General features: G+C 34.7%; 1 protein-coding gene across 1 annotated transcript; it reads right to left on the bottom strand.

The window, feature by feature from the left end:
- Positions 1–66,630: 66,630 nt before the first annotated feature.
- LOC144371429 (ankyrin repeat domain-containing protein 26-like) lies at positions 66,631–123,113 on the bottom strand. Its single transcript, XM_078033749.1, has 8 exons — positions 122,947–123,113; positions 114,309–114,446; positions 91,901–91,973; positions 87,140–87,236; positions 81,852–81,925; positions 80,338–80,431; positions 70,935–71,134; positions 66,631–67,539 (listed from the first exon to the last, which is right to left on the bottom strand). The coding sequence occupies exons 1-8, from the start codon at positions 123,111–123,113 to the stop codon at positions 66,631–66,633; spliced, it is 1,752 nt and encodes a 583-aa protein (XP_077889875.1).
- Between the last annotated feature and the right edge of the window lie 21,066 nt (positions 123,114–144,179).

The raw sequence follows: 144,179 nt of genomic DNA, 5'->3' as shown, positions 1-144,179 counted from the left end.
ATGGCATATTTCTCTGCTTTTCAGCAGATTATTGTCGGGGTTAATTTATTCCATTGTCATTACTTCCTATTTATTAGTGTGGAAAAAACAAAATTTGATCACATATAATGGCTCCAGAAGCAATTACATCCTATTTCCACATTTTATAAGATTTTCTCAAATCCAGTACTCTAGTCCTTTCAGCATTATTATGTCAAGTAGACAAATTATGTAGAACTTGCACTGCCAAGTAAGGCTACACTTTTCATTTGGTCATTAAAAAAGTAATTTAGGAGTCGAACTGAGGCAGGCAAAAAATTACAAATTGAAATTCCAAGTATCAGATGTCTAGAATTGGAGATACGGATTAGTGAAAAGAAAATCTTTTAATATAAAATAAAATTATAGAGAAAGAATGGTTGTTGAGGCAGAGTAAAAGATAAGTGCAACCCTCTTCTTTCCCCAACCCACCAATAGCCATTGGAAAAAGACTTAGGCTAGTAACAGGGAAGACGAGTGACATCCCCCAGGAAAACACTAGTGTATTTGGTTTTGTGGTGGCAGAAACTAAAGTACTATGAAATCTTGGTGTGAGAAAGACATGGAATTTCTTGCCTGTGTGTTGGTGCCATGAACTCATTAAATTATGTTGTACTTGTTGGGGAGGGGATGTAATTGGGACACTTTTGTGTTTTATACAAATATCTAAGTTACCCTAAGTGATTTGAACTATGGAGCAAAATGGTAATTTCAATGCAATAGTTGAAGAAAATAGTGCCAAAATATATTAGTTCCCTTTTCTTTCTCTTTATTTTTGTTTTATGGAGAGGAAAGTCAATGATAACATTATCTTTTTAAATTAAAAATTCATAATATTTAATCTAATATTTACAGAGCAGGTGCCATTCTAGACTACTTATACTTTTTTTCATTACTATGAAATATTTTCTAAATAAATATATTTTATAGTATTTCAATATGAGAAATTCAAGTATTGACTACTAGTCAGGCCCAAATCTATCAACATGAAACTAGAAAAGCAAGATTGAAACGCAGGATTGCACCATTCCATAGCACAGCCCTCTCCTCTCTCTGATACTACACTATTTTTATTTTGGCAATATGTTCTAAATAAACAACAAACTGATATGTGTCTCAGAGAAAGCAAAGATTTTCATAATCAAGTAAAAGTCAAAACCAATATATTTACATTGATTTTCTTAACTTCTCAATTTATGGATTTTTTGTATTGCCTGTGTGTGACACTTTCCATGGTGTTGAATGACTCACCACTTGGGTTGGATTTTCAAAAGAAAAAAAAAACATGACAAAAAAGGAGTGTAATGTCCAAAGTGATGTATTATCACATAGAATTAAGAAAGTGACATATGGAATAAGTAATAACATATGCCCCACAAATTTCATACCCACTGTCATTTTGAGTCATTATAAATTACTGAATAAAATTTAGTTTAACATACAAGTATAGGAAGAAAAAAGAACTGAGTGTTTTTATTATATCACCTATTTAAAAAGTCTTACAATTTATGTGTACAAGCAAGGTAACAACTTTTTCTATAGAATAGTAATTCTGTTATAATATAAAATACATGATGATTATTTAGCAACATTAATAATGTGAATAAATTTAAATTCATCAACTTAATATCCTACATTAATCATTATATTCATATGACACATATATAAGTTTGACTATAATCTACATATTTAAAGAGCTATACTATGATTTCATTTTTTTAAGCAGGGGTGAGTCATCCATGATAAATGGCTCATACCCTACTCAAGGCAGGCAACAGAACTAGGATTTCTCTTCCCAAATGTGGGTCATAAAAACTCTAGATTCTTAACCTTTTTATCTTAGAGCTGGTCATAAACAAATTCTCTGGCTTACATTTGGTTGGTAGAATGTCATAAGACCCTCCTCATTCTAGAAGTCATTCTGTCCCATAACTTCAGGGAAGAATGTTACATAGGAAGGATAAGAAGAATGTGTACTGGACTTTCTGGGTTTCCTCTTTCTTTTTTTTTCTTATATTAGTTCTTTATTTTTTTGTATTAGTTGCTCAAGACAATACAATGATCTTGACATATCATACATTTGATTCAAATAGGGTATGAATTCTCATTTTTCCACATGTACAGATTGCAGGATCACATTATATATGTTATACATATATGTTATACATCCATGTGTATACATACAGCAATCCTAGTGTCAGTTGTATTCTGCCCTCCCTAACCCCCCCTATTAGCAATAAGTCTTATTCTTGTGGTTCACTTACCTTTCTGCACAATTGTTTACACTTCATTCGTGTATATACAGTGAAGTTCCAATAAAAACTCAAAAGGACAGAGTTCAGAGAGCTTTTGGAAAGCCCAGTGCATGGATGTTCCTGGAGGGTTTTGCACTTGTAGAGGATACAGAAGCTCTCTGTTACCTCCTAGGTGCCTTGCCCCATGTGTCTCTTCATCTATACTTATAATACCTTTTGTAATAAACCAGTACACATTATTGTTTCTTTGAGTTCTTTGAGCTGCTCTGTCATATCAACTGAACCCAAGTAAATGACTATAGAAATTTTGATTTATACTTTACCTGTCAGGAGCACATGTGAAACAACCTGTGATTTGTGACTAGCATTAGATAGTGCAGGAAGTCTTGGAGACTTTGCACTCAACTGGTAGATTCTAACTCTATCTCCAGGTAGATTGAGTGTCAGAACTGAATTGGATTAGAGAACACCTAGCTACCTAGCTGGTGGGTTTTTGTTTTGTTTTTCCTGCAGAATTGCTTCCTTGATGGTGAGAAAATATCCCTACACTTTTTGAGGTCATAAAAATCTTCCAAGTAGATCATTGACATGGGATGTCAGAATAAAAAAAAAGAGACTTTTTTTCCAACAGAAGAACAAAGCTATCAAATAAATTTAAATATAGGCATAGATAAACTTGGCAAGTCCTCAAAAGATACAATTGAAATGGTTTTTGTCTGAAATGAAGAATTTTGCATTGTGAATTGTTTATTGATAATGTCTTTCTTGTAAAATTGACTTATTTTCCTCAATTAGCTAAAACTATGGGCCAGGCACAATCCTTTCCCTTTCAATTCTCAAACTACACAAAAAAGAATTAGAGATAATTTGCATTAAAGAATCTAATGCGATTTGACAATTTGCTTATATATTTCACATATAAAGGAAAGGGGGCAAATAAATTTGTTCTTTTGTGACTAAATTTACTTTCATAAATTTGACATTGTTTCATCAAAGACTGATAAACATGGTAGTTCTTAAAATGTTTTATTGAATGAAACTATCTGCACATAACACTTGAATGCTTAAGCACTTTGAAAGGGTTTTGCCATTCCCAATTATACTAACAAAAAAAATGTCATTTACCTCCTACTGCTGATCCTGTCATCACTGCCACAGCTAACTTATTCCCTGAAACCTAAAAACGCTGTGCTCCTTCTGTGACTCTGGATAAAATCCATCCATTCATCTTCCTAGCTTTTGTGATAACACTTAATCCTCCTCAATTTTTGTCAGCTTGCAGCTATATCACTCCAATCTGCTTCTGTTCTCACAGGTCTCTCTTTTCCTATTATCCTGTTACATAAAAGTTCTTCAAGCATATTGGTTAAGGGCAACATTAATTTCCTCATCTTTACTGCGTGTGATAAAAACATAATGGATTTTACCATCTTAGCCATTTTTTAAACTCACAGATTATATTCTTCAAATTATAATTTAAAATAAACAATTTACAAGGGTGAAAGGTTTATTTCATTTTTTATTTTACAGTCCCACACACTATTAAGAACCCCATTTTGTAATGCCATTTGAACATTCTTAAGCTAGATATGTACATAGTTGTTTTGCATTAAAATATGCTGGCATTTTAAATCTCTAATTTTCAGTTCAGATTGAATTAATTTAAATGATACTTAAGAAAAATCAAATAGTAATTTTTTAAAAATAACATATTAGCCATTTTAAGTGTGAAATAGAATAATATTAACAATTCATATTGTTGAAACAACCTGGGGTTCCCTTCAACAGATAAATTGATGAAGAAAGTATGGTGTATATATACACAATGGAATATTACTCAGCCTTAAGGAAAATGAACATATGGCATTTTTTTTTGTTAATTGATGGGACTAAAACTATCATGCTAAGTGATATAAATTAGTCTCAAAAAAATCAAAGGCCAAATGTTCTCTCTGAGATGTGGATGCTAATCCATACAAAGGGAGGGTAAGTATAGTATTTCACTTACTTGGACAAAAGGGAATGAAGGGAGGGTATAGAAAATGAAGTAGGATGAATTTTACATGATTCTCCTATGCTCATATGAACACAAGACCAGTGTACCCACACAAGAATAGAATAAAAATTGGAATGATTTGCACTCCATACATTTATAATATGTTAAAATACATCCTAGAGTCATGTGTAGGTAAAAAAAAGTTTAAAAAAGGAGAAATAATTTTATAATTTGATTCAAATTAGAATATTTTATACTGTCAGTGATGAGAAATAAAACAAAGTTTTCTGATGAAAAAAATCTGTATTTGTATATATTCCGTTCTCAGAATGTTTTTATAGTAATTTGTTTATTTTTGTTATTGCCTAGTAGTCTTAAGTTTCTACTTGAAAGACTCCCTGTAACAATTCCCATAAAGTATGTCTAGTAGTGATTTACTCACTCAGTATTTTTTTTCAAGAAAGATGTTATTTTTTCTTAAGTTTATAAAGAACATTATTGCTGGTGCTCTTTTTCTTTGTTGTCAAAATTGCTTTTAATTTGTTTGTGCATCTTTTTTATTTGAAAAATTAATACATAAACTCTTACCTAAATTTTTCTTCCAAAAAAAAGAAAATGTTGGCTCTGATCTACATATTGTGGGGTCGGGCTCCGAATTCCTTAATAGGACGTCCATAGCCCAAGAGTTATATACAAGAATAAACAAATGGGACTTACATAAACTAAAATTATTTTCTTAGCAAGAGAAACAATAAGAGAGGTAAACAGGGAACCTACATCCTGGGAACAAATTTTTACTCCTCACACTTCAGATAGAGCCCTAATATCCAGAATATACAAAGAACTCAAAAAATTAAACAGTAAGATAACAAACAACCCTATCAACAAATGCGCCAAGGACCTGAACAGACACTTCTCAGAGGAGGACATACAATCAATCAAATAAGTATATGAAAAAATGCTCACCATCTTTAGCAGTCAGAGAAATGCAAATCAAAACCACCCTAAGATATCATCTCACTCCAGTAAGATTGGCAGCCATTATGAAGCCAAGTAACAATAAGTGCTGGGGAGGATGTGGGGAAAAGGGTACACTTGTTCATTGCTGGTGGGACTGCAAATTGGTGCGGCCCATATGGAAAGCAGTATGGAGATTCCTAGGAAAGCTGAGAATGGAGCCACCATTTGACCCAGCTATCGCCCTTCTGGGTCTATTCTCTGAGGACCTTAAAAGAGCATACTATAGGGATACTGCCACATCAATGATCATAGCAGCACAATTCACAATAGCTAGACTGTGGAATCAACCTAGATGCCCTTCAATAGATGAATGGATTAAAAAATTATGGCATTTATACACAATGAAGTATTACATAGCACTACAAAATGACAAAATCATGGACTTTGCAGGGAAATAGATGGCATTAGAGCAGATAATGCTAAGTGAAGCTAGCCAATCCTTAAAAAACAAATGCTAAATGTCTTCTTTGATATAAAGAGAGCAACTAAGATCAGAACAGGGAAGAAGAGCATGAGGAAAAGACAGAGATGAGTGGGGTGGGAGAAAAGGAGAGAGAAGGGAAAGTGTATGGAAATGGAAGGAGACCTTCATTGTTACACAAAATTACATATAAGAGTTTGTGAAGGGGAAGGGAAAAAAAACAAGGGAGAGAATTAAACAACAGCGGATGGGGTAGAGAGGGAAAATGAGAGGGAAGGGGAGGGGGGATAGTAGGGGATAGGAAAGGTAGCAGAATACAACAGTCATTAATATGGTATTATGTAAAAATGTGGATGTGTAACTGATGCGATTCTGCAACTTGTATTTGGGGTAAAAATGGGAGTTCATAACTCACTTGAATCAAATGTATGGAAGATGATATGTCATGAGCTTTCTAATGTTTTGAACAACCAATAAAAAAAGTCATCATTCCCATGCTTCAACTAAGAGAAAAGAGTTAAAAACTGAAAATCAAAAAGCCTTCTTAAATACATCACAGAAATGAGATTCTATGACCAAGAGATGCTCTTAAAACTGGAAAGGTTGACAAATACAGAGAACCATAGCTTGCAAGGAACAGAAGATGCTAGAGCAGAAATGGAAGAATGGTTGAGACCCATCATTGCTTTGTGTGAGATAGCTTGAGAGCAACAAACTCCTGAGAATTCAGTCTCACTGTTCATGAAGAGTGGTAGCTCCAGGAGCTCTTCCAAAATTAATGGTAAAACTCTGAAAAAATTTTATGTTTCCAAAAGAGACAGAGAAATTCACTTGTGTGGAATATGTTCACGGTAAAGAAATCATTGTGAGAGATTTTCAGGGCATTTTTCTTTCTCTGCTTGCCCAAAGTAAAAACAATTTTGTCAGAGTTTGTGACAATGTAGTGGTAGGGAAATCACTCCAGCCCCTTCTATCTTTTCTCACATCAACAGGCAGGTGTGGGGGTGGGAGGGAGTTGAGAAACTTGAGAAGATTTCAAAGCACTGACAAGTGCCCACTGAACTAGGATTTATAAGTTTATTTCATGATTTTTCTCTACTCATGAATTGAGATAACTATGGTTAATATGCTACATATTGTGAGAAATAAATTGTTTGTGTCAACTTGCATAAGTGTGGTACTTAGTGTTTTAAATGTTGAAGTGAAGACATTTTTAAGATATGCTTAATATCAACAATCAGATTATTTTAATGAAGGATATAAGCCCCATTAATGTATGTGGTCACATCAAATCAGTTAGAAGCCTCAACAATGATAACTACTTTTCCTGGGAAAAGAATTATATCCCAATGCTGGAACACAGAAATACTGCATGAATTTCCAGTTTGGCAGAGATTGATGACATTCTGACTTGTGAGCTGTGACCAGTGGTTTTACTACATGTTTACAAACTCAGAAAGAGCACAATTTGAAAACTGGCAATAAAGAATTACAGGGAAGAGGTATGGGGATTCATATCTCTGAATCAATCAAAAAATAAGCATATTTGTGAGAAAAAATAACTGTGTACTGTTGTTTTATATCACAAATATTTGAGATTTTTAAAAATGTTCTTTTGCAGATGTATACCCTTACTCTTCCTCATTCTATGACTCTTCTGAAGTATTAACATTTTTTGGCCAGTGAGCTCTTCTCTCTGGTAAGAATAACAATGATGATTATAATCATGATGATAATAATAATATACCTTTTTTCAGTGGGTTTTGAGTTAGCTTTATTTTCTTTATGCAATAATCTTACATTGACAGTACAAATTAAAACAAAAAATAAAAAAATCAAAAAATAATTAGAAGACATTTTGTTTATTAGTTAAGAAATTTTAAAATTCTATTCAAGTCTCATTATTTAGTTATTTTAGATGTAAAAAAAATGAGTTTGCATAAAGATTATATTAATAGTATGCAAAGATAGAAGATACACAAACAATATTGTCGAAAATGTGGAACAAGAAAGTTGCAAAATATTTTACATTAAGCAGAGAGAAAAAATACTAATTTTATCTAAAAAGTTCTATCAAGGGAATAATATAATAACTTTTAATGTTAACAAGAATTTTATTTGAAGATTCATTCAATGCTAACATGTAATTTTAGTTTATTAAATCCCATGAAGTTAGGAGTTGTTTTTCTAATTCCTTAAAAAAATTAGAATGATGAAGGGAGTAAAATTGCAAAATAAATACTGATAACATGAATCATAATGTCTGTTTTTATATTAATTAATTCATAATCTATAGGACTATGTTTAGGACTATGTTGATAAGCAAATTGTGTTCTTTTAAATCTCTAGATGATATGTGATTTTAAGTGTAAAAATACATATTTCTCACATAGGAAAAAACCCTGTTTAAAGTTGTCTAAATAAGTACAGTAAAATCAGAAATATATTTCAAAATTTAGGAATATAAACATTTTTCCAATTACAAATTTCAAAGGCAGGTTAACATTTTTTATTTTTATTTAAATATAGTACAATATCTAACTTGCCTCTATTACTTTTAGTGTTGTCTTCTTCATATTTTGTTTAATAGATGCATTCCTGCTACAATGTATGTTTATATGTCTTATTTTAAAATTTATCTGGTATTTACAATATCTATATAAAATATTTAGTTTTAGATTTATTATTCTTTGATACACATGGTGGTGGGAATTGAACATGCTTTTCATGCTTAGTAAATGCTCTACAACCTAAGTCACATACCCCACCCTCAAGTCTATTCTGGAGAGGTATGATTTGGTTATATGATTGAAGCTATTACCAACAATTAGCTAGGGGATGTTCTTATATACTGATGCTAGTGTTAAATATTTTTTCAAGTATAAAAATGATTATTCAGCTAAATGAAAATTGATTAATTCAGAACACGACATTTATAAAGTTTAAATTTGTTTATACATATATTTAACATGTTAAAAATATGTTCTATACAAACTTACTACAAAATTTCTCTAGGAGACATATTATTGTTCAGCAAAAGGTTTTAGAGTAGAATTCAATGGTAACACTACAGAAGTCAGGATCAGAGTAACTGCTAAGTACTTTCTTTTGAATATGTGAACCTATACTAGCAGCAATTACCAGTTCCCAACTGGCAACTGGCCTTGTGCAGCTCTTAAAAAATTTGGGTTAAAACTAACTATACCATTTAGTCACACATTATTTACAGATTTGGCAAAAAGTACCTGTTCCCACATCTGCATATTCCTGAAAGTTTGGACATTGTCTTAGTTTACCTTGTATTTCTAAAACTTCTTTAGTTGTGAGGCAAATACAAAGTAATCAACAGATTTGTTTAAGAAAATTGATTCACTTGGTTGAATAGTGAGATAACATTTTTAAAAAATATTCTTAATTATTTTTAAAAATTAATTTTGATAGCATCCATTATCTTTCAGAGTTTGTATATATTATTTCGAGTTCTCCTGGTTTTTAAGGGTCTGGCTTGAAAAATCAGCTGAAATCATTTTTGTTTACTTCTAAATATGACCAGTCATTTTTTCTAGCTGCTTTTAAAATTCTGTTTTGTTTATTTTTTGTAGATTAGGCATTTGGCATATAAATATATATATTTACCTCTTAGATCATCTTGTCTATGAATTTTCTATATTCATTCCTTGATATTTCCTGTACTGTAGTATCAGTGGAGTCTATTGATAAATTATTCTGTTTTGTTTTGGATGTTTTTATCTCTTTTTTTTATTGTTTAAGTGTCTACCCATATCTACAAATGGACCTGAAGCAGCAGGGTTTTTACTCTACCAGCTTTTATCCTGTAGGTTTCCAGTGCCTCATAGATTAGGGGGCGTCAAATAACTGCAAAAACCTATGCATATAACACATAGGATTATATTAAGTACTTAGTTCCTATTATGACATCTACAATTTTGATTGACACCATAAACAGAAATTGTAGGGTAAACAATTTCTATCAGTAAAGATAGTAGTTAATCATGAATTTTGTCCATTGTAAACTCAAACAATTGGTATTACCTATGAGTTCCAGTGTTTTACCTGCTTCAAGAGAATTAGTGGTGGGGCCTGACATTTTACAAACTAACCAGTGGTAAGAGAAGTTAAAAATAGTGGTAAATAAGAGGAAAGAAGAAGAAGATATCAGAAAGACAAAGATTTGCAATTTCAAAATAGGGCTGATCTATAGACAACATAGGGTGCATTGTTTATGAGGAGGAAGAAAAGAAATAAAAGTAAAAGAAAAATAGAGGAAGAGTGAAAGGGAGAACAATGAGTCTGGCTTCTTGGTGTATCTTCTATTCATTTACAAATTTTTAAATTAGTACATTATACACATACACAACATTTAAACTCACCCTGCTTTATTCATAGATTTACAGAGAGAGTTTGGTTTGTTTCATTCTACTTTTCATCCCTCTGTCCTCCCTGCCTTACCTATAACCCCTTCCACAGATATCTTTGCTATTTGTGTTGGATTCTCCCCTTTTTCATTATGTGGTCAAGTATTCACATATGAGGGGAAACATTCGACCCTTGGCTTTCTGAGTGTGGCTTATTTAACTGAGAATTGTGTTCTCATTTCATCAATTTTCCACCTAGTGCCACCATTTAATTCTTAATGACTAAGTAAAACTTTATTGTGTATATACACCAGGTATTCTTTATTCATTAGTCTGTTGATGAGTATGTTAGCTGGTGCTGTAGTTAGGTTATTACGAATTGGGTTGCTATAAGCACTGATGTACCTGTGTTTCTATAGTATACTGATTTCAGACATTTGGATATTTACCAAGGAATGGGACAACCAGGTCAGATGGTGGTTGTATTCCAAATTTTGAAAGGGATATTCATACAGTTTTACAGGATGGCTGTACTAATTTGCAGTCCTATCAATACTGCATTAGTGTAAATTTTACCACATATTATTCTTTTTAAAAAATTCTTTTCAGCAAAGTGTATTTTGACATATTATACATACATGGACTATAACTATCCATTCTTGTGCTATATATACTGTGGAGTTACACAGGTTGTGTATTCATATAAGAACATAGGAAAGTTATGTTTGTTTCATTCTACTGTTTTTCCTATTCCGATTTCCTCCATTCCCTTTAACCTACTATGTCTAATCCAATAAGCTTTATTATTCCTTTCCACCTAAATGTTTTCTCTGATATGTGGATCCCCCACATTAATCTTGATAATTGATATTTTGAGAGCAGTGAGATAAAATCTCCATGTAGTTCTTTTTGAATCTAATAGTTTTACTGAAGTATAGGGAAAGAGTGAGGGCACAATAATAACAGACTTTGTCATCCTTGTAGTTTTGATTTGCATTTCCCTGATTCCTAGAGATGTTGAACATGTATATGTCACTTGTATTTCTTTTTTTAAGTATGTCTTGTTTAGATTTTGTGCCCAATTAGTAATTGGGGGTTTCATTTTTTAATTTTTTTTAAAATTCTGTACATTAATTTTCTGAGATTCAGATGAAAAATATTTTCTCATATTGATAGGCTCTCTGTTTATATTCTTGTTTCCTTTGTTGTGCAGAAGTTTTGAAATTTGATTTTGTTTCACTTATTTACTCTTAGTTTTATTTCTTGTGCTTTAGAAGTCTTGTTAAGGAAGTTGATAATTTTGTCAATAATTTGGAGTGTTGGGCCTACATTTTCTTTAAGCAACTGTAGGGTTTCTGGTTTAATTCCTAGGTCTTTGATCCCCTTGGATTTGGCTTTTTGCAAGGTGATACAGATAAAGTTTTATGTTTTTCTACATATGAATATCTAGTTTTTATAGAAACACTTGTAAAAAAAAAGTTTCTGTTTTTTCCAACATATATTTTTGGCCCCTTTGTTGCAAATCAGGCACTGTATCTTTGTGGATCTTTCTGTATTTTCTATTCCATTGGTCTTCAGGTATGTTTTGGTGCCAACATGAATCTGGATTTTTTTATAAAGCTCTGTGACATAATTGGATATCTGGTACTGTGAAGCTCTCAGCATCACTCTTCTGGTTCAGAATACATTTGACTATTCTATTTCACTTCTGGGTCAAAAAGAATTTGAGAAATGTGCTTTGTCTGTGTTTTGTGAAGGATCTTACTAATATTTTGATTGGAATTGTACTGAGTCTGTTCACTGGTTAAGGTATTATGATCATTTAGATAATATTAATTTTGTTTATTCAAGAACATTAGAAGTATTTTCACTTCTAAAGGTTGTCTTCAACTTGTTTCTATTTTCCATTTTATAATTTTCATTGTTGAAGATTTTTATCTCCTAGGTTAGATATTTTACCAAGTATTTATTTTTTCGGGTTTTGTGAATAAAATATTCTCCCCAATTGTTTTGAAGCAGGTTTGTTTTTGCAATATAGGAATGCAATTGATTTATGTATTATGTTCTTGTATCATCTCCTTTGGTAGATTTGTTATCAACCTTATAAATTTTCTGATGGAGCATTTTAAATCATCTAAGTAAAATGTTCATGTCATCAGTACACAGAGGCAACAGAACTTCTTCTTTCCTATGTGTATGCCATTAGATTTCTTCTCTTGCCTGTTTGCTCTGGCTAGGGATTCAAGGAGTGGTGAAAGTTTACTTCCTTGTTTTGTTTTTATTTTTAGAAAAAAAATTCAACTTTTTTAATTCAGTTTGATGTTGGCATTTGGTTTCTCACATACAGCTTTTACAATTTTAAAGAAATGTCCTTCTGTCACTAGTTCCTCTGGTGTTTTAAATATTAATGAGTGCTGAGTGTTGTGGACAGGCTTTTCCGAATCTATTGATTATCTCATGGGATTTTTGTAATTAAATATGTTTTTACAGTAACTTTTGTATATGTGTGTGTGTGCATATGTATATATACATATATATGTAATTAAAATTTTTTTGGTATTGGGAATTCAACCAAGTTATGATTTGCCAATTAGGTTCTTATGCCACTATCCACTTTTTAATCTTTTCCAAATTTTTGTTAATGCATTATAGTTTTACAGAGCAATGAGATTTATTGTTATACATTCACATATAAACCTATTATAAAAATAAGCAATATCATTCCACAGTGTTTCCCTTTCCTCTTTCTTTCCCTCCTCCAGGTCCTTTTACTCCTTTTTATTTCTTCTTCTTATATATATGTGACAGCAGAGTACATTTGGAGATATTATACATACACGGAATATACCTTATTCTAATTAGGTCTCATTTATGTGGTTGTACATGGTATGGAATTTCACAGGTCATGTATTCATATATAAACATAAGAAAGTTATGTCCCATTCATTCTAATATCTTTCCTATTCTCATACTCTTACCTTATCTTCATTCCCCTTTATACACTCCAATAAACTTCTTTTTTCCCTCCCCATTCCTTATTTCCATCCCCATTCCCTCCCCATTCCACATATAAAAGAAAATAGTTTGCCTTTGTTTCTTGGGACTGACAAATTTTGCTTACCTTGACAGTCCCTAGTTCCATCAATTTACTAGAAAATGCCTTAATTTGACTTTTCTTTAAGGCTGAGTAATTTTCCATTGTGTGTGTGTGTGTGTGTGTGTGTGTGTGTATAGATAGATAGATAGATATAGATATATATAGATATATAATAATATGCGGATATATATATATATATATCCACATATTATTTTGGATATTTGATTTTAAGAGAGACTAGGGTGAAGGGTCAGGAGCTTGAAAGAGAAAAGATATTGGTATGGTTCTGCAATTCCCAGGTGTCTTCATGGTGAATAAAATTGATGCTTCCACTCCAGGCCATCTGTTCAAGACTAGAACAGTGTATCTCAAATAGGGTGCATGACAGTCAATTGGAGAGCTCATTCAAACTCAGACTTCTGGGCCTCAATTCACAGTGTCTGACTCAGGTTCCAGGGGTGGGCCTGAGCTTCTGTATTTTTTATAAGCCCCCAGGGTTTGCTAATGTTCCTGGTCTAAATACTTTGAACTGATGGTCCTTGTCTAGAAATTTCAGGGGCAATGAAGGTGACATAAGGTCCTCTTTGGGTGCACCCTTCACCTTCTTTACCTGCCTCTTTTCCTAGTGGCCTACCTGTAGTGTCTACGTAGATTACACCTGAATATATTCATGATAAAATGGGGCATTTGGGATCCTCCATTCTCATGGGCCTTTCTCACTTGCAGACCTTTTCCCTGAAGACTGCAAGCCCTACCTCTGTATTTCAACAACTGTCTACATATTAGTTTTTAGAATCTCATCTTTTGGATTGTTGATTTCCATATGAATTTCAGAATATCATTAACTCCTAGAATTCCATACTGAGTTTTCATGATATTTTATCCAAATCTTTGTGGACACAGGATGTTGATGACCACGTGGAATTCCTCTATTTCCCTTTGATGACAGGAAGATACCAGTCTGGGTCTAATCCCTCTACTGAGTGTTAAGGGGGAGCCAAACATATGGACCCTACTCTGAAAAATAATACTTACTGGGTGTCTTAAAGAATCTGCAATATGTATACGGGGTAAAAATGCGAGTTCATAATCTGCTTGAATCAAATGTATGAAATATGATATGTCAAAAACTTTGTAATGTTTTGAACAACTAATAATAAAAAATAAAGAAAAAAAGAAAAAAAGATTAAAAAAACTAATGTAATTTAAAAAAAATAAAATTAAAAAGTAATCCACTGTTAAAAAAATCAAGTTAATGTAACACAGTTGTGGAGTCTAGGAGTCCAAACTGAATTATTATAAGGTATATGCTCTGAAAGCTCTAGGGGAAATTTTTCCTTGATTCTTCTAGCTTTCAGTGGTTGTGGGGAATACTTGGCATACCTTCACATTTGCACTCATTTCTCCTTTTTCGGTCACCATTATCACATGGTGTTCTCTCTGCACAAGTATACTTGTCCAAATTTTCCTCTTCTAAGGTGATGAGTCATCAGATTATAGCCCATTCTAATTGACTATGGCCTTATATAATATTTTCATGCACAAAAACATCAGTTTCAGATGATATATAATAAGCTGATGTGCTGGGAAGGATATGACAATTCAACCCAGAGCATGTACTGAGCACTTAATGTGTGCTATTTCCTGTATTTCTCATGGCAGCACTGTGAGGTACACACAGGCATCACTCACACTGAATAAACTAGGATATGAAACTCAGTAAAGTTGTGGTCCAGCTAGAAGCACATGGAACCCACAAGACTGTAGTCAAAGTGTAGCTGTAGCATGCCCTTGAAAGAATAATTATGTACCCCCTGCATCTCTGTAGACATGATACTGCTTCCCAGAAATGGTCCTAGAGTACTACAAAAGACTCCAAATCTTTTTAGTAGCTGCCTCTTTGAGAATCTTAGAGCAGGAATTGATGCATAAAATCAAATTGCTCAAATTTACTCATCATGTATCCCCAAAGTTACAATATTACTCTTCTAAATTTAGATTACTAGAATTTCATTGAACATCCTATACAGGGTTATAGTATGAAAGTTTTAAATTAATTTTCTTCACTATTTTTAGATATGTAAATGACAGAAGAGTGAATTCTGAAATACTATATATACATAGAATATACTATATAACTTATTCTAATAAGGATCCTATTCTTATGGTTGTATATGATATGCAGTTTCACTGTGTGTATATCCATAGATGGACATAGGAAAGTTATGTTTGATTCATTCTGTCTTTTCTATTCCCATTTCTCCACCTTCCTTTTATTCCTTTTTATCTAATTCAATCAACTTTTCTCACATCCTTGTCAACATGTTCTATTACTTGTACTCTTGATAATTGCCATTCCAACTGGAGTGAGATGGAATGACAGTGTAGTTTTAATTTGCATTTCTCTAATTTGTAGTGATGTTGAACATTTATTTTATTTATTTGTTGGCCATTTGCATTTCTTTTATGATGTGCCTGTTCATTTCCTTTGCCCATTTGGTGATTGGAATACTTGTTTGTACTGTGTTAAATTTTATGATTTCTTTATATATCCTGGAGATGAACACTAAACCTGATGTGCAGGTGCAAGAATTTTTCTCCCATTGTAAGTGTTCTTCACATGCTTGATTGTTTTCTTTTCTGTGAAGAAGATTTCTAGATGGGAAACTCATGTAACTCTTGAAGCAATTCAATGATAAGTGAAATATGGAAACCAAAATATAACTTGCATGCTTGTCATGCTCATTTAAAGAGCCATAATACATTCAAGAGATAAAGGCAGTGATAATCCTATTTAAAATCATGAATGTAGGTTCACCAAATGTAGGCCCTTTAACCAAATCCCAGTGTCAGTAAATCATAGAGTACAGATAGAAACCTAGATCTCCTCTGTTATTTGTGTTTTCCCTGAGGCAATCTGCAGTAACAGGCCCAACAATCTAATAAATTCAGTTTGTTAGAATAGACATAATAAGACATTCTTATTAAAACCTATCAGTCAAGATAATATGATGGTTTAACATTATGTTCTCTTTGCCAGTGTTAGATGTTGATGATTTAAAATATTGTTTAGCATTCATCACAGATTTTCTAAACACAGAAATGTGGGTGGATAAAGTAGGAGGAGAAGCTCTGCTAATGATCATATAAAACAACAAATTGATTCATTCAAAAGTTGACAGATGTTGCTGAATGGTGTTAGAACAATCAGTGAAAGAAGCGCAAAAACTCAGTGAGAAGTAAGCCTGTATTCTCATTTCAATTGATACATATATATATAAATGTATTAATACAAACTGCCATTTGTGTTGCTTGCTTTATTTCCCCTTGTATTTCTTTACTTCAGAAGAAAAGATTAAAAAAGAAAATGCATAAAAGTACACAGGAACAGATAAGAGAAGCAAAATCCTTAGACAACAGGCATATGGAAAAGTAAGTAAAAAGGGTCTTCTTTCCTGTACCTTATACCTAGGAATAATTTTATTGTGCTTCAGAGTAACAGATTTATAACTAGACAGGGTTCTTCTGTGAATTTCTCCACTGATTAACTTTCTAAATGATCACTAAATTTAATAGAGCTCAATCAGGGGGTACTTCAAGAGAACTTTAGGCACATGCAGTGCCTTCTAGATAAAAAACATAAGAGCTTAGGAGATAGTTAAAGCACCACTATGTGAATTGGCCAAGATCATTCATTTAGATCACATGGTGAAAACAAAGCTTGTGTCCTGGAGGCACCTGACCTTTGTACAACAGCTGGCAAATCGCTTCCTCATAAGAGTTGAAAGAATGTTGGGGGTTCATTTTGAAGTGTGAGGTTCCAGATTAGTTGTTATAATGATCTGTTGTTTCAAGAAGATAAAGATGGTCTGCTTCTGCACCCTGGAGGTGGTGCATCAAGAGTTATGTGGGCTCATGATTCTTTACACTCTTTACAAAACGTGTGAGCACTTTGTAAGCTTGTTGAAAACTTATGGAAGTAAATACCATGCCCTACTGTACCTTTTGATTACTAGCACCCTGCAGAGTTGCTACAGGTGTAAGCCCTTCATAATCAGTGTTTCTTAACAAACCACTATCTGTATAAAAAGGGTTACTCTGAAAATAGAATAATTTGTTGAAACAGGACCCTTTAGATATGATGTAACAGGCAGTTTTTTTTTAAAAAAAGGAATTTGGAGTCATCATCAGTGATAGAGAAGACTTGCAGACTCCAGGTGTTACCAGACCCAAGTCCAGGCACCTCATCAATGGAAAACCAGTAGTCAAAAGATGTGAATTAGTGGGAAAGAAATCAGGTTTACTGAAGGTCCAGCACACTGGGTAATTGTGGGGCTGTCATCTTCATAGTGCCCTCTTGGGGATCTCAGGGACACAAAGGGTTTTTATAAGGACAGAAAGATGGGACTGTGAAGTACTGTGAGGGAAAGTTTCTCTTAGCAGGATTTTTGTCATCCAGGGTGTGTCTTCTTTTCTTAATTTTGAATGGACCATCACAATGGAGCTTGAGTTTCTGGAGCTAGTACCTATACTTTCTTTAAATAGACAAATTTATTTCTGCATGTAAAAATTCACAGAAATTTACTTGCTTTGTGTTGATATATAACTAAAGACTAAGAAGAGGCATGAAACATTTGATTTTATCTGAGGATCACGAGATGTTCTGGGTTTTTAAAAGGTGGTTATTTAATTAGAGTGCCATGTGAGGGATAGATAAGGCTACTAGACTGCAGGTGGTCATTGTTTGTGGTGATGGTAAGATCATCTATGTCTCCCCTTCATTTCTCAGGCTGATTGCTCAGCTGGAACCTTCCATCAAATACTCACTCTCCCTTCTTCTTCCTTCCTTTCTTCTTCTGGGAGAGAGATGCTAGTCTACATAGTAGAAAAACAAAACAAAAAAATTACAATAAATATTCTCCTGAGTTTATGAAATGTATCATTTTGTTATCTTCCATTTGCAAATCACAGAAAATGCAATTAAAACAGGTTTAGACAAACAAGAAAGAATAATATTTTGTATTGCTGAAGTATTCAGGGGAAGAGTGGACTGCAGATCCAGTAGCATCTAGGGACTCATCAGGGTACAATTTCCCTTCACTTTCCTTTTTGCCTTCTGCCGTGTGTATCCCATGGTCAGACAGGCTCTTCCCTCATGGAAGCAGCTCTCACCAGCTCACGTCCCTCTGGGTTTAGAGCCAGAAGAACAGAACTTTCCTCAGGGAGTTATCCAGGCCTAGATGTGTTCTAATCTTATTCTGAGTGGAAGTGGAGGGGGCCTGGGTTTTCTGGACTCAGTCCTTCTTAGGCACTTATCTGCAGAAATGGCAGTGCACACAGTGGCAAGGTGACTAGCAAGTCCACTGCAGTACTAATGGACACGGGGGAGGCTGTCACTGCCAGCCTGGGAAGCAGCAGGTGAGAGGAGGAGGTGCTGTGTTCAACTGATGGCAGGTTTTTATATGTCTCCAGGAAACCATTTCAGGGCTTTAGACTGATAGCACTGGGGAGAACAGAAACTTGGTGAAGCCTCTTACAGACCTTCAGGTGGAGGAGCAGACCCAGCACAAAACCTACTCCTGCTGTGAACTTCACCTTCCATTAGATTTGTGCATGGCAGTGCCACTCTTCTAGGCCACTGAGCTTATTTTCTGTGGGCTCTGAGGTCACATGGCCATTCCCCTAAAAACTCCTCTGGTTGGAATTGTGTGGCTGACTCACTACCTTTCTCCTCCTCAATACCCATGATGCATTATGTATAGAGGATTTGCAAATGTGAAAATATGTGCAGACACCATGGAGAGCAGTGTGAAGGTTCTTTGGAAGAATAAAAATAGAACAATCATATGGCCCAGAAAGACCTCTTTTGTGTACATTTAAAAGAAATGAAATCAGCATGTGGAAGAGATGTCTGTACTCATGGGTTTGCTGCAACACCCTTCACAATAGGAAGGGACATAATCCATCTTAATTTCCTGTGGGTGAATGGATGGATGGATAAGCAAATTGGCAGGTGCCTGTGGAATATTATTCAACCCAAAAAGGAAGGAGATGCCAGGACTTTCAGTAACTTGAGTGATCCTAGAGGACACTGTGCTGAATTACATAAGCCAGGCACAGAGAAATCTGGCACAACCTCAGTTACATGGGCAATCTAAAAATGTAAACTTACAGAGGCTGAGAATAAAGGGTGGTCAACAGGGGTGAGGGTGAAAAATAGGTGTTGGTCAAAGCTACATGGGCACATGTATGCCAGTTGAGTGAGACCTAGAGATCTGCACCCTAAGTGCATGTAGTTAAGAAAGTGGTCTTTTGCCCTTTAAAACCTGTTCAGAGGACAGCTCTCTGGTTAAGTATTTTTGCATTACAAAGCAAAGCTCACAGGGGAGCATGAGGAAATGGCAGGAGGACTTGTGGCCCCAGGGTGTTCCAGGTGTGTGTAGTGGCCAGCCCACTGAGGTGCCATTAGATAGAAGGAATTTTTGTTTTTTATTGTGCCTGCTACTAAGAAAGGGGTCAGGAAGTGGCAGTGAAGGTGGCTTCTCCAGGGGCCAGGAGGCATCTCTTCCACCTGAGCTCCTAAGTAGACTCAGCTGCTCAGGCTGAACCCTTTCCACCTGCCCGCACCCTCCTCACTGCCTGCATCTGTGGGAGATGTGCTGCATGTGCACATAGATCTTTGGCCAAAAGGCCAGGACTGGAAATGTAGCCCTGCCCTGCTCTTCAGTCCACAATGGAATTTGAAGTAGGGTCCCAGGACTGGCTGTTGCCCTCTTCTTCTTCTCTGCTGTTCTGCTCTGTTATACTTGTTTTTTATCATAAGTAGATTAGTAACAAATCCCCTGGTTTTTGGGGGTTTGTGTATGTGTGTGTGTGTGTGTGTGTGTGTGTGTGTGTGTGTGTGTGTATGTGTGTGTGTATGATAGGATGGACATAGGCCTGAGCCTAAGCAACTCCATTTAAAAAAAAATCTGCAGTTTCACCAGGCACACCCACAGATCCCTCCAGTATGACCTCAATCAATTTCTTTCCCTTACCCTGATAAAAAGAGTGAAGCCCCTGGCAGGCTGTCCTCACCTGATAAGAGGGAAAGGCAAGAAGATCAGGGTGGAGACCCAAAAAACAGATGTTTCTGACGCCAGGGGTAATGATGTCACTGAGAAATCTGGTGGTAGCTGATAAGAATTGAAAGGGAAGTAAAAAAAATTAGTATAAGTGATAAAGCAAATGAACTGGGATTCAGCCAGCCAAAAACTGAAACCCCAGTGTCAATGGAGACCATCTGGATGTCTGGACTTTCCCCCTGTCTGGAGGTAACAAGTCTCTTTTCCCTTCCCAGTGAGTTCCTGCCAGACACAGCTAGTGGGGCGGGAGCAATATATCCCTGCTCAGAAATGACAACACCATCCCACAGCACAGCACCACTGGGGACTTGTGAAGCTATAATGAGGTACCTCTGCCCCTCAGTTGAGGGTGTTTTTAGTGGAAGTGCAGTGGGCAGTTTGAACTCCACCCAAATCTATCAGTGATGAGCTTGCATTGAGAAAGCCGGACTTCCTCCTTTATTGGGTGAAAATGGAATGTGCCTCTCACCTCCCAAAGGAGTGGTACCAATGCGACCAATAAAAATAGAGGAAGTTGGTGCCTGCATCTTCATGATGGAGTGTTAACCCTCTGTTTTTTTTGTAGAAGTTGCAAGGTTTCTATTCTAATTCCCAAGTTTTGGGTTCATTTAGACTTGACTTTTGTGCAGGGTTAGAGACAGGGGTCTAGTTTTATTCTTCTACATACGCACATCCAGTTTTCCCAGCACCATTTATTCATGTGGACACAGAGGAATGGGCATGAGGGCTCACTGAAAGTGGAGTCCTCAGAACATGAGGTCCAGAGATAGCCCAGCCTCTGGAATCACAGGCTGTACCTATAGCTTCAGGTGGGCACTATACAGTGAGCCAGGAAAGATGGAGAGAGCAAACCTGTCACTGAGGGGCTTTCATAGCTCCTTATCCTGAAGAGCAAATCATGTATGAATTTTTGCAGAAAACCCTTATGTGTATGGTCAATATTATTATGTGCTGAGGCATCACCAAGAATGAATGGGCATGTGAGAACAGAAAAGAATGGAGTCAGACTCCCTACATTACTTCATACACACACACACTCACACACACACACACACACACACACACACACACACACACACTCAAAATATATCACAGAACTCAATACAAAATTAAAATTACAGACTCCTAAAAAAATAGGAATACGTTATTTTGGCCTTACATTTAGAAGTGGTTACTAATTTAAGGCACTAGCTATGCAACGAAAGAAGTAATAAGTAAATTAAACTTTATTGAAAATTGTAGCTTTTGAGCATCAAAGAATGCACTAAAAATGAATTGACAACTCACAGAATGGAAGAAAATATTTGCAAATCATAGATTATAACTCTGAACTGATTGTTACCCCAAATATAGAAAGAACTGTTACAACTAAACAACAAAGAAAACCCAATAAAAAAGTATCCAAAGACTTGAATATGCACTTCTCTAAAGATCATTATGTTTGATAAGTAGTCATCATTTATCATTTATCATTAAGGAATTGCAAATCAAAGTCATAACAAGAGAACACTTTATGAGTAGAAGGATGGCTACAATCAATGACATGGACAATAGCATATGGTCTCAGGGACAAGGATACACTGTGACCTGGTGAAGAAATGTAAAAGATGTGCCTGATTTCTAGCACAGTCTGGAAACTCCTTCCATGTTAAACACAGACTTACTAAATGACCCAGCAATACCACTCCAATGTGTACATCCAAGAGAAACAAAGTTATATGAGTGTTCACAGCAGCTTTATTCAAATAGCCAAAAAGTACAAGTGACTAAGTCAACAAACAAAATAGTTTAATAAATAAGGCATATCCATCTAATGAAATGTTGTTCTGCAATAGAAAGGGATGGAGTACTGATGACATGCTATGACATGAATGAACCTTGAAAATATTATGCCAACTCAAAGACAGGGTCTCACTAAGTTGCATAAGGCACTGATTTTATCCTTGAGGAAGGAAGGGTCACTTGGCACTTTGTCCACCATGCTGACAGCCACACACCTCACCAGGCACAGTTAAAAACATGCTTACTGAAAAGTTCCTGGGAGAAGCCAGGTTTCACAGCATGCTTTGCATGGTCCTCTCCCAAGTTCCTTGATGCCACAATTCCTTTCAACACCTGTTTCTCTACTAAGTCCTCCAGACAGAAGGCAGCATCTTCTGGAATATTCCTTGTCATGCTATGCCATTACCCTGCCCAGACTTTTCCATTTATGCCTTCCTCCGGACCTCACCAGAGAGCCACTTTCAAGGTTGCTCAGGGCATAGAACACTACTCTCATGGAGCATGCCCTGCAGCCTCAGAAGATGCTCTCCTTAGAGGCATGGGATAATGGAAGAAAGGGGACTCAGGAAAAAGTGCATCATGTAATTTATATCAGAGAATTTTTCTATGGATACATAAAATATATTCATATTTTGAATAGAGGTTTACATGTTCCAAAGGAATTGTCATTTCTTATTTTCAGGAATCTGTCACTTTAAAACTCTAACAATAGGAGGCCACGTTTGTCATATTTTTCACCTTCATAAAGTTGTATGTTGAAAAAAAAAGTTGCATGTTGTCCTCTGACCCAATATTAATATAGCTAATGCCATAATGACTCATTCAACCAAAATTTTAGCCAAGGATTTATGAACAGCATGCCATCACCAACCAAGCCCTCCCAAATGAATCCTCAAATGGACACCTCACCAGGCTGGATATCCCAGGATGTGGAACCATCTAAAACACCTATTGAAATTAGGCCACCTGCCACCCTTACTGAGAACCCACCTGTCTGTTTTCCTTTAGACCCACAGCTCCCTCACTGGTACCCCTGAGTTGTTTATTTTCCATTTTACATGTTTGATTGTGGTTAAAATATACATGACATGAAATTTGCTATGTTAACCATTTTTAAAAATATTTTTTAGTTGTAGATAGACATAATACCTTTATTTTTTAATATATGGTGCTGAGGCTTGAACCCAAGACCTCAAATGTTTTAGTGAATGCTCTATAACTGAGTTACAAACCCAGCCCTCATTTTTTTTAACATACAGTCCTTTTACTCAATATGAATACTCTCTAATCCATAGCATATTTGAGGAATATTGATATCCCTGAGTGTATAAATTTAATTCATTCCAACAAAATTCTACCATACCCATTTCCTCTATTGTAGAAGACTAGATGCTCACCAAGTGCAAGGAAATATTTCAGGCCTTTGGTGAAACCACTATAGAATCAAAGAATCCCTGTAATGAATACAACATTAGAAAATAATTCAGGTCTAATTGTTATTGGTTATATATTTTTGGCTTGTATTTGTTTAATAATGGAGATATTCTCCTTTTCTTTTAGATTATTGTTAGTGGTTATTAAAATATAATCATGAGCTGGGATTGTGGCTCAGTGGCAGAATTCCTGCCTAGCATGTTTGAGGCACTGGGTTTGATTCTCTGTACTACATATAAATAAGTGAATAAAGTAAAGGTCTATCAACAACTAAAAAAGTTTATAAATAAAACATGTAATCATATACCTATTAGTATCATTCCCTTGTACTATATTTCTCCACATCAGTCATATCAAAAAGACTATTTTTTTAATTATGACAGTTCAAATATCAAGAAGAGGATTTTTCTTAGTTATGGGAATTTTGATTTTTATAATAACAGCCCAATTATTTAGGTAAAGTACATATAAGTATGTACTGTATATATTTTTGTGATGCTCCATGAATGTTTCCTGGAGGAGGTGGAGGAAGAAAAGGTCTTCTTCTCATGAACCGACTCCTTGAATCCACAGAAAACAATGGACCTCTGATTGGAGGGTAAGATGAGAAAGAAAAGCCAGAGACAGATGCTTGGTTTTCAGCAGGGAGAGATGAATCAGGTACATTGGAATCACCTAGATCAACTTTAGTATCATTTTTACTAGATTCCATTTCTAAATATGTAGGCTCATCCATTTTATCCAAAGGCAGCATAGTGGAACTCCTGAGTTCTGCTGATCCAGACGGTCTACCATATTTAGAATAACATCCATCTTGCCTTTGTAGAGGAAGATGTGGATCAGAATATGGTTGGCATGGTGAAGGGATCATTATCCTATGGGCCTGTTCCCATGGATGTTCCAGGGGCTGTATGTCAGAAGGTGCTCTCTGAGGATAAGTTGACTTATCACAGTTTGATTCTCTTCTTTCATTGCTAGTTGAATAGTCCAGAGGATTCTCTGGGCCCCTTGAGCCTCTTTATCCTCCTACAGGCACCAAAGTTGAAAGTATGAGTGTAGCCTTCTTTTCCAAATGAGAAGGTTTTATTTCACATGAAGGTTGACCCAATGGTGAGGGACCATTTGGAGAATCTTTTTGCCAAAGGCTGTATTTGAAGCATCAAGCACAGAAGGATCTTTTTCTACAAGCTTAAATTATAACTCTATTTCAGTTAATTTTTGTATATTGTGAGCATTTTTTCCTTAAATTATTGAGGTATCTTTTAGCACATCTAGCTGCCAATTCATTACCATGAGCTTTTTTCTCATAGTAAATAATGTGCCCCTGATAAAAACAAATGGTTCTCTCCAATTCTTCTTCAAGATCTTTTGATCGCTTTCTATTGGTCTCCAGCAGTTTAGTTGTATGGCTGATCTTGTCTTCCTCTTTGAAAAGTTTCTCTTATTGCTCTATCTGGTAATTTTTCTCTCATATTTTCTTTGGAGTTTCATTACATTTTCTTGATATAATTCCATCACGACTTTAAGTTTCTGCTGAAGATTCTGATTCTCACTTTCAAACTGTGTATTTTCTGTTTGCAAAGATGCTTGTTCTGTCTGAAGATTTCTAATATGTTCTATTAGGTCTTCCTTTGTTTCAATTACTTCATATAATAAAGTAAAAATTTTATTTCTTTCTCTTTCTGAGATTTTAAAAGAGGCCTTTAACTTCGCATTATAAACCAGTGTCTTCCAAGACCCTTTTGGCTGATCTTCTAAGTGACCACTAATTTCTGATTAACTCTTCAATTCCAATTCCAAGTAACCATCATCTGTTAGAACTTTTTCAAGCATGGGAGCCAAATCTTTTATCTGCAGTAAGTGTTTAGTCAGAGAATTAATGTGGTTTTATTTGTCTCCTATAATTTGTTCTGCATGTACTTTAGAGTGTTCAAATATAATTTTCAGTTTAGTAAGGCCATTCACTTTTTTTTCCATACTCAACTTCTTGTAAAAGCTCTTTATGACTTTCCTGAACTCATTCAAAGCCTCTTTTATTGCTACTGTAATTCTTTCTTTATTCATTTGAAATATTCTCAAGTTTGTTTTAGCTTCAGGTATTTGTGATTTAAGAGATTTTGATTCATCTTCTAAGGACTTAATCCTTTTTGATATATCCACCATCAATTTATCCTGTTGAGAATATTTAGTTTTCTCTTTTTTAGCTCATTTTCTAGAAAGAGTATTTCATCCTCAAGTTTAGATATGGACCTCTCCAGGATTTTATATATTGCCTCCAAGTTTTCTATTTTTACTGACTCCTTCACCAAAATGATATCCTTTAAAGGTGACTCTAAGCCTTCCTATGCTTTTTGAACAAGGCTAACATTTTCAAGTAATTGACATTTTTCTTGAATTAGTCCAAAAAGTTTTAGAGCAAGTTTTTTTTTTAATCTTCTCATGTAATGCCTGTTTCTCACAGACTGCTAACTTCTCCACAAAAACAAGAGAACAACAAAAAATCCAATAGCTGCACATATCACCAACTCCCATGGACAGCCATAAGGACTAGGGTGTGTTTCCATGTCTTTAGTCAAGGTAGACCACAGCCCTACTTCTTCCAGGAGCACCCCTAAGTATGGCTGAGAGATAGCTGTTGCCTCTCCATCGTGCTAAGGCTACTTTGGCCATTCCCTCCACAACCAAACAATCCCCAGCCACGCCAAAATAGGCTGTGAACACTCAGGCCTTTGGTCAGGAGAAAACCCGCACCAGGCAATGGAGCAGACCGTTTTGTACCAGTGAGTGGTGGGGAGAGGCTGTGGGCATGGGCATGGGTATCCCTGGTCATGGGATCTCAGGGGCTTAGCACACTTACACTGCCTGTCAGGGAAGTCTTGGTCCCTCCACTATGCTATAAATTCTGAACCAGTGAAGGTTCAAGACAGTCCAAATCAAGCCAGAGAGAAGTCCTCTCCAGGTCACCCACCCATTTATTTGGTTTAGGCAAGGCTAAGGCAGAGCTTATTATGTGCCATTCTATATAGTCATAATATCACCCAGTTTGATGTAACTAAAATTCTACAGCTCTGTAAATTTTTTAAAGAGTTAGTACACCATATATTTATATTTATACCACTTGCCCTTTTGTTTTAATTACTCATTCCTTTCCCTCCCTTCCTGTCCCCTCTCTTTATCCTTCCTTCCTTTCTTCTTTTTCCCTTTCCTTTCCTTTCAGTGTTGGGGGTTAAACTTCAGGGCCATGTACATGCTGGACAAGCTCTCTACCACTGAGCTACATCTTTAGCCTTGGTGACAATTTCTACAGAAGTCATCTGAATTATTCCATAGAAAAACTCTTGTGTTAGACATTTGAAAAATAACTTGAGAAGAGTTGCAAATATGGGAATAAATAAGTTTTGATAAGTTGTTTTAAAATAATATATGATATGAAATGTTTCTAAAAATAAATTGAGTTGGTTTTCATGTCATTTTTTGTAGACAACTATTTATTTAAGAGTCTTTGAAATCTTTTTTCAGATGTTCTTTTCACTTCTCACAGGATATAAATACTTCTAAGAAAGCTGTTCATTATAAACATATATCAAAGAGAAGGATAAGATAAGTGAGATCCTGCCTCAAACAAAACAAAATAAAATGTTGTGTGGGATTCTCACACAGACAGAAGACACCAGGGTATTCAACAGCAAACAGTGTTTATTTGTGTGCATCTAGCCTCAGTGGATTCTTATCTGAATGCTGAACATTTAGTGTAGAAAGTGATCTCATATATTCTAGTTAGTTTCCTTTTACATACTAGTCTTTGTCTTCATATGAGGTAATAGACATTCCTGATTGAACATTCTATTTCAATACTACAAAGTAGCAAGAATGTTCAAGATTGATTTCTGGAGGGCTCACAATGATACAGATGGCATCATGTTCTTTTTCTTTTCTTCTGAGATATCTTTACCATAAAATGTAGCTCAGTGGTAAAGCATCCCTGGTGTCTATTCCCAGTACCAAACCAAAGCAAACCAAATAAATGCATATGCACTTAATTTAGGGCAGAGAGTTTAGCATTATAATGAGTTATATTGAGCAAAGTTTACTCTAGGTCACTTAGAAGAGCAGCTGTGTATCTTTGACTGGTTTAAGGCCTTTTCTAAAGAGCAGATTCTGAAACAAAGAAACAACTTCAAGTGAAGTTAGCCATGAGCAACTCTCTGCCTGCAATCACAAGTGTTCCTAAGTTCCTGCATGTCAGCTGAACACTTTGTAGGCCATTTCCTAGTGGGGAGAAAAGTCTGAAGGGGGAGAAAACTTGAATTCTTGGGTGATTCCCTTCTTATTTAACTATTCTAATCAACTTTCTGTCAGTACCTCCAGTATCTAACATGCAGAGAGGTTGAATAGCCTCCAAATCTGGATCTTTGAGAACTGATCCTGGCCCTCACCTCACTCCACATTCCTTGGTTGTTTTCTGAAGCACCTCAATACCCGGGTTTTGGAGGATTTCACTTTATTCCACCTCTATGGCTTGCAGTTCACTAAAATTCTATACAATTGTATACCTGAAATTGGGAAGGAGTTTCTCCAGGCAGGAGATTCAGCCTTTCTAGCAGGCTCTCTTGACCTTGAACCTACATAAGGCAGTCCCTTTAGGGCTACCCAGTAGACCACATTTGGGCTATTACTTTTGGGGTTGAGTGTTAGCAATTGTTGTCAGAAAGACATATCTCCCTTGTTCCCAGGATCTCCCTCACTGAGGTAGTACTTACTATTTGATGGAGGATGAAGGCTATCTAGGTGCCCGCCACTCACTTTTCTCACCTCCTTTGCCAACTGGTATCAGAATCAGCTTTCTCTCACACAGCCCATTGCCCAAGGCCCCGATGACCCAGGAGGCTTTAGAGGCTAGTTCTGTAGGAGGGGTGAAGCCATTCTGCATTCTGCAAAGAGACACCTCTGTTCTTAGAGGCTGTAGTGATAGGAATCACCTGCATGTTTTCTTTTAGACCATCTTGACAGTGGGGTTGTGAGGGATGCAGTCAGGAATTCCTTTAAATCAGCTGTCAATTATGGCTAGAGATAGACCCAGGATCCTGTATTCTTGGGCTAGAGAAAAGAAAGCATATTGGTTCCTTCTATACAATTTCAGCACAACTTTTTATTTCTCTGGTTGTACCCGATGCAACAACACACTATATGTGCATTCATATATGTACCTAGGTTAATGATGTCCATCTTAGTCCACCATCTTTACTCTCCACATGCTCCCTTTCATCCCTCCCTCCCCTTTTCCCCATCATAGTTCCTCCATTCCCCCCCATTATGGATCAGCATTCAGTTATCAGAGAGAACACTCAGCCTTTGGTTTTTGTTGTTGTTTGGAATTGGCTTACTTCACTTAGCATAATATTCTCCAGCTCCATCCATTTACCTACAAATGCCATAATTTTATTCTCTTTTAAAGCTGAGTAATATTCCATTGTGTATACATACCACAGTTTCATTATCATTTCATCTATTGAAGGGCATCTATGATGCTTCCACAGCTTAGTCATTGTAAATTGAGCTGCTATAAACATTGGCAGCATTACTAAGCCATAATCCCAGCCCACATTAACCAGTTTTAAGTGCAAATAGAATTCAGAAGTGATCAGTACATTCACTATCACTACCATCCATTGCTAGACTTCATCTTCATAACAGAATCTCTGCACCCATGAAATATTGCCACCCCATTGCCCATCATCCAGTCCCCTGCTTTCTGTTTCTGTGGGTTTGATGTCTCTATATACATCATCTAAGCAGAATTACATAGTAAGTGTCCTTTTGTGATTGTGTGACTACACTTAACATAATGTGGGATGAATCATATTCCATTGTGTGGATGGACAACATGTTTATCCATTCCTCCATCAATGGATGCTTACATTACTTCCACTCTTCAGTTTTGGGGAACTCCTACTTAGCATTTCTGGAAGCTTGAGCAGTAGAGGAGGTGGGGAATCTACAGGAAATGAGCTGTGGTTGGGATCTCATGGGTCCATTAATTCCAACTTGATGTAATCTTTAGGCAAGAGGAGACATGAGCTGATCCAGGTGAGGGAACCTGCAATTAGCACAGATGCTACAGGTAAGGCCAGAACAACCTCTTGACTCTAAAGAAAGAGGAAATTATGAAACTCAAAGACAGACTTGACAAGAGAGCCTACACCTAAGGAAATATGAAGTTGTGCCACACAAAAAACACTAAAAAGAAATAAATGTGAGTGAAGGATGAGCAAAGCTCAGGTACACCCTTCTTCCCAACATCACAGGTTAAACTTGCCATCCTTTGTTGATCAGTTGGTAAGAAGAAGGCTTAGTGTCTACTAGGTTTGAGCACTCCAATTCCAAGATGAGTGTTACCTCCTCCATTTAACAGAAGGATACCATTTTACACAGTTTCCTTTTAAGGACTTAGAAGTTCCCTGAGTACAAGAGCTAAGTCTAATCTTTGCATGTTCCAAGGTGCCTCATGCATAGTAGCACTGGGCCTTTCTGCAGTGTCAGACTGAGGGCAGAGGTCAGGCCCAAGAAGCAAAATATAGGAATCCATCAGTTGAAAAAAGATACAAGTCACTGGGAATATTGGTCATCCATTATTCAGAGGTGGCAATAGCCTCTAACAAAACCCCAGGGGCATTTCCATATATCTTTTCAATATAAAGGCCAAACAAAGAAGGCACATTGCCAACAAGTTGGTGCATCCCCACAAGCAAAAGTTTATGCCCTTGATTACGAAGTTGCACCTCCTTTCTCCACAGAAAATCCTTAACTGGTCTTCTCCAGAATATTTACCATGGCTGATTTTAGGATCTCCAGCAAAAGAGTTCAATGTAGATAAACTCTCTATTTTTGTGTCACCTGTTTACTTGGCCACTGGCCAAGAAGATACCAGCACTTCAAGTGCTGGACACCTGCTTACTAGTTTTTCACAAACTTATCCAATACAGTAGTTTGTAGAAATGTGCAAACAAAGCCTCTGGCCTTGAGCTGGGCTTCACAGAGATGTCTGAATTTTTAAGATAAGAGAAATTACTAATTGGGCTCTATAGTAACAGCTGGCAGGGGGAGAAAAGAAAGGAGAGAAGAAGAATCTCTCCACTTTTCAGGTGTTGTCCTTGAAGGGTTAACTTGCCCAAAACACTGAGAGAAAAAGCTGCTTTTATCTGAAGTTCTGTAGACTGCGAACTACTAAGCCTCTCCCTTTACATGCTGGGTATAAAACTTTGAAACTACCTGAACTCAGGGTTTAGGGAAATGATTGATTATAGAAAAGCTGTGCCCTCTGAACCCGGCTGCAGCCAAATAAAACTGCTTCCTGATATCTTCAGGGCCTCGCTTCATCGGTTCCTACAACAATCCAGGCAGTCCTCTCTATTTTGCTCTTGCAAATGAGACTCTTGTAGATAACTATAATAAGTCATATGCTGGATTATCTCTCACTGACCTTAGAGTTATAGTTAATTCTACCTATAACCAGAGACTGCCCCACGGGAAATGCAAAAAACCCTTGCTACCAATGTACCCAACAATGCTTTTTGGAACATTCCCCTCTGATAATGATAACATCCCATAGAATTAATGTGTTACTGCCATACCTTCTCTGGGGAAGAACAACATCTATGTACCTGGGCAAGTGCAGCCCCCTGGAATGTAACTAATGTGCCCAAAAACCAAATGGGCTACTTCAGTAACTGCTATGCAGAACAAGCCATTACCAATGGGTATGCAGGAAATCAGTATGGCATGATGGATATCACACCAATATTGCTAGCTGCTAGACCCATCAAATGGACAGCAGCCAGCTGGATAAATGGGTCTATATTGAGTTCATACCCTGACCATGGATTTTGACAATTGCCTTGGTAAGGTTATGCATAGTCATAAAATAATTAGCATCCCAAGCACTTTTAATATACTATATATTGTATATACATGAATTTGTCTTTGTGCCAAATTATGCTTGTACCCACTATGCACAAGCTTGTGTTTCACCACTCTTTGCCAGGCTAATAATCAATGATACTGATGGCATAAATATCACTAAGACAGAGATTCCTTATGCAGTAAATATATCCTGCTGGCTAACAAATTGTCTAACCCATGCTATGAAAGCTAAGTGTCTATTTATTCTCAAAGAGTCCCCAGAAGTCTGGCTTCCAGTGAACCTGTCTGGAGAGTGGAAGAGTCCATGGGACATGGAGATGAAGAATCTTCTAAATGAGATACTACACTGGACAAGGTAGGCAATTAGACTTATCAACACTGGGATTATTGCCCTGATTGCCACCATTGCCGCCACAACCACTGCCACTGCTTCACAAACTCAGAGCATCTAGACTGCTCAGACTATAAACAATTTGTCTACTACCATGGCAGAAGCCTATGCCATTCAAAATGACTAAATATATTGTCTCAAGCCGCTATCTTAGTCATTCAGCAAGAACTAGACCTCTACCAGGAAAAGCTAGATATTCTGTTTATGTTGCAAAGGCTCACCTGTGACTCTAAATTTTAGAGTATTTGTGTCACCCAATATGCTGTATCTGAAAATGTAACCTTACATTTCTCCAATTTTTCTTAGTATATTAACGGTGTTTGGGATGCTAACTATTTTATGACTATGCATAACCTTACCAAGACAATTGTCAAAAATCAATGGACAAAGGTGTCTAATCTTGAAAACCTTTTTTTGCTTCCATGAATTGACTGAACATTGGAAAAACCTGATAGCCGAATTAACTAATCCTTATAAAGCTATTACCCTTTATTACAGTAGGCTGTTCATAATAGTGATAATATTTTCTCTTGTTGTGAGATGGTTATGTAACCATGTGAAGACAACACAACGAAAAACAGCAATGCTGGCTGAAATCTTTGCAGCACAGTAAGAGTGGGAAGATGTGGGGAAAAGTGCATGGATTACTGCATACATGGAATGTGTTAACAGAGTCTGAGTGGCAGGCCACTCCCCTTGTGCTAGGCATGTGAGCCACAGGCCACTCCCCTCGTGCTAGGCTTGGCTTGTGAGAGGCACAGCTCTGGGCCATACTTGCAGTTCCTGTGCTTGCTCCATGGCCCACTTATTGATTGGTTGCTGCAAGGAAAGTTAGCAGACATTGCATTGGTGGCTGCCTGTAATCTGCTTAGCTACTGCCTGAGTATAAATACATGGTAACTGTGCAATAAAAAGAGACCTGTTTTCTGTTTGGTCTCTGGAGATCTTGATTATTGACTCTGAAGCCACACTCTCCTCGACCCCGTTCTGTGGACCTCCTTGTTGGATGAGGCCACACATAACAAAGAGAGTTAAACATTATTTTCAAAATCACATACTAGTACATGGCTAGGATAAAACTTGCTTCTTGGTCTGTCATCAAAATAGAAAGAGCTACTTCTACTTGAAGCTATCTTGCTAAACTCTTGGTAGTCTCCCTAAAGATTAGGCAGTCTTTGAAAACAGACCTATACAGAGATTCTGACATAGTAAAAACAAAAATAAAAAATAACAAAAAATTCAAAAAAAAATTGCTGAGGGACCTGCCATTGTCCAGCATCGACTGTGGAAGCTTGAGGGCATGGAGAAACCACTTCAAAGATGGTTTCAGAGAACAACATCTGCTTTATTGTACAGCAAAAAAATACCTTTTATAGTGGATATGTGCCAATTTACATATAACCGTCATGATAGACCAAGAGTCTAGAAATTGACATGTAGGCTGAAATTGCACCTACAGAGATACTCCTTGTCAAAGAGGCAACAAAATTGGACTTGCCAATATTGTGACAGCATTTTGTCCCAAAACATGGCATTCTATGTTAGCATTTCCCTGCTGATCAATGAGCAAGACCCCCAGGTAGGTCCAAGATCAGGGCCTGAAAAAGTTCCCAACTCTAAATCTTGAACAATCTGAGTTGTTAAGACAATTTTTTGTTCAGCTTCAGGCATACAGTTAATAAGACTTTTGATAGCAAACAAGGTTAACAAGAGAAGTATACCTAATATGTCATATGTTAACAGACTGTAGGGATTAAACCATGAAACTAACTTTTGTCATTGGTCAAGCAAGTGTGTACCCCACCCTTAAAAGAAGGTGGAAACCATAGGCATCTTAATTTGAATAGAATTAGTTTTTACAATTTGGGCTGTCAGATTGAAGAGATTTTGTTGGAATTGATTGTCTCAAGTTCCATGAATATAATTTGACACAATACTATAATTTTATAGAGAATCATTTCAGGAAAATTGAGTCCAATAAATGTGCATAAAATACACATCACAAAGCAGTTTTTAAGTTTGATGTAGAGCTTTGATTTTTTTTATTTATATATGACAGCAGAAAGCATTATAATTCTTACTACACATATATAGCACAATTTTCCATATCTCTGGTTGTATTCAAAGTATATTCACACCAATTTTTGTCTTCATACATGTGCTTTGGATATTAATGATCATTACATTCCACCATCATTTATAGTCCCATGCCCCCTCCATTATCCTCCCAAACCTCTGCCTTATCTAAAGTCCAACTATTTCTCTCATGCTCCCTCTCCCTACACCACTATGAATAAGCCTCCTTATATCAAAGAAAACCTTCGGCATTTGGTTATTTTGGATTGACTAACTTCACTTAGCATTATCTTCTTTCACTCCATCCAATTACCTGCAAATGCTGATTTTATTCTCTTTTATTGCTGAGTAAAATGTCATTGTGTATATATGCCATTTTTTTTAATCCATTAATCTATTGAAGGGCATCTAGGTTGGTTCCACAATTTAGCTATTGTGAATTGTGCTGCTATAAACATTGATGTGGCTGTGTCCCTGTAGTATGCTGTGTTTAAGTCCTTTGGGTATATATCCAGGAGAATATAGCTGGGTCAAATGGTAGATCCCTTCCCAATTTTTCAAGAAATCTCCATACTGCTTTCCATACTAACTTCCAGATTGGCTACACCAATTTTAAGTCCCACTAGCAGTAAATAAGTGTACCTTTTCCCCCACATTAATGCCAACACTTAGTGTTGTTTGTCTTTATAATAGCTGCCATTCTTACTGGGGTGAGTTGAAATATTAGAGTGGTTTTGATTTGCATTTCTCTAATTGCTAGTGATGATGAACATTTTTATGTATTGATTGATTGATTGTACATAATCTTCTGAGAAGTGTCTTTCCAGGTCCTCCACCCATTTATTGATTGTGTTATTTGATTTTTTTGATGTTTAGCTTTTTGAGTTCCTTATTTACCCTAGAGGTGCTCTATCTGATATGAGAAGGGTAAAGACTTGCTCCCAAGATGTGGACTCTCTATTCATCTCACAGATTGTTTCTTTTGTTGAGAAGGAATTTTTTAATTTAAGTTCATTCCATCTATTGATTCTTGATTTTAATTCTTGTGCCACAGGAGTCTTATTAAGGAAGTTGAGGCCTGATTCCACATATGAAGATTAGGGCCTACATTTTCTTCTATTAGTTGCAGGATCTCTGGTTTTATTCCTAAGTTCTTGATCAATTTTGAGTTGAGTTTTGTGCATGGAGAGAGATAGGGGTTTAATTTTACTTTGTTGCATATAGATTTCCAGTTTTCCCAGCATCATTTGTTAAAAAGGCTATCTTTAATCCAATGCATCTTTTTGGCACCTTTGTCTAATATAAGATAATTGTAATTTTGTGGGTTAGACTCTGTGTCCTCTATTCTGTACCATTGATCTACCAGTCTGTTTTGGTGCAAATATCATGTTGTTTTTGTTACTATTGCTCTGTTGTATAGTTGAAGGTCTGGTATAGTGATGACACCTGCTTCACTTTTTCTGCTAAGGATTGATTTAGTTATTTTGGGTCTCTTATTCTTCCAGATGTATTTAATGATTGCTTTTTATATTTCTATGAGGAATACCATTGGAATTTTGACTGGAATTGCATTAAATATGTATATTGCTTTTGGAAGTATGGTCATTTTGATAATATTAATTCTGCCCATCCAAGAGCAAGATATAACTTTCAATTTTCTAAGATCTTCTTTGACTTCCTTCTGTAGGGTTCTGTAATTTTCATTACATAGATCTCTCACATTCTTTTAAGTTTATTCTCAAGTATTTTATGTTTTATAAGCCTAATGTAAATGAGGTAGTTTTTCTCATTTCAGATTTCGGAGGATTTATCACTGGCATAGAGAAATGCTTTTGATATAGGGGTGTTGATATATATATATATATATATATATATATATATATATATATATATACTACTTTGATGAATTTATTTGCTAGTTCTAGAAATTTACTGGTGCAAAATTTAGGGTCTTCTAAGTATATAATCATATCATCAGCAAATAGTGCCAATTGAATTTCTTTTTTTTCCTATTTGTATTCCTTCAATTTCTTTCATTTGTCTGATTGCTCTGACCAGTGTTTTAAGAACTGTGTTAAATAGAAGTGCTGAAAAAGGGCACCCCATCTTGTTCCAGTTTTTAGAGGGAATGCCTTCAATATTTTTCCATTTAGAATGACATTGGCCTGAGGCTTAGCATAGATAGTCTATGATTTTGAGATATATTTCTGTTACCCCAAATTGCTCTAGTGTTTTGAATGTAAAGGGGTACTGTATTTCGTCAAATGCCCTTTCTGCATCTATTGAGATGTTCATATGATTTTTATCTTTAAGCATATTGATATAATGAATTACATTTATTGATTGTATATGTTCAACCAACATTGCATATCTGGGATAAATCCCACTTGATCATGGTGCACAATCTTTTTGATTTTTTTTATTTGATTTGCCAGAATTTTATTGAGAATTTTTGCATCTATGTTCATTAGAGATAATGGTCTGAAGTTTTTTTTTTTTCTTTTTTTTTTTAATGTATCTTGGCCTACTTTTAAAATAAGGATGATATTGGCCTCATAAAATGAGTTTGAAAATTCTGCCTTTTTTTCTATTTCCTGAAATAAATCGAAGAGTATTGGTACTAGTTCTTCTTTAAAGGTCTTTAAGAACTTGGCTGTGTATCCATTCAGTCCTGGGCTTTTCTTGTTGGTAGACTTTTGATGACATCTGCTATTTTTTCACTCAAAACTGATATGTTTAAATGGTTTATATCATCCTGATTCAGTTTGGGAAAACTATATGACTCTAAAAATTTTTTGATGCCTTCAAAATTTTCTATTTTATTGGAATACAAGTTTTTAAAATAGTTTTTAATTATGTTCTGTATTTCCGTAGTGTTTGTTGTGATATTTTTATTTTCATCACATATGTTAGTGATTTGGGTATTCTCTCTTCTTCTCTTCATTAGCATGACTAAGGGTCTGCCAATTTTATTTAGTTTTTTCAAAGAACCAACTTTTTGTTTTGTCAATTTTTTCAATTATTTCTTTTTTTTCAATTTCATTGATTTCTGCTTTGATTTTAATTATTTTCTGCCTTCTGCTGCTTCTGGTGTTGATTTGATCTTGTTTTTCTAGGGCTTTGAGATGTAATGTTAACTCGTTTAATTGTTGACTTTTTTTTTCTTTTAAGGAATAAACTCCATGCAATGAGCTTTCCTCTTAGAATCACTTTCATAGTGCCACAGAAATTTAGATATATTGTGTCTGTGTTCTCAATTACCTCTAAATTTTTTTTGAATTTTCTCTTTGATGTCTTTGGCATCCCATTGTCTATTAAATACAATATTATTTTGTCTCCAGGTGGTGGAATGGATTTTTAATTTTATCATTGATTTCTAATTCCATTCCATTATGACTTGATAAAATGCAGGGTAGTATCTCTACTTTTTATATTTGCTAAGGGTTTTTTGTGGCACAGTATATGGTCTATTTTAGAAAAGGATCCATGTGCTGCTTAGAAGAAAGTATATTCTTTCATTGAAAGATAAATTATTCTATATGTGTCAATTAAGTCAATTTATTTATTATATTATTAAATTCTATCATTTCTTTGCTCAACTTCTGTTTGGAAGGTCTGTCTAGTGAAGAAAGAAGTGTGTCAAAGTCACCCAAAATTATTGTGTTATGGTCTATTTGACTCTTGAACTTGAGAAGAGTTTGTTTGATGAATGTAGAGGCTTCATTGTTTTGGGTATATATATATATATATTTTATAAATATATATATATATATATATATTTAAAATTGTTAAGTCTTGTTGTTGTATGGTTCCCTTGAGTAGAAGGTAGTGCCCTTCTTTATCCTTTTTCATTGACTTTGGTTTGAATTCTACTTTATTTGATATAAAGATGCAAACTTCTGCTTGCTTCCACAGTCCATGTGAGTGGTACAATTTTCCCCCACTCTTCACCTTTAGTCTGTGGATATCTTTTTCTATGAGATGAGTCTCTTGGAGGCAGCAGATTGTTAGTCTTCTTTTTCTTAATCCAATCTGCAAGTCCATGTCTTTTGATTGGTGAGTTTAGGCCATTAACATTTAGGATTATTATTGAGACATGATTTGTGTTCCCAGCCATTTTTTTAAATTTGTGATATTTAATGTGGCTTGGTTTATCCTCTGATTTTCATCATTGTTTTTATTTTCTTATCTTGGAATATTTTGCTGAGGATGTACCGTAGTTCAGGCTTTCTAACCGTAAATTCTTTTAACTTTTGTTTATCATGGATGGTTTTTATCTCATCATCAAATCTAAAGCTTAGTTTTGCTGGATATAAGATTTTTCATTGACATTCATTTTCTTTCAGAGCTTGGTATATGGTGATTCACGGTCTCCTGGTTTCGAGGGCTTGGGTTGAAAAATCTGCTGAGATATGAATTGGTCTCTCTCTATATGTGATCTGATTTCTCTCTTTTGTGACTTTAAAAATTATATTTTTATTTGGTATGCTGGGCATTTTTATTATAATGTGCCTTGGTGTAGATCGGTTGTAATTTTGTATATTTGGTGTCCTGAATCCTCTCGTATTTGGTTTTCCAATTCATTCTTCATGCTTGAAAAATTATCTGATATTATCTCATTGAAAAGATTGTGCATTTCTTTGATTTGAAACTCTGTGCCTTCCTCTATACCAATAACTCTTAAATTTGGTCTTTTGATGCTGTCCCATTATTTTTGGATGTTCTGCTCATGATGTCTAACTATCTTCACTGTGTGATCAAATTTATTCTCTAGATTTTATACTTTGTCTTCATTATCTGACACTCTTTTTTCTAGGTTATATAGTCTATTCATTATGCTCTCTGTTGAAATTTTTATTTGATTTATTGTATCATTCATTTCAAGGATTTCTGTTTTTTTTCTAGATTCTCTATCTCTCTCTTAAAGTAATTTTGTGCTACCTGTATTTTTTCTCTTATTGTTGAAGTGATCAATTTCTGCCTGTATTTGCTCCTTTAGGTAATTTACAAATTCACAGATCATTTTAATTATAACATTTTGAACTCCTTCTCTGACATTTCATCAACTTCACTTTCCATGGGTTCTGTTATTATACTGTCCTTTTTTGTTTGGGGCACTTTCCTCCATTAGTTTTTCAAGTTGTGTTTGTGCCTCCCTTTATTGCAGTGTGGATCTGAGGTATTACATTTTTTTACCTATATTCTTGTTGTACCTGTGCAGATTATCTGTATCTTGACTCGATGTTGAGCTTCCAGACTCTACTGGTGTCTCTCAATGAATGCTTCTGCATACTGAATCTGGGTCCTGCATAAGTTGGCATGGGTAAATGTGGGCAGCCAGTCTGAATGTTTCACATTCTCCTCCCTGGAGCAGAGAGGCTCTCACCATCACTACATTATGAAGTGACCTGAACATTGCCCCAGTCCTGGAGGTTGAGGATGCATCTTCAGAAGTAGGCATGTCACCCCATGGATTGAGCTATGCTCACTTGTTCTTTTGTGATATTACCCCTTTGCTCTGTTTGGGATAGAATGTTCCATGGAAATGCCTTTTGTGTGTCCATTTCTCTTGCTCTGGTTTTGGGTATGGCCTTCTTATATGTCAGCCAACCTGCTGACAGCAGGCTTCAGAAAAATAGACTCAATCCCTGAAACCAGATCCCTTGCCTCATTTAAATGGCTTCTCCTCAACAAAAAGGTTCAGTATGCACTTACTCTTTCTCTCTGCAGACACTTAAGGTCAGAGGAGACATCACAGGACCCCCCCCCTGCAAAAAGAAGGTGTTTCTGTCTCTTGTGTGGGTATTTCATGCAGCCCATTTGACCTGGAGTTACCCTTGGTGTTTTTATCATGAGAAACATGACAAGTGAATCTGGGCCACTGGGCTTGACCTCTCTTGGCAGTCAGGTGACTGTGGTGGTCTGGGCTGAAATTTGGCTCCCACAGTACTCTGCTGGTCAGAAGGGGTTGTCCTGCACCTGAGGCTATTCTCTGGTGGGTGTCTGATTGCTGTGAGCCTGGGACCACCAGGCCAGTGTTGATTTGTTCTTCTTGAAGTTTATTTTGTTTCAGGAGAACCAAGATGGCAGCATGCAATATTTTTTATTGATTTTTTTTGAATCTCAAAAGCAGTGCTTATTTGTTTTATTATGTTGTTATGAGCAAAATGTAAATAAAAATAAAGTGCTCTCTCTAACCATGCACTAAACTTAACTCAAAATTGAACAAGGACCCAGAAATTAAACCAGAGACTCTGTGTCTAATAAGAGAAAACGTAGATTCTGATCTTCTTCATTGGGATTAGGACACAACTTTCTTATAGCCCAGGAATTTAAACCAAGAATCAATAAATGGGATGGAATCAAACTAAAAACTTTCTTCTCAGCAAAAGAAATAATCTGTAAAGTGAACAGAAAGCCTACACCTTTTTACCCCTCACACATCAGATAGAGCACTAATCTCTTGGGCATATAAAGAAATCAAAATGCTAATCACCAAAAAAAAAATAATAACCCAATCAACACATGGAATAAAAACTGGAACAGGTACATATAAGAAGAGGATACACAATCAATCAACAAATATATAAAAAAATGTTCATCATCTCTACCAATTTGAGCAATGCAAATCAAATCCAGTCTAAGATAATATGTCACTTTAGTCAGATGGCAAGTATTATGAAGACAAACAACAATAAGTGTTGATGAGGATGTGGGGAAGGAAAAGTAATCATCCTTTCCTGGTAGGACTACAAATTGGTGCAGCCCATATGGCAAATAGTACGGAGATTTCTTGAGAAGTTGGAGTGAAACCACCATGTAATCCACCTCTCCCTATCCTCGGTCTATACCCAAAGGACTCAAAAAGAGCATACTTCAGGGACACAGCTACATCGATGTTTATAGCAGAACAATTCACAATAGCTAAAGTGTGGAGCCAACCTAGATGCCCTTCAGTGGATGAATGGATAAAAAAAAACATGGCATATATACACAATGGAATTTTACTTACCAATAAAAGTCAATAAAATCATGGCATTGGCAGGTATATGTATGGCATTGGAGAAGATAATGCTAAGTGAAGTTAGCCAATCCCCCATAAAACCAAATGGTTAATGTTTTCTCTGATATAAGGAGGCTGACTCATAATGGGGTAGGGAGGGGGAGCATGGGAGGAACAAATGAATTCTAAATATGACAGAGGGGTGGGAGGGAAGGGAAGGAGACAGGGAATTAGCAAGGATGATGGAATGTGATAGACATCATTATCCAAAATACATGTATGAAGACACAAATTGGTTTTCATCATACTTTATATAAGATCAGAGATATGAAAAATTGTGGTATATATGTGTAATAAAAATTTTTATGCATTCTGCTCTCATCTTTTATTTTAACTCAATTTAAACAAACAAACAAAACAACAACAACAAGAAAAAGAGCTCTGTCTGGGAAGGGAATGGAGAAGTTCTGGGGTACTTTGGAGAAACCTATTGGATAATCAATATCTGCAAACAGTTGAGAATTATTGCTAAAAATTTTAGGAAATGGTCCATCCCTTTCTACACCTATAAGGAAAGGAGCATGAGCCATGAAGGTCCACAAAGAAATAGTCTGTGTACTATTGATGATTAAAGTAGTTAAAGAATAAATTAAGAATATAGAAGGCTGGGAGACATTTTGATGTGAATTTATCTCATCTGTTCAGATTGTTTGACCAACACTTTGACATCACCACAGGTTTTTGGATATTGTGGTTTATTGTCGTTGATGATGCTTTCTCATCTTGAGAGTCAGTTTCTGCATCTGTGGAATCAGACATCAAGTGTTGCACAAGTCTTGCTGGGATCCATATTGGTCTACATATTCTGGAAAAACACAAGCAAAAGCTTTCACTAGGGTCAATAAAGGGGCTGGTGGTTGCCATTGTTGTTTTTGAGGATATTTCCAGACCACTTATGGTAACTTGAGGGACTTGTTAATAGCTCCTTGTTTCTCTGTATTGGGTTATGGTTAACATCCTCAAATTTCAAAAAACATAAGATAAATAAAGCCATATTGGTTAACATATGAGGAATTGCATCAGTTAGCAAGGGATTCTAGCTCTAATTTTTGTGTTTTGAGCCATAAAATTTTGATGGGCTGTCTCAAAAATGGTGTTGTGCTTGGGGGTTAAAAGGAATTCTTGGAAAATATTTAATGTTCTATTGTGCACAGAATACAGCAAACATTTTGAAAGTATAAGCTGAACCATTGTGTGCTGTTACATTATGTGGAAAACATTTTGTCACAATGCATTTGAGCATATGTTGAATGACATGATTAATTTTTTCCCCAACCATAGGAGTAGCTGTAAGTAGTCCAGAAGATGTGTCAATTGTGACATATAAATAGTTTAATTTACCAAGCAAGGGTATGTGTATGACAACAATCTTCCATAAAGACAATGCCTTTAAACCCCATGAAATGACTCCTTGAGATTGTAAGACACCCCCCCCCCAAAAAAAAAAGAAGCATAACTTTTACAAGTTTTCACTATCTGTTTAGTTTGTAGGATACTGAGTGTAGAAAAAAAAAGTGTTTAAGGGAGTGGACTGAATGATGGAATTGAGCATGTAACTCTTGCAGATTCCCAATCAGTGCCATATTCACTTCACATGGCTTGATCTGTTAAATTATTAAACTTTGAGATAAATACAGGTAAAACAGTATGTGATGAATCCAGCCTAATTTCATCCTAAGACTGGGAGCCATCTGTCACAAGGTCATGAAAGGTTCATTTCTGTTTTAATGTAAAATACTAATATTTCTATTTGGCCTAATCACACTTTGGTGTTTTAAACTTGCTTGGAACTCCTGCCCAAGCTTTGAACTTACTTATGCCTGGCTCTCCCTCACCAGATAACAACCCTTCCTAAAAATCTCAGCTGCTCCTCATTAATTCTGATGGTGGAATCTGAGTTTACTCCCTACCTTGAGATGTTAAGATATGTGGATTGTTAACCTGTTATCTGCCTTTGCATTATGCTTCCCAGGATCCTGTCAGCTGTAAGCTGCCTAGACATCTATCTTTGTAACTTTTTATGTTATAAAAACTTCCCTGTGCTTAGACCAGGCACTGTCCTCTGGCCTTACTCTTGGGTGAGGCAATTCACTGATCAGCTCTCTTGTGAACTCAATATAAGCTTCTTTTAATTTGGTTTAGAATTAGTGTCAGTGGGCTTTGCTTTGCATTCTGGGTTCAACATAAGAGCTCTGATATGAGTTATGAACAGTGAGTTAGTATATTTTTGGAGCACTCTTTGAGAAGAAATAAGGAGTATATTCAAAGCTGATTTTGCTTTCCCTTTAATAAAGAAACAAGGAAATCTGGCTATAAGTTAGGCACAATAAACACTATCAGTAAAGATGTATATATAGTGACTTAGCTTCAATGACCCAAGTGGTTGCCTGTAACTCTAATAATTAGGGTGAGGCAGGTAGCTCCTTGTAAGTTCAGGTTTTGTATTCATCTCTGGTAAGATTATAAATAAGAATTAATAGGCCACCAGAATAACTGGCATCAGTACTGATAAGGTCAGCTGCAGAAATTTGTTTATCACAAATTATCTTTAAAAAATAAACTGTTTTATCAAATAAATCTTGGATAGGTTTGCAATGAGTAAATGATTAACCAATGAAAAAGTCATAATTGAATGTTGAAACAGGATATTATTTTTCAAATGGAGGTTTACTTCCTGTTTAATTAATGGCAAGACAAATTTATCAGGTTTTAGACCAAATAATTGAAGAGTACTAGTGTGTAGTTGTAATACCATTAGACAAAACATACTATTTGGGGGTAATTTTGAAAGAAAAAGCAGCAGAAAGATGCACTGATTCTAAATGGCTACTTTATTCCTGGAAAAAGAAGACCAGTGGGAATAGGTGAGGTGTATAAACTATAGTAATAATGTCCTTGTCAGGATCCCATTGGCTAAGATGCAAATCAGCAAGCTGATTATTAACCTCTTATAAGGCTTTGTAAGCTTCAGGAGTTAATCTTCTTAAAGACAAAGAATATAGATCATTTTCCAAACATTAAAACAGAGGAGGTAGAGCCCTTCAAAGAACCTGTTGAAATGTAAGCCAATTTCTGTTTCCTAAAACCTTTTGTAAATCATTTAAAGAGATTTTATGTAAATGTTGAGAGCCTGTACTAAGATCTCTGCAAGAGTTAATAAATGATTCACAAAAAGTGAAAATGGGCTAATTTTTGAACAATTCCTGGAGCTCTATTTAATTCAATTTCTTTAAGTGTTAATTGGATTTGTTGGAAGATGGAGTCTAGGTCTTGTGCAGAGGGGTGGGCTAAAACAATGGCATCCATATAATGTATAATCATGAGGTCTGGTACCTTGAAGAAAGGCACCAAAGCCTGGAATATATAATATTGACTGGTTTTCATGCCTTATGTTAAGCCTAACATCGTCATCTCTGACATGGTACAGCTTGATTTAATATATGCAGAAAGAGTCAACTCCTCTATATGGCACTCTTGCAACATCTGTGAAAAAGAAAAACATAAGAGCTTATAGCCAAAAAGGAGACTCCTTGCTCTTTCTACATTCTTTCTCCTGTTCTTTCTCCATTTCTACTTAAATCTCAACATCTCATATCAGATACCCCTTTTCTTCTACATCTGTGTTACCCTCCTCTTGCTCACTATCTTTTGTTCTTGTTAGCTTTCCCCATTTTCCTTCTGATCTTCTCTTGCAATAGCTGCTCTCCCAAACAACAGTGGGCCACTGCTGTGATCTCTTCTCCATCCAGATTGAGCCACTAACAGCTAGCAAAATAACATAAAAGAAGTTTGAGGCTTGTTTATGTGTTTGCTACTGCTGCTGAGGAGCATTTTTCAGAGCCAGTTGGTCGCCAGACATAAGTATTGAATATTACTTCCAAAGGAAACCATGGATTTGTAGCTAAAAATTCTTGCCAAAACGTTTCTAATTCCTCATAGTTTACTTTTATACCCTGGGCATTTAAAAGCTGCTGTGTAATTAGTAGATGAGCATGTTTATGTTAACCAGGTAAATTACCCATTGCCCTGACAACTTATGTTTTGAGCTTTGCATTTACTTATGGCCAGGGATCCCTCAAGCAAAATCACCTGATTATCCAATGTTTGAGCACCAGAATGTTGAAGGGCCTGCCCTTCCAATATCTACTGTGGGAGCTTGAGGGCATGGAGAAACCCCTCCGGAAAATGTTTCAGAGAACAAAATATGCTATATTTCACAGCAAAAAATAGCTTTAAGAGTGAGTATTTGCAAATTTACATATAACAGTCATGATATGCCAGAGGTGATTCACAATAGACCATCTTATGGAAGTCCAGACATCGAGAGTCAAGAAACTGACATGTAGGCTGGCCTTGGACCAACAGGAAAATAACTCCTTGTCAAAGAAACAAGGAAGTTGCACTTGACAGTGTTCTGACAGAAGTTTGTCCCCAAACATAATATTATATGTTAGAATTTCCCTGCTGAACAATGAGCAAGATAAGCATTCCTCCATGTAGTTCCAAGGTCAGGTCCTGCAACAAAAACTAAAACTAAAAATCTATAAAGTCTTACTTAGAACTAAGGCCTGTGTATCTGAACGTTTATGCTAGTGTCTCTTGAGTACCTGGAATTGTTTCTTGTAACAAAATCAGTAATGCATGTATATTGGTCATGGCACACACTACCTTCAAATAGTTAAAAGGAAAATATGATTTGTAAAGGGTGAAAAGTACACTAGTGAATGAAAAAAACTATACTAACCTCCTATCACTATACACATATTCTGCATAATTTCAGTGCAAAGTCCTTTACTATATGCTGGAATACTTGCTCTTAACCTCTCTTGGTCTTCTACCTCGATGTAATGACTTTTAAATGAATGCCCTACTGCTCTGTTCTGTCTAGTAAAATCTTATGCATTCCTTCCAGACCTGGAGTAGGTTTTCAGACTTAACCCATTAAATTCCCAGGAGCTCAATTCTATGAATATTTCAATGAAATTGATACAGGTGCATTAAAATAGGTTTGAACTTATCATTGAGAGCTTATATATTATCATGTTGCTGTCAATCAACATTATATTTATTTTAATGTACTTACAGTCTTATAACCATTACATATCACATAATTATATGTCATATACTGTATTTAGGTTTTCATACGTGTTCCATATCTGGGACCATGGAACACAGTTTCTCTTCCCATGGCTGCATCTCACACAAAGAAAAAGGGCTAACATCAGCCATTTGAGTACATATGCACAAGACACCTCTTGGGACGCAAATAACATTCAGAAGTAGGTTCTGCACAGATCCACCTTGGCTAGAATAAAGGCATGGAACATGAGATTTCAGAGATGGCAATAGCCAGAGGTTCTGGAACATTGTGCTGGGTGAGAGGCAATGTCTGCTCAGTATCAGTGGCATCAGGAACTTCCCTAAGCAATATGCAGTATAAATTTATGGTTTCTCCCAACTGTATAGTTTCCAACCCAGATTCTCAGACCCCTTTAGAAAATCTGTAAGCTACCTAATGCCCTTCAATAAATGTTTAAGTACTGAAACTAAGTATTCTGGAAGATACATAAAATACAAATTTTGCATCTTATTCCAAGATATTTTAAGACCATTAGTGGATTATGCATAACTTGGTTCTTTTAGAATACACAGGGACTTACAGATTATAGTGATAGTTTAAGACATCAAAATGTAATGAAGAGTGGAGTCACGGGGCTTTTTGATGATTTAACAACTTTAGGCAGAGTGAGCAGTCTGTTTGACCACTTCTTACTTGCCCACTAAGATTTAGGTAGTGTGTTTTCTTTATTGAATATGGGCAGGACCATGACCAATTGCATCAGTGTTAAAGAAGCTTTGTGACTTCCAAGAATAAATCAAATGACACAATAGACACACTTCTGCCTTATATCCTGAGATACCCCAAGCCATCATAAAAAAGACTGGCTTCCCAAATACCACATGCTGAAGGTAGCTGAGACCATATTGATGAGCCATATTAGGTGATCTCACTGACAGACCCAGCTGAGGAATCAGTTGTGAGACACAGTCTGATGTTTTGTGTGTTTTTTTTTTTAAATTGATACTTGTATTGTGTGGTCTTCTCTTGACTTTCTTGACAAGATTTGATTATTGGAGGAAAACTAACTCTTGCCTGATCTTGCCTTATCTGGCCTTGCCTTGCCTCTTCGTGGCATGGCTGCTGAGAAGTTAAGTCTTGCTTGTCCTTGCCTGGCATGACCTTGACTTGTCCTTCCAGCCTTGTCATGGCTTGTGCATCAGGGGAAGGCAAAGCTTGCCCTAACTTGAATTGGTGGCTTGCTTCATTGACCAACCATGGTTTAGCTATGAAGGGGAAAACCAGTCTTGCCTTGCATTATTATTTCTTTTCCCTTTGATATGCCTTGCTGTGATTGAGCTATCTAAGAAAAGCCAAATCTTCCCTGGTCTGGCCCCAACTTTCATGGCTTGGTCATGAGGGAAGCCAGACTTTGCCTGGCCTGACAACTTGGCTTCTGTATCAGGAAAGCCAACCCTTGTTTGCTTTTCTTCCTCACCTTACCTTTCTTCTCTTGCATTGCTATGGCTTGGCTACTGAGGGGAAAACAAGCCTGGCCTTTCTGCATTTTGCCATGCATTGCCTTGAGATGGCTGTCATTGGGAAGCTAAATTCGTCTCATTGTTCCTATCCTTGCCCTTAGCTTTGCTATGAAGAGAAAGCCAAGCCTTTACTTTCCTTGCTGTTTTGTCTTTTAAAGACTTGACTGTAGAGGGGAAGCTGAGCTCCCCTTGCCCCATGCTGCTTTGCTTTCACTTCACTTGGCTGCCAGAAGGAAGCCTCACCTTGCCTTCTTTTCCTTTCCAGGTCTAAGAAACCTCTGTATTCTCAAATATTAGTATTAAGGTTCTTATTCCATCTGCCAAGAAGGGGAATCACACAGATGGTGGAAAGAGACAGACATCATTATACAAAATACATGTATGAAGATATGAATTTGGTGTCAACATATCTTATATATTAACAAAGATATGACAATTTGTGTTACAAAGATGTATTAAAAATTGTAATGCAAAAAAAGAGAGCTCATGTATAATGGCATAATTTGGCATGAACATACTTTATATACAGAGTTATGAAAAATTGTTCTGTGAATGGATAAATATGAATGTAATAAATTCTACTATTGCCATGTATGTAAGAAATAAATAAGTAGATAAATATATAAATAAAATAATACCATGTCACATTTATTCTTCTATGTTTTAATACTCAAGGAATACTCAGAAATATTCCTTTTTGTTTTTTTTCTCTCTTTTATTGAGTGATTTCCTGCTTGTTTAAGACACCCCTATATTAACTAGCTCATAAAATATACATTATTTTAGTATCCATTAAAGATAATGTACCCATTTTTATAGTCTCTTCAGCATTGTTTTAGCCATACTTACCTCTACATTATTTGCAATGAATTATACACACACACACACACACACACACACACACACACACACACACACTATGGCTCATCAATATTATATATATATAAATTTATATATAAAATATTTAAAATACTTTATATATATATATATATATATATATATATATATATATATAAAATATTGATGAGTCATATTATATGTGTTTTCACTGCTAAAGATTGACAACAAGGCTTTCGTTCAAATGCATAGCAAAATGTCATAATGGGGTCAGTTCTCATTTTGTTCTTGTTTGATTGTATGTTTCAACTAAAACAGGATGATAGTGTAGTGTATATATAGCATTTTTTTTTCTGGGTGCTACTAGGGACTGAACCCAAGATTGCATTACTTCTGAGCTGTACCCTGCAGTCTATTTATTTATTTTTATTTTGAAACAGGGTCTAAGTTTCTGATGTTCTTAATGAGTTGCTGAGGCTGGCTTTGATTTTGTGATCCTCCTGATTTATTATTTCAGGCCTGCACCATTATAGCCAGTCACTATTTTTTTTAACATTACATGCATGTGGCCCAGAAACCACATTAGACCAAGATAGTTAATAATAAATTCAAAAAGATATAAATTAACTAAAAGACCCCTTGAATATTTTTTTTTAAAGAGAGAGTGAGAGAGAGAGAGAGGGAGAGAGAGAAATTTTTTTTATTTTAAACAGAGAGAGAGAGAGAGAAAATTTTAATATTAATTTTTTAATTTTCAGCGCACACAACATCTTTATTTGTATGTGGTGCTGAGGATCAAACCTGGGCCGCACGCATGCCAGGCGAGCAGGCTACTGCTTGAGCCACATCCCCAGCCCTTGAATATTTCTTAGTAATATATTATAAAAGCTAATTTTAAAATTTTGTTCATATGTGCACATAAAAGCTCCATGAAGAATAAATATTTCAAAGACAATATTTCTTTGTAAACACAAATTAGCTTATTCCAGGATATTCAAATATACAAATTGGTCATATGGATTAATTGAATTCAAAAACAGAAATAAAAGGGGAGAAAATTTTTAAGTAAGGTCATTTAAAAATCTGAATTTTTGAAAATTGTACTTAGTCACTTGAAAAATATTGTGTAGCACAAGTTGAGATATGCTTACAAAGGAGCAAGAGAGGTACATAAAGTACCTTTAAAGTGATTTGCTACATTAGCAGAAAATTGGATATTGCATGAAGATCATCAGATTAATGCCTGTAGACCAATCCACAGCAGGTTCATATGTGTAAATAAAGGCACCTTTTTGACTCTTTTGTTTTATTTTATAGCTGCTAGGCATCAACCTCAGGAACTTTCATGCACACTCATAATAGGCAATCACCCTGTCACTATTCTAGTAATAAACAGATTTGGAATGAGTCCACTCCCATTTATTTATTGTCTATTACAGATTTCAGACAATAGCAACAGAAATTTATTGCATCCCAATTCCTAACATAAATAAAATTATTATTTTCCAAATTTATCTCTTATTTATATCTCATTGTGATTTTAAGATATTGAGGATTTTTTTTACAATATATCAGGTTTTCTAAGTGAAAAAAATTATAAGATTAATAATAAAGAACTTTTAATCTTTCTTGTGTATATGTCATTTATCTCCTTTCTTTGCTTAAATGTTTCTATTTTCTATTTAAGTATATAAACAGCATTAGCTGGCATGCCTCAGGTTCAAGATTTTAATTGAAAAAATTAAGTGTTTTGCCATCTAAAAATGGTGCTATCTCCTGATTTGCAGAAGTAGTGCTCATTTCTTTTTCACTTTCAGTGCTGTTTTAATTAGAAGTACTCACCAAGATGCTGTACTCCTCATTAAAGTGTTGATTAGACATGAGAATAATCTCTTTAACTTATGGATTACTATATCTAGAATGTATTTTTCTTGTTTTATAGATTCTCTTTACAGATGTTCTCAATTAGATTTTTCCACTTCTATTCATTTGTAGAACTTTTATGCCATTGAGTTTATATTCATGTTTTATGATATTAATAAAATAAAGCACCAAGACTTCCATGATAAAATTCTGCAGTCCAGAACATATTGAAGCACCTTAGAATCTAATGATCTGATCCTTAAATTTACCTAGAACTCAGTTATTAACCTATACTGTCTGCATGCCCACCTTATGGTAGTTTATAGTCCGCTTTCTGATATAATTTATCCATTCATATTTTTTACTTACTGAGTTATTTTTATTTGTTTGAAATTTATTTTAAAAATAGTCCTCCTTCTTGATTCTCAAGTGAATTGCTATTAATTACCTGACATATTCTTTTGTGATCTTGATTAATTTATTCATTGGTATAGCAGATGGAACTCAGTGGTAGTTTTTCACCAAGCTCCATTCCAAACTTTTTCATATACTAATCTGACACAGAGTCTCATTGTTGCTTAGGGCCTTGCTAAATTGTTGCAACTGGCCCTGAATTTGTGCTCTGATCCAGCCTCCCAAGTAAAATCATTTGGAAAAATGTACATGTCAATCTCCTGAACTTTTTGTTTGTGAAATTCTCTTTACTGGACTGTGGTTATTATTCTTTCTCAATACTAGTATTAAAGTTTCGCTTGCCTTATTTTTTCCCTTTATTTAAGGTTGAGAAGCTTGGCACAGTGCCTCATGCCCTGAATCCCAGCATGGTAGAGGTGGAAGGAAGCAGGGCATCCTAAATTGGAAGCCAGCCTAGGCACTTAGTGTCTCAAAATTAAAAGTTGTCATTTTAAAAGGATGGTGTGTACAGCTCAGTGGTGGAGTACCCCTGGGTTCCATGGAGATTGAGAACCACGAATTTAATGATCATTTGTATTTTCAATTATATATTTGATAGATTTTTCCCTAATATTTAATTTATTGTCATTTATTTTTTATTGTTTAGTATTTCTTAATACTTTTAAAACTGTAGTTTTTGACATTCTTGTTTCTTAACAGAAACACTAAGAAACCTCATTTTCTAGGCCCCACAAATTTTACAGGATAGCATGGCTCTGTGTTATGGCTTTTCTTGGGGTGCTTCTTGAACTAGTTTTCCTTTGGTTGAAAATTTTAGTTTCAAACTTCTCCCTCCTGGTGGCTGCACACAGGGGAAGATCTTCACTAGCAAGCCCAGTTAAGTATTTAAGGGCTTTGTCGCCCTTGCTGTGGATACACTCTCTCCAGACACTTAGCTTTCTAGGAAGAAAGCTGTGGAATTCTATCAAAAGTACATAAACTTTTTTTCCACCTGGTTTCTGCACTGTAGGTTCTTTGACGTTCAATGGTTTTTCCTCTTTCTCAATGTGACTAATTATCAAAATATTCCACCAGTTCTGTGTCACAGTAGACAGAAAAGAGTTCCCTAAAAATCCAGAATATTGGAGCTATGTTCTCCTTTCTCTGACACTAAAAGGGGAAAAACTGAGAATTGGGCAGTTTCTCCTGATCATACTGGTGTGTCAATTTGGGGGAAAAGCTGATCTGTGAGAAAGGCAAAAGTTTTACTTTACCATTTAGTGAGGCTATTCTTGGTTTGCCTTCTATCTCCAGTTCTTAATTTTTACTACAACTATTTGGCTAGATATTGAGGCTGTGTATATACATTTATGTGTGGTTGTGGGAAAGAGAAATCATTTGTATAGCTGTTTTGGTGGAATCTAAACTCCCTTCATCCACTTGGGAGTTCTTGTTATTAGAAGTGGAAATGTTCCATTGATGAATGAGTAATTGTAAAATTAAGTGCATGAAATTAAGTGTAGATGTGTTAAAAGTAAAATTCAATGGTAACTTTGGAAAAAAGTAATTCTTGGAGTTATACAGAAAGAGGAAAAACACAAGAGTGAGATTCACAAATGAATGGAAGACTTGGGATATGGCTTAGGGTAGAGCATATTCTGGATTAGATTGGAATATCATCAATCAATCAATAAAAAAATAATAAATAATTTTAAATTAGTGTTTGCAGACCCTCCTTTTGAAAGACATTGTATCTAAGTGGAATAATGGAAAATAATCTTTGTTCTTCTTTAACTGTATTTTTCAATCTTTACATAATGATCATATGTAAAAACTTTGAACATTTTAAAAATTACATATGTAACACCAAAAATGGTAAAAAATAAATTTATAAAAATTCAATCTACAGTCACCATGAAAATTTCTTCCTAATTTATTAAATAAACTGAGTATTAATTTTCTCATTCTTAATGATAACAAAGGACTGGGGTTGTTTTTCAGTGTAAGAGAATTTTTCTAGCAAGGATGAGGCATTGTTTTTGATACTCAGCACCACATATAAATAAATAAATTAAATAAAGGTCTATCAACAATTAATATTTTTAAAATGATAACAGAATAAGTTTCAAGGGCAGATATGCAAAGTGCTTATTAATATTGAAATGATGAACTCAATAACAAAACCTGAGGGCAAATTCAGAAAATATTCTTATTTCATAAACTAAATTGTACAGAAAGTCTGGAGAAGAATGATGTGGTGCATTTGAAGTGTGTTGTGCATACACACTTCACAGCATTAGAGGAACATTGGATCAACAAATCAAGACTAAATCCAGAATGTAGCTTTTTTGGCAAATAAAGTGTTTCTGTTGTTGTTTTCTTTTGCCACACTGAGATTTGTCCTCAGGCTTCATATGTGCTATACATGTACTCTACCACTGAGCCTCACCCCCTTACGCTGAAAATATAGTTTTATTGGAATGCCATCAGGCATTCAATTATTATATTTGCAGATTTTAGGCTATGACCACAGAGAACTTCTGGTCCACAAAGCCTAAAGTCTTCATGATGTGCTCCTCTAAAGAAATATTTGCAAATTCCATTAGTATTAATTTTAATATCACCAAATATATTGACATATTGATGGAACAGGGATCCCTATGTGCAATCTACCAGCAGCATTCATGTTAACTTCAGAGTCAAATATTTTATCATTTATCCACTGGTTATGAAAATTAAAATCTAATTATAAACTGAAGAAAAATCTATAGAACTACTACTGAAATACACCATTCAAAAATCAAAATCAAAGATATCATGAATAGCCCAGAAATGCTAAAGGAACCATCCCAGATTAAAAAAAAAAGCAGAAGAAACAAGACCACTGGACACAGTGAATAATTGATATTAAAATTTCCCAAAATTTGATTTATTTTGGTTCAAAGACAATTGTTAAAATAACTGTCAAATTTTGAATAAGATTTGTAGAGTAGATATTCACAATATAGTTTACTTATTTTGATCATTGCACCATAGTTACAGAGATAATTTCTCATTTTTAGATAATGTGAGATTTTTTTATTCACAAATAAAAAGACATTGTGTGCATCTTGCAAATGTTTCAGAGACAAAAACTGTTATGTACGTAGACTTATCTAGAAATGAAGAATAACATTTAGTGAATGTTTCTTATGAATTCCTTTCACTGCTGTCTTAAATCTTCTATAAATCTGAGATTATCAAAATAGAACATTTCTGAAAGAAAAATAAGTTTTTAAAATATTAACAAGTAACAGCAAACACAATAAAATAAACCATGAATCTGTATAGGTATAATAAATGAACAAATTTAGTGGTGAATGATACACATTTATATTAATATGTATAGTCTCAAACTATCTTCACACAGATAATAATTACAAAGTAAAATCCTGCAAATACCACATTAATGACCAATGTTAACATCAGCAGTAATGAGGATATTATAGGTCACAAGATGTGATTCAAAGTGAAAATCATAGAATTCATTTCTGTGGTACTCTTTCCAAAAACATGTAATCTAGCTCCAATCCATTTTAAGCACATTCTACAAGCTTTCCCTCTGAAAAATTCAAGGTCATGAAGGTTAGGAAAAGACTAAGGAATATTTAATTTAGAAGGCATCTATAAAATAAAACAACTAAGTTCAATTCATGTCTCTGAAGGAAATACTTTTTATAAAGAACAATATTAGGCTACTAGAAAAACATGAAAATAATCTGAGGATTAAGTGGTCCAAGGCATTATGATAGAATATGTAAGTGTTGATTTGAGAAACAGCATTTGCTTAATGTGTTTTTTTTTTTTTTTGCTTTTTTTCTTTATACAATATTGGAAAATATTAGTGAAGTTTCAGGTTCTAATGCAAAGTACTTTTTCCCACTGAAGCATTTTAAAATGAATTGTTAACATATGCCATCTTTCATGATAGGTTTAGTATTTTCTACGAGTCAGAACATGCTAGATAACAATATAACCTTCATAATGAAACTGATACAATTAACAACTATGCTGTTACCTGTTAATATTTGAAAAATATACTCATAATAAATGAATGTTGAATTGTAGTTATCTAGCATGTTCTGACTTGTACAAAATACTAAAAATATCATAAATGATAGCATATGTAAGCAATTCAATTTAAAATGCTTCAGCAGACAAAAGTACTTTATATTAGAACCTGTAAATTTACTATTATTTCCCAAGATTGTATAAACAAAGAGAAAAGGAAAAAAAGAAAGATAAAGCACTAAGCAAATATTCTTATTAGAAAAATTAATAAGTCAGTGCCTGAAATATAAATTTAAAGATGGCAGTATAATAATTGCAATACATTAATCCATTATTGAATAGAGTAACCAGCATGTAAAAATAATGTTGCCTAATTCTCTGGACCCATATTCAGTGATATAATATAAATAATCCATCATTAATGTGATATTTAGATCTACCAAATTAGTGTTGACTTGGTTGTTGAATTGAGCTTAAATGCTAACATTTAGATAGTCTGAAAACACATCTAATAAAAACTGGTTTGCACTTGCACTTCAAATTTTCTTACAGATATAAACAATTTTCATATTTTGATAATTTCATTATATATGTTACACACATCCATTTCAATAAAGTATTTACATCATACATTTCATAAATAATGTAAATATTATATTAACAGTCTGAAAAACACAATATTAGCTTTCATATTTTTTTCTTAAAATCTCTGTATATCTCTATGATGTTTCCAAAAGTAAATCTTGTCTTGTCTTATTAGTAATTCTTAAGGCAGAAGCTCCCATGGTCAGGATTCAAATCCTGCAGCAAGGAAAAAATAATTATATTTTTTCTCAAACATTTTATAAGTATAAATCACTGAAGAAGTTTAGAACTTTTCATTGTTTATAAAAAGAAAAAAAGATATGTCCACAATACAAAATCACTATGGAATGCAGTACGCCCATATTTTCATACACAGTTGTCATTATGACTGAGTATCAGAGCTTTGGGTTTTCCACCCCTTATGCATAAATTTGACAACCATATGCTAGGGTATTCTGGCAAGAACTGGGATGACAACATGGAGATGATAATGGACACCTCTCAACAGTCATATACAATAGCTTCAAAAACAGACAATCAGGCAATTTTCATACAGAGTCATTGGCATTAGGACAAGAATAAAACAGGTTACTACTGGAACACTTAGAAGGGACTTCTGTCCCAAATTTGTGTCAGTGTTTGAGGTCCTTCAATGGAAGTGATACATGAGTTAACACCTGAAGTAAAAGGAGAAATTGTGAGAGAAAGGGAAGAGGTGCATGCAGACACCGAGATGAGAAAGAACACTTGTGGAATCACAGTGGTCCAGTGTCACTAGAATCTAGAGCAAAGTGCCAATAAAGCAAGTGAGATGAGATAGTCTGAGTAACCTCACAAAAATCCACTTGTTTGGATATTTTAATTTTTGGCTAAGAAATTTCATACTTTTATTGAGGCAAATGTAAACTAATGACAGAGTCATGACAGGGTATTTTAAATGTGTGACTGTTACTAAGTCAGTCTGGGATTTTGGCCATAAACCACAGAAAATGGGTGATGCCATTTTTTCCCACAAAAGAATGTCAGGGTATAGGCTGACAGTTTCATAGAGAGGCAGAAGTGGGAAAAAAAAGCAGTTTCAAACTTAAGGTCTATAATTTGTTGATATTCAGAATTGGAAAAAATACATAGCTCTTTAATTGTAATTGATTTCAGAAGTCATGACCAGCAGTTTTTAAATATTTGGCTCATTATAGATGTGCACTTGATGAGTTATGTGGTAAATACTTCCAACTCTTATATAAATATCACCATGTAGAGTGTTCTTTGTATAAAACTCTTCTCTTACTAATTCCCCAAATAGGGTCTAAAATATATTATTGAACATAGTAAGCATGTTGTAGTGATGACAATAAGGTGGTGTCTAATGCCTTTACACATCTGATGTGAAAACAAATGATTTTGAATGACAGAATTCCCATTCCTGTCTTTATGTTCTATTTTTAAAGAAAATTATTTTAAACAAAAATTTTTACTGGTGCATTTGACTATATATAATAGAGAAATTCATTATGACATATCCACAGATGCACATAAAATAATTTGATCACTCTTCCTCTCTAGTAGTTTTTTCCTCTCCTTCTCCCTTCACCTTTGAAGGCATTCTGCAGTGATTACGGAGACATATCTTTGAAACGTGATGAAAGAGTTTAAAAAACACTCTTCTATTCAGGCTTGCATGATATGGCAAACTAATGTTCCACAAGGAAATGTAGAACTATTACATTAAGTTTTTTTTAAAAAACTAGCTTATGCTTAAGTAAAAAAGAAACATCACTTTCTCCCAGAATTCCATTGGAAAAAGAGTTGCCTCCCAAATCCCCTTTGCATTCTGTCTACATTCATACACAATTTATCATTGTTTTGTAAATGGTAAATTATCTCATTTTTTTCTGGTAAGAACTAATAAGAACAACTTATACTTGTATCCTGCATAACAACTAATTTTCATTCTCTTTTTGTAAATAGTCATCCATTTTCATGACTCTGAAGCACTTCAAACCTGATTCTCTCATTTTTTTTCAGAAAGATATTCATGTAAGCTAAGAAACTGAAAAAAACATATATCAGCTATTAAATTAAATTGTAATTTCTATGTTAAAATTATTTCTTTCTGTCATAACTATTTAACTTCAGCATTGCTTTATAAAGCTTAGATTTGTTCTCCTGTGATTTTTTAGCTCAAAATTCCAAATAAAAGAATAAGGCTGAGGCCACATTTAACATAGATATGCATGGCTTTACTACGTGTTAAGAAGTTTATCAAAACACCATTGAAGCAGGGTGTGATGGCACATGCCTGTAATCACAGTGGGTTAAGAGGCTGAGACAGGACAGTCTTGAGTTCAAAGCTAGTTTCAGCAACCGTGAGGCCTAAGCAACTCACTGAGACCCTGTCTCTAAATAAAACATGAATAGGTTTGGGGATGTGGCTCAGTGGTCAAGTGTCCCTGAGTACAATCCCTGGTGCAAAGAAACAAACAACCAAAATAAATAAATAAATAAATACATGGAAGCTCTAAACCAAGGTGCAATGAAAGCAAGATGGTATCCTTTATTTGTTCATTTTCAAGCAGATATTTCATTATTGTAATAATATCCCTGATAAAAAAATTGTCAATATTATAGAAATATCTTCAAATGGGTTCAAAATAGCTGGATATTTTGTTTTTCTTATTAGCTTTTAAAAATATAGCTCATCATTTTGGACTAATATTTGACTCGCTCAAATGAAGTCTTAGTATGAAGGAAATCACCGGGTTGTACTGAAGGGCTCCTGTTATACAATGCAACTCTAACCCTAACCTAACCCTAACCCTAACCCAACCCAAGCCAGGGAGTTGGGGACAGCACTCAGTGTGGAAAAGTGAAATGAATCTGATGAAATTTTTTTGTGAATCCATATGAAAATATCAAGTGAATTTCACCTTCATGTATATTCATAATGCATAATTCAAAAAGAAACTTAAAAACTACAAATAAGTGTAAGATCAGTAGAGCAGAAGAAAAAGAACACAGGGAGGAAGAAGGGGAGATAATGTGGAAGTACTGGTCACTGAATTAGAGCACATTATATTTCATGCTTGTTTAATTATTTCAAAATTAACCTCAATATTATTTATGTCTAAATGTACTTTCAAATTTTTCATCAAATAAAAGAATAATTTAAATTTTCCATAAGAGTAAGTGGAGAGATTGTTGCTCAGTGGTAGAGTACTTGCCTACACATGTGAGGCACTGGGTTCAATCCTCAGCACCACATAAAATAAAGAAAATATATAACTAAAAACAATATTTTAAAAAGAGAGTATGTAGAAAATTCTCCATATTTGGGCACAACACTAAAAGAATCAGAACAGAGACAGTGTATGCAATTATGGGTTTGTAATTTCTCTAAAGAAGTGTTCATATTTCTAGGGGGCTTCAAACTTCCAATTAAAGCAATGTTGGTGGAAGAGAGACAGAAATCAGCGATGTATGACTTTGCAGGTAACAATGCTGCCTTCTTGAAAGACTCTCCTTGGAAGATTCTTGAGGATGCCATTAGAAATATGGATATTTTAAAGATAAATATAGCAGATGATGTATACCTTAGTTTATTTCACTACCAAAGCCATTTTACTATGTTGAAGTATAAATCATCATGGTTTTCTTAAACACATGCAACTAGAAAATTTTAGTAAAGCTAGAAAAATTTATATTTAGTGAACCAGTTCAAGGACTTAAAGAATGTTCCTTGAAGATATTGTCAAGCATTTATTACCATCATATGTATATTCTACCTATTACCTAGATAAATTAAGCATTTGACAATGAGACAATCGAGAGCAACAGCCACTGGTTCAGAACAAGATAGGTGAGTGGGTGATCAAGATAGATTAAAGCTGCTGCCTAGAAAGTTGGCCCATGAATTTGTTACCAGGGCTTCAGGAGACTGCCCATTCATTCTGTCACTCACAGGCCCCAACACTTATCATCAGAATATTTTTAACCACTTTGCAGGTTATACTTCCCATCATCACAAGTATGACAATGTAGAGAGGAAAAACTATATAGAACATTTTGTCTCTAGATACCATGTAAGGATAATATTTAAAAATTAAAATAAAAATCAGTTAATCTGTCAGGTGTCAGAATGTGCCCAGAGTGTAGTTATAACAACACTGGACACTTAAGGTTTCAGTTGTAATCTTTCAAAAATTGTGAAACTTGTTCATGTTTCCATGTAGAAGAAGTTTTGTCACACTATAACTATGTGAATCACAAAACTTCGAAAATACTTAACTAAAATCTAATAGCCTAGATTACATATAGGAGAACACTAAGGGAAGAAAGCTTAATAGTTTACCTTCAGATGTAAAATGCAAAGGTGAGTGAAAGATAAACTTCCTAGACTAATATTTCAAGAGTACATTCATTTCCTAACATTACTTCCACAAATTATAGGATCTAGTTCGCTTTTGCATGCTACCGATCTCATCAACCTGTCTCAAAGTTATGCAGTAGACACAAATTAAGGAGACTAAGTTGCTCTTTTTCAGTCTAGGTTTTGACATACTTGTGGAATCTGGATTGTTGTATATGGAAGTGCCTATATTCTCTCAGTTGCATTTCTTAGAATTTTCAGTTCAGATTCCAGATGGCTAATTCTGAGTTCCATCTGACTTCTTATTGGAGTAAAATTAGTCATTCTGAACTGTTCTGTAATATCCGGAGCTGCTTCTTGTGTCTAAAGAACATAAAAAGAATATATTTTAAAAATAATTAGAACCCAAATAATTATTATGTAGTTATTTTATTTAGTTCTGAGTCAAAAATTCAGACTGCAATTTTAAAAGTGAAGAAAAAAATATTAGACTGTAAACTTCTGTCACCAGTATCAATTACATTAAATCTGAACCAATAATAATTGAGTTCTTCCTCTCCCCCTTTCCCCCCTCATTCCCTGCCCTCCTCCTCTTCCTTTCTACTGCAAATGGAACCCAGGGCGTTGAACAGGCTAGGCTATCTACCATTGATCTGTGCTCAAAGTAATGAATCATTCTCACATTAGCACTCAGATCATCCCATAATTTAAAGAATAATAGAATCAATTCAAAATATGAAAGTTGAAAATTTTAACTTAACAATTCAAAAGTATACTTCTGCATCATATTGTTTTCTCCTCATAGTCTTACTTATGCCCACTATTATCAAATATCCAACAGTTATCTGATGAAAATTATTACTCAGATCAAATTAGCTGAAAGGATGATGTAAATTGTGGTATTTAAAGGGGTATCAAATGTCTTCCTTCTCTTAGAAATCTACACAACATCTTTCCTCAAGAGACATAGAATACGTCTATGATACGTCTATCCGAAATACAGTTTACAATGAAATGAATTAAAGCAAATTGCAGATAAGTAAGGTAGCCTGTAAAATCAGAAATACTTGTTTTTGCTTCTCCTCTAAATCCCATCTTGTTCGATGTTCAATGTCACATTCCCACCGTACTCCTTGGCCTCGTTCTACTCAAGTGCTCCGTGTGTGCCTTGGAATGTTTACTACATTTTCTTCCAACTTCTTTTGATTCCTTTCTATTTTTTCAAATGTATCTTGTATGCTTTTAATAAAAAACAAGTTCTGCATAAAACATTCATAGTTTATTCTCAAATGTAAATGCTTTGAAGATGCATTTTTCATCTTTGTAGTGAGATCATCCATCTGCATGAATAAAAGAAGTATGAAAAAACACAATATGAAAATAAAATAATGAAAATATTTGACACAAACTCAAACAACAAATTTTACATAAATTCAATTGCAACAAAACATAATGTATGCCAGCATTATGACGAGTAGATTAAGTTTCTATAATAAGGTATATTAGCTTTTCAGTTGGTAAGGATTACACATCTATAAATCCCAATTCTGGCTACATAATAAATGTTGAGGAAAAATATATAGAAGATGATTTTTCCCATACTGAATTTACTATTGGATTAAGTGAATTTAATTTTATATTTTGTCACTGAAATATAGTTAGAATAAAAGTCTTAACAGGCCAATCTACTAACAAAAAATATTGATTGATATCAAATAGTAATTTTGTTAAAACAACTATTAGGCATTAATATTTTCCATTCATTCTAGAATGGGTGTGGATATCAGATATTACTCTCACCTTGGGAGAATTTATATCTCAACAAGATAATCACCATGCAAACACTGTTGGTGACAGAAAAGTCAGAGAAAGTGCATGAAAAATAAAAATTCATTTTATGTGATCTCTGAATAAACATGATCAAGTGAATAAAAACAGACAAGTCAGAAAGTACAACATGAATAACACAGAGATATGGTACAATCGGCAAAATTCATGAAGACCACAAAGAGGCAGGGTAATAAAAACATGTCCAAATATTAACTTGTAAATAGTCATGTAGTACTGGAGTTGTCTAGAGGTGGAAGCATTTTATGGTTTAGCAACTGATAACTGGCTAAGTGACATGGTCATAAAACAAAATTCTACTAGACAACAGAAAGAAATAAAATAGTGATGCTTGCTACAACACAGAGGATCCCTGAAAAAAGTATTCTAAGTCAATGAAACTGGTAAAAAACAAAAGACCTACTGTTGTATAAATTCACTTGCATGAAATATCCATTACAGGGTAATTTTAGAGTTAGAACTATAAGCCAACTTCCAAACAAGATTTCCAAAAAGCAAAAGTTAATATCAAGAATCAGCAAATGGTGGCTGGTAGTTCAGTGGTAGAGTGCTTGCTTAGCATGTGTGCAGCTCTTGTTTGATCCTCAGCACCACACATGAATAAATAAAGATAATGTGCCCATCTACAGATAAAAATATTTTTTAAAAGCATAAATATGGGGCTGGGGCTGGGGCTGTAGCTCAGTGGTAGAGTGCTTGCCTTCCATGTGTGAGGCATTGTGTTTGATCCTCACCACCACATAAAAATGAAGATATTGTGGTCTATGTACAACTGTTGTTTTTTTGAAAAAAACAAAAAAGATCAATAAATGGGTTGGTATCAAACTAAAAAACTTTTTCACAGCAAAGGAAACCATCACGAATTATGAACAGAGAACCTTCAAAATGTGAAAAAATCTTTGCCATGTGCACCTCAGGTAGAACATTAATCACCAGGATATACAAATAATTCAAATTTTTTAACACCAAAAGAACACCAACCAATAATCCAATCAATAAATGGGCAAAGGAACCGAAAAGGCACTTCCCAGAAGAACATATGCAAATGGTCAGAAAATATATGAAAAAAATTCAATTAGAGAAATGCAAATGCCACACTGAGATTTCATCTCACTTGGGTCAGAATGGCAACTGAAAAGAATAAAATAATGATAGATGTTGGTGGCAGTGTGGGGAAAATGTTCACTTACACATTGCTGATGGGACTGCAAATTGGTGCAATCACTCTGGAAAGCAGTATGGAGACTCCTCAGAAATCTTGGAATGTAACTGCCATTTGACCCACTTATCCCACTCCTTGATTTACACACAAAATCCTTAAAATCATCATACTACAGTGACACAGTCACAACAATGTCTAAAGTGACTCAAATCACAATATTCAAGCTATGAAACTTTCAGTAGATGAACAGATTTAAAAAATGTGTCATGTACACAGGATGGAATATCAATAAGCTGTGAGAAAGAATGAAATTATAGCATTTGCCAGTAAATGGATGGAACTGGAGATTATCATCCTAAGTGAAAGAAGCCAATCCTCCAAATCCAAAGGCTGGAAGTTCTCTTTCATAAGTGAATGCTAACACACAGTAAGGAATGTGGGAAAAAATAATAGAAGTTCATTGAATTAAGACAAAAGGAATGGGAATGAAAATGGAAACAGAAAAGACAGCAGAATAAATCTGAAACAACTTTCCTATATTCACATGTGAAAACATGACCAGTGTAACTCCACATTATGTACAAATATAAAAATGTGAAGTTATAATCTATGATGTAAATATTCAAATACAGTCTCCTGTCATATATATCTAAAAAGAACAATAAAGAAACAGTGTACTACAGGGACATAGCCACATCAATGTTTATCGCAGCACAATTCACAATAGCTAGACTGTGGAGCCAACCTAGATGCCCTTCAATGGATGAATGAATAAAAACATGTTGCATATATACTCAATGGAATATTACTCAGCACTAAAAATAATGAGACCATGGCATTTGCAGGGAAATGAATGGCATTAGAACAGATTATGCTAAGTGGAATTAACCAACCCCAAGAAAAACAAATGCCGAGTGTCTTCTCTGATATAAGGGAAGGGGGGTGACTCAAAATGGGGAAGAGAGGAAGAGCATGGGAAGAAGATTACCTCTACACAGGGAAGAGGGGTGGGAGGAAAAAGGAGGGAAAAGGAATTGCACGGATCCTGGAAGGAGACCTTCATTGTTATACAAAATACATGTGTGAAGATGTGAGAAAAAAATAATAGTGTTACCTTAGATTAGGTAGAGAGAAGTGATGGGAAGGGAGGGGGAGGCTGGGGAGATAGGAAGAATAGTAGAATAAAACGAACATCATTATTACCATGTGTATATATGTGAATGCATGACCAATGTGATTCTGCAACCTGTATACTCAGAAAAAAATGAGATATTTTATCCCATGTGATTCAAATGTATGATATGTCAAGGTCATTGTATTGTCATGCGTAACTAATTAAAACAAATTTAAAAATCACATAAAAATAAAATAGAGTCTTGCCTAAAGTTAAAATAAATAAATAAATAAAAGTACTATGGTTTACATTTGTAAATTACTAAAATAATATATTGGTAGTTTTCCAGGACTTTGGACGTGTAGGGATTAGAAAACTGACAGCTAAGAGGTTCCAGGTTTCTTTTCTAGTACATGAAAATGTTCTAAAATTGACTGTGTAAATGGTTACATAACTCTGTTAATGTACTAAGAGACACTGTATTTTACATGTTATATGGGTGAATTCGATGTCAGGTGCATTACATATATCATAAAAATGCCTTTTAAGAGATGTACTAAAAAAACTTAGCTAACATTTTTCATTGTCTAGTTTGGATAACAGTCCAGACATAATACAAATATTTATATGCTTCATAATGTATCTAAATAAATTAAAAAATAAAGAAATGGCGTAAGTTTTTCAATAATTAAACTAAAACCTAAACATATCTGTATTTTGAGAAAAGCATAAAAAATGTGTACACATTTTTAAAGTCAGTTTAGTAATTACTTGCAGATTTTTAATAGATGCACAAAAATGAAGTAAAAATAACAAATTTTCCTGAAACATTCTATTAAATAGTACCTCTATTTAGTTTTCCTTGTTGTACCATGGAAATAGAGACAGCATGAAAAGCTGCTGGGTTATAGAAAAAAGTCTCAGCTTTACTCAGACTAGATGTTTTAATGAAAGATGCTGATTTTGTAAGAGAAAAATTCTAAAAGAAAATTTTAAGTGTAAGAAATAAGTGCAGTATAAAGATCCCCAAATATAATAAAATCAATTATAATGAAAATATAAAGAAAGCTGTTCATTGAAATTAGTATCCCAGAATAACTTTTATTACTTAAGCAGGTGTTGATTTACAGATGACATGTTCAATTTTCTACATACTTGACTTGTCATTTGTCTTAGTTTCTTCATTAAATCCCGTCTTTATATTTTTAATTTATGTGAAAATGTGCTAAATCTTCTAGAGAAGCCTCTGATACACGTTGTAGTTTCAGGGTACCAGCTGGCTGTTTTTCAAGATGTCTCGCAACTACCTGATATTTCTGTTAATGATTTTGTTACTCAGCTCACTTTAAAAATTTATTATTATTATTGTTATTGTTATTATTATTACTATTGTTATTATTATTATTATATAATGATGTTTACTCTGAAAAAATATCACTACATACAACAGTAAGCTGCTGTTTATTTCTGAATTCCCTTAAGAAAATAGAAGATTGTGTACTCCTGCTTAGTCACTATCACATTCCTTACACAACAGGGTGAGCCCTGTATCTCTACATACTGCCCTTGATAAAGTTGCAATGTTTAACAAACTACTGAAATCTCAATCAAAAATGGTTACACAGGTCTCACTGGTAGTGGTGAATTCTACAGAGGTTATTATCCCTTTATTATTAGAGACTCAAGTTAATACTCCACATCCTCACATCTTTAAAGCTTTGCTAAAAGAATTCCAATATACTTTCACAAAGAATAAAGGAGATGCTAGGTAACCTGGTCTCCACCTCACTGCCTGTCCACATCTCCTAGATTTCTCACTGGTCTTCACACCACTCCTGATTTACATAAACCTTGTCACCCTCATTAGTCTGGACATGGGGGTTCAGTGCCAAATTAATGAATTTTAGATGGCTACAATTATCTTTGTCACTATATAATAGGAATTAGGCCATGAAATGAAGAAAACTATTAGCAAGTTATCATGAATATATGCATCAAATTACAGATGAAATCAACTGTGGTTTTGCTGCAATTCATCACATTAGTCCCAATTTATGATAATGACAGATAGATGCTTTTAAAGAGGTGGACAAGACATGAATAAAAACAAACAAAAAAAATATCCGGACAGTTATTTTCAGATTTATGATAAACTTAAATGACTAAAAATAAATTTACCAACTAGAAATATACAAAAATATACTGAAGAAAGTCTACTGCAAAATACAGCATCTACATTTCAGTTCAACTGTAAAATCTGGAATGAACTGTAAAAGTAACTAATTTATTTGAAACTAGGTATGAGCATTTCCATTATGTGTTTCATTGTGATCTTCAAGTACAGCAACAAGAAGACATTAAAAGTGTTATTCAGTAATGGGATGTAGCTCATTGGTAGAACATGTGTTTAGCATATGCAAACTTTGGGTTGAATTAATAGCACCAAAATTAGATATTGTTTCAGCATTATTGAGACCATATTACTAATGTCAGCATAAACCTACAAAAAAAAAATCTTAACTCAAACTCTTAAATCTTTATAAGAAACAATTTCTTAAATTGAAGGGTCAGGCCCAAGTTTTAAAACTTTCCTCCTTTTTAAATATTAAAATACATTTTAACTAAGTCTTTTGTGTTTAGTTGACACATGAGTACCTATAGTTATTTTAAAATATGTACACAGTGTGTAAGAATCAGAGCAGGGAAATTGGAAATCTCAGCAATTTAAACACAGATTGGTCATGCTGCAAATGAGGTCTAAGTTATTTTGGCTAGACAACAGGTTGTAGTTCTGTGTTGATACAGAAACACATTCATAATATCTACATTTTTATATTCATCAAGATTCAACATTTAGCCATAAGCAGATATCACTTTGAGTATTCCTTTCAAGACTCTTTATAAAGATATCTTGCTTGATACTTACTTCTTCTGCTTTCTCCTTTCCATATTGATCCAGTTGTTCTTTTAAATGATTAGTTTCATTGATTAATTCCAAATATTTTTTTTCCAGCATCAGACGATATCTGACATTCCGAGCTTGAAGTTTTTTTATAACATCATAAAATTGGGTTTGGACATTAATAATTCCATCTATTTTATTTTCACCTTTGTTCTGATAGTCACGCAACTGGTCTTCATGCAATGTAGTTTCTCTTTGTAGTTTAGATACCTTCTCTTTAGAAGCTTCCTGCTTTCTGAGATGTTCATTCCTTTTTATTTCTTCATTTTGATACCTGTGTTCCATCTCCTTCAGTTGGCACTGTCTTTGGTTTAGGTGTCTGTTTATTTGATCTGTAGCCAAAGTCATTACTCTTGTCTGATGCAGCTCATTTTCTAGGTCACTTGTTTTTACTTCAGACTTTGGAACCTGTTGGGAAGAAAACTCACTACTACCGTTTAGGTTAGATACATCAATATTCTTTTTTTCCTGTGAACTATCTGTTTCTGGTCTTTCTGTGCTTTGTTTTTCACTCTCAGGTGTGAAATTTTGCGATGTATTCTCAACTTTCCTAATACCCAACTTTTCATTGTCCTGAAATATTTCCATAAGTGTTTCCTCATTCAACTTTTGTGTCCATGGAAGGCTGGTATTCTTTTCTCTTAAAATTTCAGTATTCTCAAAGCACTTCTTTTCCTGGTTCTGATATTTTACTGTGTCCATTTCCAGTCTCTTCATAGAGACCTCATCCTTCTTCTTGTGATATTTATGCAATAGCTTGTTCTCTGTCCCATCACTAGGAGAAACCTAAATAAAACCAAGGATACATTTAGCTAGCACTCAATAAAATGATGTTTCATAATTTTCACAGAAATTAAAGAAAAACCTGTTTATTAATATGGTGAAAGGGTTTCAATAAATAGATACCCACAGAAGAAAAATTAGATGTAAACTTCTGAGCTTATAAAAATATAAATTTCCAAGAGTTCAAAAGTTAATTTAAGAAGATGGATTTATGAGAGTAAAAGAAAATTATAACTTAAAGAATGTAAGAACTGCCAGGTTCAGGGGCTCATGCTTGTAATACCAGTGTCTCAGTATACTGAGGCAGGAGGATCACAGGTTCAAAGCCAGTCTTCAGCAATTCAGTGAGACCCTGACTCATTCATAAATAAAGAAATAAAGAAATGGCTGTGATGCATCTCAGTGGTTGAGCACCCTGGTTCAATTCCTGGTTATAAAAAAAAGAAAAAAAAATAAAGATTGAAAAAATCTGCATTATACCAGAATGAAAGAATAGATTAAGTGATTAGTTAGTTTGCCAATGTAAAAAAAGTAACTTTGCAGAAGAGAAGCAACAGAGAAAACCCCACACATATAGTTATCTAATACTAGACAAACACACTATAAAACATGCATTGGGGAAAGGATATGTTCCTCAATCAATTGTGCTGGGAAAACTAAAAACCCATATGTCATAGGAAAAATTTAAGCTCTATTTCTCAAAAACAAAGTGGATCAAGGACCTAGACAATAGATAAAAGACCCTAGACGTATTACAAGACTATACAGGCCCAGCACTCCATCTTGTCAGTGTAGGAATTGAATTCCTCAAAAAGACACTTAAAGCACAAGAAGTAAAATAAAGAATCAATAAATGGGGTGGTATCTTTACAGCAAAGGAAACCATCAAGAATGTGAGTAGACAGCATATAGAATGGGAGAAAATGTTTGTCACTGACATGTCAGATAGAGCATTAATCTCCAGAATATATAAACAACTCGAAAAATAACTCACAAACAAAAAATAACCCAATCAATAAATGAACAAAAAACTGAGCAAGCACTTCAAAGAAAAATATGTACAAACAGTTAACAAGTATATAAAAAAAATGTTCAACACCTTTAGCGATTAGAAAAATGAAAATTAAAATTACACTGAGATATAAAGAATGGAAGTAACAATAAATGTTGGTGAGAATGTGGGTAAAAGATTGACTCATACATTGCACCAAGCAATTTTTCAGGAAAGCAGTATATAGATTTCTCACAAAACCTGGAATGGAACGACCATTTGACCCAGTTATTCTGCTCCTCAGTGTATACTCCAATGATAGTATAGTGACACAGCCACATAAATATTTATAGCATCTCTTCACAAAAGTTAAGCTGTGGAACCAACCTAGGTGCCTTTCAACACATGGAAGAATAAAGACAATGTGTTATATATACACAATGGATTCAGCCATGAAGAATGAAATTATGGCATTTGCTGGCAAATGAATGGAACTGGACACTGTCATGCCAAGTGAAATAATCCAGTCCTCCAAATCCAAAGTCTGAATATTCTCCTTAACATGTAGTTGGTAACACACATAAGGGTGGAGGATAAAAGAATAGAAGTTTGATGGTTAGACAAAAGTGAATGAGGGCTGAGAGGGGAGGGGAATATAGTAGAATGAATCTGACATTACATTCCTATGTTCACATATGAATACATGACCAGAAAAACTCTACATAGAACAAGTTATATGCTATGTATGTGTAACACACCAAAAGAACCCTATTGTAATGTATACCTAAAAACAATAAATAAAAATTAGAATTCACTACTTCTTTGTTGATCTACTTTTAGGATCGTATGATCTACCCCTTAAACCGTTAAAAATTCCAAATATTTTATTATGTACATATCTGTTGGGATGGCTTCAGTGGCAAATAAAAGAACACTTAACTTTAAGAAGAATAAGTTTGCAATCTGACACCTCATGTATTCAACCAGACCATAGTAAGAGCCTTAGCTCTACATCTACATAACAAAAGTTCTCCAAGGTCTTTTCCTAAAAATATTCCTAGCATATTCTGTTTTCTAACATTTTGTAGCTGTGAATGAGAATTGCATCTATTGATAAATTATAAATGTAGGAACAGCATTAAACACATGATCTATATCAATGAACAATGTATCACAATTCTGAAAAGGAGCACAAGGCTAAAAACATAGGCAAATTGTGCTCTCTCTCTCTCTCTCTCTCTCTCTCTCTCTCTCTCTCTCTCTCTCTCTCTCTCTCTCATTGGAAAACAGAAGAAAATAATTCAGGAAAGATTTCCTTTCTGCCCATGTCTATCTCTTTTTGTTTGCAAAAATGTGTTACTGAAATTTCATATTGTAAATTCTGTCATTAGGGTCTCATAGAAATTGTCTGTAGGATTCATTTTGTTCTGCTAAAATCTACAAATTTATTTCAGCAAGGTTTTGGCTGTATATCAGCAGGTGACAGAAATCTAAAAGATTAACTTAAGAGTGGGACCTTCAAGATTAAAAAATAATTCCAAAAGGTAGATTTATTCTTTATGAGTAAATGTCTTACATTTCACTTGCACAAATGACAGATAAATTTGGGTGAGTGAAAACATTTCTTGGGGTGGGGATGTGGCTCAAATGATAGCGCGCTAGCCTGGCATGTGTGCAGCCCAGGATCGATCCTCAGCACCACATACAAACAAAGATGTTGTGTCCGCCGAAAACTAAAAAATAAATATTAAAATTCTCTCTATCTTTAAAAAAATTCAAAAATTAAAAAAAAACATTTCTTAAATGCAGACAGAAATGTAATTGTGAAACACTTTTTTAAAAAATGATTTAAATAGGTGCATAGATATTTAGTTTTTATTTTAACATAAAACACCTAAATTTGTATTTATGTCAGTGATTAAACTAAACTTCTTCATTCATTCAGAAAACAAATGCTGAACAACTACCAGATGCAAAGTTTTGCTGTAACTAGTTTTGTCATAAACATTATCATTTAATGTTAGAGTCAGATAACATTGTGGTATTTTTTTTCTGGTTTGTCAGATCTTTTTTTTAATTTTTTTATTGCCAAATAATGAACATTGTGTTTTAAATCAAAATAGTACTTCACACCCCACATACCCATGCTTTGGGAAACAGCAGACTGCATATAAATGGAGGTCCTATAAGTCTGTGTTTCCTGGCATTGTGGGAGATGTCCGAAGTGTGTGGAAGTACACACACACATGATGACTGCATGTTGGTGAAATTGCCAAACAGCACATTCCTCAGACCACATTGCCATCAATAAGTGAAACATGGCCATATACAATAAGTTAAAGAGATTTTATAAATAATTCAAATGAAATACAGTAAAAATTTGAAACTTTACTGAACGTTCATTTACCTGATTAAAATGATTTCTTGCAGTCTCCAATTCTGTATCTATTGTACAAACAGAGATTTCAGCTTGCTTTCTCACTTGATCCTCTTTGTTAAATTCTGTTTCTTTTTCTTTTAATGGGTTCTTATTTTTTTCATGTAACATATCATTTTTTCTCTTCACCTCATCTTCTTTTAAGGTATATCTGAAGTTAATATGGATGCCTTTTAATTGATTTTTGCCCAAAACCAAAAATGTCTTTTTATGTTCTGGCTCTTTGTATGCTGATTTAGTATCTTAATAAAAAATTTATGTTCTCTGAAGCTTTTCTAGTTTAACATTTTAAATTTCTCCTTTAATCTTGTGTAAAACACACATAATTGAAAGTCAATAATAGAAGATTGTTTGTTATTTGATAAGTTTCTATTACTAGCAAATCTTTTAGATACCACAGAAAAGTAAATTAGAAATGATTTGGTAAATTGACAAGTTTAAGGTAATTTTTTTGCACAATCATAGGTCCTCCCCAGTTAAAAAGATAATTTCATGTCAAATAAGTTTTAAAGTCATTGTTTATATACAAACTTATGAATTCAGTAGTAATATCATTCATTTTTATAAAATATGTCATTAGGCATACCTATAATTGGCTTACAGTGTAACAGCATATTCAGACATTCTTTTTTCAATATGTGTCTTTTGGGGCTGGGGCTGTAGCACAGTGGTAGAGTGTTTGCCTAGCATGAGTAAGGTGCTGGGTTCGATCCTTAGCACCACATATAAATAAAATAAAGATATAAAAACATGTATTTTTTGTATTACTATAACCTCGAACTGGGATAAATAATCTAATACCTGTTATTATACTTTTTATGTTTCTTTTATGGTAACACTCTCAACTTACCTTTTTGATCATTATGTATTTTACAAAAAACTCAAAATCCCTTTTTGAACAAGATGGGACCTTAAAAAATATGTGTGTGCACACACACAATGGAATATAAGACATAACAAAAATAAATTTATGTCAACATATAGTCTACTGTCATGTATACTTAAAAAACATAAAAAGTATATGTCCTTTCAATATAGAAATATGAACAAATTTATGAATGAGAATGAATTTGAATAAAAAAATCTGTTTTCATTTCATTTTTTAATGAATGTTAATGTTAGAAGTGTAGCCTAGTATCTAGCTCAGCACTAGCACATCACACTAGTAACACAAAACCCTGAGTTTGATCCCCAAAATCAGCCTAAAACTATAAATGTATATAACATGTTTCAGGGCAGTGAGAAATGCCTCTCTGGTGGAATACAAACTTTCTTGAGAGAAATTTAAAAATCCTGTAATCTTTTTAAAGTTTCCCAACTTTAACCAAATAACTCTATATTGAAATGTTTTTCAAAAGTAAACAGAAATATGGAAAGTTATTTTTTTTTGTTTTCTTCTCATCCCCAACTTTGGTACCAGGGATTGAACCCCCAGAAGCTAAATCCCTTAGCTACATCCCAAGGTCTTTTTCATCTTTTTTTTCTTTTGTTAGAGACAAGGTCTCATTAATTTGCTTAGGACATTGCTGCTATGTTAATGAGGATTATTTTGAACTTTTGATCCTCCTATATTTGTCTCCCAAGCTGCTGGAATTATAGGCACATGCTATGGTATCTGAGTAGGAAATGATTTTTTTATAAATGATATTTCTTGAAATATTAATTGTAATAAAAAGTTAAAAATATAAACAAATAACAATCCCAAATTATGCTTGTTAAATAAATAGATTACTAGCAGATGGGGTTCCATAGAGACATTAAAATTGTGATGGGGAAAAATATGAACTTAGTTTTTAGAAGTAATCACATTTAATAATATGCTATCATATTTGCAAGTATTTTATAATTTATTCACGTTTTCTCCTTTGCAAAGTGCTAACAGATGAGGCAGTAGTTAAAAAAAATTTGTCCTTCTTATTTTATTGGATTAAAGGAAAAGATTTCACTCCTTCTTTCAACCTAGGATATAATACCTCAAATTGTGGAGTTGTTGTTTCAATTCTATATTTTCTTGCTTAAACTCTGATACCCTCTTTTTTAGCTCATGAATCTCGTTTTCCAGTTGTGCATTTTTTTCAAAATGTAGTGAACACTGTGTGCAGTGACTTTTTTTGCTTTTTATTATTCTTTGAAGTGATAGAACTGCTTTCTGGGTTTTCGATAGGCTAACAGAATCTGTCAGAAAAAAAGAAGATATAAATAAAATATGTGACTAATTTAAATATATGAATGCTGTATATTTCACATGCATTGTTTATACACTAAAACAATGAGTGCATAAAAACACGTGACACAATATGCTGAACTCTGAAGATATAGCAGATGAGATTAGACCCCTATTGTTCTTTAGCTTAAAATCTAATGGAGAAGACAGACACAAAAAAGATCATTATAATTTAGGCAGATATTAGAAAAGAGGTTTGTGATCTAATACATAAATCTGATCTTTAGAAAAGATTCCCTGAGGAAAATGAAAATACACTGAGAAATTAACAATGAACAGAAAGCAGGTAGAATGTGAAGAACATTATTCTTTCCAACATAAAAATTCAAGTTTTCCAACTCCCCTGTGGTCTATACTTTTCTTGTACAGAAACTAAGAGGGACACTCCCACTATAACCTTCTGCTGGACTTTGGTCTTGAGAGAGACAACTCTTTATCTTTCTTACTTTTTCTTTATTCCCTGTTTACTAGGTTCATTTCTCCAAGTATTAGAATATATCAGCACTCATGTTATAAATAAATATTCTATCCAAAGAAAAAACTGTGTAGAATATGTTGTTCTTACCATGGACATGTCCATCTTCTTTCTCTTTTGCTTTATGATGTTTCTCTCCAGATGAGTGAGAAACACACATCTGTGGAGAATCCTCAGAAAATACCTGCAAAATAAAGGACCACAATGAGCTGCATGAAGACTTCACTATCACTCTTTTAGACATCACCCAAGTTTTGGTCTTGGAAGCAGCTAACTAACATGTAGATAACTACAGACTGAGCAGTCATACTTTCCATAGCGTGTCTTAGCATTGTGCTCCAGATGAAGCTGAACACTTATCTTCCAATGGCTCCTGATTTGGTAAAATCATGGTGGATATCATAGAAAAGGCATTCCTTGACAACATGCTAACAAAGGTGTATACACCCCAAAGGACGGGAGGAATGATATTCATTGTAACTCATCCGACTTTGAATTCACCATCAAATGTGAGAAGGCTTTCGAGTCTTATTTTAAAGAATTTTGAGGAGTATGTTTCATATTAAATAGGATTACACTTTTTAAACAATGAACTAACAAAGTTTTTGTTTGAAAATATGAAATTTAGGTGTTCAGTTGGGGATTTGACACTGAGATATGGCCCCTGCCCAGGATACACCCCAAAGGGAAAGCTGTAAACCCAAGGACCTACATATGCCAGCCAAATAAAATAAATCTAGATGTGTGCTAAATCTCACACAAGGAATGTTGGCAATGTGAGAAAAAAGATGAGATAGCATCTCTAAATTCCATCATTCCCCATTAATGCACACAAATACATTTCTTTATTATACTAAGAAATTTTAAAAAAAATTATTCAACAAATTGACTGAATTTTCTGCAAGGAAGAGAAACAAAATGAAAAGGTCACCACAGAAAAATTGTTTAATACATGTAAGAAGACAGAAATTGCGTCAACATACTTTATACACAACCAGAGATATAAAAAAATTGTGCTATATATGTGTAATAAGAATTATAATGCATTCTGCTGTCATTTATTTTTTTTAAAAATCAATAAAAAATAGCAAAGAAACATTAACCAGGGTATAAAGTTAATATATATATATATATATATATATATATTATATAATATATATATTAATATATATAAATATATATATTTCAACTTGTAGCAAATAACTACTGAATTTTACTAGAATTTTGAGCCTTTCACAACATCACCCTTTCACATGAATGCAGTCAGTGACCATTACCATTCATAACCCAGGTGGTTATTTGTCAGTCTCAAATTTAGTCTCAACATTTTATTTTTCAAAATGTTTTTGCAAGTGGAAGCACAAGCAACATTTAGAATTGTTTTTCCTCCATTACGTAGTAAATTTAGCTATAAGTTGACAGGACTACTAATGCTATTTATTTTCAGATTCTAACCAGTTCAGAGTGGTTTTAGATGTAATTAGTAATATAAATGCCTGGATTCCAAAAGTCTATTTAAAAGATATTTTTATTTGGCCTCCTTTACTTTCCTCAAGAAAGAAAAACAAGAAGAAACAGGAAGAAATGCTTTATATGTTGACATACCTGAGACTGGGTACATTGAGCATCATCAAAACTTTTGTGCTCTTCTTCTGAAGTCATGTCAAAATGGGTCTCTGCTGATAAATGAATACATTTACTCACATTCCTTAGAACTGCATTAGAAAGCGTGAACATCAATCCAAATAGAAAAGGATAATTGTAAAACCAGAACAACTTAATATTCCCAAATGTGATTTCCAATTAAATTTAATATTTGGTAAATAATTACTGGTTTCAACTTTACACAGTTTTTATTTATTTTTCTTTCTTTGTGTATACACCTTGGGAGTGGACCCACAAACTCATGCATTCTTGTCAAATACTCTATCATTTATTTCTATCCCATGGCCACTTTAATTGGCAACTGGAGTCCTCTGAGTGGACTGAATACAGCCATCCTTCAAGGCTTGGACTTCCAAGTAGTTGTGAATAAACATGTACCCATTTGCACCCAACAAACATTGAGTTCTCAGGGAGTATTTTTTCTTGATCCAAATCCTCAACACACATCTTATAGAGAAATGACAGGATACAAGGTTCAGCGCAAACCATATTGCCAAGATTTGTCTACTCAAGATCAATGAAATTTGCTCAGAAACAAGCTTGAAAATACACATAGAAAGAAGGGCTGATTCTGGGAAAATGTTAGTATAGAGTAAGCTGCATTCTAAGCTGCACTATTGCATGGAGAAACCAAAGAGTTGGTGAAGAGCTTCTCAGCAAAGTGAGTGAAAGAGGGATTTTATTCAAATCCCTAAAATTTCTGAACACTGAAAAAGTCCAGAGATTCAGTAAAATGTGTACCATAAACAAAAAAACCCTACAACCTGCATGCAGATGTGCCTCAGACAAAGGGAGAGAGAAAAGAGGAATTTGCATTCTAAGTTGTACCATGATGTGCCATGCTAAGGAGAAACCTGAGATCAAAAATATTGCTTAAAGTGATCTGACAAAAAGATGCACTATGCACTGGTGCTTAAAAAGCATGCTCTTCTCTCAAAGAGTGATGGGAGTGCTGAAGCCATAGCCATCCTTGAAAAAAGTGCAACAGTATTTCTTTGATTCAGTTCCTCTAAACAACACACACACACACACACACACACACACACACACACACACACACACATGAGGATCCTGGAAGTGCCTATCAAGAAACCTAGGTTGTGCCTCATGGAAGGTAGAAAAAACTGGTGCAGGCTAGACTATACCCATGTGACTCCAGTGAGAAGGGCAAAGGGGAACCTATGTGTCTGGAAGCTAATGTGACCAGCTGAAGTGTCAGAGAAAATGACCTAAGAAGGCAGAGAAAATGTGCCCCCAAGGATGGTGTTTTTATCTGGCTACTCACCCCTAAAAAAGACAGGCGAGAGGTGAGTAGCCAGAGAGCAGGAAATGGTGAGAGCATGAAATTCTGTAGGCCCACACAGAGAAAAGTATGAAATAGATCAGGATTTGTCTCAGAATAAAGGGATAGGTGAGGCCTAATGCCAGAGGACAGTTGAGGCAGAGGAAAGGTATAAAGATACAGAATGAGGCTTGGGTCATGTCAGGAAATATTTCTAAGAAATTTCAGAAGGTTGACCTTTCACATTCTAAAGAGATGCTTATGGTTACATTTGCATGGTAGCTAGTTCACTCCAAAGGGTGGAAATAGGGAGAATGTAATAATATGATATGTAGGGGAAACAACTCAGAATAGAGGGGATATTCCCAGAAACAGAGGAGAGATCATTTTCTGTGACTACTGATGACATTGTGAGGAAAATCCTCCCACCTCTTTGGGAAATCCACCTTACATGTGAGAACACTGGTAGCATTTCAAGTGTTTTAACATTGTGTTCCCTGGAGTGTTTTAATGTAAAACTTACCCAATTTGACTGTCTTTTCTTTCACCTTGCCTAATCCTTTCCGTGGAAGCACCTCTTTTATTGTGATGGGATCGGTGCACTTAGAAAGAAGATAGTACATAAAGAGTGTATTTTTCATTGACTACAAAGTTAATAATTTAGAATAAATATAGAAATTTAATTACCTTTCTGAAATCAGATGAATCCCTAGAGGCTGAAAAACAAAAGGGGTATATAATCAAGAAAAGTTGAAGAGGACAAAACAACTCATACATTACAGATGCCTCCACACACATCTGAGGTCCATGGTTCAGCTGTGCTAAAAATTATGCTATCTCCTGGGTTTCTGTGCTGGCTGGTTTGGCTGACAACAATCATGTGACTAAAGGAATTTTGTGAATAGTTTTTGTGAAACATGCTGTTCATTTCACAAACCTGAGATTATTTGTCCAATGACCATAAATAAAACAGACAAGGAAACATATGCCAATGCAAAGATACAGATTGATGGAGAATCCAACAATCCTCTAGTGGAGAAGCAAAGATGGTCTCTAAGAGATTCAATGGCAAAGGTGAAGTCAAAACAAAAACAAGCCATTGAACCTATCTTTCTGAAATACTATTGAAAAGATTTAATCTTTATAATTTTAAGTATGTATATATTTACTGCATTTGTCCTTTCATTTTTGTTTAGTAAGGCCAAAGCTGTGTTCAGATCCCAGGGAAATGTTAGGTTCATTTCTCAACAAAGATTTCTGAAGGAGTCAGTTGATATACATATTTTGACACTGAAAGCTATGACATCTATTATTTGTTTCTTATATTCAGGTGGGATGCTGGTTCCTCTTGTGCATCCTCTATTCATGTATTTTCTGGTTTAAACAGATTAGATTTTCATGATCCCCTTGTGTGAGAACAGATAGTTTCTACATCTGAGAAATAAGGGTTAATTGGTTTAAATTTTTGAGACATAAAAATTTAAAGGGAAAGTTGAAATGGAAGAGCACAGCTTTATCTGATAAAAATAATATATTATTACACACACAAACACACGCATATATGACAAAGATTTTGGGTATTCAAAGAGTAAATTGTATAAAGAGTTCTGTTTGCAAATGAGTTTGGTTTGGTGTGACTTGCCAGTGTTTTAAGTGTATTCACAAAAGGCCAAGCCTATCAAAAAATTATAATTAGCTTTTGAAGGATGAGGATGTAGCTCAGTAATGAAGTGAATTTCTAGAATGCCCATGATCAAAATTTTATTTTCAGGCAAATAGGAAATAAATACAGAAAATAATTATGTAAGGAAAAAAGAGAGGGAGGTAAGGGAGTAGAAAGAAAAGAAGGAAGGAAGGAAGGAAGGAAGGAAGGAAGGAAGGAAGGAAGAGAGGAAAGAAGAGAAAGAGTAGAGTTGTCATTAAAAATCACGAATGATTCTGAAATGTAATATTGCTCCTCAGAATGACTCAATTTAAACCACAGCAAGCAGTATGTCTGATAGGTATGGAGAAAAGATGGTCATGGCTGGAATCTTTCCCCAACTTACAAGCCCCTCATGATTCAAATGATGGACAAGTTACAGTCTCTCACATATTGTGAAAGATAGATATACCGATAGCCCCTGAATTGCATGCTCTCAGTTTCCCCCTTCATTCCCTCCAAGATTACCCAGCTATCTTATTTTGTTTCTTCCACATTTCTCCTTCCCAGGAACTTTTCAAAAGCAACATCTTGATCTCTGGTCTTGATTCTTTATATTTTCCATTTTGTCTATGAATTATCCCCACTCTTGCTTTTTCTTTTCTTTTCTTTTTTCAGTTGTAGATGGACACAATGTCTTCATTTTATTTATTTATTTATTTATTTATTTGTTTGTTTGTTTGTTTGTTTGTTTATTTATTTATATGTGTTGCTGAGGATAAACCCAGTGCCTCAGGCATGCAAGGCAAGCACTCTACCACTGAGCTACAACCCACGTCCACCACTCTTTCTTAATTCCCAATTTAAGGATTAGACCTAAGAAATATAAATTCTATACTTTGAGTTCTTATCACTTGCCAACAGACAAGATCAGAATAAAAAATAGATGTATGCAATAACTTTATTACATTTGATGTTCCAGTTGCTCTGCATTTAGTTTTACTAAAAGGAAATTCTCTCCTAACCACTTTACATGGTGGCCGGCAGATAGTGATCATTGGAATCACCTTACATGGAAGAAAACATAGATGTCCAGGCCAGGTAAGTCAGAGTATACATTTTGAATAGGGATCCCCACAGATGATCTATTAGAGTCTGAGAGTCTGGGTCTGCACTTAGTCTGCTTCTCATTTCCCTGCCTTCAAATGCCTTACAATAATAGAGCCAGTTTTCCACCCAATGATGTTCCCAAACCTGAAATATTAGAAGAAGTCCTTTCTCCTTCATTTACTCACTGTATTCTCTCTGCTTTTCTCAGTGTCTATTCTCCCTTCTCCTTTCCAAATTGTCTAAAGAATATTTTAAAAACCTATGAATTTAGGTATCAGTCCAAAACAATTTGCACATTTTTCCACTTCCCATACTTTTGTGTCTGCCATCTTAGCTTCATCCCAGGTAGTGACAAGAATGTCTATGATATAGGTATTTTTATTTTTCATTTGTTTTAATTACAATATTGTTTTATATAAATTTATGACCAGACACATGGATTTATGAACATTTCACTTAAAAAGAAAAAAAAACTTCCTTTCTTCATGATCAGTTCTTCACATGTCAATTCCTTTCTAATGACAACTCAGAAATGAGCAGTGAGAAAAAATATTCTCACCTTGAGTCATTTGCACAACTGGAAACTCACACTTTCCTTCCACATTTTGAACAGGTGGTCTTTTTATTCTGGTACATGACTGAAATTTATCAGCCTTCATGGCTTGTTTTTCCTTCATTTACTCGCTGCACTCACTCTCTCTGCCTTTCCCAATGTGTATTCACCCTTATCCTCTCTACTTCACAATTTCCAACTCCCCTATGATCTATGCCTGTCTTGTATAGAAACTAAGAGGGACACTTCCACTATAACCTGCTGCTGGACTTTGGTCTTAAGAGAGACAACTCATTATCTTTCTCACTTTTTCATTATTACCTGTTTACTAGGCTCATTTTTCCAAGTATTAGAATAAATCAGCACTCATGTTAGAAATCAATATTTTTTCCAAAGAACTGTGTAGAGTATGTAGTTCTTACCATGGGCATGTCCATCTGCTTTCTCTTTTGCTATATAATGTTTCTCTACAGATGAGTGAGAAATGCACATCTGTGGACCACCCTCAGAAAATACCTGCAAAATAAAGGACCCCAATGAGCTACATTAAAACTTCACTATCACTCTTTTAGACATCACCCAAATTTTGGTCTTGAAAGCAGCTAATTAAAATGTAGATAAGTACAGTCATATTTTCCACAGGGCAACCTAGAATTTGTACTTCAGATGAAGCTGAACTCTTGTCTTCCAATGGCTCCTGATTTGGTAAAAGCAGGATGGATATCATAGAAAAGGTATTCCCTGAAAATTTAATAACATAAATGCATGTATTCTAAGAGTGTAAACAACCATATATCACAACCCCACAAGATGAGAATGCATTAAATACTTAATTAAACATTCTTGAGAAATATAATTAATATTATGTTGCATTACATGTTTTAAATAACAGACTTATGAGACTCAGTGTGATAAGAGATTTGAAATTATATGATGTTGAGCAGGAATAATACTTTATTGGACTTGCCTCATTTTGGTCATCACAGTCTCACAGGATCTAAAGAGCTTATAGTAAGTGTTTCACTGAGAGAAAATCCAGTTTAATAAAATGACAAAGTAGGGTGAAGAAATGTTTCTATGGTACTGTTAGAAAGCAACACACAGGATCTGGGTAGAGTAAACAACATGTTCCTCTAAGAGAGAACTACAAAGTACACCAATGAAGAAAAATGACAGCACAAAAATGTACAGCACTTCCTGACTATTTTTCAGAGCTTGAGTCATATTGGCTCCTGTGTGCATTCTGGTTAAAAAAAGAGCAGCTATTGAAAAAAGAAAACCTGGAGAGGCACCATAGAGAGCCTCAGACCAAATGAAACCCAGAATTTTGGCTTTTAGAATAGTAAATGAATTCAAGGATTTCACCAGCCATCCATGGGCTGGGTATGTGAGCTATGCACATTTGAGTGTATGAGAAAAACTGGTCTGAAATTACTGTCTGATTAGGATCTGCATGTATGTGTGTCTTTTCACTCACTCTGCCTGTGATACCCACAGAGCACCTGAGATGGGTGTGATTTTCTATGTTTATATGTAACTAAAACTGAGCCACTGGGAAGGACCATCTTTTACCATAAATGTACTCAATGACCATCATCACTATCTATGTTCATTAATTAAAATGGTTATTAGCAAAACCACTAATTTTAACTTCTTCATCATTTTCAGGGGTTAAAAAACAGAAACTCAAATAATATTCAGAAAAAAATCTGCCCGAATCACAAGGATAATATTTATCTATATGTTATCCTGAATTTTAACGCTATTTTCAGATTCATAACCAGTTAAATTCTATTAGGTTTCAATATTAAATTATCATTTTAGATTTCAAACCACTGTTATGAAAGGTAATCAAATTTGCCCATATTGACTTTCTTAAAACAAGGAATACAGTAAGAAATCAGAAGTTTAAAAAAATATATCTGAGTGAACACACCTGTGGCTGCTTATTTTTGGTGTCATCAAGACCTTCTTCCTCTTCTTCAGATGATGAGAACCAAAGTGGTTCAGCTGAAAAATGTATGTAGATTTAGGTAAACAACTTAGAACATTTAGAGAGAATGATAGTCTGCCATAAATAAAAAGTAATAATAAGCTTGAATTTTAGGTGCTATTACCTCTTTAATTGTTTATTGGTGTGGTATACTTGTGTGTACTCAGTGATTTAAACCTAGAACATTGCAACATTGGCAAGAGCTCTGCCAGAGTTGTATATTTGTTTATTTTTGGAAACTGGGTCTCTCTAAAGTGTTTGTTTTGGCCTGAGACTGCCATTCTCTTGTCTCAGTCTCCCAATAGCTGTGTTTAGAGGTGATCCAGTGTACCCAGCAGAGAATTTTTTTCAGGGAATATTTTTAGTGGTATAAAACTTCAATAGTCTACCTGAGGAGACACTATGTATCACCAGGTTTAAGAAACCAGAATATCTCAAAGGTATATCCACTCAAGATGAATGAAAATTTGCCAGAATTAAATTTTAAAAACACTATAGAAATGTGGGGATACACACAATTTGGTATTCTCTTCCCCATAACAGTAACTTTTAAAAACAACTATTCATCAATAGTCATTTCCACAATGACTTAGACTATACTGTTATCAATGAACATCTTGCATATGCAATATTTTTCTACATTACTCTAAACAAATGTGTTCTTCTGTAAGACTTAGTCTGTTCAGTCCTGCATGATTATCAATCTCCTTGTCATAAACTGCTTTTTACCCCCTTGAGGTGTCTCAGCATTTCAGCCACTGTTCAACTGGATACCTACCAGTTGACTTGTAAATTACTCCTTCCCATCTAGCCCTTTGGCTCCTGAACTTGAGAAGACCTCTTTTATATTACCTTAGCATCAACAGTTTATTTGAACCGAGAATTATTATGTTCCCTATGAGAATAGAGTAAAAAGGTGCCAGGAATAATGGCTTTCCTACAGCTAGGATTCAGCAGGGACTAAAGGAATGAGGTTACCAATAAGAGGCAGAAAATGGGGAAAGCTTAAAAGGCTGTAGCTAGACACAGATTGAAGCATTAAATGGGTCAGTATTTGTCTGAAAATACAGGGATTGGTGAGGAGCCATCAAGATGACAGTAAAATTAAGGGAAAGGATAAAGTGTTAGGCTGAATGCATGAAAGATTTCTGGGTAATTTTAAAAGCTGGCCTTTTATCTTCTAGAGAGGTTCATAGTCACATTTGCGTGGTAGCTAGATGGCTCTAAATGCTGAAGATAGGATGAGTGTGGAGAGCATATGCATGAGCAGAAACGAATAAGAAGGTGGCAGGAGTGCCAAATAGAGGGAAGCAGGCCAGAATGGAAAAAATGTTCCATGAAAAATAGAGGATATATCATTTTTCTGGGACCAGTGTAGAATGAAGTTCCATTAAGTAATAAAGGACAAAGCTGGGTCCCTGGAATAAGAGGCTCTGTACTGTTACACAAGGTTTCAAATGGCATGTAGAACAAAACACACCAACTGTATAAGTTCTTTGGGTTTAGCATGTAATATTTAAATTTCTCATTTTTGTATGTTAAGGGACTCATTTTAGTGCTTGGGGGTCAGTTTCCTGAATCTTGGATTTACCCAACCTTCCAATGAATAAGCAGAGCCACTGCTTAGCATGCCAAAGTATCTGTGTTCAGTCCCCACCATTGAAAAGTAAACTAAAAACAAAAGCAAACAAAAAAGAAAGAAAAGCATAAAGAGGGAATATATAAAGTGGTTTGTGTAAGTAGTTTTGAATTTACAACTCTGGGTCAATAAAAATCATAAAAGAGTAATTTCCTAAAAATACTCTATTAGTTTTATAGAAAATGAATAATATAAAGAATACACAATAATACTTTGTATGGTTTAATACAGAGATAATCACAACTGATGAAGGACATAGAATTTCAGCTGCATAAAGTACAACACGGGTTCAATGTAAGTATTCAATAAAGTGGGTATTATATTAGAATTGAAATTAAATTTTGATTGGGTCTTGTTTCACACACTATACTTAATCTCTGGGTTCAGACACATATTTGTATGTTCATCTCTCAAGATTTGGAAATTATTGGCAGCTATGCAATAAGTTTTTATAAAAATTTGGAGGAAAATAGAGCCTCATAATTCACCTAACAGGTATAAGAATTCTGGGAAATTTAATTTTAAAAATGTCTGAGATAAAGATTTTTTTAGAAATCATTTTGTTGTGACTTTAAAGATATTATTTTAAACATGTATGCCAATATAGACACTGGAATGTGTATGTATGTGTGTATGTATGTATATGTATATATATATTTTTACCTGATTTGCATATCCTTTCTTCTGTTGTCCCCACTGTATTCTTTTGAAGAAAATAACTCCTGTCTAAGATAGGCTGTATGGGTTTGGAAAGTAGATATTAAATACGTGTTGTACATTTTATACTATACACAGTTAATAATTCAAGATAAACATAGAAGTTTATAATTACCTGCACAACAGGATGTGTGAAATTCTGAAATACTGAAAAGCAAAAGGGATACACAATTCACAAAACATGAATATGACAAAATCACCCACACCTTCCTGCTGAATTGACATGGAGTCAAGTTCCAAGGGTTGGCTTTGATAAATAATATTTTAACATTTGGACTTCTGTTTTTGCTGGTTTTTGTTGAGTACAGCAGCATGATTCAAATATATTGAAGAAAAACATCCAATATTAGTTTAATTAAGCATTGAGTTAAGTTTTCAAAAGTGAGATTACATTTCCAATTACCACAAATATAATAGGGAATGCACACATGCCAAGAGAAGGTGTGGATTGATTGAGGGAATGGGGATATCTAATCAGAGGAGCAAAGGAGAAACTTTGGGGCATAAATATATAAAATAAAGAAAATAATTTAACAGCAGGTATGTTTAATGTAGCCTGTCACAATCATTTCATGAACTTTATTACAGGTATGTATCCTGTTCCTCCATTTGTCCTACAATATACTAAGTCCAAAGTTGTGATAACCGTCAAGTGGAAAGTATAATTCATTTGCATGGAGGAAAGTTCTGAGAAATGATCAGCTTTGGTATACACTTATTAAAATAATCATTTTTCCATACCCATGGAGGACAGTGGTGTATCTTCTTTTAATATATCCTCTTGTCTGACACACTCAAAGTTTCTTGATTCATTCATTTGAGAAGACATAGGAACTGTATCTAATAAAAATTTTTAATAAGCATAAAATATTAATATATGGTAATCCAAAGGGGAAAAGTGAACTGAAATGCAAAAGAATTATCAGACATGAAAAACCTTTTATATTTCAAATTCATTAGCATATATACAAAAAATAACAGCTTTGGTACTCAAGAAATTAACCTAAAGAGTCTGCTGTTTACAAAATGAGCCTTGTTTGATATAACTTCTTAGACTTTCAAAGATTTTCATAAAATATCTGTCATATCAGAATACTAGCTATTTAGAGAAAAGGACTTGGCAGAGTAATTGAGTGCATTCCTAGCATGCCCAAAGCCATGGTTTTATTAAAGAAAAAAACTAATTGTCTTTTTAAATGTACCATGTTTCTTAAAAGCTATGTTTCTGATCTCAAATACTGATATCAATACACCCCTTATTTGGTAGTTGTGGAGCAAAGGAATTAAAGTGGCTGGTTGCCCCAATTCTAACAGTTTCCCCTGCTTAAAACCATCTCTGAACTAGTAATTCTCACTTTTGTTTGAAGGCAAATATAGTGAAACCAGCTGAAATGCATTACCTCAGTCTCCTTATTATTACCTTCAAAATTACCTAGCTAATTTTATTCCCTCCTCACTACCTCCTCCCTTTGATTTTCAAAAGCTATCTCTAGACCTGTAGTCTTGATTCTTTTTTTTTGTTGTTGTTTAGATTATTCCCACTACTTTCTTCCCAATGCAGTAACTGTATCTTAAAAATACAATTTTCAGGAGCTGGGTTTTGGCTCAGTCTTAGGGCGGTTGTCTAACATATGTGAAGTACTGGGTTTAATACTCAGCACTATATAAAATAAATAATATAAAGGTATTGTGTCAATTTACAACTCAAAAAATCTTTAAAAAATACAATTTGGGGGCTTGGGTTATGGCTCAGTGGTAGAGTGCTTGCCTTGCATGTGCAAGGCTCTGGGTTCGATCCTCAGCACCACATAAAAATAAATAAATAAATTTATTGTGTACAACTACAAAAAATATTTTAAAAAATACAATTTCTATGTTTCATCCATTTGTTCTTCCTCTTTGCCAACAGATATAATCAAAAACAAAGCAAGATTTATTCTCTAATTTAATGTAGTTATGCCATGAACTAAAACACAATGGCTCTTAATTCAGATTTTCTAAAGGGCAATTCATTCAACTGCTCTTGTAAATCAGAATGTAGTCTGTGAATCAAGGAGCATTGGAAGCATCTTTGAATGTATTCAGGGTGTAGAACCAAAGACCTGCTGAGTCAAAACATACATTTTGTACATGGTCCCCAACATATGATTCAATAAAATTTGAGAGTTCTTACGAATGCTTAATCTTCTACCAATTCCTCTAACTTAACATTCCTATTTGATGTTTCTTTTTGCTTTGTTATTGGTACTGGGGATTGAACCCATGGGTGTCTAACTACTGAGCAACATCCACATCCCTTTTTATATTTTATTTAGAGAAAGGGTTTTGCTGAATACCTGAGGGCCTCATTCAGTTACTGAGCTGGCTTCAAAATAAAAATTATTTCTCCGTCTTCAGCCTCCAGAGCCACTGGGAATATAGGCATGCACCATGTGCCTGGCCATTTATTTCATCTATTTAAAATTCTCCCTATTTTGTAGTCCAATTTGTAGATGTATTAGAAGTCATAATCTTTCCAAGGAATGTTTCATCAGGCCATCATCAATGTGCATCTGCTTATTTTTTCTTTTTCTTTCTTTCTTTCTTTTTTTTTTTTTGGTTGTTGTTGTCTATAGTCTTTTCTCATTCTTCATTTCTGAATTCTTCTCTCCCCTTTCTTATGTCCCAACTTTTCTGTAATTTCAGCAGGTCTGGACTTAATAACTCAGCTCCTCTAGGACCACTCCAACTTCCCTTGTGGTTGCAACTTGATAAGATACACTATTTCAACTCCCATACTATTTATTATTTTCATTCCTTCCACTATTAAATCATACTAGTGCTCATGTTTTAAACATGCATTATATCCAATGATTTTATAATGAGTGGTTCTTACCTTCTGTATGTCCATTTATACCATCTTTTTCTCTTTGATGTGCATCACCAAATGAATGACCAACACTATTCTGAGGAAGAATCTGAGAGATAGTCGTCTGGTAAAATTAAACAACTAATGAATTATATGAAGATTGCCTAATCAGTATTCTAAGGAGACCCCTAATTTTCCAGATTTGAAATAAATTAGATTAAAAACTAGAGAAGTACACATTAAAAATTGAAATATTTTATATCACAGTGTTATATATACTCTGCAAATCAGCCAAATATTATATTCATTTGTCTACTAAGTCTATAAAACCAGGATAGAAGGACAATAGAGAACTATCAATACGAGGGCTAGGGTTGTGGATTATATATATATATAAATGATAATGGGGTTCATTATAACTTATACAGAATTGCATATACTATATTTAGTCAAATCTTACTGCCCAGTACATTTTCTAACCCTTCCGATATCTCTCCACTAATCCACCAAAAGCAGTTGTATGAGGACAGTTTATACTAAGGGCTACCTCCATTTGAAAATCTAAGATATTTCAATTTAAAAACCTCATAATGCATCCCAAGGTCTAAGAAAAACCTCAGTAAATGAGTTCTAAAACCAATACAAGAAAAGAATTCATTAAAGTCAGAGTCAAAATTATAAAATAGATAATTTTTTAAAAAAATATAGTAATAATGAAACAAATAGTTTGTTTTTAAAATGGTAAATAAACTTGATAAACCCTTGGCCAAGGGAACTAAAAGAAAAAAGGAGATACAGATGAATAAAGCTAGAAACAAAAAGTGAAATATTAAAACAGTTACCACTGAAATCCAGAAAATTTCTAGAGACTATTAGAAAACTTATATTTTAATGAATGTGAAAAATTTAGACTATTTTAAAGAACAAAATTGAAAGATAAATAAATCTAAGTGGTATTAATGAAATATGTTGTAAAATGTTGAATCAAATAGTTAGAGAAAACCATAGCTCAATAACAAGCAATTAGGTTGAAGCAATAATAAAAAGCCTTATGGACCAGAGGTTCAGAGGTGAATACATGGCTAAATTTTATCAGATATTTAAAGAAGAACTGATATTAATCCCCCATTACATTTAAGAGCAAAGGAAAGATGCTTCCAAAGCAATTCTGAAAAGTATTACCCTGAGTGGAAAAGTGAAGATTGGACAGAACAAGAAAAAACTAGATATCAATATCCTTGAGGAACATAGTATAAAAATTCTTATAAAATCTTTGCAAACCACATTCAACAACACATTACAAAATAACATACATATCAGGCATAGTGGTGTAGGTCTATACTCTCAGAAAAGCATCAGGTTGTTTGAGGAACAATGTAATTTCAAAGCCAGCCTGGGAAATTTAGTGAGACCTGTTATCAAAGTGAATAATAAAAGGTGCTGGGGATGTGGTTCCTTCGTACCATGCTCCTGGTTTGAGACTCTAGTGACATACAAAAAAAAAAAAATCCATAAAAGCTGATTTTGATCCAGGATGATTCAATACATCCAAATCAATAAAACTAATAAATCACATATAGAATCAAGAGCAAAATTACATGATCTTTTAAGAAGCGGCAGGAAAAGCCTTTGACAAATTCAATGACCCTCATGACAAAGCCCTGAGAGATTAGAAATAGGAGAATTTTATTAAAATAAAGACCAAGTATACCAAATCCAAAGCCAATAGTAAAATGACGAAGAATATTTTCTCTAAAATCAGGAAATACACAAGGATGTTCATTGCTGCCAATCTCACTAATCACAGTACTTAAAATTTTAGAAAAAGAAAAAGAAAAAAAGGGATTCAAATAGGAAAGTTAAAATGTTAAATTATTTCTATATGCAAATGATTTAGTCCTATTCTTAGAAGAACATAAATAATATATTATGAAAATTCTACTTTGATGAATGAATTCATCAGAGTAACAGGATAAAAAATAAACATATAAAAATAAACTGTGTATATACCATAGCAAACCTAGAGAGAATAAAGCAAGAGTAACAGCTCATTCAAATAACTTTAAAAATAGCTAGGAATAACCCTAAACAAGTAAGTGAATGACCTCTTCAAAAAAAATTACACATTAAAGGAAAAAAAATAAGAAAACAATAGGAAGTAAAAAGATCTGCTATGTTCATAGAGAAGCAGAATTAATATTGTGAAAATGGGCATAGTACCATAAATGAATTATAGATTCCATGTATTCCCATTCAAATTCAAATGATATTGTTTGCAGAAATGGGGGGAAAATAACCACTTCTAAATTTGTATGGAAGAAAAACAAACAAACAAAAAAATACTTAGACCAAGTGCTACTGATCATAAGAGAAACAATGAATAAACCACAATGCCCAATTTCAAAATATAAAACAGAGCCATAGTAATAAAAACCATGGTCCTGGTGTAAAGAAAGACCCATAGACCAATGGATAGAAAAGAAGTCAGAGAGCAAACCCAGGGCTGCAGTCATGTGATACTAGGCAAAGACACCAAAAACATATTTTGGAGAAAAGACAAACAACATTTTAAAAATAGTTTTGGAAAAACTAGATATCTATATGTAAAAGAAGAAACCTAGATGCCTATTTTCTAACACTGTACAAGAGTTTATTCAGAAAGGACTAAAGACATATGTACCAGACTAGAAGGTTTACAAATACTAGAAGAAAATATATGGAAAACACTTCAGTATGTAAGCAATCACTTCCTGAATAGAGCCCCATACAGCTCAGAAAATAAGAGCAACAATGGATAAGAGAGGGTGCATCAAAATGAAAAATTCCTGCATAGTAAGTGAAACACAAAACAGTAAGAAGTGGTAGCCTCCAGAAAAGAAGAAAAGCTTTGCCAGCTATTCTTCTGAAAGAGGATTAATATCCTAAAAATATTAATGCAAATATCTTAACACCAGAAAAACAAGAACCTTTTTAATAAATGAGCAAATGCACAGCTAGTTCTCAAAATAAGAGATACAAATGGCCAACATTTCAGGGAAAAAAAATCATTACATCTTTATCAATTGGGAATATGCAAATCAAAACAACATCAAGCTCCTCCCATTTTCCACCGTTCACAAAAGCAATCATCAAGAAGGCAAATAATACTGGGAAGATGAGGAGAGAAATCTCTTACATGTGAATGGCAGGAACATAAATTACTATATCACTATGGAAATTCATATGAAGGCTACTCAAAAACTGAACATAGAACTACTTTATTATTCAAATATACTACTCAGTACTTACCAGAAAATATTAAAGTCTGCTTATTTTAGAGATATACATATGCCCATCTTGCTATGACACTATTCATAATAGGCAAGTTATAGAATCAGGCTAGATGCTAGTTAATAAAAGAATGGATAAAGAAAATGTGGTATATATAAACAAGGAAGATTTCTATGCATAGAGAACAACAAAACTAAGTTAATTTTAGGAAAATGAATAAAACAGGGAAGCATAATATTAAATAATGTAAGCCAGACTCAGGAAACAAGTATCATATATTTCTCTCACATGGAAAACTAGAGGTGGAAATGTTCAACATACAAATAAACGAATAATAAATTTTATCCATTAGCTCTTCATAACTGAAATAAAATTAGAGTAATTTCAAAAACAACAGATATCGTTTACATTTAACCTTCTTTTAGCTTCTTCAGGATATTTGCAAATATATTTCCTAACCTGGAATAGTTTATAAAAATAGTAGTGTTCTACAATAAACATTAAAGTAAGTAAATACAGAAACATCTAAAATTTGAAATTTCAAAATTTGACATAGAATCTATATATTTTAAGAAACTATAATGGAAAAACAACAATTCTGAATGTTTCTGCTTCCAGAACTGGTTATTACTTTTCTCACACCATTTATTCTTTGATTAGATGAAGAGTAAATTTTTAGAAAATTTCATTACCTCAAATTTCTTTAGAATTTTTATTGGTTCTTTTCAGTTATACATCAAAATAGAAGTTATATACCAGAATATAATTATAAAAGCATAGAATATAATTTGTTCTAATTCAGGACCTAGTACTTCCTTCTGTTCTTCTAATCTTTCTGCTATTTACTTATAGTTTTTTTTTTTAAATTACTGTCACTTTTAGTGGAAAGACTCAAAGTATGGATATGCAAGCCATTTTAATACAAGTATTAAGATACAGATTCTAGATTTCTGGGTTGCCATAATTCCCAATATTACTTTAGTATAAATATGGAGCCACAGAAAGAAATAGAGAATATAGGTCTCCTAAAATGCTATGATATCAACATATCAAGGGTCCAAGTAAAAAAAAGAAAAGTTATGTGCAATGTATATTATATATTCCAAACTAAAGGCACCAGGGAAATTCCACAATTTTATAAACATTAATTTAGGCATGAGTATTGTAAGTCATGTAAGAATGATTTAAAAACCACAGCAATGAAAACTGATACAAAAAATCCTTGAATAAATATTATATTTCCTCTACAGTTAGAAAGCTGTTTCTAATGCAATTTTTCTTTCACTATGTATTTCACAGCCTATTGTTACTTCCAGCCCCCACGATCCCCAAGTACTTGAGAGAACAGTGATACAAAGAGCATTTTTTAAAAAAAAAATCAACATAATTCTTTAAAATGGATTCTTAGCAAATATTCATATAAAATATAAGAAAAATATAGCTAAATTTTCAGCATAAACATCTTAAAACACAAAATTCAGAGCAAGAACATGAGGTTTTTAAAAAAGATCACTTTACCTTAATAGGAGCTTCATAGCTGTCCCGAACCATTGCAAACAAGGAATCATCTGAGTGTGATTTTTTGATAGATCTTTAAGGCAAAAATGTATAACAAAAATGGTAAATAGTTTTCTTTTTAAAATAAACTCTGTTTAATTTAAGGTATAACTTATTAACTGGTGTTTCTTGATTGATTAATTAAAATATGACCTCCAATTAAAAATATAGCTTGTGTTCACCTCTTTCTGACTCTACTGCTGTGAATCTATAAAATATACAATATAGATATTAAAACACTCTTAGTTCTAATTCAGAGCAATACCCAATACATGAGCAGAAACAGATAATAATTTGTTCTTGAAAATTGCCTGTCTTGAAGGCTGAATTTAAAACCCAATTAATGGCTGACATTTTTTTTTCACCTGAACTGAAACTAATCTCTGGAAACACAAGATAAGATAACAAGAGGCACAGTTCTCTCTCGTGAATATCCAGGAGTCAAATACTAAGCAATGTTGTTCTTCAGCATGGAAATCACCAATAATAATACACTATTTATTCCCTCTACCCACAAATAATACACAGAGTTCTATGGAACTTCAAAAATTATTGAAAGTTAAAAAGTGAATATATATGTTATTTAGAATACCTTTGTCAGAAACATTGAAATAAATTATAAAATTGATTTTTCCTGTATAGGTCTCACTTTATTCAGGTCCTCATAAACTAGCAAGCACTCAGACACCCAGGGGGAAAGACTGCCAGAAAAGCAGAGTCTTGGTATTTGTACCTCGATTTCCCTAGCTATTATGTAAATACCCTCCTTCCTCTGGGAATCCATTTCCCAGTCACTCATCTGCAAAACTCAGTGGCAGTCTCTAAACTTGAAATCTACATCCCTTAAATATTCAGATTCCTGACACAAGGTTAAACTAAATGGAGTCTCAATCATTGGCTTGTCTGAATACCTTTCCAACTACTCAACTGAAACTTGTAATAACTTTCCCTGCCAATCACTCCTTTGCCCAGCACTACATGTACATTTTAAGGACATCAGCAATTTGGAAAGAAAGTGAAGGTGAATGAAAACCTGTTTTGTGCCACAGATTCATGTATTCTAACAATTTCCACAGTCTGTTTCACTAGTCTCTAATCCATTCTTGCATCGCAGAGATGAAAACAGGCAAAATACAAGCTATTAAGACTTCCTCTAAATTTTGTATTAATATGTCTTTATAGAGAGCTTTTAATATTCTGTGTCCTTCATTCCTGTTTTGTGCTCATCAAATTAATCATAAACTCTAAGATTTTGGTCTCTTTTTTAAAATACTTATTCCTACCCAACACAGTGTTTTTACTCTGGGTGAATACTTTTATAGCCCTTTCCTTCACTAGTTAAATTTTGATCCTCTACCACTGTGTTCACTTAAAAATTCTAGTCTTGTCCTCTTTAGTTGGGATCCTATAGTCAATCTTCAATCTATTATTTTAAAAACCATCTTAAAAATGATAACCAGAAAATGTACTGAGCTCAGAATTAAAAAACTGGAGTTTAAATCTCATTGTTGTCATTGTTTGTACCCAGAAAACTCCCTTTAATATATTTAAGTTTCAGGTACATCCTCAAAACTATCATTTGGCTGGCATGTAGAACACATGCTGAAAGACTAGAAGGTTTCTAAAATTCCTTAAAATTCTGAAATTTCTAAACTTTTGATTTGTCAGGAGAAAAAAAATTTTCAATTGACAAAATAAAACAGAAACACAAAGAGAACAAAACAGAAAATACAAATAGAAATTAAATAAAAGGTTATAGTCATAAAAAGGAAAAAAAGTATAAAAGTAAAAGTCTTCATAAAATTGTTAGGGGTAGTACTTGAAGACAAACTAACTGAAAAATCAGGAAGTAGAGAAAATAGAATGTCCTCTAAGGAATAATATAAGTAATACAACATTGTCTAAATAATGTTTTTCATAACTTTCAGTAAAATAATTTCTCTACAGCACTTTCCTGATCTTCTTGTTTATTAGAAACCATGAGGCCATAGCTCTGTGACATTTTCCATAAAAGCTTTTGATATATTAAGAAAAAATCCTGATTACTAGTGGAACTGTCAATATCAGGACAAAATCTTGGACTACAACCTGGCTTATCAGGTAAAATATAAATCAGAATTAACGCACAACTGCCTTTGACTTTCTAAATTGGTGATACACAATATGAAAGTTAAAATGTGAATATATATGTTATTTAGAATACATTTGTCAGACACATTGAAATAAATTTTAAAATTGATTTTTCCTGTATAGGTCCCACTTGGTATCAACCTGTACAGTGGAACAACACACTGGAGTTGTCAGCCAGGTAAGACTACAGTCTAAACACAGGCCTGAAACTTATTAATTACACAAATATGGGACAAATAGTCAGCCTCTATGAATGACAGCTCTTTATTAATAATTAACAGATTATAATAGCACAGATACTTTCAAAGTGCTAATAAGATAACTTTAGAAAACAAATGTTAACTGAATATGGTGTCTGTCCCACACTAGAATACTCAACAAATCCTTCTATTTTCACTCTAAACTTAGTTAATAGACATTTTTTATTGAAAATCTATAAATTCATACCTTCTTAATGAGTCATCTTTAGGACTTTCTTTCACTACTAAATAAAACAGTAAAATATATAATTAATCAAAAACAGAAATATAAAATATAAAATTTTATGACTCTGAAGTTTTGTTATAAAATGTTCCTCCAGACCCATACTCAGAGAAAGTTTTAGAATTAATATTAATTGTATTTATGACAGGTAAGTAATGAAAGCATTAACAACTCCTATGTTTTCCACTTTGTACTTATCAAATGCAAGGAAGAAACAACAGGAATTATAAAAGTTTGATAATTAAAAGTAAATCATTGGTCCCATAATCATAATCCTTATTAAAAGTTGTAAAAATGAAAGAAAACCTTATCATTGTCAAATAAAGTAGCATAAATATATGTGTCAAACAAGGGGAGACATGATGGTGAATTAGCAGGAAGTGGATTTTCTAAAACTGCTTCTCTGTGAGGTGGGAGATAAGCATGCCACTGATACTCAATATTGGACAGAGACCTTGAAAACTGGGAAATTTGGGATATATCAGACAAAGATGAGAAACAGAGCTGGAGCTTAGGATCTGATGTGATTGGGAGAAATCAGTACATTAGGACAAAAAGAGACTGAAAAGTGATGCAGACAAGGGGCTAGGGTTGTGGCTCAGTGGTAGAGTGTTTGCCTAACATGCATGAGGCACTGGTTTCAATCCATGTAAAATAAAATAAAGATACTGTGTCTACCTAAAACTAATTATATATATGAAAAGTGCAGCAGACAGTGTTGGAATGCAGAATGTGGAACCAAAGGGTCAAGCTATTCTACTCATTAAACTGTGGCATGAAAGTCACCACCGGTCTGCCTACTCTACAGAGAGTTGAAGCTTGAGACATATTTAAACATCTGCACTGCAATGGCACCAACTCAGACTGGGAATTTAGATCCATGTGTTGGGGCTCAGTGCGATATATAAATCTGGCAGACACCATCCACAAGACATAAACCGAGCCTAGCAAATCAGGAGAATTTCTGGCATGGACAGTATTTCTCCTGGGGGTAACACTAGTCAGATAGGCCAAAGAGAGCCTGTCCTCCTCTCCTCTCTTGACACAGCTGTGACCAAGACAAGTGGCAGTTGCTTCAAAATCTCAATGAGCAGGAGTGATGGACCTTGGTGCTTGAGGGTAGACCTAAGGAGGTAAGAAAGAACAGTACCCTGAAAAAAACAGAACTGGTAAAGGACTGGCATCCCTGTCCCATGAATGTAGCCCTGGGGAGAAGAGTAAAGTAGAGTCCTAGGTGTGCACTGATTTATTTATGCCCAGTAACTCCCCATGAAGTGAAACACCTGGGGCAAAGAAAGGACCTCACTGCCTCCCCTGAGAACATATTGTAGAACCTAGCATGACCTATACCCTGGGGGTGGAGCTGACAACACCTTTCACAGCTCCCCATACCATCCCATGGAGAATGGAAACTGAAAGATGGAAAGACACTTTGGAAGAGACAGCAAGCACATACTCTCAGTAACAATCCTGTTTTTTTTTTTCTTTTTAGTTTTCGTATGTGTACTGATGGATACAAGAAGGACATTCATACACTTGTACATATTTGTTTATGCTTTCTCATTTGTACTATTCTGAAACATAGTTATTTTTCCTTACTCTGTTGTTAAGGGTTAAAGTTTTCAATTAGCCTATTTTGGATTGAGTTTGTGTTCTGTTTCAAACCTTTTATTTCTTTTGTTTCTATTTCTTTTCTTTTACAAACAGTCAAATTTTATTATTCTCAATTTACTCTTTATTTCTCTTACTTGTTTTTTCTTCTTCCTCCTAAACAATACATCATATATCTCTTTGCTTCTGCCCTACTCACATCTTGAAACTGCTAACCCTTTTCTATCACCATTGCTTATTTCTTCATAATGAACTCTATTTTTAATTTCTCCCAGAACTCTTGGTTTATAAAACTCCACACACCACCACTAATGCTAAAGCAACAACTAATACAATTGAAGCTATAGAAAACACCTATTCTTTTATTTTATGAAAGATATAACTCATGATTACTTACTGTCGTTACTGATATAAGTTGATTCATTTCTGTTTATTGTGCCAACTAACTTTGTGTGAAAATAAAAATTAAGTATGCAATTTTGTTCTATATTTTTTATGCACAGTTTGTTGCAATTACTTGGTTCCCCCCCAATCTGTGAGCCAAAAGATATCTACAGGATCACTAGAAATGCACAGAATAGAAGTTCTGTTGTTAGAGATCCATTTTGATACATGAATAGACACACAAACAATATGAACAAGCAAGGGAACAAAGCATCCCAAACAAACCAGAATGACTCAAAAGCAGATTCCACAAAAACCACAGTGAAGAAAATATCAGAGAAGGAATTTTGAAAGTTTATACTTCAACTGATCTATGAGATAAAAGATAATGTAAAAAGTAAAATAACAGAGAAGACACAAGAAGTAAAATATCAATAAGGAAATAGAAGTTCTAAAGAAAAATCAATCAGAAATTTTCAAAATTCAGAAATCAATAAACCAAATTAAAAATGCGATGCAAAGCATCAACAGTACACTAGATGACTTAAAGGACATATATTTAGGTAATAAAGAAGTAGTGCATAATCTTGAAAATAAAGTTCATCATGGAGAAAAGATGTTACCAGACCATGAAGAGAATTTTAAAAATATATATATGGGATAATAAGAAAAGGCCAAATTTAAGATTCACTGTGATAGATGAAGGTATTGAATTTCAAAACAAAAAATGAACAATCTTTTCAATGAAATAACTGAAAATTTCCAAAATCTTAAGAATGAAATGAAAACTTAAACACAGGAGATATATACAACTCCTAATATATAGAATTACAACACTCCTAGCCACAATAGTATGAAAATGCCTAACATACAGAATAAGTATAGAATTTTACTTATAATAGAATTTTAAAACCTGATAGTGAAAAATCATTGGTCATATTCAGAGGCAAACCGATCCAGATCTCAGCTGATTTTTTCAAAGACCCTAAAAGCAAGGAGGTCTTGAAATAATATATACTAAGCTCTGAATGAAAACGGATTCTGCATAGAATACTAAATTATATCAGATTTTAATATGAGATATTAACATCCATAATAAACAAAAGTTAAAAAAATCACAACTAGAAAGCTGGCATTATAAAACACACTCAATAAATATTTTATTAAGAAAAAATAAAATATGCAAACATACAGAAACTAAAAGAATAGTTAATCAAAGTAGAATCTATTTCAACTTGATAACTAGAAATGAACCAAAATAACAGGAAACATAAATCATGTCTCAATAATAACACTTAATGTTAATGGAATCAACTCATCAACACACATACACTGGCAGATTGATTTGGAAAAAAAAGAACCCAACAATATCCTGACTCCGAGAGACTCACCTCTTAGACAAATATATACACAGACTAACTGTGAAAGGATGGGAAAAACATATCATTCACATGGATCTTATAAACAAGGTGTATCTATTTTCATATCTGATATAATGGACTTTGAGCAAAAGTTCATCAGAACAGATAAAAAATTCCATTTTCATACTGCTTAGTAGAGTAATACAACAGAAAGAAATAATAGTGGTAAATATATATGCTCCAAACTATGAAGCATCTAAGTAATCAAAGAGCTCCTTCTCAATATAGAGAATCAAACATATCACAACACAATAATATTGGGAACTTTAAGATGTGTCTCTCATCACTAGAAAGATCATAGCAACAAAAGTTAAATATAAAATTAAAATTACAATAAATAATTTAGGCTTAACAGAAATGCACAGAATATTTTACTTGTCAATGACTGAATACATTTTCTTCTTAGCTGCACAGGGAACATTTTCCAAAATAGATCATATTTTAGTACATAAAGCAAAAACATTTCACAAATACCAATAATAGAGCTAGTACCTTGAACTCTGTCAGACCATAATGGAATAAAACTAGAAATCAACAAGATGAAAATTAAAAAAAAAAAAACTAACACTAGGAGACAAAATTCACTATTGAATAATGAACAGATAGATGAACAAATCAGAGTTTAAATAAAAAATTAAATGTAAATGAGAATAGTGATACAATACATAAAAACCTTTGTGACACTATGAAGGTAGTCCTAAGAGAAATGTTTATAGCATTGAGCCCATACATTAAAAGAATAGAAAGTTACTGAGTAAAATAATCTAACATTGTATCTTAAGGACCTAGAGAAAAGCACTAAAATCAGCAAAATAAAGAAAAAAATAAAAATCAAAGATGAAATTGATAAAATCAAGATGTAAAAACTGAAAAAGAAATGAATCAAAAATTTTAAATGAACAAAATATATAAATATTAACCAAACTATCAGAGAAAAATGAAAAGTACCAAAACCTATGGTGAAAATGGAAATATCAGCACAGATACTACTGAAACAGAGCATAAATAGAAGCTATTTTTTCAAAATCTATACTCCAATAAGCTAGAAAATCTAAAAGACATCAGTAAATTCCAGGAGACATGAGCTACCCAAATTTAACCAGAAGTATAGAGAAAATTTAAAGAGATCAATTTCAAATAATGAGAATAAAAAAGTCATCAAGACTCTACCAACAAAGAAAAGCCTAGGACCAGATGGATGCTCAGCCAATTTCTACCAAACCTTTAAAGAAGAACCAACACCAATCCTCCTCGAAATATTTCATGAAATTGAAAAAAGAGGGAATTCTTCAAATTCATTAAATGGAGTCTATCTCACACTGATACTAAGTCCAGACAAAGATACATCAAGAAAAGAAAAATTCAGACTAATATCCTTGATGAACATAGATGCAAAAATCCTCAATAAAATACTGATAAATCTCATACAAAAATATATTTTAAAAAATAGTGCACATGACCAAGTGGGTTTCTTCCCAGGATGCAACACTGATTCAACAAATGGAAATCAATAAATGTAATTCATCACACCAATAGATACAGAGATGAGAACACTTGATTATCAAAATAGATGCAGCATCTATTTTTTACATAAAACCCCATCTATTCATGCTTTAAACACTAGAAAAAATACGAATGAAGGAATCATAGCTCAACATTGTAAAAGCTATACATGACAAAACCAAGGACAACATAATTATGAAGGGAGAACAACTACAGAATTTCTTCTAGAAACTGCAATGAGACAGGGATGCCCACTTTCACTACTTATATTAGTACACAATGCAACCCTTAGCAAATGCAAAATGTAGAGGAAATACTCTGCAATCTATCAGATCATAAGTGAATAAAACACCAGAAGACAAAATTCACAACTGAATGATGAATAGAGAGCTGAACAAATCAGGCCCTTTAATCTCTTGCCAGAGCAATTTGGCAAAGGAATGTAATTAAAGGGATATGAATAGAAAAGGAAGGGCTAAAACGAGCACTGTTTGAAGAAAACGTGATTCTATATTAAGAAGATCCCCTCAAAAAATACTCACTAGAGAGCTTCTAGAACACAAATGAATTCATCAAATTTCAGGATACAAAAGTAACATTCATAAATCAACTTTGTTTCTATACTCCAATAAAAGATGAGCTAAACGAGAAATTAGGAAAATTATCCTACTCAAAATAGCATAAAAAACACTTGGAAAACAATCTAACAAAAAAGGTAAAAGACCTCTACAATGAAAATTACAGAACACTCAAGAAATAAATTGAGGAAGGTCCTAGGAATGGAAAGACTTCCCATGTTCTTGGATAGGCAGAATTAACATTGTCAAAATTAGCATACTACCAAAAGTGCTATAAAATTTTAATGCAACTCCCTTTCAGAGCCCACAGAAACAGAAAAAGCAATAATGAAATTTACTTAGATAAACAAGAGACCCAGAATACCCAAAACAATACTTAGCAAGAAAAATGAAGCAGGAGGTATCACAATATCAGACTTCAAATTACACTACAGAGCTATAAAGACAAAACCAGTATGGTATTGGCAACAAAACAGGTAAGACCACCAATGAAACAGAAGACAGAGACTAACGCACATAAATACAATTACCTCATACTAGACAAAGGCACAAATATCATATACTGATGCAAAGATAGCCTCTTCTACAAATGGTGCTGAGAAAATTTGAAATCCATATATAGTAGAATTAAATTGAACCCTAATCCTCCCACCATGCACAAAAAATCAACTCAAAGTGGATCAATTACTTAGGTATTAGACCAGAATCCCTGCACCGGAGAGAAGAATTCGTAGGCCCAAAACTCCAACATATCAGCTCAGGAACTGACTTACTAATAAAATCTCTAAAGCAAAAGAAGTTGTTGGTGGGCCTGACCTTGGATCTACATGGAGGAATGCTCATCTTTCTCATTGTGCAGCAGGGATGTCCTAACATACAACACCATGTTTTGGAACAGAGTGTTGTCAGAACACTGGCAAGCACCATTTACCTGCTCCTTTGACAAGAAATTACTCCCCAGTTGGTACAAGGCAGTTGCTAGACTCTTGGTGGCAGGACTCCCATAATATTATATGTTGTGTATCCCCTCTGGCCTATCATGACTGCTATATGTAAATTGGAACATAGCCACTATGAAAGCTAGTTTTGCTGCATAATATAGCAGAAGCAATTATCTGCAACTGTCTTTGGAGGGGTTTCTGTATGCCCTCAAGTTCCCAAGAGTAGATGCTGAAAGGGCAGGCCCCTCAACACAAAGTAAAATCAATTTTCAATAAATGGTGCTCCATCAAACTAAGAAGCTTCTTCACGGCAAAGACAAAAACCCAGAACATGAAAAGTGAGCCAACACAATAGGAAAAAAATACCTTTGCCAACCGCACCTCAGAAAATGCATTAACTTCCAGGATAGATAATAATAATAATAATAATAATAATAATAATAATAATAATAATAATAATAATAATAATAATAATAACAAAAAAGCTTAAAACTAATAATAACATCATCACCTACCTCCACCCATTCAATAAATGAGCAAAGAAATTCAACAGGCACTTCACAAAAAAATACAGATGGTCAACAAATGTATGGAAAAAAAACATCTACAGAAATTAGAGAAAAGCGGTAAACAGATCAGGAACATATAGAAGAAATTCTTTCCCACTTCATTAAAACTATAAAACAATACAACAACAACAAACGAATAAGACATTTACTCTGAGAGAATCTCCTGGTAGGGCAGAGGAAAGAGCTAAGTGGTAATGTATTGCATAGAATGAAGGAGCTCTGGCTTCAATCCCAACAGTGAAATAAATAATGATGATGATGCTGACAATGATGGTGATGATGATGATGATGATGTGGAGGAGGAGGAGTACAAAAGACTTGTACTGTTAAAACTATATAAACTGAGTTTATATTCACCACTCAAAAGAAGAGGAGTATTTAAATTCATGCATGCTATTCACATTCTAGTCTTATTTCACATGGCAAGGTAGATGTAAAAGACCATTTGATGACAATTTTATAAACTATGACTTTTTAAAAAAATATTGTTTAGTTGTAGTTGGACACAATTTATTTTATTTATTTTTATGTGGTGCTGAGGATCGAATCCAGTGTTTATCATGTGCTAAGTGAGCACTATACTACTGAGCCACAACCCCAGCCCAAACTATGATTTATTGAGACTTTTAAATTCCATAAAAAAGAGTTTATCTGGTCCCAGGAGAGCAGAATGGTCCATTTAGTACTGTGTTATACAATATGATGTAAATTTTCTCAATCCTCCTCATAAGTGGAAGATGTTTTGTAGACTTCACACTTCTTCAGCATGCAATCTATATGCCCTCATGTCCTATACTGATGAAAAAAAGTACTAAAAGTGGAAGACAACAGCTTTAAATGTAGCCCACTCACAGAGAATGTGCCTCAATTTCATGATGTAATGGGTTCAATCACTGGCACCACCTATATTCCAATAAAATAGAAGATAGTGAAGACATCGATAAATTTCTTAAGTTATATGATTTGCCCAGACTGAATCAGGAGGATACACACAATTTGAACAGTCCAATATAATGGATGAAATAGAAGAAGCAATCAAAAGACTACCAACCAAGAAAAGCCCAGGACCAGATGGGTATACAGCGGAGTTATACAAAACCTTTAAAGAAGAATTAATACCAATACTTTTCAAGTTATTTCAGGAAATAAAAAAAGAGGGAGCTCTTCCAAATTCATTCTATAAGGCCAACATCACGCTGATTCCGAAACCGGTCAAAGACACCTCAAAGAAAACTACAGACCAATATATCTAATGAACCTAGATGCAAAAATCCTCAATAAAATTCTGGCGAATCGGATACAAAAACACATCCAAAAAAATTGTGCACCATGATCAAGTAGGATTTACCCCTGGGATGCAAGGCTGTTTCAATATACGGAAATCAATCAATATTATTCACCAAATCAATAGACTTAAAGATAAGAACCATATGATCATCTCGATAGACGCAGAAAAAGCATTCAACAAAGTACAGCATCCCTTTATGTTCAAAACATTAGAAAAACTAGGGATAACAGGAACCTACCTCAACATTGTAAAAGCTATCTATGCTAAGCCTCAGGCTCCATCATTCTGAATGGAGAAAAATTGAAGCCATTTCCTCTAAAATCTGGAACAAGACAGGGATGCCCTCTATCACCACTTCTATTCAATATAGTTCTCAAAACACTGTCCAGAGCAATTAGACAGGCAAAAGAAATTATAGGCATAAAAATAGGAAAAGAAGAACTTAAATTATCACTATTTGCAGACAACATGATTCTATACCTAGAAGACCCAAAAGGGTCTACAAAGAAACTACTAGAACTAATAAATGAATTCAGCAAAGTGGCAGGATATAAAATCAACACGCATAAATCAAAGGCATTTCTGTATATCAGCGACAAAACTTCTGAAACGGAAATGAGGAAAAACACCCATTCACAATATCACCAAAAAATAAAATAAAATACTTGGGAATCAACCTAACAAAAGAGGTGAAAGATTTATACAATGAAAACTACAGAACCCTAAAGAGAGAAATAAAAGAAGATGTTAGAAGATGTAAAAATATACCCTGTTCATGGATAGGCAGAACTAACATCTAACTAACTAACTAACTAACATCAAAATGGTGATATTACCCAAAGTTCTCTATAGGTTTAATGCAATGCCAATCAAAATCCCAACGGCATTTCTTGTAGAAATAGATAAAGCAATCATGAAATTCATATGGAAAAATAAAAGACCCAGAATAGCAAAAGCAACTCTAAGCAGGAAGTGTGAATCAGGCGGTATAGCGATACCAGATTTCAAATTATATTACAGAGCAATAGTAACAAAAACAGCATGGTACTGGTACCAAAACAGGCGGGTGGACCAATGGTACAGAATAGAGGACCCAGAGACTAATTCACAAAGTTACGACTATCTTATATTTGATAAAGTGGCTAAAAGCATGCAACGGAGGAAGGACAGCATCTTCAACAACTGGTGCTGGGAAAACTAGAAATCCATATGCAACAAAATGAAACTGAATCCCCTCCTCTCGCCATCCACAAAAGTTAACTCAAAATGGATCAAGAAGCTTGATATCAAATCAGAGGCTCTGCGTCTGATAAAAGAAAAAGTTTGCTCCGGTCTACATATTGTGGGCTCGGGCTCCAAATTCCTTAATAGGACACCCATAGCACAAGAGTTAATAACAAGAATCAACAAATGGGACCTTACTTAAACTAAAAAGTTTTTTCTCAGCAAGAGAAACAATAAGAGAGGTAAATAGGGAGCCTACATCCTGGGAACAAATTTTTACCCCTCACACCTGAGATAGAGCCCTAATATCCAGAGTATACAAAGAACTCAAAAAAATTAAACAATAAGATAACAAATCACCCAATCAACAAATGGGCCAAGGACCTGAACAGACACTTCTCAGAGGAGGATATATCAACAAGTACATGAAAAAATGCTCACCATCTCTAGCAGTCAGAGAAATGCAAATCAAAACCACCCTAAGATACCATCTCACTCCAGTAAGATTGGCAGCCACTATGAAGTCAAACAACAACAAATGCTGGCAAGGATGTGGAGAAAGGGTACACTTGTACATTGCTGGTGGGACTACAAATTGGTGCGGTGAATTTGAAAAGCAGTATGGAGATTCCTGGGAAAGCTGGGAATGGAACCACCATTTGACCCAGCTATTGCACTTCTTGGACTATTCCCTGAAGACCTTAAAAGAGCGTACTACAGGGATACTGCCACATCGATGTTCATAGCAGCACAATTCACAATAGCTAGACTGTGGAACCAACCCAGATGCCCTTCAATAGATGAATGGATAAAAAAAAAATGTGGCATTTATACACTATGGAGTATTATGCAGCACAAAAAATTACAAAATCATGGAATTTGCAGGGAAATGGATGGCACTAGAGCAGATTATGCTAAGTGAAGCTAGCCAATCCCTAAGAAACAAATTCCAAATGTCTTCTTTGATATAATGAGAGCAACTGAGATCAGAGAAGTGAGGAAGAGCAGGAGGGAAAGATTAACATTAAACAGAGACATGAGGTGGGAGGGAAAGGGAGAGAAAAGGGAAAATGTATGGAAATGGAAGGAGACCCTCATTGTTATACAAAATTATATATAAGTGGTTGGGAGGGGAATGGCAAAAAAGAACAAGGAGAGAAATGAATTACAGTAGACGGGGTAGAAAGAGAAGATGGGAGAGGAGGGGAGGTGGGATAGTAGAGGATAGGAAAGGTAGCAGAATACAACAGTTACTAATATGGCATTATGTAAAAATTTGGATGGTTCAACCTATGGAAATCAAAACAGGATTCATTAATAAACTTAAAAAAACATAACATAATTATTTCAATAGTTGAAGAAAGAGCATTTGACAGAATACAGCATCCATTCATGTTCAAAATGGTAGAAAAAATAGGGATAATATGAATGTAACTGAACATTTTAAAAGCTCTATACCTAAAAATCCAAGACTAGCATGATTCCAAATGGAAAAACAATGAAACATTTTTTCTAAAAACTAGAAAAAGACAAGGGTGCCCTCTTTCACCACTTCTATTCAACATATGAATATTGAATTTCTAACCAGAGCAGTATGGAAAAAGAGATTAAAGGGATATGAATATGAATAGAAGAGCTCAGAATATTCCTATTTGCTGACAACAATATTTTATATGTAGAAGACAAAACTACACCACAAAATTTTTAAAACTCATAACCACACTCAGCATAGTAGCAGGATATAGAATTAACACTCATAAATCAATTTTGATCCTGTACACAAATTATGCATCAGCTGATGAATCACAATGGATTCAAAACAATTTAAAAAATAAAATAATCAGGAAACAATCTAAGAAGTGAAAGACCTCTATTATGAAAATTACCAAACACTAAAGAAAGAAATTGAAAAAGACCGTAGAAGATGGAATATTTCAAATGTTCACGGATTGGCAGAATTAATGTTACCATAATTGACATACTACCAAAATGCTATAGTTTAAATGCAACCCCTATTAAAATGTCAACGATATTTCACAAAGAAATAGAAAAAGCAATCATAAAATTCACTTGGAAAAACAAAAAGCCCAGAATATTCAAAACAATCCTTAGTGAAAAAAAGTGAAGGAGACAGCAGACATCACAAGATCTGATCTCAAATTATACTATAGTGCTACAAAAATGGCATGAGATTGGCACCAAAACAGGCAAAATGTCCAATGGAACAGAAAAGACATCACAAAGACAAAAATCACATAATACTGTCTTGTTAATCTAGACAAAGGCACCAACAACATACATTAAAAGAAAAGACAGCCTCTTAAACAAATGGTACTGAGAAAACTGGAAATATGCATGCGGCAGAATCAAATTGAACCCCTACCCCTATCCCTGCACAAAACATAACTCAAAGTACATCAAGGAACTAGGCATTAAACCAGACATCCTGTACCCACTAGAAGAAAATATAGGCCCAACTTTTCATCATCTTGGCTTAGGAACTGACTTCCTCAATAAGACTTCTAAATTGCAACAAATAAAACCAAGAATCAATAAATGGGAAGGATACAAAGTAAAAAGCTTTCTCACAGGAAAGAAAATTATCAAGAACATGAACAGAGAACCTACAAAATGGGAGAAAATCTTTACCACCTGCACCTCAGAACATTAGTCTTCTGGATATATAACGAATTCAAAACAAACCAGCACAGGAGGCTGAAAGAGGAGGAACAAGAGTTCAAATCCAGCTTCAGCAATGGTGAGGCACTGAGCAACTCTATGTCTAAATAAAATTCAAAACAGAGCTGGGTATGGGGCTCAGTGTTAGAAAACTAGCCTTGCAGGTGTAAGACCCTGTGTTTGATCTTCAGCATTACATAAAAATAAATAAATAAATAAATAATAAACAAGTAAATAAGTAAATTGTGTCCATCTACAACAACAAAAAAAATAAAAATAAAATAAAATAAAACATAGGGCTTGGGATGTGGCTCAGTGGTTGAATGCCCCCGAGTTGAATCCCCACTACTTGCTCCCATGAAAAAAAAAATCAAAAACTTAACACACACACACACACACACACACACACACACACAACCCAATATAGTTAATATTCTCTTCTAGTGGTCATAGGATGTGAATAAATGCGCAAAGGATCTGAAACTGGTTGTTCACAGAACAAGAAATACAATTGGTGAGCAAATATATTTTTTCAATGCTCAATATCCAACCAGCAGTGTATGAGGGTACCCTTTTTCCGCATCCTCACCAGCATTTGTTGTTGTTTGTCTTCATCATGGCTGCCATTCTTACTGAAGTGAGATAGTATCTTAGGGTAGTTTTAATTTGCCTTTCTATGATTGCTAGAGATGGTGAGCATTTTTTTTATATATTTGTTAATTGATTGTATATCCTCTTATGAGAAGTGTCTGTTCAGGTCCTTGGCCCATTTGTTGATTGGTTTATGTGTGTGTGTGTGTGTGTGTGTGTGTGTGTGTGTGTGTGCGTGTGTGTGTTTGTGTGTGTTTAGCTTTTTGAGTTCTTTGTATACCCTAGAGATTAGAGCTGTATCTGATGTGTAAGGGGTAAAAATTTGTTCCCAGGATGTAGGCTCCCTATTCACCTCACATATTATTTCTCTTGCTGAGAAAAAACTTTTTAGTTTGAATTCATCCCAAATTAATTAATTAATTCTTGGGTTTAACTCTTGTGCTATAGGCATCTTATTAAGGAAGTTGGGGCCTAGCTCCACATGAGGAAGATTAGGGCCTACTTTTTCTTCCATTAGATGCAGAGTCTCTTGTTTAATTCCTAGACCCTTGATGCATTTTGAGTTAACTTTTGTGCATGGTGAGAGATAGGGATTCAATTTCATTTTGTTGCATATGGATTTCCAGTTTTCCCAACACCATTTGTTGAGGATGCTATATTTTCTCCAGTGCATGCTTTTAGTACCTTTGTCTAATATAATGTAGTTGTACTTTTGTGGGTTAGTCTCTGTGTCTTCTATCCTGTACCATTGGTCCACCAGCCTGTTTTGGTGCCAGTACCATGCTGTTTTTGTTACTATTGCTCTGTAGTATAGCTTAAGATCTGATATAGTGATACCATCTGTTTCATTCTTCCTGCTTAGAATTTCTTTTGCTATTCTGGGTCTCTTATATTTCCAGATGAATTTCATAATTGCTTTTTCTGTTTCTTTGAGGAATGTCATTGGGATTTTGATCAGAATTGCACTGCTGGTGAGATTGTAAATTTTTGCAGCCAATTTGGAAAGCAGTATGGAGATTCCTTGGAAAACTGGGAATGTAGCCACTATTTGACCCAGCTATTCCTCTTCTAGGACTATACCCAAAAGACCTAAAAACAGCATACTACAGGGACTCAGCAACATCAATGATATAGTAGCACAATTCACAATAACTAGACTGTAGAGCCAACCTAGATGCCCTTCAATGGATGAATGGATAAAAACGTGGCATATATACATGATGGAATATTACTCAGCACTAAAAAATAATAAGATCATGGCATTTGCAGGGAAAAGGATGGCATTAGAGCAGATTATGCTAAGTGAATTTAGCCAGTCCCCCCAAAACAAATGCCAAATGTCTTCTCTGATATAAGGGAGGTGACTCAAAATAGGGAAGAGAGAAAAAGCATGGGAAGAAGATTACCTATACACAGGGAAGAGGGGTGGGAGGAAAGGGAGGGAGAAAGGGAATTGCACGGATGGTGGAAGGAGAGCCTCATTGTTATACAAACCACATGTATGAAGATGTGAGATAAAAAGGAATAGTGCTACCTTAGATTAAGAAGAGAGAAGTGATGGAAGGGGAGAGGAGAGGTTGGAAAGATAGGAAGGATAGTAGAATGGAATAGACATTGTTATTATTGGTGTATATATGTGAATGCATGATCAATGTGAATCTACAACCTGTATACTCAGAAAAATGAGATATTGTATCTCATGTGGTTCAAATGTATGATATGTCAAGGTCATTGTACTGTCATGTGTAACTAACTGAAACAAATAAAAATAAAAAACCGAATTGTAGTGCAAAATAGTACATGTAAAATGGCATAAATTGATATAAACATACTTTATATTCAGAGGTAAAATTGTGCTTTAAATTTGTAATAAGGATTGTAGTGCATTCCACTGTTATCGTGCACTTAAAAAATTATACAATCAATAAAAAGTAGAAAAAAACACAAAAATGCTAAATTTCTCTAGAAATTAGAAAATTCAAATTAACATTACAATGATATTCCATTCTTGGTCCAGTCAAAATAGGAATTATCAAGAATACAAGTAACAATAAATGCTGGAGAGAATGTGAGAAAAAGTTACACTCATACTTTGCTAGTGAGACTGCAAATTGGTGCAAGTACTCTGGAAAACAGTATGGAGATTCCTCTGAGAATGTGGAATGGAAAAACCATTCAACCAGGTATCACCCCAGTTGAATCTTGATTTTATTTGTTGCAATTTATAAGTCTTGTTGAGGAAATCAGTTCCTAAGTTGACATGATGGAGAGTTGGGCATATATATATATATATATATATATATATATATATATATATATATCTCCAAGGGACTTTAAATCAATTAAATCAATATACTACAGTGACACAGCCACATCAATGTCTACAGCAGCCCAATTCACAATAGTTAAGCTAAGGAAACAACCTAGGTGAGCTTCAACAGATGAAAGGTTAGAGAAAATGGGGTACATATACACAATGGAGTAGTTCTTATCCATAAAGAAGAATGAAATTTATGGCACTTGCTGGTAAATGGATGGAACTTGAGACTATTATACTTAGTGAAATAAGCCAATACCAAAAAAACCAAAGGCCAAAAGTTCTCTCTGATCCTAAAAAGAATTAGATGTAGCCCATGTATGTAAAAAATACACTCTACCGTCATACATATTTAAAAAATAAAATAAAACCTGGTGCTGAAAAAAAAATTAAAAATAAGAACAGCGATAAAAAGCTTTAACCTAACGCACACGTTTAGTAATGGAAAGAGATGGCTAAAATTCAATGGTCTGGACACACTAAATCAAGACTAGAAATAAATGAAGAAACTCTTACAGAATTATGCGAGTTTGAGATCTTCATTTTTGCAGGTTCTCAGCCTAAGTATCTCCCATATATTTGCAGACACCATATTATTGACAAGTATGGAGGAACCACCACAGAAAATGCATTCCAGATACTCTACTGCCTATATCACTATTTCACTAACATGACTCCACTCTCACAACACTGACAAAGAAAATTGTTACTTAACAGTGCAAGCTATCACCATTCAGGAGTCACAGATAAGACATAGGAAACTACAATAGAGACACCATTTGGAAAATAATTCAATATCACACATTTAATCAATAGCGTAAGACACATCATCCAGGGAAACTGTTTCCTAAGCAGACACTCAAATAAATGTGGAAAAGATATATATCCTTGAAGATGTACAAATTTCAATATATAAATATAAGAAAGATGAAAAGCAAAATAGCATGACTGTTTTATAGTTAATTACCCTAGAAACTATTTCCAAAGATAATGCAATATAAAATATGCCTGAATAAAATTCAAAAAAATGTTAAAATAGTGAATTATTTCAAAGATGAAGCAAAGAAAAACTGAGTAGATTAAGGAAAACAATGCAGGGCATGAAAAAACAATTCAATACAGATTCTGAAAAAGAATCAATTAGAAATATTGAAAATAAAGAGCTCAATACCTCAAATAAATATATCCAGTTGAAGTTAGACCCATAGACTAGATCAAGTGAAAGAAAAAAATACCAGAGCTTGAAGTTGATGATGAAATATCACATTCAGACAATATCAACAACAATCAAAATAACTGTAAACAAATTACAAAACCACTAGACACAATTCATAGACTACTTTTATGAATCACTGGTACACATAATGGAGAAGAGGTACAGGCTACAGGCAATGAAAGCTTTCTATAATAATGGCCAAAGCAAATATAAACATATCAGAAAAATATTAGATTTCTGAGTAGAAATTTTAAGGCCCAGGAAATGGTATATTTCAAACCCCAAATAAAAATGTTAAAAAAGAAACAAAGACAATAATTGTAAAATGGATGGAAAGGGTGGTCATCATGTTAAGGTGAAAAAATCAGAAACAAAACCCCAATTATCACATTCTCTCCCTAACATGTGGAATCTGGGAAGAAAATAAGAATGACTAGAAAATGATGGAGGGAACATTAAGGAAGAGGGAAGGTAACCGGGGATGAAAAAGAGAGTAGAGGGAAAAAGAGGAGAGTGGTCCGGATTCAAGTATTGTATATGTGTGTATAGAAATATCACTGTGAAATTCACTAATGTAGGCACTCAATAGGAGCTGATATTAACAGTTGACAAGAACACCTGGTTTTATAACAAGTCCAATCTGCTATCATGTGACCATATACAAAACAGAATGTATAATTTAAAAATATTCTTACTTCTGCAAAGACATAAAATTTCAGGGCCAAAATTTATGTAAAATTTCTTCAGACAATATCATTTAGATGATAAATTTCTTATAGTTAATTATTAAGATATCCTGGATTCTATATGAGCAAGAAAGATATAAAAAATATGAATGGAATTTGAACATTTATTTTTTTCCACTCTTCTTTTGTGATCAAACATTCTTACTCTTATTTACACAGAGCATGAACACCAAGAGTAACTCATTTTTTTAAGTCTTACCTGGATTGAAATTTACTGATGTTCTAGATTGTGCTTTCATGTATTGAAGTATTAAGTTCCTGTTTCTATATTCAAAAAAAGCAATAAAATTGGTATTTTAACACTCATATGAAAACACTGACCAAATATAATTCAATACTTTATAATGTTTTAGATCTAGTATCAGAACTTTTTCATATGCTCTCCTAATCTGTATGCCCTATAAACATTTTGTTAACTTGAAAATTATTTGTAAAATGTTTGTTTTTTTCTGTTTTGTGAGATGGTATTTCATGATCTTATATACCTGGGCTCAAGCAATTGTCCTGCCTCAGGCTCTTAAGTAGCTGGGGTAATTGCATGTGTCACTGCACTGATAGCTTGAAGTGAAAGAAGAAAAAAGGTGAAATGATCATTAATTGAGAACAGGAGAGGTAAATATATTAACTAGTGTAGCTTAAACTCAGAAAATGCCCTGTCTCTGTAAAAAATAGTTTTCTGTTCTTGCACAACTTCTTTCTCTTAGGCTTAAGGCCTTTTAAAAAATAAGGGTTGTATCACTTTACTTCACCAGGTTGTTATGGAGATTTACTAAGATAATATTGAAACATGTTAAGCAAAATAGTAAAATAATGGCATACTTAACTACTTACAATCTCAGCTAGAATTAATGTGCATTTTTCATAGGTTCTAATATTCAAAAGTTAAAATTATTTTAAAAAGTGCTTGAGTCCTAATTTTCATGATCAATTGGGCTCTTCTTTGTGCTTTATAACTCAAAGCAAATCAACAATTAATTTATAAGTATTTATAAATGTCTCCTTAAATTAGAGAATATAATCATCCCCTTCTGTGAGACTAATCAATAATAACAAAGGTAAGAAATTAACAAATGCCAAAAACTTGGACTACTACTATTTCTTCTCTACCTAGTTGAACAGAATCAGCAGATAAGTGTAGCTACATTTCCATGTTGATCTCCAACTGACTTGGAACACAAAATTTTCTTTAACACAATGGATACTGAGGAGTCATGATGGGGCTTAGCTCTCTTAGATTCAATGAATCTGCTTAATCTATTCCTTTTGAGGCAGACCTTAATAAATGATGAAAACTTTCGGCAGCGATTCTAACAGCTTGGAAATTTCCATTACTTGGGAAAACTACTAGAAGTGCCAATCTAAATCGGCACTCACCATGGAAAACAGTGATGTGGAACCCCCTGCAGTCAAAGAAAATCTATTTCAAGGGATGGAAGGATTTGGCGCACAGATCTGTTAGCCAAGATGACAGAAAACTCTGATCTCTTCCAGAGATTACTTGAAGCTTTACTTGAAGCTTTCTAATAGATTTGAATGATTTTAATTTTATGACAGAAAAGACAAAGTCCTAAAAGGATAATGCACCAGAAAGGGCAAGGCTAATATGGGGATTCCACGTAAGGTTCCTAAAAGGGGGACAGGGTCAGAGTGCTTAGTATTTGTTGGCCAAAGCTAGAGGCCAAGATGTCAAAGCAGAGTGCTTCTGCTTGGAAACAACTGTTGAATAAAAAAGCATGAGTGCATGAGAACTAAAAAGAGTGTTGAGTCTAAGTGTGGGTTATTATGAAGACTCAGGGATTGGATAAGTCAGGATATTTTGAAATAAAAGCTCTTCACTACCAGACTGCAGGGCCAGGTCTGGCAGAAACACCACAGCAACAGAACTGACAGAGACAAAGGAACAATTTAAAAATCTATTTATTCCCCTCCATCTGACTACAGAATTATCTTCCTTACACTTCAAGGATATCATTAGGTCCTTGATAAATTAAAGGGGGATGGTAGAATAGCTAACTTCAGCTAAACAGGGAATTTCAAGACTCAAATAGCAAACTATAAAATCATAGGTGTGATACTATCTTTCCCTATGAGGCGGGGTTATGCTTGAAATGAATTGGATAATGCTGGAAACCCTAAGGATAAAGGTTTACAAAGTCCTAAGATATTAGCTAGTGGTATATCTCAGTGGTAGGAAAATTTCCCAGCATGCATGAGAAGAAAGAGAAAGGAGAGGGGAAGAGAGAGGAGAGAACAAACCTTGAAGGTGACTCATGCACACATCACTACTTATTTTTTTTAAATAACTAATCCATTTTAATTATGTATATATGACTGTAGAGTGCAATTTGATTCATTGGACACAACTGCAACAACTTTCATTTCTGATTTTACAGGATGTACCATTGCATCATATATGCAGTCATACCTGTACCAAGGTAATAATGTCTATCTCACTCCACCATCTTTCTTGCCTCCATTACCCCTCCATCCTTCTCTTTGCTTAATCAAAGTATCATCACTGCTTCTTGGCTAGACTTTGAAGGGTTTCTGACTAAAGAACTGTCCTAACTCACTACAGTTCCATACATAGTAATGCTATGAAATCTCACCTCATATATAAGATGCAACAGCTGTAACTATTGTGGATATACATCTAATGTTGATTAGTATTGTAATGTAAATACTTACGCAGTATTTCCACTAGTAATGGCATAAGACAAGGCAATCTCTCCACAATTATCTGAAGCAGACACATTAACACCACTTTGAAGAAGCAGCTCAGCTATGTGTGTTGATTTATGTTGCACAGCCAACATGAGGGCTGTTCTAAAATAAGAGAGATAACTTCAAATTTAGGTATTTTAATAAGTTTGTTTAAAAAGCCATTGTAATATATTTTACCAATTTGACATCTAGCTTTACATACACTAACAGACAAATACATCTTGGAAGATCAAATCTTTATCTTTGTAAATCATTTTTAAGTCTAAAAGGAAAACAAACACATAAAAAAAATCACGTGTCCCAAAAGGGGAGAGTTACAATCTTAAAATCCTTCAATGAACATTAATTATGATGAGGTCATTCATCTGGAGTTAGCAAAGATTTCAATGAATTAAGCTCCATTTCTTTCTTAGAGTGATGTAATATATTGTAACTCACAGTCATCCAAAGGTCAAGGAGTAAAAAAGGTATTTGCAGGTATAACATAATAACAGTAGCACTGGTGATAATAATAATAATTGTTGCTTCAGTCATTCACTCTGAGAAGCATTTGCCAGGCATTGAAATCAATGCTACATGCATAATCTTGCAACCAGATTTCAAGCATACGTTACACTCTTTTTCATTATAAATGTTCAGGATTTGTTAAGACTAATTAGACGTCACTTAGGAAAAATCTGAAATCAATATTCTACAAATTAAGTAATTTAAAGAAAATAGTCATATAAAGGAAAAATAATTCTCAATGTCTATCTATACTCAACACAGCATTTCCAAAAGAAAACTATACCAGGAGAAGATGAGATATTGCAGAAAATTTAAAAAGTTCAATACTGAATAAAAGCACAAACTAAAGTCTATATTTTACAAAACTAACATGAAAACTCTAGCTAACACAAGATTATGTGATCAACAAAATCAAATAGTAATCATCAGCCAATAATTATAAGGGCATGTGAATCATACTACATACTCTTATTTGTGTTGCTCAGTTTGAATAATTGCTTTTCTCTTTAATTTTAGTTTATGTTCATAAATTTCACTCTATTCCAATGATTATTTCATTCCCATTAATTTAATATTTTTAACTTGAATGATTTTACTACAATATTAACCTTTTACCAAAAAATATAAAGTACTATACCTTCCCTTATCATCAACTTCATGTATGTTTGCTTTGTTCTTAATAAAAAATTCTACCATCATCTTTCTGTTTTTCTTTATGGCGAGTAAAAGTGGTGTTTGGCCACTCTGAAAAACAACAAATATAGTTTATTCAAAAAATTACTACTTTTCAACTGAAGTTAACCTTAGAAAACACTATATGAACATAAGCATATAATAATAATGTAAATTAAGAGTAGCCACTCTCTTCTCTTCCCATTCTGCTTCCATACGTGCTGCTCTTTCATTTTGAGATGCCTCTCTTCTGCCTAGAGTGGCCACATAAACTCCAGCATTTCTAAAACTGCTTCATACATTTAATGTTTCCATGGATCTTTGCCGCTGTCAAGCATTCATCCTGGCATCTTGGAGTTATGTAACATGAACCCTCCTCAACCAAGAGCATCTTTAGGACATAAAATGTATTTTATATTCCAATAGACCCATTCCCTAATACATATTAGTAAAGAATATAAGTATTATATTTCACTAACAAGCCAAATTCTCAACTCACTAGTAGGGTGTATAAATCATATTCTGAAGATCATCTACTTTTCCAGTAATACCAAGCCTCATAGAAAAGATTCCTTGTTTTACTGTTAAGAGAAAATTTACACAACTGTGAATTGTATGTCCAGTAGTACAGAAATAGCTTTTCCATTGCTTAACACCTACTTGACACTGATTTTTTATTGGAGATATTCACATGTGAACAATTGAAGTTTCAGGAATATATTTCTGAGAGCTTTCCAGCAACATGGAAGTTTTCTCCATGTTATACAAGTCCACTTGATTCTTTTTTATTTATGAAATTAGAATCCCAGATTCCAATGTAAGAAATTTCTGCTTAAAATTGATAGAGTCTGAGTAAACTATGTTGCTTTTTCATAATTGTTCCTATGTCTTCTCTTATTATAAGTTGAAAGATATTTATCTTACATGTCAGAAAGTTCAATACAAAAATATATTATTTTATGCAATTGGAGAAAAATTTTCCAACTAATCCACTGAGAGGGATTAACAAAGAGAAATAACCAACTCAAAAAAAATTAGCACAGAGCTGGGATTATGGCTCAGTGGTAGAGCACTCACCTAGCACATGTGAGGCCCTGGGTTTGATCCTCAGCAGCACATAAAATAAATAAAATCAATGTATTGTGTCCAATAAGAATTAAAATATAAATATTTTTAAAAACTCCAAACAAACAAAAAAACCACCCAGTCAATAACTGAGCAAAAGAACTAAAAAGAAATTTCTCAAAAGAAACACAAATGTCCCAACTATATATAAAAAAGTCTTCTACATCTCTAGCAATTATGTTAATGCAAATAAAAACTACACTAAAACTTTATCTTACTCCAGCCACAATGGTAATTATCAAGAACACAAACAGTAATATATACTGGTAAGAATGTGGGGCTGGGGATGTGGCTCAAGCGGTAGCATGCTCGCCAGGCATGCGTGTGGCCCGGGTTCGATCCTCAGGACCACAGACAAAGGTGTTGTGTCCGTTGAAAACGAAAAAATTAATAATAATAAATATTCATTCATTCATTCTCTCTCTCTCTCTCTCTCTCTCTCTCTCTCTCATTCTCTCTCTCTCTCTCTCTCTCTCTCTCTCTCTCTCTCTCTCTCTCTCTCCCTGGTTAAAAAAAAAACAATGTGGGGGTAAGGGACACGTTTACACTGTTGGTGGGACTACATACTAATAAAACCACCCTGGAAAACAGTTTGGAGATTTCCCAAAATCTAAGAAGGGAACCACAACATGAAACAGCTATCCTATGTCTCAGTATTTTCCCAAAATTAGTAAAACAAAATTTTACGTGTAACTGTATATAAATACAGTCACATGTGTGTTTACAGTAGCACAATTCACAACAGGTAAATTATAAAATTAACCCAAATACCTGTGAATGGATGAAAGGATTAAGAAATTCTGGTGCACATACATACAATGGAGTATTACTCAGCCATAAAAATACATTATGTCATTTGTTGGTAAATGAGTTGGTATCCAAGAATATCATGCTAAGTGAAATAAGTCAAATAAGAAACTCAAAGGTAAAATGTTTCATATGTGGAAGATGGAGTTAATTAAAGAAAAAGAAATGAAGAACAGAATATCAAAAGATGTAAAGAAGATCGTTAGTGTAGAAAAAGAAGATTGAGAGGCACAGAGATAATGAAAAAGGGAAGGCAATGAAGAAGGAAATCTTTAAAATTCGTGTTATATGCATATATAAATATACCACAGGTAATTGCACCCTTATGTATAAGTAAAAAGAATCAACCAAATATAAATAAATAGACAGGTGAAAGGAGGTCCAGGAGAATAGGAGGGGGAGAATGGAGGAGGAGGGGTAGACAGATGGAAAAGAGGGAATCAATGACTCAACTGGAATTCCATGCAAGTAAGATTTTGGGGGAATTAATTCAACTACTATGTAAAACTATAACTCATTGAAAATGTATTCTCACTTGTAACGACAATCCTGGTAACATAATGCTTGGTTATTTTCCAAAATTCTTTTTATTCTCATCCACTTTAATTGCTACTTAAAGTTACTTATAATTTTAGGCAAAATTTAATTCAGAAATTTTGTGTATCATCAAGATTTATACTGATCTACACAGAGTACTTGTAGCATCATGAAAGGCACTAAACATTTGCATTTTTAAGGAACAAAGCGGAAGACTGATACATAGTACAGCTGGCAAGGTCCATGAGTTATCTACTTCTAGTAATAATTTATATATTCTAGCAATGAGTGACCTAATCAGCCTTTCAAAAATTCCAGCGGAAACATTATTTTTATAGTATATATAGAGAAAACTATTTAACTTCCAAATTCTAAATTCAAACAATTAATCCCATATGAAAGAGATTCATAATATATTATGTAGTCCATATTCTTGTATATCAGTAGAAAACACCATGAAATCTTTATCACACTATATTAAAAAAGAGGAGTTGTAACCTCATTTATAGAGGCAAAGTAGGTGATTGGAGTAAGTGCTGCAGTTGCCAGAAGCAAACTGAAGAACATGTGTGCCCAGCATGTGGGAGGCAAACCCTGCACACCACACCACACAGTACTATGGCTCAAGGGGACCGCATCATGTTCCTTCACAGAAGCTTGAAGTTCAGATTTCTGCATGAGTCTCTTGAATTCTAAGTGTGGATTCAACTGATGGAGGCAAACTAAATACACACATGAGCTACAAAAGGAGGAGGAAGAATACGAGGAGAACTTCCAACATTTGCTAGTATTTTAATAAAAAGAAAATTTGTTTATGATCAGTATTTTTTAACATGCATTACTGTTAATTTTAAGAAAAATTTAAAATATTTTGAAAATTATAGTGATTGATGTATATACCGTGTTTTTGGCTTCAATATCTGCGTTGAATAAAAGCAGTTTTGTTGCTATTAATGTGTTCCTATAAAAGATAACATAGTGGAGTGGAGTTTCACCCTTGTTGTTGTGAACATTTGGATTGGCACCATGTTCTAGAAGAATAATTGCACATTCCTCTTCCTCATATTGTAGGGCCTGTTGGTTTTAACCAAGAAATAGATTGTTAATTTTGGAAATCCAAGAAAAATATTTCACGTTTTACTCATTAGTTATAACTAAATGGCATTAACCAATTTTTCTTCTAAGCATTTCATCAAATTCATTTCCTGCAAAACCACTGGTATATCTACCTTCATCAATGGTGTGTTGCCATCACTGTCACACAAATTGACATTACATTTCCTCTTCACTAGAAGAGCCACCGCTGCTGGTCTGCCATAGGCACAGGCATAATGTAGAGGGGTTCTGTGCAAGTAAGAAGCTTTATTAGGAATTCATAAGGTACCTTTTAAAATATACAACTATTTATGCAGTTATAAACAATAAGTAGCTCATAATTCCTCTATTTTCTTATGAAGAAGGTACAATATTTAGTAGCTGTCATTACTTATTTTATTAATGAATGATTAGCCTTTGCCACTGACATTTTCTTCTTATTTCTTGTTTCTGATACTACTGGGGATTGTACCCTGGGTTACTCAACTAATGAGTCATATCCTAAGCACATTTTTATTATATAAACAATTTTGATGCAGGGTCTCACTAAATTGCCCACTGTGGTCTTAAACTTCCAATTCTCTTGCCTCAGCATCCTAAGACACTGGAATCATGGGTATGTGCGACTGTGACTGGTTCCATTGATTTTACTTATTTTTGTTTGCTTTGTTTTCATATTGCTGGGGATAGAACCCAGGCCTGAAGCATTCTAGGTAAGGAGGGGCTCTACCACAGAACCACATCCCCAGAGCAGAGCAGCCCACTTGCCTAGAAAGAAGATGGACTTGATATTTAGCTCATCTTCAGTATGAATTCTACTTTAGACTCTGTGATGTACTAGTTATCCCACAGTCTTACTCTCCCTCAAATTCCTAAAAAAGTAAGGATTAAAATGAGTATCTCCCTGAATACTACCAGGATGCTTAATGGAGAATCTATGTAAATCATCTGAAGGTTTTGTAACACCAGCAACAGCTCCATAGTTGGTAGCTATTGTAATCAATATTATTGCTTTTTATCAACTAAGAGTATTTCAACTAATAAGTTAGTAGTATTGTAGTGATTTTTAAAAATATATTTTTAAAACTATGTATTTCAATGAGTCTAAGATGATTTTTTTCTTATCATTTTAACAACATTGACAATGGAATCCCACTAATAATTCGGGCTGCATTACAACTATAATTGGCAGCATTTAGTTTTTTCTTCATAAACAAGATAAAGAACCATCATAATTCATGGTGCCTTACCTTAAGTGAAATGTGAGACAAACAATAGATTTATGGCAGTTCTCATGACATGGATGGCATTTAAATTCAGTTTAAATATGTATGATAGGTAAAGTAGGCTGAATAATAACAGTAAAAGGCCAAACCGAAAGCAAACTTAATGCCAAAGGAAAAAGAACCCAAATGAATTAGTATGGTTAAATTAATTCAGTATTTATATATATGGGATTTATATATGAATCAGGTATTTTCAATGTTCAGTATTTAATACTGAATTAATTTTTCACAAGGGATGTTTACAATTTCTTACCTCCATGAATGCATGATTGAAAAGGAGGAAGAACTGTTTCATTTGAAATTGAGTCCTATCACGTCAGTTTTAATTAACTGGTCACACCTAGAAAGTTTTTATGTAAGAGTTCTCTGAGATAGTAGAATATGTCAAATACAAAATAAGTAGCTGTGCAGTTCTTGCGCATTAAAAACGTATTCATTTTATGAGTACAAATGAATAGAATTAAAGAATAATTCTTTAATGCTATACTTTATAAAAGTTCCACTTAAAAATACTAAAGTTGAGAAGTTTAGTATTTTTATGTGAAACTTTTATAAAGTAAAGCAATATTTTTCAGGAGTAATAATCTTTTATACTTGCTCTCTTCTATTCTCACCAAAACAAAATTATTAACCTATAATTGCATATGTAAAATAAAATATACATATATAAGAAATGTATGTATAGTAATATCTACAATAGATGAAATGCACTATAGGACATCTATATAGAAATGTACTAGAAAAAAACATAAATGCTTTCTTCATGTTGGCAAAGGCATTCTAAGAAATAATGAATTTGAAAGAAGACTTCTTTTTTTCCTACCTCTCTTTTTGAAATTTATTATGTTGATGACGATGACAATGTTATTGTTGTTGTTTTGCTGGGGATTACACCCTTACCCTTTGCTTTGACATGCAAGAAGTGCTCTAACATTGAGCTACATTTCCAACTTGGAATTCTAATTTAATCAGATAAAATACTCTAATTTTACAGATGCTCAAGTGAAAGTGACATATGAACATAGGAAAAAAATATTCATGTCCTTGGCAATAGAAGGAATTTAAGTCTAACAAATGAAATAAATTTCGCAGCTACAATATTTTGAAGATGAAGAGTAGTGGTATTGGGCTGTTGATTATGGCTTGAGCTGTTTATTGCTCCTCAAATAGATGATTTAATGACAACTGCTGTACCACATTTATAACTGTGCATGCCACTACCTACCAATTCCATTTTACTCTCCCTTCCGGATATTTGAGTATTCTTTTTATCCTGTTCCAGTCACTAATCTTTTGGCCATTGGCAAACAAGTAATTTGTGAAAGTTAATAATGTATTTTGATACACAGAATGGCAAGTCTTTGTTCATTGCAAACATTTTCTTAGTGTCATCATGACCCTAAATGACTGCGTGTGGAACTAAAAAATGTACAGATATTTTTATTTGTTTTATTGTGAAATTGATAACCACAGAGAGAGCTCACATTTGGGGTCAGTGAGTATTCTAATGCACAAACCACAAGCAGGGCCTACCTTTGATACTCTTAGTCGCTTCAGAACAGAGTAGGGCAAGCTACAGTAGGGCAGCAGCAGGCAGCACTGTACAGACTAGGCACCCTTTGTGTGCTACTCCCTTGGCCCTGGTGACTGAGAGCTTGCACTGCCTGGATGCTCTCAACCAATGCTCTACTCTTCATGCTTGTACAGATACACAGTAATGGATAACTACAGGAAAGGGTACTGGAACAGTGGAATCAGCAATTTTGGAATTTTGTGCGAGAAGCTTTTGGCAGATGCTTTTTTACTTTAGTCTAAAGTGATAACAAAATTGAAAAAGCATGCTGTGTTTGGTGTTTTGGATAGTGTGAAAGCTGCCAGTGAACTCTAGTGTCCTCTGTGGAAAGGTAGTTAAAGGTAGTTAACTTCACTAACTGAAGTTAATGAAGTATTTCCAGAAAATTCAGGGATTGTCAACACTGTTGTTATGAAAATGGTTGGATGATTAAGATGACACCAAGTTATCCTAAGAATTTCATAAATTAGTGAGTGAAGGATGTGAGAAATAAGTAAAATCTTATTTTTAGAGGTGGAAGACACACCCCTAAATATACTAGTGTGAAGGAATTTTAAAAATATAAAAAAGAAGAAAGAACATGGAGCCATCTTCCCAATTCAGAGTTCTTGTGAGGCTCTTGGGACACAAGAGGTAATAGATTACATCTGAAAAATTTTCAATGCTTTTTAAAATGTGTACATTAAATCTGTTTTGTGTATTTATTTTTTTTAAAAAAAATCAGTGACCTTATAGGGAAATTTTAAGTGTCTGGGAAACCAGTTAAAAATTTGGTTTTGTTTAGCTGCCCATTAGAAGTCCTGGTTACTGAACTTCCAAGGTGTGCAGTTCCTGAATATTGAGGACTCCACAGAATATTAAAGTCAAACATTCTGGTGAAAGGAGAACTGGTATCCTTTCTGCTCTGCTCCCATTGGCACAGCCTGGATGGTGCAGGCTTCAATTCCATCAGCCCATTGGTCCCTTACCCCTCAGTCCCTGGCCTCCCAGACCCTATTACCTATCTTTATGATCGGTGCCATCAACATTACATCCACGTCCCAGATAACGCTTAATTCTTCCCAGTTCACAATTTCTGGCAGCCTGGTGGATCTTCCCAAGAGGGGTATATCCGAAAAACTTGATTCCCAGGCTTATATAAACAAACTTTCTCCAGGCTCTAGCCATCCTAAAGACAATTAGGTAACAACCTCTGTCGAGTGGCCTACCAAAGCAGGTCTGCCACTACCTATATGCCAACCAACTGACAAAATAGTCGTTGCTAGGTGACACTGATAAACACAAATGCACATTCCACAATCTGCATGGCCCTAGGTGATTGGCTCCTGGAAGGTCCGCCCCCTTTATGTGATCAGCGCCTGGCTATTCTGTACAGACCCCACCAAGAACCAGGTGGGACTGCTCTGAGACCCTTCAAGGCCCATACAGTGAGAGAGATGCCCCACCAGAATCAGGTGGGCCTCAATGGCGGGCAGGTGAGAACCCCCCACACCCAGACCTGGGTGGGCAGGACTCATCCTCTCTGCCATTGCGCAGCTGCCTATGTCCACAGCAGGAAACAAATACTGCACTCTTCCTATTACTTTATTCAGTAAATGGCAGAAGAGGAGATCCCTGACTTAAGATGTCCATGAAAAAAATCTGGAAAAATTCAGGAATGCATTTAATTTAAAGCAACAGATTAGAAGAAAACAACAGAATAACTGCGCCAAAAGCAATTTTAGTGTCACTCTGCTGCATCATCCACTCCCTGACATAGCTCTGCTCAACACAAAGAAGGAGTAAGCAGCCCACCAGTTCCACTCAAAAGCAAAAGGAGAATAGTGTAACAACCATCACCCTAGGCTTTAAAGTGTAGTACCAAAATGTCCTGATTCGGTTTCTCCCGACCCAGATTACTGAGCAGAGAAGAAGAGATGAGCTATTTGGAGATGACCTGGAACAAAGAAGTAGTGCAACACATGGATCAACTTGCAGCCGAAGAAATCATGGTCCCCAGTGGCTACTGTGCCCAGAACCCCCACAACCTCTGCACTGTCTCCTTCTGTAAACAACTCTAGCCTTCATTTCTGGCATTCCCTCAGGGTTTGCCATTACATACTTCAGGTGCTTGCTCCAAACAGACTGCAGTAGTTTTTGCCACTGAGGAAACCAAAAGCCACAGAGGAACCCTGCATCTTTCCCTACTACAAAAAGCCTCAAAGGTGTTTGTATTCCCAGTCTCCAAGCACCTGTACCACTACCTCTAGATTCTGCCTACCCAAGGTAACCTCAGCTAGAATTGCCACAAATCCATACTCAAGGTCACCAAACAGCCTTTTCCTGTGCAAGAGAACACGAAGGCTGCAGCCCATACTGGAGGCACAATCCCATGTGATGGGTGTACACCTGCAGCCATATCCATGCACACTGCCAGATGTTGGACTGGCAGTTGCACATGCACAATACCACTTCCAACACCAGTCACGAGCCACTGCTCGCCATATTTAGCAGCCTCTGAAGTTACGTACACATGTGTCACCAGCTCTGTTTCATGGTGTTATTAACATATGTAAGCACCCAGAGTCCCATTAACCATCCCCACCACCATGTAGCTTTGCCTGAAGAGAGTTGTTCTGTGCCACGGCACACGTTTCTCCTCAGTTCCACTCACAAAAAAATAGTGCATGTTTACAGCCATCCTCAACACCTCCATGTCCCTGCCACCATACTTCAATTCACAGGTGAGGTTTCTAGCTTTATGCATCCATGATTAGGCCCCAGATCTGTAGATACACAGCAGCCAGGCAAAGCTCTACTTCTGGTCCTTCCCTGAAGCCCTATGTGTCTACAATCAGATCTGATCTTACAGTCCTGTGCTTTAACAAACTAGGTCCCACGTCATAGACACTCTTTGCCAGCCCTGGTTTCTGTCCTTGGTCCTAGCTTTTCCTTACTACTTCTCTGCCCACAGGAAGCCTATCTACCTTGCACATGCCTGCAGCTGATACTGCACCAAAGTGTGCACACTGCCTGGCCCATATGTCTTTCACCTTCTCTGCATGGATATAGAGGCACTATCTATGACCCAGCTTGTCCTCATAGCAACTCTAGATTTCCCATAGCTCTAGCCACCAATGACCATGAAGGTTTTCATGTTACCAACAGTTGTGCCTTCTAAAAGAGAAGCAATGCATCCTTCAACCTCAGATAACAAAGATGTTGCTCCATTGCCACTAGACCAGTGTTATACTAGGTCAGCATGTCCTCCCATACTGCTCTGAAGGAAAAAGCTTTCCCATCCTCAAATAAGTCCTTAAGTCTGGAAGAAGTAATGGTTTCTTCAAATGTGCATGCACCTTTTCAAGCTACTAGGGTCAAGAAGAATCAGAGAAACGTGGTAACACAAGGAACACAAAAAGTCTTCATTAAATGAATGGTCCAACAAAATTAGAGACCTTGATATAATGAAAATGGGAGAACTACATAACAGTTGGGTTAAAACAAAATCAGTTCAATGAAGAAAGTTTATACCAGGAGCCAACCCATGACACCCACCCTGATTCAGGCACAGATGACTTCCTATTCCTCTTAGAATAAAGTTCAAAATACTCACCATGGTCCACAGTCCCCATGACCAGGCAATGATCTCCGTAATCTTTTTGTACCCTCCCTTGATCTTGCTCCCTCCCCTCAGGGCCTGTGGCATTATTTCCTATCCCTGCACTTAATCCAATGCCTCTGGTAGCACCTTGCTCCCACTTTTCCTGCCATCACAGGATAATGAAGCCCTCACTCAGAAGCAATCCAGTCTTGGAACCATGAACACTGAATGCCTAGTTTGTGTCCTTTACAGAGCCTTCTTTATTGTATTTATAGTACTTAGTTTGTTTTACCCCTAAATATTAACTGAAATGAAGGAGATCAGACATGCTATCTTGGACACTGTTCTAACCTACATGACTGACTTGCACTTTATCTTCCAGGACTCAGTCAAATTTGCAAAATGAGTGAATAGATGCATGGAGACACTCATGAACTCTGCTTCTCTAGGCTTTCGGGTCAGGACCTCCACATATGGCCCACATCACCCAGTATCCCTCAATCTCCCTTGATAAGCTTTTTCATTGGCAAAAATAATTTTGGCAAGTCATTTTTTTAAAGAGATAAGCACCATACTCAGGTTCTTATACATGCTAAAGCACTCTACCACTAAGCCATATACCCAACACCTGGGTCAATGCTTTTAAACAAAACAAGATTCCTATAAAATGGTCTAGTGTTGGGGGGGGGTGGTTGAGGTGACAATTGGAGGGAGCCATATATGGAACACAGAGTTTTTGTGGCAGATGCAAGGCCTTGTGAGGACCACACTGCATACTCTTTGCACTGCTGAGGTTTGGGGAAACCTTTCTGTACCATGCCCACCCAAAAAGAAAAACTTGCCAGCCTAGATTCTTCAGCACTAAATGGCAAACATTAATCAGATAGACTGAACAGACATCTATGGACTATTTAATCCATCAACAATAAATTCATTTGCTTCTCCATGAAACAATGACCATTCTTTGAAATAGTTCATATTGTCAGGTGTGGTGGAGCACACCTGTAATCCCAGCAGCTCAGGAATCTAAGACAGAAGGATTGCAAGTTCAAAGCCAGCCTCAGCAAACAAAAGGTGCTAAGCAATTCAGTGACATCCTGTATCTAAATAAGGCTGGGGATGTGGATCAATTGTCAAGTGCCTCTGAGTTGAATACCTTGAACCAAAAAAAGTCATATTTTCGAGTACAAGGTAAATACAAGAAATAGAGATAACTTCTTGCACCCTATAAGATCATAAATGAAAGAAATAAGAAGTTAATGACAAGAAACAAACCTTTTAATGCCTGGAGGTTAAAATATACAACTCTGGATTAGGATTGGATAACAGATACAATCAGGGGATAAAACATTTCAGAAATAAATGGGAACAGGGATAATTTGACAATATTAATTCTGCATAAGATAGGCAGAATTAGGGCCTGGGAGATCTAATACATCAAAATTCATTGGGTTATTAACACCCATAAATAATTTATGTACCTATATACCAATGGCAAATGAACTGAAAAAGAAATTAAAAAAATATCCCATTCAAAATAGCCTCAGAAAACAATATAATACTTTGAAATATATATAAGAAAAGGTATGAAAGAGTTCTACAATGAAAACTACAGAATACTGAAGAAAGAAATTAAAGACCTTTGAAGATGGACAGATCTCCCAGGCCCTAATTCTGCCTATCTTAGGCAGAATTAATATTGTCAAATTAACCATACTATGCAAAGTGCTTTGCAGATTCAATGCAATTCCTATGAAAATACCAATGAGTTCCTTTGTAGAAATAGAAAAATCACCCATAAAACTCATTTGGAAATATTAGAGAATCAGAATAGGCAAAGCAGTCACTAGCAAGAAAAGTGATGCAGGAGGCATTACAATCAGTACCAGAACCATGGTAAAGAAGAGAAGACACAGAGAAAAACCCACATAAGTACAGTTATCTAATATTATTAAACAGCACCAAAAACAAACACTGAAGAAAAGATAGAATTTTCAACAAATGGTGCTGGGAAATTGAAATTAAACCCCTACTTCTCACCCTGCACACAACTCAAAGTGGATCAAGGACTTAGGCATTAGAACATAGAGACCCTGCAACTAACTGAAGAAAAAGTAGGAATGTAAGCTTAGGAACTTACTTTCTTAACAACACCAGTACAGCACAAAAAGTAAAATCAAGAATCAATAAGTGAAATGGAATCAAAGAAGCAGCCTTTAAACTTCTTCTCAGCATAAGAAACAATAATATGAAGAGGAAAGCCTACTGAACAGGAGAAAATCTTTACCACCTGCACCTCAGTTTCAGCATTAATCTCCAGGATATATGAAGAACTCAAAAACTTTACACTACTACTAATAATAATATTAATAATAACAACAACAATAACAACCACCCAATCAATAAATGGACTAAGGATCTGAACAGACACTGCACAGCAGAAAAAAATACCATCAACAAATATATGAAAAAATGTTCATCTTTAGTATTATAAAAATGCAAGTCAAATCTACGCTGAGATTTCATCTCACTTCAGTCAGAATGGCAATTATCAGGAATTCAAGCAACAATAAATGTTGGGGGGATTTAGGAAAAAAGGTTCATTCATACCTTGCTGGTGGGAAGGCAAATTTTCAATTTATCATTATGGAAAGCAGCACGGAGATTCCTCAGAAAACTTGGAATTGACCCAGTTATCCCACTTCTCAGTTCATACCCAAAGGATTTAAAGTCAGAATACTACAGTGATGCAGCCACATCAATGTTGTAGTTAAACTATAAAACCTGTCTAAGTGCCTTTCAACAGATGAATGAATAAAGAAAATGTGGTATACATACACAACCAGATATTACTCAGCCTTAAATAAGAATGAAATTATGGAATTTGGTGATAAATGAATAGAGCTGGAGAATATCATGCTTCACAAAATTAACTAATCCCAAAGAACCAAAGGCTGAATGTTTTCACTGAATTTCAGATGCTAATTGACAATAAGGGTTGGGGTTCCTAGGGACGAACAGAGGTACTGTGGATAAGGCAGAGGGGAGTGAAGGAAGGGGGAAAGGAATGGAGGTAGAAAGAATAGCAGAATGGATCTGACATAATTACCCTATGAGCATATATGACTACATGATCAGTGAGTCTACATCATGTACAACCAGAAGAATGAGAAGTTATGCTCCATTTATGTATGATGTGTCAAAGAGCATTCCACTGCCATGTACAACTAAATAGAATGAATAAAAAATGTTTTTAGGTGCTCAGGAAAAAAGAAACACATATCAAATAACTGTAAAAGATTAAAAGGTGTATCAAAGATGAAATCAGAATTAGAAATCACCTGATCCAATCCACCTATTTCATTAATGAAAAACCTTATTACAATACTAACATATCCCCATCCAGAAAAAATGAGGAAGTCAAATAATTATCAAAATTATACTACATACAGAATTATAGTTCACATGCGAAAAATACTGTGATACATACAAGAAAAATAAAATTTTATAAGATGAAGGGAATCCTCATACTGCAGACATTTTCTGGCTTAAAAATGGCACCCTTGCTTCTCAAGGAAAAAAGATGATGGACATGGAGTCAAACTAATGGAGTTCCCTCCACAGCCATCTGTTTCCTTCTCTGGCTTAGTATCCTTCATCCTTACTGCAAGTTATACTGTTCCACCACAAGGATGAAAGATCACCCAAAGGATCATGGCAGGCACACATGAGGAACACCAAAATTGGAGGTGAATGAGAAAGGAGGGCTGTGCTATTGCTATCATCAATATGATGGACTAACACTAGCTTCCCTGTGTGCCTAATGCTAGGAATTCAAAAAGAAGTAAGATAATATGAAACTTTACTCAGCCATAAAATAAATGAAATTATGTCATATGCAGGAAAATGGGTGGAGACCATAATACTAAACAAAATAAGTCAAACTTAGAAGATCAAATATCATATGCTTTCTCTCATATGTGCAAGCTAGAATGGAAAAAGAAATAGAAAGGTGTGGGGGATGATCTCAGGAAGATGAAAGGGAGATAATTAAAGAAAAAGATCAAGGGTTGAGAGGTAGTCAGGGAGGGAAGAAGTGCTGGGAAGCAATATTGGCCAAATTATATTGTTAAATTGTGTGCATGTATAAATATATAACACAAATCCTTGTTATGTACAATTATAATGCACAAATTTTAAAAATGTTGAAAAAAAATAATAGCCAGTGTGAACTGACTGTTTCAGCTTAAAAACTACAAATATCTATAATCATTTAATGATGCTCTGTCTCTTGGAAGCCCTATTACATACGTACACATGTATGTGTAAGTTTTTCTGCATATTTATATTACTGTACTAAACATAGATAGATAGATAGATACATAGATAGATAGATAGATAGATAGATAGATAGATAGATAGATAGATTATGACACTCAAGACTTACAAAAGAACTCAACCTATTCATAAGGGTGAGCCGCTGACCTTCTAAATGTGATCCCACTTAACAAAAGACAGCATGATTTATGCTCTTTATATAATGGCTTGTGGTTTTCTAACTTAAGTTCTTTTTGTTTGGGTCCTTTATTTATTTTAACCCCAATTTGATATCCCTACAGATATATTCATGTTCTAAAACAGAACGGGATAGGCAACCTGTCCAATATTAAAAGTAAATTTATAAAATACCAAATAAAAATGCTATTATATATTTTCCAGCATCCAAAATAGTGCTAAATGCGAAAATAGGTTCCAAGGAAAAACTTTCTGAATAACAAAGAATAAGAATCAAAAAATAGAAAACTATAAAAGTAACCTTACCCATATACCTTATAAAGGCAACATAAAATGACTTACTTACATATCATAATATAGAAGTTATGGTAGCTTATAGTTATAGGTATTTAATTATATGAGCATTTACTCCCTTTTATGGTTCAAGGACAGATCTGTTTCTACACTAATATCAATCATTCTTCCAACCATTGGAAAGTTCATTACTGAATTCTCATTCTGTGTCATATGGTCAAGTATTAATGAGAGACAAGGGAATGCCATTCAACTGTAATTGAGATGCTCATATAGCTTTAAGAATTTCATTAAATTCATGTCACTCTACTACAATCATTTTTAAAAGAATGGATTATAAGTATGAAGAAGGAGTGATTCAAAATCTTATTTTATTACATCTACAATAGAAACATACCTTGATGTTTTTGATTCAGATACATGGTCAAATGTTTATATTTTCCATTGGGTAGAGTTATTTAATTTTCCATACAAATCCACAAAACATTTGCTTGCTGTACCCTGTCAGAAAATAGATTTAGAGGTAAAAGTATCTGTTATTTAAAAACTGTGTAGTGAATATGGCTCTCAAAATATCAGTGGAAAACATACTTATGATTTGTCTTGAGAAAAATATCACTTAATATTAAAACAACAGTTGCAAGATAATAATTGGAACAGCTGCTTGAAATTTCCCACAGGTGGTTAACAAGTCACAATATATAGACACCAATATAGCTGAGAAGGATATGAGTTGGTTCCAAAATGCATTTATAACTTGAAGCTTTTAATTTAAATTTTCCTTCTCTTCAAATCAAGTAGCCCAGCCTGAAGAACTCCCCAAATCATTTGAGATAAGCTTATGTATATTAAATAATAATATATCCTGGAGGATCTAATGGATCAAATTTATAGTCTCAATCAATGTTTTTTCCACTTTGACTTTGAAGAGAAACTCAACATTGAAGCAAAACCAGTATAAATGAAAATGTAAATCTTAATATACCAAATTGAGATACATTAAGTTCCACTTCAAAATAGCCTTAAAACCTGGAGAAGAATAAACTGAAAAAAAAAACAAAAGCTCAAAATTTTGATCAAAAAGTATCTCCTTTCCTGTTAATAATTATCTATTAATATGACTAATATACCAAACAACAATTTTAAGAAGGAAAGTTTATTTTTGCTTACATTTTCAAAACCTTCAGTACATGGTTGGCAAACACCACTGCTTTGGGCTCAAGGTCAAATAGAAAATCTTGGCCAAAGTTGGAGAAGAACATAGAGATTCAGGCTAATGGTATCAACCTTTTTGATAAAATAACACTAAAAAAATTCAAACATTAAAACTAAGATAGACATATACATACACTATACATACAGAATCCCAAAGAAGAAACATTAAGATAAAAAGCAGCTCTGCAAGACATATTATAATCAAAGGATCTAAAAATGGAAATAAAGAAAAATAGTAAAAGATACACATGAAAAACATTAGGTCACATTTATATAAAATTATATTTGTTTGTATAAAGTTTATTATATTTATGTTTATAAGCTTCACTTCAAACTTCTCACCTCAGACTCTAAAATCAAGGGGGTTTGGAATAAAGTATTCCAAGCTTTGAAAGTATATACTTACCAACCAAGACTGCTATGTCCAGCAAAGTTATGAACGGAACAAGAAGTGACATGATCAGTGACATAATCAGACACAGAATGCAAAGGGTTGAAGGTTTTATACCCTATGAAAAAGCTAGAGAGAAAAATGAAGAACAAACAGGGATCACATAAAAATAGAAAGAAGATCACACAGTGATGAGCCACCTGACTGGTTACAAAGACGTAAGAGGGTAAAGCAGTAGCTACAGGATGAAATGTACTTTGGAATATATAAAAATGCCCTGAAGTTTCTGAGAATTCTCTCTCAATGAGGAATAAATTAAAAACAATATTTATGCCCTAAAAAACATCATATGATTTAATTGCCAGAGGAAAGAAACACTGCGCATGTATCAACTGAGGCTATGGAGAGAATTCATTCATAAGTCGCCAGAAGGCTGTACAGAGTGCAGTGAGTGAGTGGAGGGCTACTGGCACTCTGTCAGAAGAATGCAAGAACTCCTCACTTTCTTCACTTCAGTCGTGGTTTTCACATCTATTGGTAGATTGTTGGGTTTTGAAATGTCTATCCCAAGTACAATATCAATAACCATATTGCCATCTTTGTTTTTGCTCAAATTCTGCTGTATGTCACAGCTTCCTTCCTCAAATATCCTCAAGTCCATGTTCAAAGGCTGGTTCTCCAATACAGATGCAAGTACACAGTCTGTTCTGATCAGCTACTGATGCACCAGGACCAACAACATCATGTCTTGACTAGCAAACAGTACTGCAGGAACTTCCACATATCCGAATAGAGCTACCAAAGAGTCACACATTGATAATGGCCCATGAGCTGAATGCTGATGTCACCAGCAGCAGAGTTGATGTTCCCGGAAAATGGGGTGCATGGTGTCAGCCAAAGACCAATCACCAGACAATTCTACTTTTTCAAAAATACGAAGACTTCTCTCCCTTTTTTTTCCTCCCCCTTGCCCCTCATAACCTCTTATAATTTTGTGTATCATTGTAGGTCACCTACCATTTCCATATGCTTTCCATTCTCTCTCCCTTTCTCTCCCCCCATTCGTCTTTGATTACAGTTAGTATTTTCCTCATGCTCTTCCTTCCTGTTCTGTTCTTAGCGGCTCTCTTTATATCAAAGAAGACATTTGGCATTTGTTTTTTATGGCTTGGCTAGCTTCACTTAACATAATCTGCTCTAATGCCATCCATTTCCCTGCAAATTCTATGATTTTGTCATTTCTTAGTGCTGCATAATACTCTATTGTGTATAGATGCCACATTTTTTTATCCATTCATCTATTGAAGGGCATCTAGGTTGGTTCCACAGTCTAGCTATTGTGAATTGTGCTGCTATGATCATTGCTGTGGCCGTATCCCTATAGTGCGCTCTTTTAAGTTCCTCAGGGAATAGTCCGAGAAGGGCGATAGCTGGGTCAAATGGTGCATCCATTCCCAGCTTTTCCAGGAATCTCCATATTGCTTTACAAATTGGCCTCACCATTTTGCAGTCCCACCAGCTGTGTACAAGTATACACTTTTCCCCAGATCCTGGCCAACACTTATTGTTGTTTGACTTCATAATGGCTGCCAATCTTACTGGAGTGAGATGGTATCTTAGGGTGGTTTTGATTTGCATTTCTCTGATTTCTAGAGATGGTGAGCATTTTTTCATGTACTTATTGATTGCTTGTATGTCCTGAGAAGTGTTTTTTCAGGTCCTTGGCCCATTTGTTGATTGGGTTATTTGTTATCTTATTGTTTAATTTTTTTTAGTTCTTTGTACATTCTGGATATTAGGGCTCTATCTGAGGTGTGAGGGGTAAAAATTTGTTCCCAGGATGTAGGCTCTCTATTTACCTCTTTTATTGTTTCTCTTTCTGAGAAAAACCTTTTTAGTTTAAGTAATTCCTATTTGTTTATTCTTGTTATTAACTCTTGGGCTATGGGGGTCCTATTAAGGAATTTGGAGCCCGACCCCACAATATGTAGATCGTAGCCAACTTTTTTTTCTATCATACGTGGAGTCTCTAATTTGATATCTAGCTCTTTATGCATTTTGAGTTAACTTTTGTGGCTGGCGAGAGAAAGGGATTCAATTTCATTTTGTTGCATATGGATTTCCAATTTTCCCAGCACCATTTGTTGAAGATGCTATCCTTCCTCCATTGCATGTTTTCAGCCCCTTTATCAAATATAAGATAATTGTAACTTTGTGGATTAGTCTCTGTGTCCTCTATTCTGTACCATTGGTCCACCTGCCTGTTTTGATACCAGTACCATGCTGTTTTTGTTACTATTGCTTTGTAGTACAGTTTGAACTCAGGTATCGCTATACCTCCAGATTCACACTTCCTGCTAAGAATTGCTTTTGCTATTCTGGGTCTTTTGTTTTTCCATATGAATTTCATGATTGCTTTATCTATTTCTACAAGAAATGCCATTGGGATTTTGGTTGGCATCACAATAAACCTGTAGAGAACTTTGGGTAATATCGCCATTTTGATGATGTTAGTTCTGCCTATCCATGAACAGGGTACATTTTTCCATCTTCTGAGATCTTCTTCTATCTCTCTCTTTAGGGTTCTGTAGTTTTCATTGTATAAATCTTTCACCTCTTTTGTTAGGTTGATTCCCAAGTATCTCATTTTCTTGGAGGATATTGTGAATGGAGTGGTTTTCCTTATTTCCATTTCAGAGGTTTTGTTGCTGATATACAGGAATGCCTTTGATTTATGCGTGTTGATTTTATAACCTGCCACTTTGCTGAATTCATTTATTAACTCTAGCAGCTTCTTTGTAGACCCTTTTGGGTCTGTTAAGTATATTATCATGTCATCCGCAAATAGCGATATTTTAATTTCTTCTTTTCCTATTTTTATGCCTTCAATTTTATTTGTCTGTCTAATTGCTCTGGCTAGTACTTCAAGAACTAAATTGAATTGAAGTGGTGATAGAGGGCATCCCTGTCTTGTTCCAGATTTTAGAGGGAATGCCTTCAGTTTTTCTCCATTTAGGATGATGCTAGCCTGAGGTTTAGCATATATAGCTTTTACAAAGTTGAGGTAAGTTCCTGTTATCCCTAGTTTTTATAGTGTTTTGAACATAAAGGGATGCTGTACTTTGTCAAATGCTTTTTCTGCGTCTATTTAGATGATCATATGGTTCTTTTCTTTAAGTCTATTGAAGTGGTGAATAGCATTTATTGATTTCCGTATATTGAACCAGCCTTGCATCCCAGGGATGAATCCTAGTTGATCATGGTGCACAAGTTTTCTGATATGTTTTTGTATTTGATTCGCCAGAATTTTATTGAGAATTTTTGCATCCAAGTTCATTAGAGATATTGGTCTGTAGTTTTCTTTCTTTGAAGTGTCTTTGTCTGGTTTTGGGATCAGAGTGATGTTGGCCTCATAGAATGAATTTAGAAGAGCTCCTTCTTTTTCTATTTCTTGAAATAGCTTGAAATGTATTGGTATTAATTCTTCTTTGAAGTTTTGTAGAACTCCGCTGTCCAGGGCTTTTCTTGGTTGGTAGTCTTTTGATGGCTTCTTCTATTTCTTCCTTTGTTATTGGTCTGTTTAAATTGTGTGTGTCTTCCTGTCTCAATCTGGGGGAAATCATATGCCTTAAGAAATTTATGGATATCTTCACTATCTTCTATTTTATTGGAATATAGGGTTTCAAAATACTTTCTAATTATCTTCTGTATTTCTGTAGTGTCTGTTGTGATATTGCCTTTTTCATCCCATGTGTTAGTAATTTGAGTTCTCTCTCTTCTTTTCGTTAGCATGGCTAAGGGCTTGTCTATCTTATTTATTTTTTCAAAGAACCAACTTATAGTTTTATCAATTTTTTCAATGGTTTCTTTTGTTTCAATTTCCTTGATTTCTGCTCTAATTTAATTATTTCTTGTCTTCTACTACATTTGCTGTTGTTTTGCTCTTCCTTTTCTAAGTTTTTGAGGTGTAGTGTGAGTTCATTTATTTGTTGTTTTTTTCTTTTTTTGAGGAAATAACTCCAAGAAATGAATTTCCCTCTTAAAACTGCTTTCATTGTGTCCCATAGATTCCGGTATGTTGTGTCTGTATTATCATTTGACTCTAAGAATTTTTTCATCTCCTCCTTTATGTCTTCTGTAACCCATTGATCATTCGATAACATATTGTTCATTTTCCATGTGATGTAGGATTTTTCCTTCCTTCTTTTATCATTGATTTCCAATTTCATTCCATTATGATCAGATATGGTGCATGGTATTATCTCCATGACTTTATATTTACTAAGGGTTGCCTTATGGAATAATATATGGTCTATCTTTGAGTAGGATCCATGTGCTGCTGAGAAGAATGTGTATCCACTTGATGATGGTTGATATATTCTATATATGTCGGTTAAGTCTAGGTTATTGATTGTGCTGTTGAGTTCTATAATTTCTTTATTCAGTTTTTGTCTATAGAATCTGTCTAATGGCGAGAGCAGTGTGTTGAAGTCACCAATAATTATTGTGTTATGGTCTATTTGACTCTTGAACTTGAGTAGAGTTTGTTTTATGAATGTTGAAGCTACATTGTTTGGTGCATACAAATTGATAATTGTTATGTCTTGTTGGTGGATGGTTCCTTTTAACAGTATATAGTGTCCTTCTTTATCCTTCTTGATTAACTTAGGTTTGAAGTTGATTTTATTTGATATGAGTATGGCCACTCCTGTTTGCTTCCAAGGGCCATGTGAGTGGTATGATTTTTCCCAACCTTTTACCTTCAGCCTTTGTATGTCTTTTCCTATCATATGAGTCTCCTGAAGGCAGCATATTGTTGGATTTGTTTTTTTTTTTTTTAATCCAGGTTACTACTCTATGTCTCTTGATTGGTGAGTTTAGGCCATTAACATTTAAGGTTACAATTGAGATATGATTTGTACTTCCAGTCATGCTTCTTTATTTATTTATTTTAGTTTGGCTAGTTTTACTTTTTGGTTATTTTCCTCCCCCTTTACTAAGATATATTTTGCTGTTAGTTTTGGGCACTATTTTTTAATTCTTCTTCTTGTAGTATTTTGCTCAAAATGCTTTGCAGTGCTGGTTTTCTTGCTGCAAATTCTTTTAGCTTTTGTTTATCATGAAAGATTTTAATTTTGTTGTCAAATCTGAAGCTCAATTTTGCTGGATACAGTATTCTTGGTTGGAATCCATTATTTTTCAGTGTTTGAAATACATTGTTCCAGGATCTTCTCGCTTTCAAAGTCTGTTGTGAGAAATCAGTCGTTAACCTAATTGGTTTACCCCTGAATGTAATCTGCTTCTTTTCTCTTGTAGCTTTTAATATTCTCTCCTTGTTCTGAACGTTGGCTATCTTCATAATCATGTGTCTTGGAGTTGGTCTATTATGGTTTTGAATATTTGGGGTCCTGTAGGCTTCCAGGATTTGGCAATCCATTCCATCTTTCATCTCTGGGAAGTTTTCTACAATTATTTCATTTAATATGCTGTCCATTTTTTTGGTTTGAATCTCTGTGCCTTCTTCTATCCTGATGACTCTCAAATTTGTTTTTTTTTTATGACATCCCATATCTCTTGAATAGTTTGCTGATGGGATTTAAGCATATTTTCTGTGTTGACTATACTCTTTTCAAGTTGATAAACCTTGTCTTCATTATCTGATGTTCTGACTTCTACTTCATCAAGTCTATTTGTAATATTCTCGTTTGAGTTTTTAATTTGGTTTATAGTTTCCTGCAATTCTAGGATTATTGTTTGATTTTTTTAAGATCTCTATCTCCTGGTAGAGCTTGTTCTTTGCCATTTGAATTTGTTTGTTTAATTCATTTTCAAAATATACTTTTATTTCTTGGACTTGCTGTCTCACGTCTTCTCTAATATCCCTTTCCATTCGAGTTAGGTATGCCTTGAGTTCTTTCCCTATCCCTGCTTCTGATTTTTCTATGTCCTCCTGTAGAATTAAGTTGTCTTGCATTGTTTGTACTCCTTTATTCCCTTGTTTTCTCATGTTGTCCATGTTCCTTTCCAGCTCTATTTGATTGTCATGTTTCTGCTCTCTTCTATAGATTTGTTTTGGTTCTGTATTACTCTGATGTCTCTCCTTTGTGTTGTTAAACTATGCCTGCTAACGTGGATTCCGCTGGGAAGGAATTCCAGCGTCCAAGCTCCAGTGACGACACTATTCTTCTATGGCGGGCCCCAGCCTCCTTGCCAAGGTGTCCTAATGGGAGGTGTGACTGGACTATCTCTGTTTGGTTTTAGCTCCCGGTCGTGGCAGATGGGCGGTCTCCAGCCGCCCAGTATCACAGGCCGCGGGCAGGTGATCGGTCGCCAGTGAGCTGGCGTTCTCCTACCACCCAGTTACGCGGGCAGTGGGAGAACTGTCGCTGGCGGGCCTGCAGTTTTCAGCCGCCCAGTCACGAGGGCCTTGCCTCTAGTCCCCTGGTTTCTCCTGCTAGTCTTGGTTTCTCCTGCTAGACCAGATTTCCCCAGAGTAATGGTTCTTGGCAGTTCAAACTGTACTGTGGGCCTGCCGTTTGTTGGGTGTGGAGGGTGACTACTGGGAACTCTGGCACTCTATTATTTTGTTTCCGTTGTGGGGAATAGAACTGTAAAGCTTCCTTCCCCCTCTGAAATTCCGTACTCAGCCCGGGGGTCAGTGCAGGCTTGGCTGGCGAGATTCCACTGAATCGCAGCCACTTTTCTCCCTGCTTGCTAATTAATCTCTTCTCTGTGGTGCCACGCCTTCTGTAGCCGTGGGGCAGGCCGCGCGAATCAGTCGGCCTGGATCTCCGGGGTCCCACAGTTGGCTATTGGGATCCCTGGCACTCTGTCGTTTTGATTTTTCCTGCTTGACCCTCCCCCAGCGCTGGCTAGACAGGTTTCCTTTTGGCTGCTGATGAGAGGGGGGGTTGAAGGTCAGGTGTCTCTAGTTTTCTCCTAGTCCTTATGCAGGCTCACTCTGATACTCCCACCCCAGGAAAGCCTAGGAGAGATTTTATACGAGTTCCCCGATATATGGGGGCTGAGCTGAGTGACACACACCTGTTTTGTTGTTGCAATCTGTTGGAGAGTGGCATGGATACATCAGCTTTCCAAGATGGTGGGTGCTGATTGCCTTTGTGGAGTGTCCGCTGTGGGGGATGGGACTGTACCGGTTCCTTCCCCGTCTGAAGTCCCGTAATCAGCCTAGGGGTCAGTGCAGGCTTAGCTGGTGGGATTCCACCAGTCGAAGCCCCTTATTTCCTTGCTTGCCAATTAATCACCTCTCTGTGGCGCCATGCCTTCTGTAGCCATGGGGCAGGCCCTACGAATCAGTGGGTAGAGGAGGTAGAGAGGAGGTAGAGAGGAAAGAAGGGAGGGGAGGGGAGGGGGGATAGTAGGGGATAGGATAGGGAGGGAGAGGAGGTAGAGAGGGAAGAAGAGAGGGGAGGGGAGGGGATGGGGGATAGTAGGGGATAGGAAAGGCAGCAGAATACAACAGTCACTAATATGCCATTATGTAAAAATGTGAGTAAGTAACAGATGTGATTCTGCAATCTGTATTTGGGGTAAAAAAGAGAGTTCAAAACCCAATTGAGTCAAATGTATGAAAGATGATATATCATGAGCTCTGTAATGTTTTGAACAATCAATAAAAAAAATAAAGTAGGTAGAACAAAAGTCAGAATGGCAATTATAAAGAATACAAGTAACAGTAAATGCTGGCAAGGATGTGAGAATAAAGATACTCTCATACATTGTTGGTGGGGTTGCAAATTGGTGCAACCACTATGGGAAGCAATATGGAGATTCCTTATAACATCTGGAATGGAATGACCATTTGACCCAGTTATCTGCACTCCTCGGTACATATACCCAAAGAACTTAAAAATGGCGTACTACAGTGATGCAGCCATGTTTATAGCAACTTAATTAACAATAGCCAAGCTATGGAAAAAACCTAGGTATCCTTCAATATCCTTCAATGGATGAATGGATAAAGACACAATGGAACATTTTCAGCCATAAAGAAGAATGAAATTAAGGCATTTGCTGGAGACTATCATGCTAAGTGAAATAAGCCAAACCCACAAAAACCAAAGGCCAAATATTCTCTCTGATTTGTGGATGCTAATCCAAAACAAGGGAGGTTGGTGAGGGGAAAAATAGAAATCCATTGGATCAGACAAAGGGAAATGAAGGAAAGGGAGGGAGTAGGAGAATAGCAAATACAGGAGAATTAATCAGTCATAACTTTTCTAGCCTTGTATTTATACACATGACCAGGGTAACTCCACATCACATACAACTATGGGGCAAAATCCTAAATTAAATACGTTACATGCTATGTATGTATAATCTGCCAAAATACATTCTACTGTCATGCATAACAAAAAGAGCAATTAAAAAAAGTAGGTTGAAGAAAGAAAATAAAAATTAAAGCAGATATCAATGAACTAGAAAACATAAAAGCAATAAAGTTATTGAAACCACAAACTGGTTCTTTGAGAGTATATCTGTAACATTGATAAACTTACAGCTAGTCTAGGAGAAAATGCAAAAATTACCAATATTAGAAATAATAAAGGTGACTTCACTATGGATATTACATATATTAAATGGATAATAAGGAAATATTATGGACACTGTTTTCCCTGTGCCTCTTACAATTTCCCTGAAGTGGATAAATACTATGGAAAATGCAAACTATCAAAGCTCACTCTAGAAAAAAGAGATACCTGAGCAGCATTATATCTATTAAAGAAATGGCATTTATAATCAAAACTCTTCCCATGAAAAAAAATCCAGGACAATAATTCATAGGTAAATTTTACCAAACACTTAAAGAAGTAATAATGTCAAATTCTATACAAACTTTTCCAAAACACAAGAAAAAGTAACCCTCAACTAATTCTGTGAGGCCAGCATTGCAGCGATACCTAAACCAGACAAAGATATTACAAGAAAAGAAAACTACAAACCAATATTCTTTATGGATACAGATATGAAAATTCTACACACAATATTCAGTTGAATACAACAGCATATAATACATCAGAAGTAAGTGGATTTTCCCCCTTAGGAATGTAAAGTTGAGTTAGCATCAGAAAATCAATCAATAAAATGTATCACATTATTGATGTTTGACAGAAAAAAAAATAGCCAGAAGTAAGGATTTTGCATTTTCTCAACCAAAGAAATCATAAATGTTTGAAATAGTGGTTGTGCTAATTAACATGAACTGATTATCCTCAGTGTATGCATATATTGGAACATTATCTTATATCCCATAAATATGTATAATAATTATGTATCAATTATAAGTAAAAAAGAAATCATTTCAATATCTTTTCAGTTATTAAATTAATTCTCAACATGTATTTTCTCCTAAAGTAAAAGAAACGTATGTGATGATAAGTTGTGGCATGAAGAAAAATATTTAACATAAATTAAGGCCATAATTAGATTTGTATATTTTCTTTGTAGAATAAAAATTATCCAGCAGTTATAAAGTGTTTCCTGCTGAAGTTGTATGTGTTGGTATCCCTTCTTACTTTAATAATCATATAGTAAAGTGAAAGAATATTTAATATATTTATGCCCAAAATTAAAAATATAGATTATTATTAATGTGTGATTCTAATATTCAGAAATTATAAAATAGCCACAGTGTATTCTTACCTGTGATATCACCTATATTAATAAATTATTTAATGATGCTATAGTTTTACTGAAAAAAAATATGAAGACCCCATTCATTCACAGCTTCTACTTCCTTGGTCAGAACCACTTCCTGTTCTCTCAACCCCAAACCTCAATATATGAGTAAGTCAGACTAGCACTAAGCATCTGTTTCTTTCTTTTTTTAAAAAAAAATATTTTTTTTTGTAGTCACACAAAATATTTTTATTTCACTTATTTATTTTTATGTGGTGCTGAGGATCGAACCCAGGGTCTCACATGTGCAAAGCAAGTGCTCTACCACTGAGCCACAACCCCAACCCCTATGCATCTGTTTCTTAACAACACTGATCTTAGATATTGCTCTTTCCTTTTTCTCTTTCTACTTGTGATTTTGAGAAGGTCCACTTCATGGTGCTGATCAACCTCACTTGCTTCAGGCATACACCTGAGCTCCCAGAGAAACAACCTGTGAAATTTGAGGGAGGGGCCTACACTGCAGGGTCTCTTAGAAGATCCAGACACTATTCTAGCTCCTGTGATATATTGCTTCTAAATTGCTGGGCCTCCCTGATCCAAGCCAGCTGCCAGCATTGAGGGTTTCTTCTTCCCTTCAAGCACAAAAATGGAAGAGGCTTTGCTCCTGGAGCTGTAGGTCTCAAAAAGATAGGATCCTCAATCTTGGCATGCTGTGGTTGTTGGGGGTTGAGGGTACAAAGTGCAACACACTGGCATTTACACCAGGACACCTGGATATTCAGCTTTTCAGTGGCAAGGTAGTTTTTAAGATGGGTGAGCTTAAAACATTGAATGGGACAGACAGCAAAGTCACTGAGTACTCAGCTTGCACAACTTGATGACAAATGTCAGTGGAAAGACACTGTTTATTGGCAAAGGTAAAATAAAATTCAAAGTACCAGAAGTGATATAAAAAAGAGCATTGGGCAAGGTAAGCTTGTTTTAAATTACAGGAGTCACTGGTATAAAAAAACAATGAAACCCTACCAACCAGCTATGACCTATTGACTATGGTGAAAAAATCACAAGTTTGCAGGAGACTCCTAATTGAGGGAAAAAAAGTGCTAAATGTTTTTCAGAAACTGGATTTCATATTTACTATTTCAATATGCTTAATAACAAAAGGAAGTTTCTCTCTAACCAATGCCCACAATCAGTCACCATAAAATACTTCCTCCTCCATGTAATAACCCTACCTCACCCCCAGGTACAGGCCCTAAATCCTTGAGGACACACATCCTTACTGGTGTGTGTCCCCAGGCTTGGCATTTTCTAACCTCTTCAAAGATCAATCAGCCAATGTCCAGACCCAAACTGCTACTCCTCAGCCAGTTGCCCCTGCACTGCCTCCTATTGCTTCCCCTCCCAGGACTCCCAGCCTAATCCCCACAAGAACCCTGTCCTGACAGGGTGCTGCATTCTATCAATTCCCCTTTCTAGAAGCTCCCACTGCCTCCCACTTTCCTGCTTCTCACTAATACCTAGACACACATCCCAGGGCTTCCAGGCATCCAAAGCACTGTGGTGCATGTAGAAGGCAGGTGGTCCTCTCAGTAGCAATATTCAGGAGCACACTTCACCATCATGTAGGCCACAACTATCCTCCAATTTGCATCATTCCCCTGGAGTCAAGCAGAATCCAGATCGGGGGGCTCTCTTCCATCCTTAAGCACTGGTGATGGTGTCTGCCAAGTGGATGTTAAACCAGAGCCCACACTGCCTTTCTGCTCAACTGCAAACCAGTGCCTCCTAGCTTGCAGCAGGGTCTCCAAGTGTCTCCAATCCACTGATTCATGGACAGCCTCAGAATCTCTCTCCAGCACCTGCAAGATCACACTTGGTTTGAGAGTGAGAACTGATGTTTCTAGGAGTCATTCCCTTAGCATTGGAGCACCATTCTTCCCATTATACTTGGTGTCCCATCCCATCAACACAACCTGTCATCCACAGAAATGGAATTTAGAGTGCAACCCTGTCAGTAAATACTCTTCACAAGAAACCAGTTCACTGACTTGAGGCTCGTAAAACTTCTACTCAGCAAGCAATTCCTGAAAACTACCAGGCCAAGGATCAGAGGCAACGGTGCTGCTATTTCCATACACTTCTAATACGAAACACAGTGTGTACCTAAGTATTCAGGCAACAGGAATACATTTATCAAAACTGAGCACAAACAGAATGAGCTAAAATAACCATGTTAATATATTTAACTACCACGAATATGTACAACTCTGGTACATCTAAGTTTCTACTGGTCAAAATATAAACATCATTTACAAAAGAAGGAGAGAGAAAATAAGAACTTCACTCACACTCGACTTTTTTTTTTAGGTTTATATACAGAAGGAAACTGGAAGCAAGAAAGATAAGGCAAGGCAATGTCTTCACCATTATTACAGTACTAACAGATCAGGGCTAAACTAAAACAATTCTAGATTCTTCTACCTAGAAAAGATACACACAAATCTCAATATATAGATAATTTTTTTCACAACATATAATGCTTTTCTGTTCAGAGATATCTTGAAGGATCATACTGCGGTATCCTTTTTTT

The sequence above is a fragment of the Ictidomys tridecemlineatus genome, chromosome 16 (genome assembly GCF_052094955.1).
Source record: "Ictidomys tridecemlineatus isolate mIctTri1 chromosome 16, mIctTri1.hap1, whole genome shotgun sequence".
Classification (NCBI taxonomy): Eukaryota; Metazoa; Chordata; class Mammalia; order Rodentia; family Sciuridae; genus Ictidomys; species Ictidomys tridecemlineatus.
Note: the sequence above shows the minus strand (reverse complement) of the source record. Positions and strands in the feature narration are given on the sequence as shown.

Excerpts from the sequence above, each read along its gene's own strand:
- LOC144371429 (XM_078033749.1), bottom strand. The coding sequence starts at position 123,113 with ATGGCTAGAGCCTGGAGAAAGTTTGTTTATATAAGCCTGGGAATCAAG. Across the intron at positions 114,447-122,946 it reads GGCACCGATCATAAAGATAG|AACAGCCCTCATGTTGGCTG; the intron begins GTAATAGGGTCT and ends CTCTTATTTTAG. Across the intron at positions 87,237-91,900 it reads GCTATGAAGCTCCTATTAAG|ACGACTATCTCTCAGATTCT; the intron begins GTAAAGTGATCT and ends TAATTTTACCAG.